At 36.8% G+C, this 144179-nt stretch overlaps 5 protein-coding genes across 5 annotated transcripts; 3 read left to right on the forward strand and 2 right to left on the reverse strand.

The window, feature by feature from the left end:
- Nucleotides 1–18280: 18280 nt before the first annotated feature.
- On the forward strand, nt 18281–19276 carry LOC100733510 (olfactory receptor 1N2-like). The gene has a single exon (XM_003470648.3). It carries the CDS (start codon nt 18281–18283, stop codon nt 19274–19276), a length of 996 nt encoding a protein of 331 aa, XP_003470696.3.
- Nucleotides 19277–47377: 28101 nt separating this feature from the next.
- On the forward strand, nt 47378–48304 carry LOC100715985 (olfactory receptor 1Q1). The gene has a single exon (XM_003470806.1). It carries the CDS (start codon nt 47378–47380, stop codon nt 48302–48304), a length of 927 nt encoding a protein of 308 aa, XP_003470854.1.
- Nucleotides 48305–70613: 22309 nt separating this feature from the next.
- On the reverse strand, nt 70614–71597 carry LOC100733228 (olfactory receptor 1361-like). Its single transcript, XM_003470647.3, has one exon. It carries the CDS (start codon nt 71595–71597, stop codon nt 70614–70616), a length of 984 nt encoding a protein of 327 aa, XP_003470695.3.
- A 17282-nt stretch (nt 71598–88879) lies between these two features.
- LOC100732943 (olfactory receptor 1B1) lies at nt 88880–89833 on the reverse strand. The gene has a single exon (XM_003470646.2). The coding sequence runs from the start codon at nt 89831–89833 to the stop codon at nt 88880–88882; it is 954 nt and encodes a 317-aa protein (XP_003470694.2).
- Nucleotides 89834–133519: 43686 nt separating this feature from the next.
- LOC101789152 (olfactory receptor 1L3) lies at nt 133520–143295 on the forward strand. Its single transcript, XM_063256232.1, is given in 5 exon segments — nt 133520–133646; nt 140995–141066; nt 141830–141902; nt 142304–143258; nt 143260–143295. Coding segments are annotated over 5 exon segments (1263 nt in total).
- Nucleotides 143296–144179: the final 884 nt, after the last annotated feature.

A 144179-nucleotide genomic window follows, 5' to 3' on the forward strand; every position in this document is an offset into this window, starting at 1 on the left:
TTGAGAATTATCTTGCTTCTGGTTAAAGATGTATGAAACTCATGTATTTCATTGCACCTCTTCCTTACACTGTACTACAAATACAGTGATATTTGTGGAAAATTTTATTGACACATATCAATTCTGTAAGTTCACAGGGTTCTCTCTGAAAGTTCCATACAGGCCTGTGTTGTGCCTTGATCACACCCACCCTTCCCTCACCCTCTTCCTCTGCTTTTCTCCTCCCCCAGCGGTTCCCTTCCCATTCCACAACAGTCCCTCTTCCATTTCAGGGCTCCTTTTACTTTCCTTTTAGATTCTATATATGAGAAAAAATATGATGCTTGTCATTCTGAGTTGGTTTATTTTATATAACCTGATGTCCCACAGTTCCATTTGTTTTCCAACGAATGACATCCTCTCATGTTTCTCTATTGCTGGCTACCACTCCATTGTATAATTATTCTACATTTTCTATATCTGCACATCTGCCGATGGGCACCTAGGATGATTCAACATCTTTGCTACGGTGAATAGCAACACAGAAAACAGGGGCACCCCAGGTTTCTTGTATGCTGCTACATTTCCACCAGATGTAGATTGAGAAGGGTATAGTTGGGTCATATGCTAGTTCTGTTTTTAGATCTATACCGATTTTTCTAGCATATATTCATCTACAGTGACTAAGAGTTCTTTTTTCTCCACATCCTCACCAATATTTGTTACCTTTATAATAGTTTTGTGACTGGAATAAACTGAAACCTCGATGAAGTTTTGACATGAATTTTTCTGCTAAGATATTGAGCAGTTTTCATACATTTACTAGCTGTGTGAATTTATGCTTTTAATATGCACTATTCATATTACTTGTTCATTTTGTATTTCTTGTTATTTCGTTAAATTTTTGGAGTTTTTTTTTATATATTCTAGTAATTCTCTGTCAGATGATAAGTACCAAAGATTTTCGCCAGTCCTGTAAGTGGCTTTGCCTCTGCTGTTTCTTCGTGTGCAGAACCTTTTTACATTTCCTAGCACACATGTGCATGATTAAATCTATTGCGGGTAGTAGGTACACGTGCATAATCCCTCGCTGCTCCATCCACTTTTGGTCCCTTTTCCGTTTCCAAAAGCTCAGTTTCCATTTTTCCCTCTTCAGTTAGTTTTCTTTCTCTCTCATTTCCTTCACCTCCTTCTCCTTCCCCCTCCCTCCATCTCTTCTTACCCTTCTAATTTGAAAAAGATCTACTTACTCCTTATTATCATTTATTTTGCTCTTGATTTATATTTTGAGTTTTTGAGTTTTGCATATAGCAGGAACTGTGATGTTTGTGTGTCTGATTTATTTGACTTAATCTTATGGTCCCCAGGTGCCTCTATATACCTATCAATTCCTAATTTATGCTTCTTTTTAGTAGAGTAGTGCCATAACAGATAAAGGACTGGGGGGGGGTACTGGGTATCGAACTCATGACCTTGTGCTTACCTGGTAGGCACTTGTGCCCCTGTGCTAAATCCCTGACCCCTTATTCCACTTTCTGATGTCATCTTCAATCTCCTTTATACAAAGTACTGTAATTTTCAATGTACTGATCTTTTATTTCCTTTTTTAGATTGATTGCTATTTATTTTTTTTGGTTGTTATTGTAAAGGATGTGGTTTCCCTTTATATATCTCTATGACAGTTAAGATAGTTATACTGTTGGTTTCTCTTAGTTCATTGGAAAGAAAAGTTTGTGCTAATATTCTTAGGACAATATCTCATGCCTATATCTTGCATCCTGAATAACTATTCGGAAAATAACCACATGCAATGTACTAATTATGGTAAATCTCCCATTATCTTGTTTTGAAATGCTGTTTAAGTTTTTTCTTCTTTTAAAAATATTGTGGAAGAGATAGTAGTTACACATAAAAATCCTATAATACCACAGATATAAAATGAATGTGTTTACAAGACAAAAAATAAAAACGTAAAGTGCATTGATATGCACACAATTATCCTGCCTTCTTGCAACAAGGTGCCTTCTCCTAACCTCTTCCTCTAAATAAATTCAAGGTCTGCCAATTTTTAGGTGTACAAGCAGTTTAATGGTATGGGGATGATCCTTCCTCAAGAATTATCTTGCTTCTGGTTAAAATGTTGTATTAAATATATGTATCTAAATGCACTTCTTCCTTATCCTGTACTACAAACAGTGATTTTTAAAAAAATAATTGACACAAGTCAATTCTGTAAACTAACAGGATTCTCTTTGATAGTGCCATACATGTGTATATCATGTTTATAAAGCACAACTTATAGCGAAATCTTGGAAACAAGCCAAAAGCCCATCAACTAAAAATGAACAAAAAATATGTGGGCTTTTTATACAGTGGGGTAGTATTCAGCCCTAGAGAAGGATAAATTTGAAATTTTCTTTTATTTAAAAGGAAAAAGAGGGAAAAAAAGCAGAACAAAACAAAACAGTGTAAGGATACAAGTAATTCAGAACTACAAAAAAAAAAAAAAAACAGTAAGCTATCACCAGTTAATAAATTACTCGCTGTCATCTTAGAAATGGTGTTTCAGGTCACAGGATCAAAGCACACAAAGCGAACATTCAAACAGTGAGACTGCAAACAGTTGTGTTCAGTAATCCAATCAAAAATATTAATATGGTCTTCTATGTAACATACCGAAACACCCTTGCTGTTGTATCCTTCAGGGCACTTTTCTTTCCCTCTCTTTATTACAACAAAATTTACACATTTTGGGTTTTATTGCTCCCTTAGATCTTATTACATTTTTTTGTAAGAGAATAAAATCAAGCATGATAAAACAAAGCTGTCAGTCAAAACCAAGGATAGACATAGCACATGATGTAAAAACAGAGTACAAGGTTATCAACAATGGTTACCATAATGCCTCTTGCTTCCTTAAGAAGAATTGTCTATCTCTTTAGGTATTATAAAGTTAAACAAAACAGAAGAGAACAAGACCAATGAAACCTAAACTTTGTAAATCTTACAGAACCTCAAAAGAGGATAATAGTCAAGCCAGAATGGGCATCATAGTGAATCTTATTGCCTTTATAGTAGTTGCCTATACTCTGATACTTGATACTTTCATACAGAGCAGAATAGAGTCTAATCAGTCAAAATAAGATAACGGGGGTATTACAGGACTTCAAGTTGATAGGAAATCAAAAAAGTTACTATAATAATTCCTGCTAGATTTTTTATTTTTTCTCCTTAGTTTAAAAAAGAAATTTAAAAAATTAAATAATTTTTTAATGAATAAGGGAGAGGTTGAGATAAAAGGGGGCATAACAACATAACAATACAGGTTAAAGCATGACACTTTCAGCAACCTAGTGCTTCACCACCAAATAACCCGACTTAATAGTAGTTACCATAGTGTCTTTTTCATTGAAATATTTGAATATAACTTCATATGCTATAGCATCAAACATATCAAGACTGTGTAACACCATTCAAATGGATGAAAGTGTTGTAGAGTATTTAGAAACAGCTAACAAAAAAATGATCACTGGTTTTTATACTGTCTCTTTGCCTATAATAATTTTTGTTTATACTACCACATATGATAAAATCCAGAAAGCTACAACATGATAAAATCAATGGAGACAAAACAGCCATAGTTTGGTGAAGCTTCAAGACAAAATGGTATTAAATCAGCACTAGCTATTATGATGTCTTGTTTTCTTCAAAATAGCTGTTCATTGCATCACAGGCCATAATATCAAATAACCCAAAATGAAGCCATTCCAATTAATGAGTGAAAACTTTATAAGGCTTCAAGGCGACATAATGGGGAATTATGGTTACCACATACTTTTATATGTTTGAATCATTTCCTACACTAAGGAAACTATTCGGTGTTCAGAGATGCAAGTTTGATTTAGTTCACTTATGAGTATGGTATCCATTTATTGATAAATACTTCAATGTGATCCTTCTTTATAGCTGAGTAGTAATCCATTGTATAGAAATACCACAGCTTTTTTATCCATTCCTCAGTTGATGGACATTTGGGATGTTTCCAAGATCTGGCAATTACAAATTGTGCTGCTATAAACATAGGTGCACATATATCACTATGGTATGATGCTTTCAGTTCTTCTGGGAATATGCCTAGAAGTGGAATAGCTGGAACAAATGGGACATCCAATCCCAGCTTTTTGAGAAATTTCCAGACTGACCTCCACAAAGGTTGTACCAGTCTACACTCCCACCACCAGTGTACGAGAGTTCCTTTTTCCCCACAGCCTCTCCAGCACTTGTTGTTGGTGGTTTTCTTGATCCTACCCATTCTTTCAGGAGTGAGATGAAATCTCAGTGTGGTTTTAATTTGCGTTTCCCTAATAACCCATGATGATGAACATTTTTTCATGTATTTATTTGCCATTTGTATTTCTTCCTCTGAGAAGTGTGTATTCATCTCAGATGCCCATTTTTGGATTGGGTCTTTGAATTTTGGGGGTCTGAGTTTTTTTTAATTCTTTATATGTTTTAGACAAAAGTCTCTTGTCTGAAGGGGAGTTCACTAAGATCTTTTCCCAATTTGTGGGTTTTCTTTTCACTATGCTGGAGATTTTTTTTGACTTACAGAAACTTTTTAATAGGAGATGGTCCCAGTTATTGATTCTGGGAAATATTTCCCATGCAGTTTGAGTCCTGTTCATGAATTCTCTACCTACTCCTATGTCTTAAAGGTTTCTACCTAATTTGTCTTTCAATAGATTTAGTGTTTCTGTTTTAATATTCAGATCTTTGAGCCATTTAGATTTTAATTTAGTACATGGTGATAGGCTTGGGTCGAGTTTTAGTTTTTGGCATATGGAGAGCCAGTTTTTCCAACACCATTTATTAAAAAGACTGTCGTTTTTCCAGTGAACCTGCTTGGCTCCTTTATCAAAGATAAGATGGTTGAGTGTGTTTGTATATGTGGTTTTATCTTCTAAACTATTCCATTGATCCTCTGCTCTGTTTTGATTCCAGTACCATGTTGATTTTACTACTGTTGCTTTGTAGTATAACTTCAAGTCAGGGATTGTTATGCCTCCAGCTTTGCCTTTGCTGCTTAGAATTGCCTTTGATATTCTAGGTCTCTTCTGGTTCCAGATGAATTTTAGGAGTGATTTCTCTAGATTTATAAGGTATTTTGATGGTATTTTTATTGGGATTGCATTGAATCTGTATAACAGTTTTGAGAGGATGGCCATTTTCATAATGTTTATTCTTCCTATCCATGAACATGGGATGTCTTTCCATTTTCTGAGATCATCTTCAATTTCTTCTTTCAGTGTATTATAATTTTCCCTGTATAGGTCTTTCACTTCTTTCATAAGAGTAATTCCTAAATATTGTATTTTTTTTGCTTGCTAGTGTGAAGAATGTGGCTTCTCTTATTTCTCTCTCTATGATTTTGTTGTTAGTGTATAAGAATGCTATTGATTTCTGAGTATTGATTTTGTATCCAGCTACATTACTGAATTTATTTATTATATCTAAGAGTCTTTCAATGGAGTTTAAGGGGTCTTTTATGTAGAGTATTATGTCATCTGCAAACAATGACAATTTAACTTCTTTTATTCCTAACTTTACCCCTTTTATTTTTCTCTCTTGTCTAATTGCTCTGGCTAGTATTTCCAGTACTATATTAAATAGGAGAGGTGATAAAGGACATCCTTGTCTTGTGCCTGATTTTAAAGTAAAGGCTTTCAATTTTGGGGCACTTAGTATGATACTAGCTGTTGGTTTGTCATAAACAGCCTTTATTATATTGAGGTAAAGACCATCTATTCCAATTTTCTGTAGAGTTCTTATCATGAATGAATGTTGGACCTTATCGAAGGCTTTTTCTGCATCTATGGAAATGATCATGTGATTCTTTCTTTTGGCTTTATTGATATGGTGGATTACATTTATTGATTTACGTATGTTGAACCATCCCTGCATGCCTAGGATGAATCCCACTTGGTCATGGTGTAAAATCTTCTTGATGATTTGCTGCATCCTATTTTCCAATATTTTATTGAGGATTTTTGCATCTGTGTTCATTAGGGAGATTGGTCTGTAGTTCTCTTTTTCAGTTGGGTCTTTCTCAGGTTCTGGTACTAGAGTAATATTTGCTTCAAGGAATGACTTGGGAAGGATTGCTTCCCTTTCAATTTCACTGATTAGTTTGAGGAGTGTCGTTATTAGGTCATCTTTGTATTTCTTATAGAATTCTGCAGTGAATCCATCTGGACCTGGGCTCTTCTTTGTAGGTAAGGACTTAATTACATTTTCAGTTCCATTAATAAAAATTGGGTTATTCAGCAGTTTTACATCCTCTTGATCTAGCGTTGGTACTTCATATGTTTCTAAGAATCTGTCTATATTTTCTGTGTTATCAAACCTTTGAGAATAGAGGTTTTCGAAATAGGTGTTGATGATCTTCTGTATTTCTATCGAGTCTGTATTGACTTCACCTTTTTCATTTCTTATTGAATGATTTGAGCTCTTTCTTCCCTTTTTTAAATAAGGTTGGCTAGGGGCTTATCGATTTTATTTATTCTTTCAAAGAACCAACTTTTTGATTCATTGATTCTTTGGATTGTTTTCTTAGTCTCTATTGTGTTGATTTCTGCTGCGATTTTTATAATTTCCTCTCTTCTTTTGGCTTTGGGCTTGACTTGCTCTTCTTTTTCTAGCTTTTTGATGTGTAGCATCATGTTGTTTATTTGTATTCATTCTGTTTTCCTGATGTGGGAACTCAGTGCAATAAATTTTCCTCTGAGGATGGCTTTCATTGCATTCCACAGATTCAGGGAAGTTGTATCTGTGTTTTCATTTGTTTGTACGTGTTCCTTAACTTCTTTTTTTGAAATCGTCTGTGACCCACTGATTACTCAAGAGTGTGTTATTCAGTTTCCATGTGTTTGTGGGATTTTTACAGTATCTTTTATCATTAATTACTAATTTCATAGTGCTATTGTCTGATAGCATGCAAGGGATAATTTCAACTCTTTTGCATTTGTTTAAATATGTTCTGTGAGCTAATAGGTGGTCTATTTTAGAGAATGACCCATGTACTGCTAAGAAGAATGTGTATTCTGTTGTTGCTGGGTGGAATACTCTGTATATGTCTATTAAGTCCATTTGTTCACAGGTGCAATTCAGTTCTTTTATTTCTTTGTTGATTTTCTGTTTGGATGATCTGTCCATTGGTGTCAATGGTGTGTTAAGATCTCCTGTCAGAATTGTGTTACTGCTGATTTGGTTTTTCATTTCTGTTAGTACTTGTTTTATATAACTGGGTGCTCTGGAGTTTGGTGCATATATATTTAAGATAGTTATCTCTTCCTCTTGGAGTTTTCCCCTAACCAGTATGTAGTGACCTTCTTTATCCTTTCTGATCATTTTTGGCTTGAATTTGACTTTGTCTGCAAACAGAATAGCTACCCCTGCTTTTTTGGGGGATTCCTGTTGCGTGAAGTATTGTTTTCCATCATTTGACTTTCAGGCTGTGAGTATCCTTTTGAGTTAGGTGGGTTTCTTGTAGACAGCATATGGTTGGATTTTGTTTCTTGATCCATTCTGCCAGTCTGTTTCTTTTCATTGGTGTATTGAGACCATTTACTTTAATAGTAAGAACTGTTATAAATTGGTTTATTGTTGACATATTATCTTTCTGCTATTGCATGTTTATCTTTCTGCTCCGTTTAATTGTCTGCTTTGTTTAGTGGTTTTTTCCTAAATGTATCTAGGCTGTCTTTCAGTATTCTTTGCAGGGTTGGCTTGGTGATCATGAAGATTTTCAGCTGATCTTTGTCATGGAAGTATCTTATTTCTCCATCGAATTTGAAGGACAATTTTGCAGGGTACATCAGCCTGGGTTGGAAATTATTTTCCTTTAGAATCTGAAATACATCACTCCATGCTCTTCTTGACTTTATTGTTTGTGCTGAGAAGTCTGCTGTAATTCTGATAGGTTTTCCTTTATAGGTCATCTGTCTTTTCTCTCTGACAGCCCTTAATATTCTATTCTGTTGTTCAGTTTCTGGGATGGTCATTATTATATATCTGGGTGTAGATTTATTTTGGTTGTAACTATTTGGAGTTCTCTATGCTTCATTGATCTTGATATCAGTTTCCAATCTCATGTTTGGGAAATTTTCAGCTATTACTTCTCTAAATATCCTCTTGACATCCTTTATGTTGTCCCCTTCTTTTTCATTTATCCCTATCAACCTTATGTTGTTTCTCTTTGCATCATCCTGTAGGTGTTAAATTGTTATTTCCTGATTTCTTGTTATTTTTAAAAGATCTTTTCTTTCCTGTTCACTGGCTATAATCTTGTCTTCGTGGTCTGAGATTCTATCTTTGCATTCATTCAGGTGGTTTTTACAACTTTCAATGGAGTTTTTGATTTCCTGTATATCTCTTTGCATCTGTTTTATGTATTCTGTTTTTTTCTTATATTGTTCATCCAGGGATTCTATCCATTTGTTTAGTTCCTCCAATTTTTTAACTGCAACTTCTTTAGCTATGTTTAGTATCTGCTTCATTTCTTTTATCAATTCTTCTTTCATCTGAGATATTATTTCTAGTTTGAATTCCTTTAAGGCTTCCCATACTTGCTTCTTTATTTCAGTTACCATTATTTCAGGTATTTCAGTCATGTGGCATGTGTTTTCTTCTATGCACATGGCTCCTGGTCTTTCTTGGGATGGGCTGGATGTTTGAGATTGCATTTTGGTCTTTCGTTTTGTCATTTTCCTGTATTTTGGAGCTTCAAGTGTTGTTCCAGGAGTGGGAGAGAGGTCCACCAGCCTGGGATGGGGATCCCTGCGATGGCCCCACTCACTCGACCCAGGAGGGATCTACGGCCTGGTCCTCAGGCACGAAGAGTGTCTCCTCAGGCTGGGCGGGATTCCCAGCTGCCACTGCTACAGTCACTGATCTGGCCTGGTCCCTGGTCTGGTGGGGAACCAGCCTGTTCCCCAGGTCAGGGAGAAAGTTCCCACAGGTTGGGGGGAGCTTCCAGCCACTGCTGTTACACTGACCTGCCCAGCCTGGTCTCTGGTCTGGTAGGGAGCCAGCTTGGTCCCCAGGTCAGGGAGAAAGTTCCTGCAGGTTGGGCGGAGCTCCCAGCAGCTGCTGTTGCACTCACCCGCCCAGCCTGGTCTCTGGTCTGGTAGGGAACCAGCCTGGTCCCCAGGTCAGGGAAAATGTTCCCGCAGGTTGCACGGAGCTCCCAGCTGCCGCTGCTACAGTCTGATCTGGCCTGGTCCCCGGTCCGGTGGGGACAAATTTGAGATTTTTATAACTAAATGCAATTTGAGACCACACTCATCAGTAAAATAAATCAGACTCACACATGTAAACATCGTATTGTCTGCCTGTTGTGAAAAACTGAAAGAGTAAGTTAAGGACAAAATGTACAACAGATATTGTGAAATGGGAAGGAATTGTTCAAAATGAAAGAGGAACTAGGTTATGGAAAATAAAGGAAAGGGAAAGGGAAATAAAGATGATTTTACTACTAATTTCTCATATTTTGTTGAAAAGAAAGGTTAGTGCTAATATCATTTGGACACTTTTCCTTTTTCTTTTGAAGAGAACAAAATCAAAAGGAATAAAGCAGGATAGAGACAGTCAAAACAAAACAATGAACATGATGCAAGACTTCAAACAAGATAAATGGAAACCAACAGAAGCCACCCTAATGCCTCCTGTTATCTCCAAAATAACTGTCCATACTATCAGGCACAATGAAATAAAAACACAGCACAGGATAAAACAAAACCATGAAAATAATACAGGACTTCAAAACAAGACAGTAGGAATACAACATTGGCTACCATAGTGCATCTTGTTATCTTCAAAGTAGCTGCTTATACATAAATCAAACAAACAAAGAAAAATAGAATAAAATCAATCAAAAGAATACAAGTGAAGCAATACAGTGCTTTGAAGCAAGATAATTGGAAATAATGGCTACTATAATACATTTTGTTATTTTTGAAATAGCTGTCCCTGTCATCAAATATGATAAAATCAAACAAAACAGAATAAAACCAAGCTAAATAGAACAATGAAAATAATACAGAGTTTCAAAAGAAGGTACAGATTAACAATGGCCACTGCCTTCCCCCTCTAGACATCTCCCCTTTTACCTTCACAACATCTACGGTGCATTTTGGGATTCCACTGACTCCTTTAGTTGTTTATGTTACTGATACAACACAGTGTTCACCCACATGACTCTGGACTATTTCACCCATGAGCATGATCTCAAGCAGTATCCATTTACCTACAAGAACCTCAAGGTTATCTTTCTTTATGCTGAGTAGCTTCCCATTGTACAGAAATGCCATGTCTTTCTTGTCCATTCTGCAGTTGATAGGCAAGCACCCCTACTTTTTTTTTTCTGATTATCTGTCACATAGAGCGTTTTTTCTCTCCTTTGACTTTTAGTCTATGAATTTCCTTTAGAGTTAAATGTGTTTCTTGAATAAAGCACACTGATGGATCTTGTCTCCTGTTCTACCTTGCCTGTGTTTCTTTTTATTGATGAATGAAGGCCATCTACATTAATGGTTATGGCTAACATGCACAGGCTCATCTCTGCCATGCTTTTTTCCTGATGTTGACTGCCTACTATTCTCCTCCAATCAATTATCTGCCCCGCTCAGTGATCGCCCTCTGCTGCTGTTCCTGGAACCATGATCTTTTTTAAATATCTCTCTAGAAGATCCTTCAGTATTCTTTATAGCATTGGTTTGGTGGTTATGAATTCCTTCAGTTGTTCTTTGCCATGGAAGTATCTTGTTTCTCTGTTAATTTTGAAAGGTAGTTTTCCAGGGTACATCAATCTGGGTTGGAAGTTGTTTTCTTTCAGGACTTGAAATCCTTTACTCCAACCTATTCTTGAGGTGATGATTGGGATGAGAAGTCTGTCATGATTCTCATGGGTTTTCCTTTATAGGTGATCTGTTTATTTTCTTTCACAGCTTTTAATATTCAGTTCTTGTACTGAATTTCTGAGATCTTGATTATTTTATGTCTGACTGTAGGTTTATTTTTGGTTTTTGTTTTTTAGTTGCCTTGCTTATCTGTACGCCAGATCCTTTTTCCATCTTTGGGAAGTTTTCTGCTATTGTTTCTGTAAATAGAGTTTTCAAGTCATTTGTGTTGATCCCTGCTTTTTCACTGACCCCTATCATTCTTAAGTTATTCTGCTTTGCATCATCTTGTAGTCGTTGAATTGTTATTTTAAAATTCCTTGTTATTTTTAAGAAATCTTTCCTTTCACTATCGCAAGCTGCACACCTGTCTTCAAGGTTTGGAAGTCTATCTTCAGTTTCTTTCAAGCAATTTTGTCCACTTTCAATGGAGTTTTTAATTTCCTGGATATCTCTTTGAATCTGTTTCATACATTCTAAATCTCTCTTATATTGTTCTTTCACGGTTTCCCTTGTTTTCCTATGCTCCTGTATTTTTAATCTATGTCTTCTTTAGAAATGCTTAGCAATTCTTTTATTATGTTTTTCTTCTTTTACCTGAGATGTAATTTCTGTTCTAATTTCTTTTATAGCCTTGTGAAGTTATCTCCTACTTCAGTTGCCATCACTTCAGAAACTTCAGGTGTGCTGCTCCTGACTTCTCCCATGTTTTCATCTCCTGGACTTCCTCTGCTTGGGTTGGAGTCCAAGGACCACCTTTTGTGTCTTTGTCTTGATATTTTCTTGGGTTTTTCCAAACAAGAGGGTAGTTGGGGTCCCACGCACTTCCCACATTGGTTACAATTTCTCCAGAGCATGACCGTTTGGTTCTCCTGAGTTCTCCTGGCCAGTGCTGGCTATGGGTATCCAATGGTGGCCACTGGACATGCTGGTGCAGGGCTGGCTGCTGTTTTTCCCAGCCCATGCTGGCTACTTGGGGCAGAAGCCTCCCAGGGGTTACCAGGGGGCAATGTCTCTCATGGCTGCTGAAGTGTGCGCAAGGACAGGGCCAGCTACTGCCTCTGGACTCAAGCTGGTTACTGATTTGTAGAATTTTTATGCCCATATCTTGTACTCTGTTAGACTTCCTTTTTTTTTCTTTCTTTCTTTCTTTTTTTTTTTTTTTTTTTTGTAGTACCAGGGATCGAACTCATGATCGCGTGCTCTCCAGGCAGGCACTTGTGCCACTGAGCTAAATCTCCAGCCTTTATATCTTGTACTCTGAGTAACTGCTTTGATGATAACAACGTGCAATATATTAAATATTATTATTTTTCTATTTTTAAAGGAAATGTGCTTTTATTTTTTCCATAAAATAAAACAGGAAATATCTAAATCTTTCTTAAACAGAACACAAACAGCATAAATATAAGAAAAAATAACTTGGAATGTGCTAGAATTAAGAATTTTATTTATCAGAAGACATCACTAAGCAAGTGGAGAGTGTTGTGTGAATTCCCCCTGTTGTCTGCTGGTGATGAAAGGTCCCAGGGTGGAACACCCTCTGTTTGGAGGAGGGCAGAAGAGGCAAAGGGCCATGTCCGTCCTATGTAGCTTGACTCTGTCACACTAGCAGGGTCCCGTCAGCTGTTTAAGAACTTCCCAGAATGACAATTCCTGTGCTCAGTTCAAGGAGAGGTCCTGCTGGTAGCTCTATGGGAGTCTTCAACAAACTTCTATGCCTATGTTTTGTTTGATTTACAAGTCTCTTATTTCAAGTTGATTTTTGGCATCAGGATGTATGTCCCCTTCTTCTTCCTATTTCCTATGTTTTTAGTTGACTTTCTCTGAGTCTCTCTGATTTGATTTCTTCTCTACTAAGCTGTATTGAATCTCCCCTCTGAATTCCTGGTAAATTCTGAATGTTATTTTCCTATTAACTATATAGTTTGTAATTATTTTCTCTCAATTCATAGTGTGTCTCTTTACGTGCTTCACTGTTTTATTTGCTTTGTATAAGGTTTTTAGTGTCTTTCCATCTCATTTGTCTATTTTTGCTTTTGATACTTATGTATGCGTTTGGTTTTGTAACCAACACCATTGTCCATACAAATGTTATGCTGCTTTTCCTCTGTTTTTTTTTTTTTAATAACACTCCTACAGTTCCAGATCTTAGGCTAAATTCTTCAATGAATTTTGGGTTGATTTTTGTTCGAAAACCTGGAGCTCACTGTAATATCCCTTGCATGCCTGTATCAGGAAGCTGAAGAGTCTGTGATACAAGCCTGAAGGGTGTGCACTGCAAGCCAGGAGACAGCATGGAAGGTGAAGGCGAAGACTGGAGCTCCTCCCAAGAAGCAGAAGCAGCCTTCTTCCTTCATTTCCCTTTGGCCCATTCAGGCTACCAGCCTCTTGGTTGGTGCTACTCAAACCCCTGGGGTGAGTCATCTGCCTTCAGTAAATACCGTAAGCCACATCCAGAACTATGCTAGTCAAATTAGTTGAGCCTCATTCAAATTAACACAATTGGTTAACTCTCACATTATTGGAGAAACTCTCCTTTTTCCTAATGTGTGCTCTTGTGGTGATTTGTCAAAACTCAATGGAAATTCATGGGTTTATTTCTGGTCTCTCTATAATGTTCCACATAAAAATATATAATTATTCTTTTTCATCAAATTAAAAAATCAATATACCTAAAAAGCTATATCACAAAATATAATATCGTGTGTTTTATTTTAATAATTAATCTATTGTACTCGCACAAATTAATTGGTCTCACTCTGGCATTTCCATATAAGCATATGCTTGTTTTGATCATGTCCAAATGTGCTTCTACATTCCCTTTCCCTATCCTCCTCATGTGTTTTAATAATCTTATGAAAATATTTTCAACCACATTAGTCCTTAAGAAACTTTAACTCACGATGTTACTACTGCACACCAGAAGCATAGTTAAAATAAAAGCAATACATTATACCAAGTGTTGATGGGAAAAAGAACAATCAGAATTCTCATATGCCTCTGCAGTCCTCCTAAGGTAATCACTCTGACAAACTAAAGATACATATAAGCAAAACATAGGCCCAGAAACCATACTTCAACAAAGGTGTATTGGCATAGTCAACCAATACATATGAGTATATTCCCCCTAAAATATACACTAGAATGTTTGTGTCACTACTAATTGTAAAGCACCAAACCAGAAACAATCTTAGTATCATCAAAAGTAGCACAGATAAATTGTAATATTATCCACAGGATATATATTCCAAGACCCAAAAGATACCTATTAATAGTGATTGAATGAAACTCTATACTCTTTTTTATGCATATACAACTTTGAGAATTTATAAATTAATCATGATAAGATACCAACCATAACTTACTATAATTTTTAGTGACATCAGTACATTTTTTTCTCTCCTTCAGTCAATAACTTTCACCTTTTCACTCAAAGGAAACACTTCATACGTTTTTATTAGCATATCTGAATTCCCAGCATCATCATTCCTGTGTTCTAGAGACTTTATTAAGAAAAATGAGGGTGGTTACTGGAATGCGAGCACTGTGATAGAGCAACAGGTGAGCTGGTAATGAAATGGCTCCCAAGTGACTAGTGATTAGCACCAACAGCATAGAAATGCTGGACAAATAAGAATTCATATCCTGGGCAGGGAAGTGTGGATGGCTGAAGATTTCATTATGCTTTTCACATGGTGCACTATGTAAAATGTATAAGTTGTTTACTTCTGAAATTTTCCAATTAAAATGTTCAGGCTGTTGTTAATACAGGTAACTGAAACTGGAAAAAAAAACATGGATGGGTGGGGGATATCACATGTTTACCAGTGCAACATTGGCAGCACTAAGAATAAAAGAAACCAGTTTTGTATCTCCTGTCCATTAAGCCTATCTAACTGTTTGCCTCACCCTGGGAACTGGGAACACTGATTATAGTCATCTCATGCCAACACCGTGTCTCCTTTACACTGCATCGCAGGAGCTCCCATATTGTCAGGCCTTCAGGTCAAGAGGAACAAAAGGGGCATACAGAAGGAGCTATATCTGAAGAACCATGTTTTCACCTAGATCTCATTTATGACAGGATATTAGATGTTTTCTTGATGTTGCAATGGGATGAGATTCTGAGGCTCTCTGGAATATTTTGAATATGGGAGAAAAGAAACATAACTTGTGGGAAGAGCAAAGTCTATGGTATATTAAACAGAGCCAAAACTAATTTGCTAGTGTTCTTATTTAGTAGGTGAGTAGGTTAATTTCCCTCCGTTAGCCATTGACTTCAACCTAGTGATTCATTTGACAAGAATGGCAGTAAAAGTGAGATTTTAGGATTTCCATCTGCAGGTTCAAAAGAATATAAAGTCGTGCTCTTTTCATCTTTTGCATTAGAACATTTCCTCTCAAGGCGTTCACTTTCAGAACCCTGGCACTGACTGTGAGCTACCCACAAGGTTTTGGAAGACCACTCATACAAGCTCTGACTTAACAAATATATAGAGAATACAGAAGTTATTGACAAATAGAACTGCTATCGATAGCTATTCGTAAAAATCAGAGGTAAGCCAGATTCTTTCATCCTGCTACATAACACGGGGATAGTCTATTAAAGATGTGATTGTAGTACTAAAAGCTAGAAGAAATAGCTAAGTGGAATTACCCTGACCTATGGAGAGAAAGTATAAAAATAATAGACAGGAGGAATCACAAAGCAAACTATCAACTTTGAGTACAAAAATATGGGTTTTGTAAATTTTATATATAGGGTGTCACATGCTTGTAACTACAGCTGTACAGGAGGCTGAGGCATGAACATTGCAATTGGAGGTAACTTTGTGAGATCCTGTCTCAAAATAAAATAAAAAGGGCCGGGGATATAGCTCAATTGTAGAACACTTGCCTAACCTGTTTCAATACCTAATTCAATTCAATACCTGATATAATTTAAAAGTAAAGCCTACACATAACAGAATGACTACAGCAGAAAAGTATAAACACGCAGATAAATGAGTACTTCAAGACAAAAAGTGACAAACATACTAACAGGACATTTAAGGAATTATGTGTATCTAAAAGTCCTATGAAACATGCCGGGGTTATTGCTCCTTGGTAGAACACTTGCCTATCATATATTAGCCATGGATTTATTGCCCAGAACCAAAATAAAATAAAATCAACAGAAAGAAATGTATGATATTGCTAGATAAGAAAGAAACGCAAGTTTTAAAAAGGTTTTTAGTCTTATAAAATTGTTAATGATTCGAGCATGACCCTGAGAATCCATAATGGCACTGAGATGAACTATAGTGGTAAAGAGATTGATGTCTACAATCGTGCAGGCATGGTTAAGTATTTTATCCCTTGCATTTGAAGCTTTACACACCCTATTCAAGTCACTAACATTGAGCATAAGTCTATTGTAAAACTAATAAAGCAATACTATAGTGTCTATATCCTACACTTGTTAAATTACAATCATGTACTGAAAATGCTCAAGATGAGTTAATAAATATTAACACATATATTGGAGGTAAATTATCCTTGTTAGCAAGTACTATGTATGAACCATAATGGCAGGATGAACTTAATATAGCTTGAAGCCTCATTTGAGACTTAATTTTTTGAGGACCTTGCTTCATATTAGGATTTTTCTGTTTCTATAAGTCAGAAACAATTATATTATAATACCCTCCTGATCTTTTTCTTCATTCTACTTTTTCCTAGGACACAGCACGGGAACAGAATTGTCCAGTGCAGAGGTGGGTGTTCCCAGCACACTTGCTGGACAGGCAGAAATGCACTGCATTCCAGCCAAAGATTGAGAGTCACACTCCCGAGATCCACATCTGAGAGCTCTCCTCTGGGGAACAGATGCCCCCAGGTCTCCCAGGACCAGCCAGAGTTGGCTGGAGAAAAGGCTGCACGGTGACATTGAAGTTGGTGCTAATGAGCAGTTTGGGAGATGGTGTATCAGGAGCCTTATAGCTCTAAAAATACATATATTCTTTTAGCTCTTGTGTTCTCAGGCCTGGGGACATTGAAAATGAATCACAAACACGGGTGTTCCTAATAAGGGCAGTCCAGTAGACCAGAAGGCTACTGATTCTGAGTCAGGAAAATCTCAGGGTGCATTACTGAGAACTTTGCATCTAGAGGACAGAATTGGAGAATTTGAAGATGCTTTAATTTGATAGATACTCTGACAGGTAAGGATGTCTTAGGGGTAGCACACATGCTTGCACGCATACTTGAGAACACACACACACACACACACACACACACACATCTTTTCCGAGCTAAACTATCAGGTAACATTGTAAACTGTGTAAACTGAGTCTTTGCCTGAGATCAGAAGCCTCTTTATGTTTCACAGAATACCTGAGGACTAAAACATGAACAGACCTTTCAAAGACCTGATAATAGGACACCTCATACAAGCTTGTTCTAAATCCTAGGAGAGAAAATCATTTATTTTCAGCTAAGAAAATCAAGCATTAATGTCTTTCACCGTGTTCCTCTGATAAATTGAAATATCAGAGACATGTAGTAGAAGCACAGGCATCAATGCACAGAGGGTCTAAATACCAGTTCCCAGAGCAGTTTTAAAAAGAGAGGTGAAAAGGGAGGAGGACAAGGGTAGAGAGTGAAGGAGGGAGTGTCCTATTTGTGGAGGGACCTCCTAAAAGCGGATGGGAGAGTGGGATATAACAAACACCCAACCTCAGCCCAGATGTGCAGTGCTCCCAGTTATGGAAAAGGTCAGGACTGACCTGAAAGAAGAGACAGCTCTGGAGATCAGGGACAAGTGAAGAGGAGCCCATCTTCAGAGACATTTTCAGCCCTCATATAGAAGGCCATGAAGTGTGGTGTGTGTGTGTGCGTGTGTGTGAGGAAGACAGTGATAAAGGCCATGCAACACTTTTTTTTTGTCTTTTTCCTTTTTATGGGTACCAGGGATCGAACTCACGACTGCCTGCTTGCAAGGCAGGCGCTTATGCCGCTGAGCTAAATCCCCAGCCCCTAGTGCAACACTTTTTAATGCAGCCTCATTTGTAGCTTTTCTAATCTTGCTATCAAGATCATGCTCAATTCTCACTTCTTCCAAATAGGTATCACTGACTCACTGATCAAAATGATTTCTTTTCTCTTCACCTTGTTGCTGAATAGAAAGCACAACTTCATTTGAATGGATGCTATCTTAACTGTTCTGTGAATGTTCCATGGGCCTTTTCTTGCATCTTCAGTGAGATCCTGAGGTTCTCTTTGGATCATATATTCTTTTTCCTTCAGATTAGTACTTTCAAGATATGTATCTAAAATTTGATCCAATAGTTCTTTATTGACCCATGGATAGGGTTTATCTGAACAGAAAACAAAAACTACAAAAGATGAGAAAAACAAACCAACTGAACCAAACCCCTGCGTCAGACTTCCTCCTGGTAGGATTCTCTGAACGACCAGAGGACCAGCTTCTTCTGTTTGGCACCTTCCTGGGCATGTACCTGATCACCATGGCTGGAAACCTGCTCATCTTCCTGGCCATCTGCGCTGACCCACACCTCCATACGCCCATGTACTTCTTTCTGGCCAATCTGTCCTTAACGGATGCCTGCTTCAGTTCAGCTTCAGTCCCCAGAATGCTGGTCAATATTCATACCCAGAGTCAGACCATCTCCTACCCTGGGTGCCTTACACAGCTATATTTCCTACTTCTGTTTGGTGGTCTTGACAATTGCCTCCTGGCTGTGATGGCATATGACCGCTTTGTGGCTATCTGCCGGCCACTTCATTACAGCGTGGCCCTCAGTCCTCAACTCTGCATACTATTGCTGGGTATGTGTTGGTTGCTAACCAATTGTCCTGCCCTTGTGCACACACTGTTGCTGACCTGTGTGACTTTCTGTGCCCCCACCATTATTCCCCACTTCTATTGTGATCCTAGTGCTCTTCTGAAGCTTGCTTGCTCCGACACCCACATTAACGAGCTGATGATCATCATCATGGGCTTGATGTTCCTCACTCTGCCCCTCATGTTGATTGTCTTCTCCTACGCCCGTATTTTCTGGGCCGTGTTTGGCATCTCCTCTCCTGGAGGGCGGTGGAAGGCTTTCTCTACCTGTGGTTCTCATCTCACGGTGGTTCTTCTCTTTTATGGGTCGCTTATGGGTGTGTATCTACTCCCCCCCTCAGCTCACTCTACAGAGAAAGAAAGTCGGGCTTCCATTCTCTATATGGTGATTATTCCTATGCTAAACCCATTCATCTATAGCTTGAGGAATAAAAACATGAAGGATGCTTTGGGTAAACTTTTCAGCAGTGGTAAAACATTCTCCCTACCATGACCATGATCTCTAATCTTGGTGCCCTGGTCAACTCTGCTTTCATTACTTCAGTGATTCTGAGGTTGATATGTAATTAAAAGGATATTTCACTCCTTTGTCAGGTTATGGAATGAGAAGTCCTGCTTTACATGCTTACCTGATGTCAGTAAGACAACCATTCCTAGGAGCTGAATAGCATGACATGCTCCTTATTGTCCAGTGCAGCATTTTATAATCGAGAACTGGTGCCTATGACAACAGGATCTAAGATGAGTATTTCTACCCAAGGAGGCAGGCATGCAATGAGGTGTGTGGATGAGAACAGAAATATTCAGTGACCATCCATAGTTATCCCAATTGTTCCACACTTCAGATCTTTGAGACAGATTTATAAAAACTTTGCCTTAGGATGTAAATATTTGACCAAATCAGTTAATTGTGATTTTAACACTTGTTCTCTAGATAGATAGATAGATAGATGGCATATATCAGGCTAATGTTACATGATGACATTAAGAGAGAGATTAATATATTTTATGGTATTTTCTTACTATTCCATTTCTTTTATCATAAAGACAGTCTTTTATTATAATGCATATAGATAACAAGAAATCAGTAGGGTTACATATCTACTATGTGCCAATTTTGTACTCAGTTCTTGACTTATTTTCTGCGTTCTTTCATAAAATATTTTCTAAAGTAAAAGTTAGTCAAATTAGCTGTAGATTTTTGAAGCAATAGTGTAATAAAAATAAAAAATTGATGTAAATTGATGTTTTAAGAAGTCACAGAGGTTAACAATGGTTATGGTTTTGCAATGGAATGATAAGTAATCATTTTCTGCTTGAACATAATATGTGGTAAAACTTTTAGATATTTTTGTCAAGATAAGATGTGTTCAGGATGGGAAGGCCATAGACAAACCTGTAGATATTTTAAATATTTTTTTTAAAATTGGGTCCTCTCACAAAAAAGCATTCCAATGATTAGGAAGATTTCTTAAAGAGAAGCACTTAAAAAGATTTCAGAAGTGTCAAGATCAAGTGAATGCAAACTAAATAATTTTTTACAAGAAGGAAGATATAATGAAGTACCTGCTTGCATTCTTTTTCAGCGGTTCTACTATATCCTTTTAGATGAAAGGGAAAAGAATTAGTGGGATAACTAGCAGAAAGAAAATAATTCATGCTACCCTAAAATTAAGTTACTTGGCTTGATCACAGTAATATATCTCTGCAATTTCTAGTATCAAAACAAGTGTCAAAAAGCAAATTTGGTGTTTGTAATGTCTCTCTTTTGAGGAATTAATTCCTGGCCACTAATATCCCTGAGAAATTAGTTCACCAATCATGGGGAATAGCAAATCTGAAATTTAGTCATAGGGCAGGCTGGACAATTAGGCAGGAGATGCTGTTACCATTTTTTCCAATAGACTTCATGTTTTTAGAACAAGTTTAGATTTACAGCAAAATTGAGCAGAAATTTTCCAGGTATTGCTTGCTGGAAAAAAAAAAAAAAAACCTTCAACCTCCCCTACTATCAACGTTTCACAGCAGAGTGACACATTTGTTACAATTGATTGATCACCAGTGACACAGCATCATTACTTAAAGTCAGTAGGTTGTACTATAATTTGCTCTTGTTGTTGCACCCCAATGGGTACAAAGAACATATGGCCCGTATCCACCAATATATCATTATACAGAAGAGTTTCACTGCCCTAGAAATACTCTGTACTCCATCTAATCATCTCTCTCCAACTGCCTCCTAGTAACCACTGACCTCTTTCTTTCTTTATATTTTTGTGTTTTCTAGAATGACATTTAATTGGAACAATATAGCATGTAGGATTTTTTTAAATGGGCTTCTTCCACTTAGTAATGTGTACGTAAGATTTCTCTTCTTACGCACTGTGTTGATTTTGCTCAAATAGCAATAGTCAATTGACTATGTTTATGTAGACTATTTCTGGATTCTCCATTTCTATTTCACTGACTTATTTGTTTTTTATTTTACCGATATCACACTATCTTCATTATTGTAATTATATAGTAAATCTTGAAGTCTGGTAGTGTTAGTAGTTTCTTTTTCTTCTCATAATCCTGTTAGCTATTGTAAGACATTATTTTTCCAAAATTTAGAAATAATTTGTCAGACAATTTCCACTTTATGTAGTGTTTTGATTTGGGTTATTTTGAATCTATGAATCAAGTTGGTAAGAACTGGCAATGTGATAATCCTGAATTTAGTTATTCAAGAAAACAGAATGTATCTTCATTTACATAGTTTTTCCTGTCATCTTTTATTGGAGTTTTAAGAATTTTTTCATATGGATTTTGTACACATAAAATATATTTTGTTATAATTATACCTATATTATTTTTGTCAGGTGCTAATGTGAATGTGTTTTTAATTTCAAATTTCACTTGATAGTTGTTGGTATATAAGAAAGAAATTAATACTTTTGTATTAGCTTTGTATCTACAAATATTTCCATAGTTTCTTACTAACACCAGAAGGGATTTTTCAGTCAGTTCTTCTGGACTTTATGTATTGATTATGTCATCTGAAGTAAAAAATGGCTTTATTTCTTCCTTTTATCTATGCATATTTCATTTCCTTTTCTTGATTTATTTCATTAGCTGTAACTTCCAGAATGAGATTAAAAAAGAGAGGTTATAGAGGACATCTTCGCTTTATTCCAATATTGTGAGAAAACTGCTGATTTCTTGTCACAAAGTATGATGTCAGCTATCAGGGTTTTAGACATAAAATTGAGGAAGTCCCCCTCTATTCCTCATATATTGAGTTTCTATGTGAAAGGGTGTTGAATTTTATGAAATAATTTTCTGCATTTTATATGTGATTTTTCTTCTAGCTTACTGGCATTTTTATCCTGTTCTGATGTGGTAGACCACAATCTGTGATTTTTGAAGACTGACATAGCCTTGCATACCTGGACTATCATTTGGTCTTGGTGTATAATCCCTTTTATACAAAGTTGATTTAATTTACTAGTATCTTGTGGAGCATTTTTGCATTCAAATTTTTGAGAATTGCCTCCAACCTCCCCTGGAAACAATTTACCCATTTTCTATTTTTATAATTTTTAATTTCATGAGTATTATATAAAACAAATTGTACAATATGTAAATTTTTGGAGATTATATTTTTTTCACTGAACGTAATTCTGTAGAAATTTACCCAAGTTGTATGTTTCATTTCTCTTTTTCTTTGTCTAGAGTATCTTCTTTTTAATTTTTATATTTACTACATGTTTGCAATGCATAATAATTATAAACATCACAAGAAGCTGATGTAAGTATGCAACATATCTTAGTTCTTTTTTCTGGTATGCTGGCTTAAACCTGTAATCTCAGTACTCTGGAAGGTTGAAGCAAGAAGATTATAAATTCAAGTCCAGTCTGGGAAATTTATTAACACCTTACTTCAAAAAATTTTTTTAAAAAAGGACAGGAGATGCAGCACTGGGGATGCAAAGATCCTGCAACCCATAGCATAAAAAAATGGTGCTGAATAATATCACATGGTATAGATTGCTGCAATTTGATAAACTATTTACTTATTGACAAAGACCTTTCTTTTTCAAATTTTGACTATTTTCAAATAAAGCTGCAAAATTTTACATATTTGTACATGTTTTGTGCTATCATTAAGTTTTCATAACTTAAATGCAACTTCTGGATCATAAATGCAACTTCTGGATCATAATTTAGTTTCACCTTTAGTTTTTTTTTTTTTTTTATTTAAGAGGAAAAAGAGAAAAACACAAAACAAACCAAAGCGGCGTAAGGGTACACGCAATACAGAACTACAAAACAAAACAAAACCAAAACAAAACAAAACAAAAAAACATAACAGTAAGAAATTACCTGCTAGTAGATTACACACTATTTTCTTGAAAATAATTCCTCAAACCACATTATCAAAGAACACAAGTTGGACATTCAAACAGGGAGACTGCAAACAGCTGTGTTCAATGTTCCAAAAACATTGATAAAGTCAGCTATTTAACACCCCCAAACACACTTGCTGTTATATCCGTTAGAGCTCTTTTTCTTTTCTTTTCTTTTTTTTCCCTCTCTTTTTTACAACAAAATTTACACATCTTGGATTTTATTACTCCTTAGTGCTTATTACTTTCTTTGGGGGGGGGAAGAATACAGTCAAATATGGCAAAACAAAGCTGTCAGTCAATACCAAGGATAGACATAGCACATGGTGTAGAACAGGGTACAAGTTTATCAACAATGGTTATCAACATTGTCCCTTGTTTCCTTAAAAAGAATTGTCTATCTTATTAGATATTATAAAGTTGGACAAAACAGTAGAGAACAAGACCAATAAAACTTAGGCATTGTAAACATTACAGGACTTCCAAAGAAGACAATAGTCAAACCAGAATGGGTATCTTAGTGAATCTTATTGTCTTCGAAGTAGTTGCCTATGTCTTCAAACTTGATACTATCATATAGAATGGAACAGAGTCTAATCAGACAAAACAAGATTGTGGGAGTACTACAGGACTTCAAAACAAGTTAATAGGAAATCGAAAAGAGTTACTATTTATATATCCTAATTTTTTTTGAATTTTTTCTTTAAGACAAACATAAGAAATGACTAAATAATTTTTTTTGAAACAGTAAGGGGGAGATTGAGATAAAACAGGACATAACAATATAACAATAGAGGTCACAGCATGACTGTTTCAACAACCTAGTACTTCACCACCTTATAACCTGACTTAATAGTAGTTACCATAGTGTCTTCTTCCTTGGAATATTTGGGTAAAACTTCATATACTCTAGCTTCAAATATTTTCATATCAAGAAGCCCAGAATAAAGCCTTTCTAATTAATGAGTGAAAACTTTATAAGGCTTCAAGGCCACCTAATGGGAAATCATGATTACCACATATTTTTATATATTTGAATCATTATTTACATTAGGGAAACTATTCGGTATTCACACATGCGAGATTGATTTATTTCACTAATGAGTATGGTCTCAAGCTGCGCCCATTTATTGACAAATATCTCAATGTGATCCTTCGTTATAGCTGAATAATACTCCATTGTATAGAAATACCACAACTTTTTTATCCATTCCTCAGTTGATGGGCACTTGGGTTGTTTCCAAGATCTGGCGATTACAAATTGTGCTGCTATAAACATAGGTGCACATATATCACTGTGGTATGATGCTTTCAGTTCTTCTGGGAATATGCCTAGAAGTGGATTAGCTGGAATAAATGGGATTTCCAGTCCCAACTTTTTGAGAAATCTCCAGACAGATCTCCACAAAGGCTGTACCAGTCTACACTCCCACCAGCAGTGCAGGAGAGTTCCTTTTTCCCCACAGCCTCTCCAGCATTTGTTGTCGGTTTTCTTGATCCTGGCCATTCTTTCAGGAGTGAGATGGTATCTCAGTGTGGTTTTAATTTGCATTTCTCTAATGACCAATGATGATGAGCATTTTTTCATGTATTTATTTGCCATTTGCATTTCTTCATCTGAGAATTGCATATTCATCTCAGATGCCCATTTTTGGATTGGATCTTTGAATTTCGGAGGTCTGAGTTTCTTTAATTCTTTATATGTTTTAGACAAGAGGCCCTTGTTTGAGAGAGAGTTCACTAAAATCTTTTCCCAGTTTGTGGGTTTTCTTTTCACTATGCTGGATATTTCTTTTGACATGCAGAAACTTTTTAATAAGAAGTGGTCCCAGTTATTGATTCTGGGAAGTATTTCCCGTGCGGTTTGAGTCCTGTTCATGAATTCTTTACCTACTCCTATGTCTCCAAGGTTTCTACCTATTTTGTCTTCCAATAGATTTAGTGTTTCTGTTTTAATATTCAGATCTTTGACCCATTTAGATTTTAATTTAGTACATGGTGATAGACATGGGTCTAGCTTTAGTTTTCGGCAAATGGAGAGCCAGTTTTTCCAGCACCATTTATTAAAGAGACTGTCGTTCTTCCAGTGAACCTGCTTGGCTCCTTTATCAAAAATAAGGTGGTTGAGTATGTTCGTAGTTGTGGTTGTATCTTCTAATCTATTCCACTGATCTTCAGCTCTGTTTTGATTCCAATACCATGTTGATTTTACTACTGTTGCTTTGTAGTATAACTTCAAGTCAGGGATTGTGATGCCTCCTGCTTTGTCTTTGCTGCTTAGAATTGCCTTTGCGATTCTAGGTCTCTTCTGGTTCCAGATGAAATTTAGGAGTGATTTCTCTAGATCTATAAGGTATGTTGATGGTATTTCTATTGGGATTGCATTGAATCTGTATAACAGATTTGGGAGAATGGCCATTTTCACAATGTTTGTTCTTCCTATCCATGAGCAAGGGATGTCTTTCCATTTTCTGAGATCATCTTCAATTTCCTTTTTCAGTGTATTATAATTTTCACTGTATAAGTCTTTCACTTCTTTCGTAAGAGTAATTCCTAAATATTTCATTTTTTTGCTTACTAATGTGAATAGTCCAGTTTCTCTTATTTCCCTCTCTGTAATTTTGTTGTTCGTGTATAGGAATGCTATTGATTTCTGAGTATTGATTTTGTATCCAGCCACATTACTGAATTTATTTATTGTATCTAAGAGTATTTCAATGGAGTTTAGGGGGTCTTCTATGTAGAGTATCATGTCATCTGCAAACAATGATAATTTAACTTCTTCTTTTCCTATCTTTACCCCTTTTATTTCTCTTTCTTGCCTAATTGCTCTGGCTAGTACTTCCAGTACTATATTCAATAGGAGTGGTGATAAAGCACATCCTTGTCTTGTACCCGATTTTAAAGTAAAGGCTTTCAATTTTTGGCCATTTAGTATGATGCTGGATGTTGGTTTGTCATAAATGGCCTTTATTATATTGAGGTAAAGACCATTTATTCCAATTTTCTGTAAAGTTCTTATCATGAATAAGTGTTGGACCTTATCGAAGGCTTTTTCTGCATCTATAGAGATGATCATGTGATTCTTATTTTTGGCTTTATTGATATGGTGGATTACATTTATTGATTTGCGTATGTTGAACCATCCTTGCATTCCTGGGATGAATCCCACTTGGTCATGGTGTATAATCTTCTTGATGATTTGCTGGATCCTATTTGCCAATATTTTATTGAGGATTTTTGCATCTGTGTTCATTAGGGAGATGGGTCTATAGTTCTCTTTTATAGTTGGGTCTTTCTCAGGTTTTGGTACTAGAGTAATATTTGCTTCAAGGAATGACTTAGGAAGGATTGCTTCCCTTTCAATTTCATTGAATAGTTTGAGGAGTGTCGGCATTAGGTCTTCTTTATATTTCTTGTAGAATTCTGCAGTGAATCCATCTGGGCCTGGGCTCTTCTTGGTGGGCAAGGACCCAATTACATTCTCAATTTCATTAGCAGAGATTGGGTTATTCAACAGTTTTATATCCTCTTGATCTAGCTTTGGTACTTCATATGCTTCTAAGAATCTGTCTATTTCTTCTGTGTTATCAAACTTTTGAGAGTAGAGGTTTTCGAAATAGGTGTTGATGATCCTCTGTATTTCTATTGGGTCTGTAGTGATTTCTCCTTTTTCATTTCTTATTGCATGAATTTGAGCTTTTTCTTTCCTTTTTTAAATAAGGTTGGCTAGGGGCTTATCGATTTTATTTATTCTTTCAAAGAACCAACTCTTTGATTCGTTGATTCTTTGGATTGTTTTCTTAGTCTCTATTGCATTGATTTCTGCTCTGATTTTCATAATTTCCTCTCTTCTTTTGGCTTTGGGCTTGACTTGCTCTTCTTTTTCTAGCTGTTTGAGGTGTAGCATCAAGTTATTTATTTGTATTCGTTCTGTTTTCCTGATGTGGGAACTCAGTGCAATAAATTTTCCTCTCAGAACGGCTTTCATTGCATCCCACAGATTCCGGTAAGTTGTATCTGCATTTTCATTTTCTTTGAGGTATTGTTTAATTTCTCCTTTAATTTCTTCTGTGACCCACTGATTACTCAAGAGTGTGTTATTTAGTTTCCATGTGTTTGTGGAATTTTTGCAGTATCCTTTGTCATTAATTTCTAATTTCAGAGCGCTATGATCCGATAATATGCAAGGGATGATTTCAACTCTTTTGCATTTGCTTAAATATGTTCTGTGAGATAAAATATATGGTCTATTTTAGAAAATGATCCATGTACTGCTGAGAAGAATGTGTATTCTGATGTTGTTGGGTGGAACATTCTGTATATGTCTACCAAACCCATTTGTTCACAGGTGTGATTCAGTTCTGTTATTTCTTTGCTCATTTTCTGTCTGGTTGATCTGTCCCTTGGTGTCAGTGGTGTATTAAGGTCTCCTGTTACAATTGTGTTACTGATAATTTGAGTTTTCATTTCTGTTAATAATTGTTTTATATAACTGGGTGCTCTGGAGTTTGGTGCGTATATATTTAAGATAGTTATCTCTTCCTCTTGGAGTTTTCCCCTTACGAGTATGTAGTGACCTTCTTTGTCCTTTATGGTCATTGTTGGTTTAAAGTTCACGTTGTCTGCAAACAGAATGGCTACTCCTGCCTTTTTTTGGATTCCTGCTGCATGAAGAATTGTTTTCCATCCTTTGACTTTCAGTCTGTGAGTATCTTTCTGGGTTAGATGGGTTTCCTGTAAACAGCATATGGTTGGATTTTGTTTCTTGATCCATTCTGCTAGTCTGTTTCTTTTGATTGGTGCATTGAGACCATTTACATTAATGGTTATTACTGTTAAATGCTGGTTAATTGTAGGAATGTTATCTCTCTGCTGTTGCATCTTTATCTTTCGGTTCTGTTTAATTATTTGCTTTGCTTTGTGGTTTTTTCCTTTGTGTATCTAAACTGTCTTTCAATATTTTTTGCAGGGTTGGTTTGGTGTTCATGAAGTTCTTCAGCTGTTCTTTGTCATGGAAGTATCGTATTGCACCATCTATTTTGAATGATAGTTTTGCAGGATATATCAGTCTTGGTTGGAAATCATTTTGCTTTAGGATCTGGAATACTTCACTCCATGCTCTTCTTGACTTTATCGTTTGTGCTGAGAAGTCTGCTGTGATTCTGATAGGTTTTCCTTTATAAGTGATTTGTCTTTTCTCTCTGACAGCTTTTAATAATCTATTCTTGTGTTGGATTTCTGGGAATGTGATTATTATATGTCTGGGTGTAGTTTTATTTTGGTTATGACTGTTTGGAGTTCTGTATGCTTCACTGATCCTGATGTCAGTTTCTGATCTCATGCTTGGGAAATTTTCAGCTATTACTTCTCTAAATATCCTCCTGACATCCTTCATGTTGTCTCCCTCTCTTTCATTAATCCCTATCATTCTTATGTTATTCTTCTTTGCATCGTCTTGCAGTTGTTGAATTGTTGTTTCCTGGTTCCTTGTTATTTTCAAAAGATCTTTCCTTTCCTGTTCCCTAGCTGCAATCCTGTCTTCAAGGTCTGAAATTCTATCTTCACTTTCATTAAGGTGGTTTTTACAACTTTCAGTGGAGTTTTTTATTTCCTGTATATCTCTGTGCATCTGCATTATGTATTCTGTTTGTTTCTTATATTGCTCGTCTAGGGATTCTATCTTTTTGTTTAGTTCCTCCAATTTTTTATCTGTGTTTTCTTTAGATATATTTAGAGTCTCTTTCATTTCTTTTATCATTTCTTCTTTTATCTGGGAGATTATTTCGAGTTTGAATTTCTTTAAAGCTTCCTGGAGTTGCTTGTCAATTTCAGTGGCTATTGTGTCCAATATATGAGGTGGATGGGATATATTTTCTTCTATATACATCGCTCCTAGGGTTTCTTGAGATGGGCTGGAGGTTTGAGGTTGTAATTTGGTCTTTTGTTTTGTCATTTTCCTATATTTCTGTGTTTCGAGTGTTATTTGAAAGCTTCCTCAGGATCTGTTGAAAATCCCCTTCTATATTTGTAGCTACTGAGACTCTGGCGCCGCGCTACTCCAAGCCATTAGGCCTACAGAACCAGTGGCCCTCCTCTGCCTGCTCAGAACTCCGCAGTTCCAGACAAGCTGGGCCTCAGGGACACTGTGCGCCCACCTGCCCCTTGGAAGCTCCACAGTTCTTCAATCGCAGCTGGGTTAGGGTACTCACCACAGGCCACAGTGCTTCAGGAACCTGTGGACCCTCCCTGGTTGCAGAGATATCCAGAGTCCTCCAGACACGCAGTGAGGCCAGTGAGGGCACCCCAGATCTGCCCAGCTCCTCCTCTGCAGACCAATGGCCAGGCGCGGCAGCTAAACAGGCTGGGCTAGGCTGGTAGTGTGGGCCAGCCCACCTATCGGGAGCTCAGCAGGTCTCCAAATGAAGCTGGGAATGGGGAGGCTGATGTGGAAGCCTCAAACCCACCTCTCTCCTTCACTGCACCTGGAAGCCTGAGGGAACTCCAGCAGTCTGGGCGCAGAAATCCAGAGTCCTCCAGACACGCAGAGAGGCCAGTGAGGGCACCCCAGATCTGCCCAGCTCCTCCTCTGCAGACCTATGGCCAGGCTCGGCAGCTAAACAGGCTGGGCTAGGCTGGTAGTGTGGGCCAGCCCACCTATCGGGAGCTCAGCAGGTCTCCAAATGAAGCTGGGAATGGGGAGGCTGATGTGGAAGCCTCAAACCCACCTCTCTCCTTCACTGCACCTGGAAGCCTGAGGGAACTCCAGCAGTCTGGGCGCAGAAATCCAGAGATCTCCAGACACGCAGAGAAGCCAGTGAGGGCACCCCAGATCTGCCCAGCTCCTCCTCTGCAGACCTATGGCCAGGCTCGGCAGCTAAACAGGCTGGGCTAGGCTGGTAGTGTGGGCCAGCCCACCTATCGGGAGCTCAGCAGGTCTCCAAATGAAGCCGGGAATGGGGAGGCTGATGTGGAAGCCTCAAACCCACCTCTCTCCTTCACTGCACCTGGAAGCCTGAGGGAACTCCAGTAGTCTGGGTGCAGAAATCCAGAGTCCTCCAGACACGCAGAGAGGCCAGTGAGGGCACCCCAGATCTGCCCAGCTCCTCCTCTGCAGACCTATGGCCAGGCTCGGCAGCTAAACAGGCTGGGCTAGGCTGGTAGTGTGGGCCAGCCCACCTATCGGGAGCTCAGCAGGTCTCCAAATGAAGCCGGGAATGGGGAGGCTGATGTGGAAGCCTCAAACCCACCTCTCTCCTTCACTGCACCTGGAAGCCTGAGGGAACTCCAGCAGTCTGGGCGCAGAAATCCAGAGTCCTCCAGACATGCAGAGAGGCCAGTGAGGGCACCCCAGATCTGCCCAGCTCCTCCTCTGCAGACCTATCTCACCTTTAGTTTTTAAAGAAACTTCCCAGTAGTTTTCTCAGGAGTTATATTATCCTGCACTCCCACTGAGCTGTTTCTCTGCATCCTTCTACATGTTTGGTGTTGTCATTATTTGTTATTTTATCCATTTTGACAGTTATATGGTCAAACCTCATTGCTATTTTATTTTGCATTTCCCAAGTACTGTAAACTAATAATGTCTCGTGTCTTTTATGTTCTCATCTGCCAATCACATATCTATTTGTTGAAATGTTTCTTTATGTTTTCTATTCATGTTCCCATTAGAATTTTTCCTTTATTTACTTTTGTTTTAAAGGTTCTCTGTACACTCTGGACACCAATCCTTTGTCAAAGAGTGACATGCAAATATTTTATCCCTATCTATAGGTTCTCTTTTCATTCTCTTAACGGATCCTCTACAATTTTTTAATTTTGGTGAAGTTCAATTTTTTTCATTTCATAGATTGTAATTTTTGCTTTTGGTATCAAGCTTAAGAAAACTGTTGAACCAGTTTTTTGTTTGTTTATTTGTTTGTTGGGTGTTTTCTCTTTCCTGTCTCTTTTTTAACTAGTTATTTTCCTACTCCTTTGTTAAATATTGACACCCAACAGAAAAGGCAGTTAAGTACTGTGCTAAGCTCTTGAACTCATATTGAGGTACAGTAGGCAGAATCCAGATCTTCTCTCCTAACATCTAAGTGGTACAAGTTTAACTATGTTTGGGGTCACAGACAAAGAATCAAATTAGAATGACTTCCTATTTCTCACTAAAACCAGCACAGTAGGACAATATAGCTATCTTTTTTAAACATGCAAATGAGAATTTGAGAGCCTAGAATGTTATGTCCAACCAAATTATCCACTGAAAGAGTTAAGTAATACATTTTCAGACATACAACATGAGGAAAGTGTCTCTTCCGGTGGTAATTTTCAAAGCTTTTCGTCATTATATCACCATCTTTTTTATTAATAGTTTTAAATTCATAAGCAATAAATACTTATCCAAACAAATCTAATCATTATGTATGTGTGTAAGGAAATAAAATCACTCGCTTCCCGATTCCCCCTTTCACATTTATTCTTACATCAGTGACCATACACATATTTTTTTACAATTTTTTTTACTTTCATTAGTACATCTTTTCAGTACATACTGATTTCATTCACTGTAGGGAATTGGTACATGTACATTTTGTGTGTGTGCTGGGGATTGAGCTTAGAATCTTGTGCATGTTAGGCAAGCAGTCTACCACTGAGCTACATTCTCAGGCCCTATACATTTTTAAACTGTTTTCAAATTTTATTTTTATTGTGTTTTATATACTTTTTAATTAGTACATTTTTGTAGCACATAATGGTTAATGTAATAGAGTCCTACATTTACATTTTGTTCACATCTTGATATTTCTACTTAATGGTATTTTTAACACAGCAATAGATTTGCTTGATTCTTTGAACCTGTTGTATAAGGTAATATACTCTATGAGATAAATTATAATACCTTTTTTGGCTGGCATTTTTTGGTTGGCAATAGTTTAGATTGGTTGCCATTTTTACTTATTACCAACTTGGGTTCATGAAGGATCTTTAGATGTATATATTCATGCCTTAATATTCAATATTAATCAATACACACTTATAACAATATTACTATAGGTTAACATCTGAGGAGTGAGAGTTTCTAGGATAAATTATTAAATAGCTTACTTTAAACACAAAGTTTAGGAGCAAAGAGAGGTTTAGGAGGGAAAAAGTTCCAACATCCCTTGTTTAGAAGATGATACAAAGAAGAATAACATATTATTGATTGGAGTTAATGAAAAAGCAAGGAGATAGCACAAATGACCAAAAAAAAAAAAAAAAAAAAAAACTGTTCATAGGCACCATAGCAGAAAACATCCCTGGCACTTAACATATGGATAAGTGATACATACAAAACTCCAACTAACCACAATCAAAAAAATCTACAGCAAGCAATGTAATAATCAAGATTTCAGAAATTCAACACAGAAACAGAACAGTAAAAGCAGTTAGAGAAATAAGCAAATCACTTATGAAGGAAAGCCTATCAGAATCAAAGCCAACTTCTCAACACACTCATATCAAAGAAAGCTTGGGATGAAGTATTTCAAGCCCTGAAGGAAAACAGTCTCCAACACGTTGATGTGCCCTACAAAACTATCTTTCAAAATTGATTGAGAAATAAGGTACTTCCATGACAAAGAACACCTGAGGAAATTCATGAATATCAAATCAGTACTCCAAAATATTCTGAAGGATACTCTAGAAAGAGAAAACAAGGACTAAACTCCATAAACCCAAACAGAATGAATTCACCAGAAAAGGCAAACAAACAGGGGGAAAGAAAGAGGGGGCCAAGAGCAGGAAAATAAGATGACAATGATAAAGCAATGCATATCAGTTATAACTGTTACTTTTATTGATTTGAATTCACCAATCAAAAGACACAGACTTTCAGAATGAATCAAGAAGTGCTCAGTGAATGTGGAGTGCATAAACTAGAACTACTGACCTCATTAGACATAGATTGATAGAGAAGTTAGGATCTCAATTGCAAGATTTTAACTATACCTGGGCTTCTTTTGAGACTAGTTGGTTCGTTTTTCAACAAGATGAGTGCTGTGCTTAGGAGCTGGAGTGTTCAGTGAGATAACGCCCAAAGGTCTGTGTGCTAAAAGTTTGGTTCCCAGTTTGATCCTACTGGGAGTGGTGGAAACTTTGAGGTGAGGCTCAGTGGGAAGCGTTTTAGGTCATGAAGGGTGTGTTCTTCTGTTTCTCTCTTTTGTGTCTTGGCCTTGAGATAAGCAGTTTTTCTCCACCATGGTCACCTTGCAATAACATACCACCTGACCATGGTCCCAAATGCAACAGGAGCAGTCAGGCCCAATCAACCATGGATCGAAACCTGCACAAGCATGAGCCAGAATTAAACTTTTCTCTAAGTCAATTATATCATGTATTTGTTCTCACAATGTGAAGCTAGCACTTTGGACATAATTCTCTCACAGGGCAAATTCAGGTTTTGATGAGATAATGCACAGCTATCAGTATTCTGTTGTATTTTATGTCTACTATTTGCTAGCTTCCCAATTTAGGAAAAATTAAATTTCTTTATTGAAGTAAAATTTCCTCACCTTATGAAAGGGAGTACCAACATAATCTCTTGTTCTAATTCTTGTTCTTAGACAGTTGTTCTGTTTAGCAAGATTAAACATATTCCTTTGAGGTAAATGTTTTCATCTTTTTTCATTATACTAAAGAGAAGTTAGAGGTTCAGAAAAGCTAATTACTTGGCTATGGTTATATACATATTCAGTAACAAAACCAGGATTTAAACCCAATATCTGATTCCAAGACACATATTCCTAAATGATCATAGCATATCTACGTGGACATGAAATCTAAGTATTCCTCTGAATGATTAGTTTTCTTCCTTTTCTTATTTCACTCACACTGTATACATATACCACTCCAATCAACAATTTTTCTCAAAACTAACTTGATTAAATAATGAGCAAGGTAAATAAGCAAGAGAATAGAACTTTAAAAGCCCACAAAGATTCTGATACCTCCCAAAAGGAGTGAACACTCTGCTTGAGCATAAGTCTGTTGTTAGATAGTCTGAAATAAATAAATCATTTTAAATCAAGCCAGATGATCAAAGATAAGAGTACTTGAACCACATTGTTCTTGGTTTTGCTAAGTATTCCTTTACTGTTATATTTTTTCATCACTATGCTAATAGTCCATGTTTAGGGCTAGTTTCTCTTAGTTTATTAAACTGAAAGATTTGTGCTAATATTGTTTGGATAATATTTCATGCCTCTATCTTGTGTGCTGGATAACTACTATGAAGATAACATATGCAATGTATTATGGTTACTCTCCTACTAATCTGTTTTGAAACTCTGCCTTATTGTTATTTTTATTTTAACTTTTTTCTCTTTAAAATAAAATCTGAAAAATATATACTCCAGTAGTTTCTTTATTGCATCTTTTTCAGGGGTACTGCTAAAAATATATGCTGACAACCTGCAGAGGATTTTTGGATAACTTTTAGGAGAAATTTTAGAACTTAAACCCCATTCAGTTAATTTCTGGCATATATAACTGTCATTCTACTAAGTTCTCCTTGATGAATACAAATTTTTTTAAAAATAGATTTTAAAATTACCTCCATCATTCCACTTAAATGGAAGAGACAAAGTGTTCCTACTAAGGTAGATGTTGGTCACCCCTGTTTTGAATTCCTTAATTTAATCATCCTTAGGAGCAGAAATGTGATAATGGCATTATAGAAAAACCCAAAAGAAAATCCCTTTTCTCAGGATGTTGAATTTGAGATTTACATTTGAAGATAAGGAGGGAATTGGTGACATCAGCAACTTCTCATCGTCTTTTACAAGTGTGCACGCTCTGAGTAGCTCTCCATTCACTATCAAAATGGCTCCTATACATTTTTTCCTGTAGGCCTAAGAGAAGTTCACATTTAGAGAATGCGTATACACACAAAATGAAAATTAAAGCCTAATTTTTATTCAACTGAAGTTATAAAATAATTAGGAAAGATATTGCTAGCCCAAGAACATAAGGCTCATTATGTCTGATAGAATTAAATACAAAGTGAATATTCTGACTTAAACATATAATGCTCCATAGAAGAAAAAGAGAAAGACTGGGATCCACTGCAGCTTTGCCATCATGAACTGTGTGACTGCTGAATAATCACTTAACAATGATGAACCTTGACTTCTACATTTGTTTTAAAAAATGATTGGGCCAGTTCTAATAAAATATAGTGTTACAGTAACAAAAACTCAAGACTTGAACTCATGAGTTAGAGATCAGGTCCATTAATCCACCACTTCCATACTATGTAATGTAGGGCAGCTTCCTTATCTCTAAGTTTTGAATTAACTATGTCATAGAATTACTATGAGTAGTAAACAGCACACTTAGACCACACTAGGTGCTCAATACACATTTACTGACACTAAATTCTTCAGAATCTTAGGACTTCCCTTCTTCCCTTTCTTGGGGCAATTCTCAATCACTTTCACTTCCTTCTCCAATGTTCTAAACCATTAGCAAGAATAGCTCATACAAAGAACTTTAAAAATTAATCCCTGGGGCTGGGGGTTTAGCTCAGCGGCATAAGCGCCTGCCTTGAAAGCAGGCAGTTGTGAGTTTGATTCCCGATACCGACAAAAAGGAAAAAGACAAAAAAAAATTTAATACCCAAAACCTAATAATCCATCCAAAAATTGACAAATTAACTGAATAGACACTTCTCACAAGGAGGACAAATGGCCTATAAGTACATGAAAAAATGCTCGTCATTTTTAGCAATTAGGAAAATGCAAAACAAAACAACTCTGAGATTCTTACTCCAGTCAGAATGCCTAGCATCAAGAACACACACACACACACACACACACACACACACACACACACTCCAAATACTGGCAAGGATATGGGAAAAAAGAACACACCTACATTATTGGTGGCAGTATAAATACAAACACTATTTAAATCAGTTTGGAGATTACTCAAAAAACTAAAAATTGAGATCCAATTTGATCTAACTATACCTTTTCTGGTATATTCCCCAAAGAATTTTTTTAATCATATTATAGTGATATATGCATACCCATGTGTCTTAGTTAGTTTTTACTTGTTGCTGAGACAAAATACCTGAAGCCCTAAGTTGGGAAAGGAAAGGTTTATTTCTTACAATTTTGGAGGTTTTAGTCCACACTCAGTTGGCTCCAAGACAGGTGGGCATGGCTGGGCTGCCTTTCATGGTGGCTGCAAACAGCAAAAAGGAACCGGCAAAGAGCAAGACACACCTTCTCCCCTTTGTGGGTGGAGCACTGACACCATCAATCCAAGCACTAGACAATGAACAAATAACAAATGCACAATTCAAACTCATGAGGCCTGCGGGACACAGACATAAACCATGACATTACACCCCTGACCCCCAGGACTCATGTGCATCCTTTATACAAAAGACATTTAGTCCACCTCCGAGAGTTGCCAAAGTCCCAACAGCTTCAGCATTGCTGAAAAGTCCAAATCCAAAGTCTCCTCCAAGATCTATGGCAAACTCTTAACCATAACCCCTTGTACAAATGAAACAAGGTTAAACGTTTCTGAAATGCAAAGGCACAAGATAAACATTACCATTCCAAAAGTTAAAAACAGGGGAATATAAAGCATTGGAAACAAAGCAAGTCCAACAACCAGCAGGATGAACATTCAGAGATCCATGCTCAGCATCTGAAGCAGTCTGGTTGTAAGCTCCAAAAGGCTTGGATGATTCCAACCCCACAGCACTTCCAGAGATATCAGATCCTGAAGTTTTTGTCCTAAATCCTCTCTGCTCAGTTTTTACAGCTTTCCTTGGATCATCCACATTCCTGGCTTTTCCAAACTTCTGGGGTCTCCACTGCACTTTTGGCTTCACTCTTTGGCCTCCCAGGCCCTTTGTAATCCAAGTGAAAGCCATCTTACCCTCAGAATTTGTGCATTTTCCTTGCACCTAAAATCAGCACCTTGTGGATGCCGCCAAGGTCTGCTGCCAGCTAAAGCAGTAGCCAGGCTTTTCTCTCTCTTGGCTGTAGGGGTCAGTTGCGTGGAGTACAGGGCTCTGTTTACCTGATTGTGAGGAAAAGCTTCTCTATGTTGCCACCCTTCTGGAACCTCATGTGGCCTCTGTCACCATTCTGGAACCTCATTGGCTTCTTTCACCATTCTGGAACCTCTGTTGCCATTCTGGAACCTCATGCTCTGCAGCTTTCTCCTCTGAGCAAATTCTTTTACCTTTGCGGTGAGGCTGCAAAGGGTGGAAACTCGCTTCCTGGGATGTCCCAGGGCCATCTTTCTTATCTCTCTGTTTCTCCTCAGCAATCAAAATCTCAACTCTGTCTTTACAATCCATAGCCTTCCTGGCATTTTCCTTCTGGCCAAACTCACAGTATTGCAAATTATCCTACTGGGCACTTTGCTCTTGATTTGCAACATAAAGCTAGCTAAAAGCCCCCAACAATAGCCATTCAATTGCTCTTTAATTTCATTTTCAAGATTAATCAGTCCATTGCCCTTTATCTTAGTCTCAGGCAAAGTCTCTGGGCAGAAGAAAAATGCAGACAAACTTTCTGCCAAAACATAATACACATCATCAGAAGCCCAACAATCAGTGCAGTCCTTCTTCCCTTTTGTATGCTTTGATACTGTGACTTGAGCAACTATCTCTAAGATGATAATGTGTAATCTATTAACTGGTGATTTCTTACTTTTTTTTTGTAGTTCTGTATTACTTGTACCCTTACACTGCTTTGTTTTGTTTTGTTTTTCTCTTTTTCCTTTTAAATAAAATTTTAAAAAAAGAAAACAGGAAGCATTATGGCATTCATTGTTGATTTTTTATTATCCTGTTTTGAAGCCCTGTATCACTTTCACTGTTTTGTTTTGATTGGCTTTATTCTGTTTTACTTGGTTTTATTCTCTGAAAAATAATTTTTACAAAAGACTTGAGGGGAGGAAAGCAGAAGAATGGAGAAGGGAGAGAAAATAGAATGGAACAGAGAATCAAAAATGATCAAAATATGATATATATATCATACATATTCCAATTACATATATATGGTGTGTGTACTGATATGTATATATGTATATATATACACACCAATTCTAAAAAAATGTAAATGGTGTGTATTGCAAAATAAGAATTGCCTCAACTGTTTTTTTATGATATATATTTTAGAGGTTTCTGGATACAGACTTGAACAATTCTTTCAGGAGAATTATCCCAGTAATTATTAAACTCCCTTATATTTGTCTTATATAGGATCCAAAACTATTTTAATATAGGCAGAAAAGTATGCCTTTGTTAGAAAAAAAATGTATCTTCACTAGGTTTGATCTATGGGGTGAAGGAATTCAGTTAGGTAACAGCTCTTCTAATTTTCTCCTTTATTAACTCTGCCCACCTAACTGATTACTTTGGGCATGCTCCTCCCAGTTCCTTCATGTTTCTCCTTGAGACCCACTCCTTTTTGGGTTCCTGTTCTCTGGTGTGTAACTCCAAGAGCAAAGCAGCCAACCCCACCTGGAAGATGCCCCTTAATCCACCACTGTCTTCTTCTGGAGTTGACTAGAAAAGTTTTTAGGGCTTCATTTCAAGTTGCACTCTGAAATATAAACATTATCAATACTAAAGTGACAGTTTTCTCTCCACCTGGATTTATATTGTTTTGTGTATCAATTGTTTAATAACATACGTAAGGAAGAAGAGATTACTTACTAACTCCTTCAAACATTCCTAACAATCCAAAATTCACAATTCCATAATTTAGGTGCTGGGAAATTCTAGAATAAGTTTTTTAAGCTCTCTGAGTTTCTTTGTCCATAATAAAAATATAAATATAAAAGTTTTAGGATTTTATTTTTTAAGAGCAGTTTTGAGTTGCCAGCAAACTGAGACAGATATGTAAAATATCTCATTAACTCCACATTTCATAGATAGCCTCTCTCTTTAATACCCTCCACCAGAGATACATTTCTGAAAACTGATGAAATCTACATTGACACATCATCACTGCACAGAGCCTATATTTTATGTTAGGTTCTACTTTTGATATTGAACAGTCTGTGAATTTGGACAATTGCATACTAACACATATATCCACCATTGCAGTATCATGCAGAGTATTTTCACTTATTCCTCTTTCCCTTTCCCTAAACTCCAATAACTACTAATCCTTTTCGTGCTACATAATTTGCCTTCCCTAGAATGTCACATATTTGAAATCATACATATATAGCCTTTTCAAGTTGTCTTTTTTAACTTAGTGATATTCTTTGTTTTCTCCTTGTCTTTGTAAGTCTTGATAATATTCCATTGTCTGGATATGGCACAGTTTATTCATCCATTCACATAGTAAAGAGTATCTTGATTGCTCCCAAGATTTGAAATTGTGAATAAAGCTGTTGTAAACAAATGTGTGAATATTTTTGCAGATAAAATGGAAATTTTATTACATTCATCTTGATCACTTTTACTCTCCTTTCTTCTCCAAAACTCATATAGTGAAACTTAATCATCAATTTGATGGTTTTAGAGGATGGAGCCTTTGGGACATAATTAAATAATGAGGGTGAACCTTTTATGAAAGGGATTTGAACCATTATAAAAGAATCTCATAGAACTGTCTTTTTGCTTTCACCACGTGAAGAAAAAGAAATAAGGTACCACCTAGGGACCTGAAAGCATGCCTTCTCCAGACATGGACTTTGCCAACACCTTGATCATGGACTTGCCAGCCTCCATAACAGTAGCAAATACATTTTTGTTATTTATAAGCTATCCACTTTGTCATATTTTCTTATCACAGCCTGAACAGACTAAGATACTTAGGAAAACTGGGTTAGGTCTTTGTGGATACATTTTCTAAGCTCTCATCATTTCTTTTCCAGTGCACTTATCTCAATGATACTTCAACAAGCAATTGTCTAAGTGACTAATTTATTCTTTCATTCATTTTACAGATATTTACTGTTTCTGTTATGTGCCTGATATTCTGCTACATGTGCTCTATCTGTGGCAAATAGAACATACCTTGCCCCTGTCTTCATGGAGATAACAGTCCTTTGTATAATATCTTCTGTGCTAATCTCTAAGTTCCATGAAAAAAGGGATTCTCTTTTATTTGCTTTAGCATCTCCAGAACCTATAAGATTTAGAAAAATATTGAAAAATAAATATAGAAGCAAATAAGTGAATACTTTCTAATGGAAATATTGAATTTAAAATATGTCTGTTCTTCAGTGCATAAGCAAGCGCATGGTCATGAGTTCCATCCCCAGTACCAAAAAATGAAAATAAAAAATAAAATGAAAAATGTGTCTGTTCTAAAACTGTTGTCACTGTGCTATATTGATTGCACCAATTTTCAGAGACCCTCCTCAAGCCAAAGTGTTCAAGTCATCATTATCAGAGTATTTGCAGAAAGGTGATATTTATTACATACTAGAAATAGTCCCAACTTTGTGGAAAGAACTCACTTTAAATTTATTCCAGTCACTTATTTCATGTGTTTATCTTAAATTTTATATGCTGCTCCTTGGTTTCTCTTGCTATGATTAGGATTTAATTTAATTTTAATTCCAGTGTTGGATCATAAGGATTAAATTAGATGATTCCCATATATGACAAGACCAAATATTACTACACATTTACTGAACATCATGGAGTACAGTAGTTGAAAGTTTAGTCTCTATATTCAATCCAGAATATTCACCCACTAGTGAGGTGACATTGAGCAAGTCAGTTTCTCTAAGTTTTAGGCTTCTGATCTGAAAAATGGAGATAATAATAGCATCTAATTCATTTGGTGACTGTGAGAATTAAATCACAAAAACATTTGAGAATGTTAAGCAGAATGGCTGACACATAATAAGCATTCAGCAAATGTAACCTAATATTACTGCCAGCTAAATACATTCATTAGTGTTTGTGTTCACATGAGTTTCACATTTTGAGAAGTGATTGGTATGAAAGCTGATAACAAATGTTTCATTTTGCTTTTCAGGGAAAATAATGATTTGTCATCAGAATGAATAGAGTACAACGAAAAGAGAAAATGATCATTCAAGCTGAATACTGAAAGCAGAGTTATGAATCAGATCAAGAAGGAAAACATAAAATAACCACATAATAACCCCTGTAAATCAAAAATAAAAACATGGCAACCACACTGAAAATATTAGCAAGGGTGTGACCTAAAAATTCAATGAAGAAACTACAATAATAAATGTATATGTAAGAAATTGTCCATTCAACCAAGAAAATAAAAAGTAAAGTTATTATGACATGTTGTTTCTTTTATTTCCTTCTTAGACTCAGAAAAAGTAAAGAATTTTCAGATGGTACTGTTTAACTGCAAGAAAGAGAACTCTCTCCCATGTGTTCTTAAAGACTGTACAATTAGAACAAACCTTTTGGAGGACAATCTGTTGATACCCACTGAAATTAAAAATGTATATATACTTTATCTATGCATTTATATCTGTGCAGAAATATATCTACACAAAAGTGCCTGTAAAAGAATATTCATCATACCATAGTCTTTGTACAGCCAAGAAATAGAATATAAATAAGTGGTGAGAATAGGGAAATGTATGTAACTTTGCAGTACATTTAATATACATCGAAATACCTTACAAATAATTGGAGAGGTCTAACAATACTACAGAAAATTTGTAATGTATTGATAAGAGAAATAAAGTTTAAGAACACAGGCTCTTATTTTTGTAAAAGCACAGTTTTATATATAAATGTTCACTTGGTCATAGGAATGCATCTGTATGGATACATATTAGGTTATTCACAGTGATTCCTTCTGGGGAGAATGGGAGGGTGAGAAACAAATCTTTGATTTTTTGCTTTTTATTGGATGTATGTTTTACATCCAATTAAAAAATAATAGGTATGTGTTGCTTAAAAGAAACTAAAACAAGAGGCTACAATTCTGAGGACTCGAGGCAAGGGAGACATCCCTGCCTTGATGGAATCTGAGTTTCTGTGGGCTTCCTTCCCAAGACCTAACTTTAGAGGACACATAGTAAATACTCTCATCCAGGACAGTCTCCCAGCTCCTAGTCACTCTTCTGATGCCAGCTGAGCTACCAATCTACAGTCACTAGTACTGACATTGGAAACACTGCCCCATAGGCCCCAATCCCCGGAGAACAAGGTTGGACGATGACACATGGAAGACTCCATGCTAGTGAGAACCATAGAAACCATGCAGATGGGTGTGATAAAACCTCAGCTCCAGGACCTTTTCCAGTCTTGTTCTCCTCCCCTTAACAAGCAAAAACACCACCAAGAGCATGCAAGTGTTCACCCCAACCCCCATCTGGTGCTTTCCTTCTCTTTTTCTAGGCAAATTCCTGTCTTCCCTAGGTGATTGACTCTGTGCTGCTGACAAAACAAGGCAAGATACACAAGCTGGATAAAAAAGGATGGAAGCTCTTGGACCAGCCCATTGCAGTCCAGCCCAGAGTTCACAGGAAGGTGGAGATCTGCTTTCAGAGGGCTACACACCTTCATGCAGCAATTGCTGGACAATCAGACAACTTCAGATAGGCTCTCAGTAATTTCTAGAGGCAGGGTCGTCTTTTCCAAATTTGATCCTTTGAGCAATAATGTGAGTATTGTGAAGTTTGTCTTTGACCCTTTAAGACATCTTTTGTTTGTTGCTTTCCTCTTAGTTTCTTCCCTCCACCATCCCTTAGATACAGTCTCCCTCCCCACTACAACCTGTACACAAAAAAATTATGGATGATTTACATAGTCAAGAGTAATTCCTTTCAGGGAAATTTTCCCTGAGTCAGAAACATTTGATAAATTCCTAGAGATCTTTGATCAGTTGGGGAGGTATCTATGAGTAATCAAAGCTAAGTAATCCATGAATCATCCCTTGCACATGGTTATCCACTTTTTCTTCTTCATAACTGATCCAGACTTTAGTCCCACTTTGGGAGATAAATAATTAAAGGAGAAAATTTAGGGAATGGGTTAGTTATGCAAGAGCTTCCTCTGCTTCTCATTGTTTCATAGGACTTTTAAAGGCTCCTTCCTGTCTACAGTCTCTTCTACTTGTTTTAATAAAGCTTTAGGGCTGGGGATTTAGCTCAGCAGCATAAGTGCCTGCCCGATAAGCATGAGGTTATGAGATCATGAGTTCAATCCCTAGTACCCCCCCAAAAAAGCTTCATTATCGAAAGCAGGTATTATTCTTCCCATTTTCCAGATGAAGAAGCAAAATGCTTCCCTAAGCTCTCAGAAAGTTTTCTTGGAAGACCTGGGACCAAATCCTGGATGTTCCATTTCCTGTTTCAAAGTTCATTCTATTGGAGTTCTTTTTGTTCTTTGTTTTGTTCTTAGGAAACTGAGGCTCAAACCAAGATCTTTGCACATGGTAGACAAATGCTATGTCTGTGAGTTCTATCCCTAATGCCACTGCTGTCTCTTTATCTACACCACTTTATAAAGCAAGATTCTCCTCTGATAGTTTTCCATTCTTGACTTCCCATCTACTTACTCACACCATACTCTTTTCCTCTGATCCTGAAATGTGGATAGGTTGACAAATTTCACTGTGGGTCAGGCATCTCTGCCAGCAATGATGAAAAAAACCAAAATTCCAAGACCCCAGGCAACGCATACTCTGACCACTTCTGGGACACTTTACAGACTTATGGGCTGCTTTGTCACAGAAGTTACATGCACTTAGCCAGTTATCCACGGCTTCTGTGAAGCAGAGCTTAGTGCAAGCTTTCATCTTTCCTAAGACTTGGAAACAGACATCTCATGTTTTCTAACCCATAAATTCAGGGTGAGCTTATGCCCAGCTCCAGAGAGTATAGCTTCTGAGTTAGTCACATTGATGACAACCTGGCTCCCATCTTACACTCCATGATTATGCAGAATTGAATTCATCCCTTTGGTTGGGTTTCATTGGAAATAATAACATCTACTCTTTATTTTTATAATTAGAATTAAAAATATAATGGACACTTACCATTGACCAATGCACATGGTAGCGCAATGAAAAAGCAAAAAGAAAGGTAAAAACTGAAATAATGAGGGACAATTTAAGAAGTAGTATAGCCCCGTGGTGAAGAGCATGAGTTTAAATCAAAAAGAGCTGAATTAAAATACATTGTTACCAGTTAATAACTCTATGATCTGGAACATGTCGCAGAAATCCTGTTAGCTTCAAGTTCCTAGTCTGTATAGTGGAGATAATAACACTTACATCACAGAGTTGTTGTGGTCACCTTGTGAAAAACATACGTCATGCTCTTAGAAAAATTTGTGACATATGGGGAAGGGCTCAATAAACATAGCTACCACTTATGTTCCTCATTCATCATCCAACAATTTGAATTTAACTTAGGATACTTCATATCATATTCTGAATTGCCACATTTAAGGGTTAAAAAAATAATGTTTTCTCTCTTGAGTTGTACCATGGTGGCATCCAGTTTCATAGAGAGGAAGTTAAACACAGTCAAGGTATTCAGGCATAAGTACGAAATCCAGTCACCATTTAATACTAAGTTACACTGAGAAAACCTCTGCAGCTCACTCAGCCTTGTTTTTCTCATCTGTGTAATAAAGATCACAAGTGACTGGTAAAGGACACACAGCTAGAAATGTTCTGGAATTGATATAAAAACTGCATGGCATAATGTTTTAGAAATTGCCATATACAGAACAGTTATTCATGGTTTTCACTTTTTCTTCTAATAACCAAATGGCAAAGTCTAAGGATTCCTTGAATAGCCCTCAATATAGCTTATATGTGGACTACCAACATTATTATTGCTGTTATTGTTGCTTAGTTCTTGGAATCATGTTTTAAGGGAAATGAAGAAGTTCACAGTAGGGAGATTTGAATAACAGAAAAGCCTAAAGATTCTGTGTCTAACAAGGTAGAAAACTTGATGAGAAAATTTGCCTGTATTTACTGGTTGTTTGCCAGGGGCCAACTACTCTCATTTAATCCTCCTAACAGTTTTGAGAATAACATATTTTTCATATCTCCATTCTGCAGCCCACAACTGAGGTTGGGCTTCTATAACAGTCATACAATATTGACTTTGTTGAATAGTTTATATTTCTCAAAGGTTTTTATATTGAAAGATAATGGACTTGTACTGGTAAGGTCCCAAAGAACCAAACTAGTTCTGATAAAATGATAGGCAGTTATACTTTAGCTTCTCCCATGGGAGAGAAGCTCTGATCACTAAGTTTCCTGACACAGAAAACGTTCAAGAACCACAAGAGTGTTAACTTTTCCACGATACTACAGAAGGAGATTGAGCATTCATTTAGAGATTGGGTTGAATCGATGGTCCTTCTAGTTTTTCTCATATACCCCTTGATGAAAACTTATGCATATAAAATCATTTATTAAACCTTTAAAGAGCTAAAAGGTTATGATGTATATTGTACTTTTAAGACAAAAATGGCATGATTTCTTAAAATGCATTCAATGCCATCTAAATATTATGGCAGTTAGAAACTGGTATCATCCATTTTCAAAATCAAGAACAAGAGCATGCTTAATAGCTATAAGTTTCATATGATTTCTTTCTGATTTAGACATTTACTTCCATTCCTCTCCAAATTTTATCTTGTAGTAATTTTTTTATGCTGAAAGTCTTTTATATCTTACTTTTTACAATAAAAAATATAAAATTAAAATCTTTTTAAAATTTCTTGTGACTTGTAATATTTTGTATTAAAGATAATCAGGAAAAAACCCAACTGCTAGTAGTAAATAACTGACCAAAATTATATTAGCATTAATTTTGATTATATGAAGTTGCAATATTCACATATTTTGATCCACAAAAATAGAAGTTAATAATATTCACATTCTTTGACCTACAAAACAGTAATTTTCCATAGTAATATACCACAGTTTTTTAAAAAATATTGTCAAGTCTAAATATAGTCATCTTTTGGTATTCATGGCAGATATATTCTAGGATGCCTTGTGAATAACAAAATTTTCAGGAGCTTATGCTCCTTACATAAAATTGTGTAGCATTTGCATGTAGCCTATATGTACTCTCCTGTATACTTAAGATCATGTGTAGAGTATTTATAATACCTAATACAATGTCTACACATCATTTAATTTGCATGGATTTGGTGTAGTATTTGGCACAGAAAAAATTCAAGTTCTGATTTTTGGAAATTTCTGGAAATTTTTCAAATGTTTTGGATGCATGATTGTTAAACCAATACATGGGAAACCTACAGAAAGTTTTCTGTTTGTAAATATGTATAATTATAATAACATAAAATACTGTGTGTCTGTATACATACACATAAATAGATTTACAAGGATTTTTTAATCTGTATAAAACTTTTGTATAGTTTGCTTTCAATAATGGTAATGTATAACAAAACCATGTTGAGTTCTGTTAAAAACAAAAAGAAAGCTTTTTGTAAAGATATCTAATGCAATGTTTTCTTTTGTTAAATTACTTCATATATCTGTAACTGTTGTTTCTATAGTAAGTCCAAAACTCGAATCAACTGTGTTATTTCATTTTACATGAAAGTCATGATAAGGAAGACACCTTGATGACAGAATTAGTTCAGAAAATACATTAACAGAATTTGCCAATCTGGAAACTTTTCAATGTGTAGTCTTTGGGAAATCTTTGGGCAGTAGCAAGGTTACCCTTGAATGCATTCTCTAAAATGAATGTTGCTGAACCAAGTGAATCTGACATCCCCTTCAGGAGGCAGATTTATTGGTTACATAGATCATCAGTAAGTGTATTACTGTAAGTAAGATGTCCTGGTTTTAGTCTGAAGAATCATGTCAGCAGCTAAGGGATTAAATTCAGATTTTTGCTCCCTGTGAGTTTAAACTTTCCACGCTTTCCACGCTTTCCACGCTTAAGTTTTCTAATTTGTAAAATAACAATGATAACAATGGCTTTATGGGGTCATTGTCTGATTTAAATATGATAATATATCAAAATACCCGATTCAAGGTAAATGCTCTGTTAAAAATGTTAATTATGACAATAGTCATAATGTAAATTAAAAAACTTTATTATTTTTGGAAATTATTAAGCATGTGATCCCTTTATTAGTGCAATATAATTTTATACTGAGGTACTTCAATAAGAATAACTAAAGAGCCTGCTCGTGTTTCCGAGCGTATGAAAATAATCCTTTCTTCTTCTTACACTCACAGATGGACAACACCAGCTGGACCAGTGTGTCTCATTTTATTCTCTTGGGCATTTCTACCCACTCAGAAGAACAGATTCCACTCATACTTCTTTTCTTGCTCATGTACACAATCAACATTTTTGGCAATTTTGCTATCATCACACTGATTATCTCCACTCCTCGCCTCCACACCCCCATGTACATCTTCCTTGGTAACTTGGCCTTGGCAGACATCTGCTTCACTTCCACCACAGTCCCCAAGATGCTGCAGAATATTTTCTCCCCTACAAAGGTCATTTCCTACATGGGCTGTTTAGCACAGACTTATTTCTTTATTTGCTTTGCAGCCGTGGAAAACTTCCTCTTGGCAGTGATGGCCTATGACAGGTACATCGCCATCTGCCACCCTTTCCATTATCCTATGATCCTGACCAGAATGCTGTGTGCACAGATAGTGGCTATGTGCCATGTCCTCTCCCACCTTCATGCCCTACTGCATACCTTTCTCATGGGCCGGCTGATCTTCTGTGCAAACAACAGGATACCCCATTTCTTTTGTGACCTCTATCCACTGATGAAGCTCTCTTGCACCAGCACTCACCTTAACACCTTAATGATTCAAACAGAAGGTGCAATTGTCATCAATGGAGCACTGGCCTTCATCATTGCCTCCTATGCCTGCATTATCGCTGCAGTCCTCCGGATCCCCTCATCCAAGGGCAAGTGGAGAACTTTTTCCACCTGTGGCTCCCACCTCACAGTGGTGACCATATTCTATGGCACCCTTACATGGGTCTACTTCCGGCCCCTTTCCAGCTATTCAGTGACTACTGGTCGCATTGTAACAGTCATGTACACAGTGGTGACTCCTATGTTGAACCCCTTCATTTATAGCTTGAGGAATGGAGATGTCAAGGGGGCCTTCAGGAAATGGATGAGAAGAATATAGAGTTCTATATCTGGATAAACCCCAAAATATAGTCTTGGATTATAACTCTAATGCCAAGGAAATTGTTTTGCCTCTCCTTCCTTTAGGATATCCCCCAAAATTTCTAAGTACATATCATGGATTTTCTCACTACAGATTGTCTTGTCTCTAAAACTCAAAGTATAGTATGTGAAATAACATGAAACAGAAGTATACTTACGATAAAACATTAGCATGGGGGCTGGGGATTTAGCTCAGCGGCATAAGTGCCTGCCTTGCAAGCAGGCAGTCGTAAGTTCGATTCCCGGTACCGATAGAAAGGAAAAAGGAAAAAGGCTTTAATTGGGGGTGTTCTAATTCTATGGGCCTGCACTAAAAGAGAATAACTATAATTCTGAGTCCTAAATGAGGCAACAGAAACTAATTCTGGCTGACTCATAGAGGAAATGAGTTTCTCAAATTGTTAAGAGGGCTGCACTCTTCGCCTTGGTCTTTTCTGTAGTTGATGTGTGGAACTTGTCTAATTCTGCAAACTAATGCTGCAGGATATGGAAAATGCATTCATGAACCACGATATCTGTTAATGTCAGTCTTTTAGTCTCATAGGTAGAGGATCAAGAGAATGTGAATGAAGCCACGAAGTAGAAGGTGCAAATGCAGGCTGATTTGGCCCGTTTGGACAGTTTCTCTTATGGGATTTAAACAGCTATGACACTCCGTGGAAAAGCTACTAAAATTGTAATTTTGTGTAATGTGTTAGAAATAAAAGTCTTATCTAAATAAAAGTCTTAATCAAAAGTTACACCATTAGCATAGACTTGAGAAACTTATTCCCTAAGTCTCTAGCTATACCCGGATAATAAATTTTCCAGGGTGAAAAGGGCTCTGGCACTTATAAAATGATATTAACAAAGAAATCATGCCAACTTATTATCAGTTAAGTGATGCCTCACATTTGCCAGAAAGTATCTCATACCCAACATTTTTTTCTAGATTCCACTGTTTCCTCTCACTTGATATTTCCTGCCTCCTCAGCCCACCTCCTCCTTTTTCCATCCAAGGCAGACATTTCATGACTAATCCCCTTTATTCTTTACCATCTTCACCTCTTGGCACCGTTGCCTTTTTAAAGATTTCTTTTTCCATTAAAGAGCATTTTTAGGATGAAGAGATGGAGCATAGAGCACATGCATATAGCAATCCACCCTCATCCACCATTTTGCTTTCCACAGTTTCAACTACCCACATTCAATTGTGGCATGAGAATATTAAATGCAAAATTCCAGAAATAATTCCTAAATTTTAAATTGCATGCTGTTCTGAATAGGATGATGAAAATTCACAGTGTCCTGCTCGATCCTACCTGGAGCATATATCGTCCTTCTGTCCAGCATATCTATTACCTCCACCATTTTCTTTTGCCCCGTTTTGGGTTTTGTTTTGTGTTGTGTTGTATTTTGCTTGTGTGTTTTATGGTGAAGACAGCAAACATGACATCTACTCTCTTAACAAACACATATAGTCAATAATACTGTATTATGCAATGAAAATTTATTAAGAGAATGTGTCTCATGTTAAATGTTCTTACCACAATAAAATAAAATTTACATCAAAGAATAAAGAAGTTGCTTGGGAGATACCAAAAACATGGTATTTAAAAAAACAGACCCAAAATTTAAGAAGGGTGCATTATACTCCAAGAGGTCCCATTGTGACTCCTGTCTTGATATAAAAGCGATTTGAGTTTCCCCCCTCTGAATATAAAAGAAATGCTTAGCATATATAATGCAGAAAGTTATTCTCTGAATTTAACATTAGAAAAGAAACTATATATTCAGGGTAGTCTTTTATTATACTTTACATCTCTAGTAATGAAACTGTTAACCCAAGGAATGAAAACACAATCCTGGATTTTAAGGTTAGAAAATACACTCATGCAAGTTTAAAAGTATTACTAGAATCTATCAATAGGAAAGGAATTTAGGGCCAGGGGTTTAGCTCAGCAGCTTAAATCCCTTCCTGGCAAGTGTAAGGCCATGAGTTCAATCTCTGGTACCAAAAAAAAAAAAAAAAAAAAAAAAAGGAAAGGAATTTAGAGACGTGGAAAAAGAATTGAACTTATGGTTTGAACTCCTGTGGCAGAAATGGAATTTCTTACTGTTCAATTGTGAACATCATTAATAATGCTGTTAAATTTTTACCTTGACTGTGCTCTTGCTGTTTTTACAAGGAACTTAGTATTCTTACATCTATTGTTCCTTTTAATTAAAAAATTATTACCTTAATAATTATTATGATTAGTTATTCCTATCTTCTCTTTATCACTCCCATTTTGCGAAGACGAAACTGAGTTTTAGTAAATGTGACTTGTCCAAGTACAAATAGCTACTAAAGAACTGAAACAATATTCAAATGTCCGTATGATCACCATGATTCCTAACCATGAAGAAAAAGGGATGCTATGATCTTTACCTTATAGCCCTGAGCACAAATCTAAGGAAACCTACTACTCACAATACCACTATTGGCTTTCGGTTTCCCTTTAAGAAATAAACAAACTTTATATCACTCAAATTACTTGAGTGATATAGACACAAATATAGACATGAGATTTCCAGACATTTGCTGAAGATTAGAATAGTACAAGAGTATGTTTAGATTTTCCTTGGGTCTTTGGGAATCCTAATTATTTCATGTTACTTTATTTTTTAACGAAATTTGACTTGTAAAAGAAAACTTGGAAAATGTTCAAAAGCAAAAGGAAGAAAAAATCACTCTAACTTCTACCATCTCAAATTGATCATTTTATTGTATTATTATTCTGTCCTCTGTACCATCTGGAATGTGTCTACAAAAACAGATTTAACCATATTACCTTATACAATTTTATCTATCATACATTTAGTCATATTTTCTGTATTGTCGAATATACAGTACAGTGATGTGTAGGAAACTTTCTTTTTATTTTAAAAACTAAGCAATTAGACTGGAACAGGTCTGAGGTGCCTGCATCCACCTCTCCATTCCGGCTGGGCTTGGAGAACTGTGGAGTTCTAAGCAAGCAGACAGGCTCCCATTTTCCCCGGAGCCCACCTTGTTTTGGACCCTCGCATCTTCTGGGTGCACTGGAACAGGTAGGTAGGTCTGGGGCACCTGCATCAGCCTCCCCATGTGCTTGGAGGACTATGGAGTTCTTAGCAAGCAGGTGAGCACCACCAGTTCCAGAGGCCTGGCCTCCTCGGGTAACTGCCCAGTGCACTTTCCCCAGAGCCCAGTTTGTTTGGGATCCCTTGAGCCTTCCCAGTGCACTGGAACAGGTAGGCAGGTCTGGGGCACCTGAATCCACCTCCCCATTCCAGCTGTGCTTGGAGAACAGTCCAGTTCTAAGGAAGCAGGCGGGTACCCACTTTCCCCGGGCCCAGCTTGTTTGAGACTGTGGAGTTCCAAGCAAGCAGGCCAGTGCCACCGGTTCCAGAGGCCCAGCAGCCTGGGGACCTGGGTGCCAGAGTCCCAGGAGATGAGGGTATAGATGGGGATTTTGAACAGACGCTGAGAAAGCTTTCAAATAACACTTGAAACACAGAAATGTAGGAAAACAACAAAAAGAAAGACCAAATTACAATCTCAAACCTTCTACCCATCCCAAGAAACCTTAGGTGTGATGTATACAGAAGAAAATATATGCCATTCACCTCAAATATCAGACATAATAGCAACTGAAATAAACAATCAACTCCAGAAAGCTTTAAAGGAATTCAAACTAGAAATAATCTCTCAGGTAAAAGAAAAAATGATAAAAGAAATGAAAGAGATTCTGAATGTATCTAAAGAAAATGCAGTTAAAAATTGGAGGAAATAAACAAAAAGATGGAATCCCTAGATGAGCACTATAAGAAACAAACAGAATACATAAAGCAGATGCACAGAAATATACAGGACATCAAAAACTCCACTGAAAGCTGTAAAAGCCACCTCAATGAAAGTGAAGATAGAATTTCAGACCTTGAAGACAAGATTGCAGCTAGCGAACAGGGAAGGAAAGATCTTTTAAAAATAACAAAAAATCAGGAAATAACAATTCAACAACTACAAGATGACACAAAGAAAAACAACATAAGATTGATACGGATTAATGAAAAAGAAGGGGACGACATAAAGGACATCAAAGAGGATATTTAGAGAAGTAATAGCTGAAAATTTCCCAAGCATGAGATCAGAAACTGACATCAGGTTCAGTGAAGCATATAGAACTCGAAATAATCATAACCAAAATAAAACTACATCCAGACATATAATAATCACCATCCCAGAAATCCAACACAAGAATAGATTATTAAGAGCTCTCAGAGAGAAGACAGATCACTTATAAAGGAAAACCTATCAGAATCCCAACAGACTTCGCAGCACAAATAATAAAGTTAAGAAGAGCATGAAGTGAAGTATTCCAGATCCTGAAGGAAAATGATTTCCAACCTAGACTGATGTACCCTGCAAAACTGTGCTTCAAAATCAATGGAGACAATAAGATACTTCCACGAGAAAGAACAGCTGAAGAACTTCATGATCACCAAGCCAACCCTGAAAAAAATATTGAAAGACACTTTAGAAACACTTAGGAAAAGACCACTAAGCAAAGCGGATAATTAAACAGAAGAGAAAGATAAATATGCAACAGCAGAAAGATAACATGTGAACAATAAACCAACATGTAACAGTTATAACCATTAATGTAAATGGTCTCAATGCACCAATTAAAAGAAACAGACTGGCAGAATGGTTCAACAAAAATGCAACCATATGCTGTTTACAAGAAAACCTTCTAACCCAAAAGGATACTCACAGACTGAAAGTCAAAGGACAGAAAACAATACTTCATGCAACAGGAACCCAAAAAAAGCAGGACTAGCCATTCTGTTTGCAGACATTGTGAACTTTAAACCAGTAATGATCAGAAGAGACAAAGAAGGTCACTACATACTTGTTAGGGGAAAACTTCAAGAGGAAGAGATAACTATCTTAAATATATATGCACCAAATTCCAGAGAACCCAGTTATACAAAGCAAGTATTAATAGAAATGAAAAACCAAATTAGCAGTAACACAATTATAACAGGAGGCCTTAACACACCATTGACACCAAGGGACAATCAACCAGACAGAAAATGAGCAAAGAAATAACAGAACTGAATCACACATGTGAACAAATGGACTTGATAGACATATACACAGTGTTCCATCCAACAACATCAGAATACACATTCTTCTCAGCAGTACATGGGTCTTTCTCTAAAATAGGCCACATATTACCTAACAGAACATATATGCAAATAAATGCAAAAGAGTTGAAATAATCCTTGCATGTTATCGGATCATAGTGCTTTCAAATTAGAAATTAATGATAAAAGATACTGCAAAAATCCCACAAACACATGGAAACTGAATAACACACTCTTGAGTAATCAGTGGGTCACAGAAGAAATTAAAGAAGAAATCAAACAATACCTAAAAGAAAATGAAAATGCAGATACAACTTACCGGAACCTGTGGGATGCAATGAAAGCCGTCCTGAGAGGAAAATTTATTGCACTGAGTTCCCACATCAGGAAAACAGAACGAATACAAATAAATAACTTGATGCTACACCTCAAACAGCTAGAAAAAGAAGAGCAAGTCAAGCCCAAAGCCAAAAGAAGAGAGGAAATTATGAAAATCAGAGCAGAAATCAATGCAATAGAGACTAAGAAAACAATTCAAAGAATCAATGAATCAAAGAGTTGGTTCTTTGAAAGAATAAATAAATTGATAAACCCCTAGCCAACCTTATTTTAAAAGGGGAAGAAAAAGCTCTAATTCATGCAACAAGAAATGAAAAAGGTGAAATCACTACAGACTCTATAGAAATACAGAAGATTATCAACACCTATTTTGAAAACCTCTACTCTCAAAGGTTTGATAACACAGAAGAAATAGACAGATTCCTCGAAACATATGAAGTACCAAAGCTAGGTCAAGAGGATGTAAAACTGCTGAATAACCCAATTTTTATTAATGAAACTGAAAATGTAATTAAGTCCTTACCCACAAAGAAGAGCACAGGCCCAGATGGATTCACTACAGAATTCTACAAGAAATACAAAGAAGACTTAACGCCGACACTCCTCAAACTATTCAATGAAATTGAAAGGGAAGCAATCCTTCCTAAGTCATTCCTGGAAGCAAATATTACTCTAGTACCAAAACCTGAGAAAGACCCAACTAAAAAAGAGAACTATAGACCAATCTCCCTAATGAACACAGATGCAAAAATCCTCAATAAAATATTGGCAAATAGGATCCAGCAAATCATCAAGAAGATTATGAACCATGACCAAGTGGGATTTATCCCAGGCATGCAGGGATGGTTCAACATATGTAAAGCAATAAATGTAATTCACCATATCAATAAAGCCAAAAGTAAGAATCACATGATCATTTCTGTAGATGCAGAAAAAGCTTTCAATAAGGTCCAACATTCATTCATGATAGTAACTTTACAGAAAATTGGAATAGATGGTTTTTACCTCAATATAAAAAAGGCCATCTATGACAAACTAACAGCTAGCATCATACAAAAATGGCCAGAAATTGAAGGCCTTTACTTTAAAATCAGGCACAAGACAAGGATGTCCTTTTTCACCACTCCTATTTAATATACTACTGGAAATACTAGCAAGAGCTATTAGAAAAAAACAGAGAAATAAAAGGGGTAAAGATGGGAAAAGAAGAAATTAAATTATCGTTGTTTGCAGATGACATCATGTTCTATATAGAAGACTTCCTAAATTCCATTGAAAGACTCTTAGATATAATAAATAAATTCAGTAATGTAGCTGGATACAAAATCAATACTCAAAAATCAATAGCATTCCTATACACTAACAACAAAATCACAGAGATAAATAAGAGAAGCCACACCTATCCCACTAACAACCAGAAATATGAAATATTTAGGAATTACTCTTATGAATGAAATGCAAGATCTATACAGGGAAAATTATAATACACTGAAAAAAGAAGTTGAAGAGGATTTCAGAAAATGCAAAGACATCCCCTGCTCATGGATAGGAAGAATAAATATTGTGAAAATGGCCATTCTCCCAAAAGTCTTATACAGATTCAATGCAATCCCAATAAAAATACCATCAACATATCTCATAGATCTAGAGAAATCACTCCTAAAATTCATCTGGAGCGAGAAGAGACCTAGAATAGCAAAGAGAGTTCTAAGCAATGAAGGGAAGAGGCATAATAATCCCTGACTTGACATTATACTACAAAGCAACCGTAGTAAAGTCAACATGATACTGGAATAAAAACAGAGCCAAAGATCAATAGAATAGATTAGAAGATACAACCACAACTACAAACACACTCAACCACTTTATCTTTCATAAAGGAGCCAAACAGGTTCACTGGAAGAACGATAGTCTCTTTAAAAAATGATATTGGAAAAACTGGCTCTCCATTTGCCAAAAACTAAAACTAGACCCATGCCAATCACCATGTACTAAATTAAAATAGAAATGGATCCATGATCTGAATATTAAAACAGAAACACTAAATCTATTGGAAGACAAATTGGGTAGAAACCTTGAAGACGTAGGAGTAGGCAGAGAATTCATGAACAGGACTCAAACTGTACGGGAAACACTTCCCAGAATCATTAACTGGGACCATCTCTTATTAAAAAGTTTCTGCATGTCAAAAGAAATCTCCAGCATAGTGAAAAGAAAACCCACAAACTGGGAAAAAATCTTAGTGAACCGCCCCTCAGACAAAGGGCTGCTGTCTAAAACATATGAAGAATTAAAAAAATCAGACCCCCAAAATTCAAAGATCAAATCCAAAAATGGGGGTCTGAAATGAATACACAATTCTCAGATGAAGAAATACAAATGGCAAATAAATACATGAAAAAATGTTCTTCATCATTAGTCATTATAGAAATGCAAATTAAAACCACCCTGAGATTCCATCTCACTCCTGAAAGAATGGCCAGGATCAAGAAAACTATCAACAACAAATGCTGGAGAGGCTGTGGGGAAAAAGGAACTCTCCTGTACTGTTAGTGGGAATGTAGACGGGTGTAAACATTGTGGAAGTCAGTTTAGAGATTTCTCAAAAAGCTGGGATTTGAAGATCCATTTTTTCCTGCTATCCCACTTCTAGGCATATTCCCAGAATAACTGAAAGCATCATACCACAGTGATATATGTGCACCTATGTTTATAGCAGCACAATGTGTAATTGCCAGATCTTGTAAACAACCCAAGTGTCCATCAACTGAGGAATGGATAAAAAAGTTGTGGTATTTTTATACAATGGAGTACTACTCAGCTATAAAGAAGGATCACATTGAGATATTTATAAATAAATGGACGCAGCTTGAGACCACATTCAGAAGTGAAATAAATCAAATTCACATGTATGAATACCCAATAGTTTCCCTATTGTAAGAAATGATTCAAATATACAAAAGTATGTGGTAATCATGATTCCCCATTATGTGGCTTTGAAGCCTTATAAAGTTTTCACTCATTAATTGGAATGGCTTTATTCTGGGCTGTTTGATATTATTGCCTGTTATGAAATGAACAGCTATTTTAAAGAAAGCAAGACATCATAATAGCTAGTGCTGATTTAATACCATCTTGTTTTGAAGTCCCACCAAACTGTTGCTCTTATGTCTATTGGTTTTTTCATGTTGTATATTATTATATGTAATTGTATAAACAAAAATTTTTATACGCAAAGAGATAATATAGAAAACATTGTCCATTTTCTATTAGCTGGTTCTAAATACCCTGTAATACTTTCATCCACTTGAATGGTTTCAGACTGTCTTGATATGTTTAATGCTATAGTATACAAAGTTATTTCAAATATTTCACGTAAAGAGACACTATGGAAACTACTATTAAGTCGGGTTATCTTTTGGTGAAGCACTAGGTTTCTGAAATTGTCATGCTTTGACCTGTATTGTTGTGTTGTTATGTCCTCTTTTATCTCAATCTCCCCCTTATTCATAAAAAATTTATTTTTTTATTATTTTTTAATTAAGGGGAAAAAATCTAAAAAATTAGCAGGATATATTATAGTAACTTTTTGATTTCCTATTAGCTAGAATTGAAGCCATGTATTATTCCCACTATCTTGTTTTGACTGATTTTACTCTGTTCCATTCTGTTTGATAGTATCTAGTTTGATGGTATAGGCAACAACTTTGGAGTTATTAAGATTCACTATGATGCCCATTCTGGTCTGACTATTATCTTCTTTTGAAGTCCTGTACTGTTTACAATGTTTATGTTTTATTGGTCTTGTTCTGTACTGTTTTGTTCAATTTTATTATACCTAATTATATAGGCAATTCTTTTTAAGGAAGCAAGAGGCATTATGGTAACCACTGTTGATAACCTTGTACTCTGTTTTTACATGATGTGCTATGTCTATCCTTTGTTTTGCCTGACTGCTTTCTTTTGTCATATTTTGTTTCATTCTCTTTCTTTTTTTTTTATTTAAGAGGAAAAAGAGAAAAACACAAAACAAACCAAAGCGGTGTAAGGGTACACGTAATACAGAACTACAAAAAGAAAAAAGAAAAACAAAACAAAAAAAACATAACAGTAAGAAATCACCTGTTAGTAGATTACATATTATCATCTTGAAAATAGTTCCTCAAATCACAGTATCAAAGAATACAAGGTGGACATTCAAACAGGGAGACTGCAAACAGCTGTGTTCAATGATCCAAAAACATTGATATAGTCAGCTAATTAACACCCCTAAACACACTTGCTGTTATATCCATTAGAGCTCTTTTTCTTTTTTTTTTCCCCCTCTCTTTTTTACAACAAAATTTACACATTTTGGATTTTATTACTCCTAAGTGCTTATTACTTTTGGGGGGGGAAAGAATACAGTAAAATATGGCAAAACAAAGCTGTCAGTCAATACCAAGGATAGACATAGCACATGGTGTAGAACAGAGTACAAGTTTATCAACAATGGTTATCAACGTTGTCCCTTGTTTCCTTAAAAAGAATTGTCTATCTCATTAGATATTATAAAGTTGGACAAAGCAGTAGAGACCAAGACCAATAAAACTTAGGCATTGTAAACATTACAGGACTTCCAAAGAAGACAATAGTCAAACCAGAATGGGTATCTTAGTGAATCTTATTGTCTTCAAAGTAGTTGCCTATGTCTTCAAACTTGATACTATCATATGGAATGGAACAGAGTCTAATCAGACAAAACAAGATCGTGGGAGTACTACAGGACTTCAAAACAAGTTAATAGGAAAGCAAAAAGAGTTACTATTTATATATCCTAATTTTTTGAATTTTTTCTTTAATTAAGACAAACATAAGAAATGACTAAATAATTTTTTTAAAACAATAAGGGGGAGATTGAGATAAAACAGGACACAGCAATATAACAATAGAGGTCACAGCATGACTGTTTCAACAAACTAGTACTTCACCACCATATAACCCGACTTAATAGTAGTTACCATAGTGTCTTTTTCCTTGAAATACTTGGATAAAACTTCATATACTCTAGCTTCAAATATTTTCATATCAAGAAGCCCAGAATAAAGCCTTTCTAATTAATGAGTGAAAACTTTATAAGGCTTCAAGGCCAACTAATGGGGAATCATGATTACCACATATTTTTATATATTTGAATCATTACTTACATTAGGGAAACTATTCGGTATTCACACATGCGAGATTGATTTATTTCACTTATGAGTATGGTCTCAAGCTGCGCCCATTTATTGATAAATATCTCAATTTGATCCTTCTTTATAGCTGACTAATGCTCCATTGTATAGAAATACCACAACTTTTTTATCCATTCCTCAGTTGATGGACACTTGGGTTGTTTCCAAGATCTGGCGATTACAAATTGTGCTGCTATAAACATAGGTGCATATATATCACTGTGGTATGATGCTTTCAGTTCTTCTGGGAATATGCCTAGAAGTGGAATAGCTGGAATAAATGGGATTTCCAATCCCAACTTTTTGAGAAATCTCCAGACAGATCTCCACAAAGGCTGTACCAGTCTACACTCCCACCAGCAGTGCAGGAGAGTTCCTTTTTCCCCACAGTCTCTCCAGCATTTGTTGTCGGTTTTCTTGATCCTGGCCATTCTTTCAGGAGTGAGATGGTATCTCAGTGTGGTTTTAATTTGCATTTCTCTAATGACCAATGATGATGAGCATTTTTTCATGTATTTATTTGCCATTTACATTTCTTCATCTGAGAATTGCGTATTCATCTCAGATGCCCATTTTTGGATTGGATCTTTGAATTTTGGAGGTCAGAGTTTCTGTAATTCTTTGTATGTTTTAGACAAGAGGCCCTTGTCTGAGAGAGAGTTCACTAAAATCTTTTCCCAGTTTGTGGGTTTTCTTTTCACTATGCTGGAGATTTCTTTTGACATGCAGAAACTTTTTAATAAGAAGTGGTCCCAGTTATTGATTCTGGGAAGTATTTCCCGTGCGGTTTGAGTCCTGTTCATGAATTCTTTACCTACTCCTATGTCTCCAAGGTTTCTACCTAATTTGTCTTCCAATAGATTTAGTGTTTCTGTTTTAATATTCAGATCTTTGACCCATTTAGATTTTAATTTAGTACATGGTGATAGACATGGGTCTAGCTTTAGTTTTCGGCAAATGGAGAGCCAGTTTTTCCAGCACCATTTATTAAAGAGACTGTCGTTCTTCCAGTGAACCTGCTTGGCTCCTTTATCAAAGATAAGGTGGTTGAGTGTGTTCGTAGTTGTGGTTGTATCTTCTAATCTATTCCACTGATCTTTGGCTCTGTTTTGATTCCAATACCATGTTGATTTTACTACTGTTGCTTTGTAGTATAACTTTAAGTCATGGATTGTGATGCCTCCTGCTTTGTCTTTGCTGCTTAGAATTGCCTTTGCGATTCTAGGTCTCTTCTGGTTCCAGATGAAATTTAGGAGTGATTTCTCTAGATCTATAAGGTATGTTGATGGGATTTCTATTGGGATTGCATTGAATCTGTATAAGAGTTTTGGGAGAATGGCCATTTTCACAATGTTTATTCTTCCTATCCATTAGCAAGGGATGTCTTTCCATTTTCTGAGATCATCTTCAATTTCCTTTTTCAGTGTATTATAATTTTCACTGTATAAGTCTTTCACTTCTTTCGTAAAAGTAATTCCTAAATATTTCATTTTTTTGCTTGCTAATGTGAATAGTCCAGTTTCTCTTATTTCCCTCTCTGTAATTTTGTTGTTCATGTATAGGAATGCTATTGATTTCTGAGTATTGATTTTGTATCCAGCCACATTACTGAATTTATTTATTGTATCTAAAAATATTTCAATGGAGTTTAGGGGGTCTTCTATGTAGAGTATCATGTCATCTGCAAACAATGATAATTTAACTTCTTCTTTTCCTATCTTTACCCCTTTTATTTCTCTTTCTTGCCTAATTGCTCTGGCTAGTACTTCCAGTACCATATTAAATAGGAGTGGTGATAAAGGACATCCTTGTCTTGTGCCTGATTTTAAAGTAAAGGCTTTCAATTTTTGGCCATTTAGTATGATGCTGGATGTTGGTTTGTCATAAATGGCCTTTATTATATTGAGGTAAAGACCATTTATTCCAATTTTCTGTAAAGTTCTTATCATGAATAAGTGTTGGACCTTATCGAAGGATTTTTCTACATCTATAGAAATGATCATGTGATTCTTATTTTTGGCTTTATTGATATGGTGGATTACATTTATTGATTTGCGTATGTTGAACCATCCTTGCATTCCTGGGATGAATCCCACTTGGTCATGGTGTATAATCTTCTTGATGATTTGCTGGATCCTATTTGCCAATATTTTATTGAGGATTTTTGCATCTGTGTTCATTAGGGAGATGGGTCTATAGTTCTCTTTTATAGTTGGGTCTTTCTCAGGTTTTGGTACTAGAGTAATATGTGCTTTCAGGAATGACTTAGGAAGGATTGCTTCCCTTTCAATTTCATTGAATAGTTTGAGGAGTGTCGGCATTAGGTCTTCTTTATATTTCTTGTAGAATTCTGCAGTGAATCCATCTGGGCCTGGGCTCTTCTTGGTAGGTAAGGACTTAATTACATTTTCAAGTTCGTTAGCAGAGATTGGGTTATTCAACAGTTTTACATCCTCTTGATCTAGCTTTGGTACTTTATATGCTTCTAAGAATCTGTCTATTTCTTCTGTGTTATCAAACTTTTGAGAGTAGAGGTTTTCGAAATAGGTGTCGATGATCCTCTGTATTTCTATTGGGTCTGTAGTGATTTCTCCTTTTTCATTTCTTATTGCATGAATTTGAGCTTTTTCTTCCCTTTTTTTTAATAAGGTTGGCTAGGGGCTTATCAATTTTATTTATTCTTTCAAAGAACCAACTCTTTGATTCGTTGATTCTTTGGATTGTTTTCTTAGTCTCTATTGCATTGATTTCTGCTCTGTTTTTTATAATTTCCTCTCTTCTTTTGGCTTTGGGCTTGACTTGCTCTTCTTTTTCTAGCTGTTTGAGGTGTAGCATCAAGTTATTTATTTGTATTCGTTCTGTTTTCCTGATGTGGGAACTCAGTGCAATACATTTTCCTCTCAGAACGGCTTTCATTGCATCCCACAGATTCCGGTAAGTTGTATCTGCATTTTCATTTTCTTTTAGGTATTGTTTAATTTCTTCTTTAATTTCCTCTGTGACCCACTGATTACTCAAGAGTGTGTTATTTAGTTTCCATGTGTTTGTGGAATTTTTGCAGTATCTTTTATCATTAATTTCTAATTTCAGAGCGCTATGATCCGATAATATGCAAGGAATGATTTCAACTCTTTTGCATTTGCTTAAATATGTTCTGTGAGCTAATATATGGTCTATTTTAGAAAACGATCCATGTACTGCTGAGAAGAATGTGTATTCTGATGTTGTTGGGTGGAACATTCTGTATATGTCTATCAAACCCATTTGTTCACAGGTGTGATTCAGTTCTGTTATTTCTTTGCTCATTTTCTTTCTGGTTGATCTGTCCCTTGGTGTAAGTGGTGTATTAAGGTCTCCTGTTACAATTGTGTTACTGATAATTTGAGTTTTCATTTCTGTTAATAATTGTTTTATATAACTGGGTGCTCTGGAGTTTGGTGCGTATATATTTAAGATAGTTATCTCTTCCTCTTGGAGTTTTCCCCTTACGAGTATGTAGTGACCTTCTTTGTCCTTTATGGTCATTGTTGGTTTAAAGTTCACGTTGTCTGCAAACAGAATGGCTACTCCTGCCTTTTTTTGGATTCCTGCTACATGAAGAATTGTTTTCCATCCTTTGACTTTCAGTCTGTGAGTATCCTTCTGGGTTAGATGGGTTTCCTGTAAACAGCATATGGTTGGATTTTGTTTCTTGATCCATTCTGCTAGTCTGTTTCTTTTGATTGGTGCATTGAGACCATTTACATTAATGGTTATTACTGTTAAATGCTGGTTAATTGTAGGAATGTTATCTCTCTGCTGTTGCATCTTTATCTTTCTGTTCTGTTTAATTATTTGCTTTGCTTAGTGGTTTTTTCCTTTGTGTATCTAAACTGTCTTTCAATATTTTTTGCAGGGTTGGTTTGGTGTTCATGAAGTTCTTCAGCTGTTCTTTGTCATGGAAGTATTGTATTTCACCATCTATTTTGAATGATAGTTTTGCAGGATATATCAGTCTTGGTTGGAAATCATTTTGCTTTAGGACCTGGAATACTTCACTCCAAGCTCTTCTTGACTTTATCAGTTTGCTGAGAAGTCTGCTGTGATTCTGATAGGTTTTCCTTTATAAGTGATCTGTCTTTTCTCTCTGACAGCTTTTAATAATCTATTCTTGTGTTGGATTTCTGGGATGGAGGTTATTATATGTCTGGGTGTAGTTTTATTTTCGTTATGACTCTTTGGAGTTCTATATGCTTCACTGATCCTGATGTCAGTTTATGATCTCATGCTTGGGAAATTTTCAGCTATTACTTCTCTAAATATCCTCCTGACATCCTTCATGTTGTCTCCCTCTCTTTCATTAATCCCTATCATTCTTATGTTATTCTTCTTTGCATCGTCTTGCAGTTGTTGAATTGTTGTTTCCTGATTCCTTGTTATTTTCAAAAGATCTTTCCTTTCCTGTTCACTAGCTGCAATCCTGTCTTCAAGGTCTGAAATTCTATCTTCACTTTCATTAAGGCGGTTTTTACAACTTTCAGTGGAGTTCTTTATTTCCTGTATATCTCTGTGCATCTGCATTATGTATTCTGTTTGTTTCTTATATTGCTCGTCTAGGGATTCTATCTTTTTGTTTAGTTCCTCCAATTTTTTATCTGTGTTTTCTTTAGATATATTTAGAATCTCTTTCCTTTCTTTTATCATTTCTTCTTTTATCTGGGAGATTATTTCGAGTTTTAATTTCTTTAAAGCTTCCTGGAGTTGCTTGTCAATTTCAGTGGCTATTGTGTCCGATATATGAGGTGGATGGGATATATTTTCTTCTATATACATCCCTCCTAGGGTTTCTTGAGATGGGCTGGAGGTTTGAGGTTGTAATTTGGTCTTTTGTTTTGTCATTTTCCTATATTTCTGTGTTTCAAGTGTTATTTGAAAGCTTCCTCAGGATCTGTTGAAAATCCCCTTCTATGTTTGGAGCTACTCAGACTCTGGCACCGTGCTACCCCAAGCCATTGGGCCTACAGAACCAGTGGCCCTCCTCTGCCTGCTCAGAACTCCACAGTTCCAGACAAGCTGGGCCTCAGGGATACTGTGCGCCCACCTGCCCCTTGGAAGCTCCACAGTTCTTCAATAGCAGCCGGGTTAGGGTACTCACCACAGGCCGCAGTGCTTCAGGAACCTGTGGACCCTCCCTGGTTGCAGAGATATCCACAGTCCTCCAGACACATGGAGAGGCTGATGCAGGCACCCCAAATCTGCCCAGCTCCTCCTCTGCAGACCAATGGCCAGGCGTGGCAGCTAAACAGGCTGGGCTAGGCTGGTAGTGTGGGCCAGCCCACCTATCGGGAGCTCAGCAGTTCTCCAAGTGAAGCCGGAATGGGGAGGCTGATGTGGAAGCCTCAAACCCACCTTCCCCCTTCACTGCACCTGGAAGCCTGGGGGAACTCCAGCAGTCTGGGTGGAGATATCCAGAGTCCTCCAGACACGCAGAGAGGCCGGTGAGGGCACCCCAGATCTGCCCAGTTCCTCCTCTGCAGACCTATGGCCAGGCGCGGCCATTTCATTCTCTTTCAAAAAAAGTAATAAGAACTATGGGAGTAACAAAACTCAAAATGTGCAAATTTCGTTGTAAAAAAGAGAGGGGAAAAAAGTGCTCTAAAGGATACAACTGCAAGTGTGTTTAGGTGTGTTAAAATAGATGACCATAGAAGCGAGTACCTTCCCTCCCTGGTAAGCTAGGGTGGTCTGGCAGACTGCAGCCCTTCCAGGGGGAGAACCAGCAGCAGCTCCTGAGATCCACGCCATGTTGGAAGTTAGGACACTGGGAAGCCAAGCAAGCACCTCCTCTCCCTGGTAAGTGATGCTGGTCTGGCAAACTCTGGCCCTTTCAGAGGGAGAACCAGCAGCAGCTCCTGAGATCCACCCCAGGTTGGAACTTAGGAAACTGGCAGGCTAAGCAAGCACCTCCCCTCCCTGGTAAGCAGTGGTGGTCTGGCAGACTACAGCCCTTCCAAGGGGAGAATCAGCAGCAGCAGTTCCACGTTGGAACTTAGGACACTGGGAAGCCAAGCAAGCACCTCCCCTCTCTGGCAAGCGGTGGCAGTGTGGCAGACTGCAGCCCTTCCAGGGCGAGAACCAGCAGCAGCTCCTGAAATCCACTTCATGTTGGAACTTAGGATGCTGGGAAGCCAAGCAAGCACCTCCCCTCCCTGGTAAGCGGTGCTGGTCTGGCAAACTGCAGCCCTTCCACGGGGAGAACCAGCAGCAGCTCCTGAGATCCATACCATGTTGGAACTTAGGATGCTGTGAAACCAAACAACCAGCCTGCCTCCTTGCTAAGCAATAGTGAACCTACTGATGCTGATGCCCAGCCTAGAGCCAAATATCCCACCCCCCCCCCGCCACCCATTAGCAAATGGGAACCAGAAATCTGAGTGTCTCCTGGGAGATTGACATAGCAAATAAGGGGGACTTCCTTCTACCATCTCTTTGAAGGCAAATATTTTTATTACTGTTTTGCTCTTTTCTGATTAATGGTACTGCTCTATTCAATATTCTGTTTTAGTAAGTTCTATAGTGTTCTATATTTCATCTCATTTTGATATACGTGATTGAAAGAACAACTATTATAAAGATAACAGAATATACTGTGATACCTATTACTGTTATCCCGGTAACCTGCTGTGAAGTTCTGTACCAATTTCACTATACGATCTTAGTTGGCTTTATTCTGTCTTGTTTTGTTGTATACTTTCAAAATAAAATTAAAAGAAAAATAAAAAAAAAGACAGATGACCATATTGCTGAGTTTTTGTTGGGTCACTGAACAGAACTGTTTGCAGTCTCACTGTTTGAATGTCCACTTTGTATGCTTTAATCCTGTAAATTGAACAATTATTTTTAAGATAACAATATATAATCTATTAACTAGTAATTTCTTACCATTTTTTTGTAATTCTGTATTACTTGTACCCTTATACTGTTTTGGTTTTTTCCCTTTAAATAAAAAAAAAAAAGAAAAAAACTAAACAACCAAAAAGAATAAAAATGATATAGAATTTCAAAAACCCAATATTAGGAGATTAATGATGATTAATATATTGTATATTGTTATCTTCAAAGTAGTTGTTCAGATTATAAGATTTAAGCATGAAAAAAAAAATGATCAAACAACAGGTATGTCCCTGTCTAGTATGCCATTCCCTTAAATTTGAAGTTTTTAGTTATTTTTCACATGCCATATTACTTCTGGAATAATATATAAGGATATTAATTTTTGACGATTTCTCAGCTTAGAATTAATAAACAAAAAGTGTGAGCATGCTTAAGCTACTGGCAACTGTATATGAAAGTATCTGACTCATTTGAGTCTCATCAGCACTACATTATATCATTCTAAAAATATTTTCTAATTTGACACCCAAAAACGTATCACATCAATAGATTCAATTAACTTTTTTTCACTTGATTGTCTTCTGTTTTAAATTTACTCTTTCTGTGAATAGTCTTTGCAAGGTCTTTATATACAGTTCTTTTTCAGGTTCCTGATTGTGTGATGCCTGTTGTCTTTCCTAATGTTAGACACCATTCCAACTTTCTCAGCCATGGAAAATGGTTATTCCAGGACTAGATGGGCACTGGTGGGAGGATACTTAAAGATGCAGGGAAGAGAACAAGGAAACTGGAGAAATCCCGAAACACTGATGTCAATAGTACAAGCCTTACGTTGAGATCTTTTTTAATTGCAGGTTTTACTAGTACATGTTTGCCTTACATAATAATTACAATTCATTGTGGGGTATTGATACATATACGTAATGCATCTTAATTGTTTTTCATCTCTTCCCCCCCCTTCCTTTCTTTGTCTCCTTTCCTTTTGCAAAAGTTCTATCCTCCTGTTTTCTTTTATCTATCTTTTATTTTGCACTTTTATTTATATTTCAGGTCTCTCAGATAAGAGAAACCATGTGATATTTTACTTACATTTTCCAGTTTCATCCACTTGCACCTCTAAAACCACCAAAAGAATCAACTTGGGTTATGTGTTTCAAAGGTGAAAGATAACTTAGAAAGAAGGGCCGGCCAACAGCAAGCTCTGTTTATCTTATCCTTCTCTTATCCCCTGTTTTCAGAGCTGAGAGCAGCCAGAGAACTGAGGAGCTGAGCTAGAGAACTATTTTAGCTGCATCAATCCAATTTGGATAGCTGTATTTTCACTGTCATATGGTTTTAAATATGCCTTGATTTTCCCTAGTATTTATAAAATTTTGTTCTACAGATTATTTGTAAGATTGGTATCTTGGCCTTGGACTTCCTCGCATTCTGAGCTATATGAAAAAAAATTTCTGTTGTTTAAGGAGAAAGAAGAGAAGTGATAGGGAGAGAGATAGAGACACAGACGCACAGACAGAGACAGAAGAAAAAGGAAGGGAGGAAGTAGAGGGGATGGGGAGAGGGAAGGGGAGACAAAGAAGGAGAAACAAAAGGACAAGGAGACTATGAGGAGGTGGAGGAAGAAGAGCAGAAAGAAAGAAAGGAGGGAGAGACAGAGAGAGGGTAACTTTCAGGAGTATCAACAAAGTCACACATTACACAATGAGTCTGGTCTAAGGAGCCAGTTTTACATTACGCATTCTTGTTCCCCTAGACAAATTTGATTAGACCACATTGAACATGGTCCAGTGGAGCAAAGCACAGAAGGGAAGAGAGAAGACTGGCCTGCAGAAAGAAAGAAAAGTGACTCAGTTTTATGAAGGGAAGCAATACCATGAAACAGAGTTACTTCAGAGTGATGGAGGAAGGACCTATATTAGTTCCAGTTCCAACATAAGACCTTGCTCCTCTTGTCTTTGAATTTTCTTTAAAGTTCCTTGAAATAGATTTTCTGTTCTTGTCAGTTTTCTAGTGTTGCCCTTCATTTATCAATGAATTCGGCCTCTGATTCTCTATTTTGGTTCACCGCTGCTTACCACTTTTGAAAACATCAATGTCAATATAAAAGGCCCACATAACACACATCGCAGATTGTTTCTGACTCAGTGTCTTCTGTGACCTCTTACTTTGACCCCCCAGGTCAACCACCATTACCAATAACTGCACCATGTATGAAATCTCGGTTTTAAACACACCAATTTCTATGAACTTCTATTACTTCACTTTATTTAACTTAGTTCTCAATTTCCCACAATTTTCTGACACCATGCAGAGCTATTCCTTCAAATTGTTTTATAATTTGTATCACCTAATTTGTACTCTTCTTTCCCATTGTAACAACAATAAATGTTATACTTTAGGACCATAATTCCCCTTTTTTTTCTTCATAATTCCATCCTTGCAAAGACCTTTATTTCATGTTCCCATTTTGTTATGTTTGGCAAAACCCTAGTCCTAAGTAAATCCAGCATTTTTTAAACTTATATCTGTGTATTACTACCTCACATTTATTGGAAAATAAACACACATGGACCTGACTAATTTTAGATTTTTAAACAAAATACACAAATGGGCACTTACTATTGGCATACTTTACTTTCCAAACTCCAGCATGCTTGTTTCACAGACACTTTTTCTACAATTCTCTAAAACAACCAACTCCCACTAGTTTTATCTGGAATCTCCTCAAGGAGATGTCACCTTCCCACTACTAAATCCACACGCCCACTACTAAATCTACACGGCCACCTCCATCCAAACCCACGTACTTCCTGTTGTTACAGGGGAAGAAGTACTCTTGGATAAAATAATCTCCTCAGTTGACGCATATAACCGTTCGAGGACTTGGTTCTTACAATTAATTCCCTTTTTGCTTGAATCCTTAATGTTTCTGGAAAAATTCTATCAGCAAATATGTTTAATGTCCCTACTCATTACATGGAGCTCTCCTCTAACTTTATATCTCCTCCAGCTATCCAGAACTTTTCATCTACCTCCTCAGGAAAAAACTTACTTTAAAGGTGCCCAAAGTCACAACTCTTTTTCTTTTCTTACATTTTTATCATAAAATGACTCTAATTGAAATTTTATTAAAGTTTCCGATAATCTACATCTTGTCTTTTCTGTTCTAATTAATAACCTCTCCATTATATTTGAGAGAATGATCACTCCTCCATTCCAAATGTTAAGATTTTGACATACAAAACTTATCTGCTTCCTTCCTACCCACGGCCACTAATGGCCACTTTTCAGTTATTTTTTGCTTTCTCCTCTCCAAAACCTTTAACGTGGTAGGCCCACCGTGGCAGCAATCATTCTATAGTTCTTTTCTATAGTCTTTATTAGGTGATTTTTATCCAGAGCCATTGCCTCTTATACCATCTACATTTTGTTGCCTCTGATATTTCTATCTCTAGACAGAATCTCTCCATGGACCTCAAAAATTATATGTCCAATTGTCTTCAGAACATCTCTACTTGGAGATTTGGTACACAAAACAAAATTAACATGACCAAACAGTATCGATTTTATCCCCAGTCAAATCTGCATGTTCTGTACCCTTCAGAGCCTTCCATGTATAGATTAATGATGTAATTATTTACCTTAGTTTCACAATATAAAAATATTGTTAAATATTTTTCTCCTGTAAAATGTATCTAAAACATATTTGAACATGTGTGCCTAACACTTTTACTCCTACCAGAACACAAATCTGATAACCTAGTCCTGGTGTTAGAACTAATCTTTTGCCAAGAAAGTAGAGATAGAATAATTTAATTATTGTAAGCTTTGAACTAATTATTGTTGATGTGACATGAGAGATTTTTCAAATGAGAAACTATTAAATGTTATGATTTCAAGGGAGAGTTAAACTCTTCTACCACTTATTCTAAACTCACTTTTCTGTATAATAGTATCATAACTCACTTTGGCTTCTCTCTGAAAGGCAGTACAGGACACATAGTGTGATGGTTTAGATCTAGACTGTTCCCCCAAAGTCTCATGTGTTCAGGGATGGGGCTTTTAGAAGATGCTTGGATCATGGCGATGGTGTACTCTATGGTGGATTCAGCCACCGGTAAGTTCAGAAGCTAAGCATGCTGTTGGCAGGTGAGGCCTGGTTAGGAGAGGTGGGTCACTGAGGGACATGACCTGGAAGGGTATATATCTCTCCCTAGCTCCTCTCTTCTTCCTCATTTCCATGATGTGAGCAGCTCTCCTCTGTTGAGACCCTTCTACCATGCCATTTCTGCCTAGAAGCCAACCGCCTGTGGATTAAACTAGGAGCCAGAATGAATCTCTGCTCTTTTAAATTGTAGATGCTGGTGTACGTGTCCCAGGAATGAAAAAGTAACTAAGACACACTGCCACTAGAATGATCAAAATTTTGCAAGCCTTACTGATTTGTTTTCTTTTTGCCTAGCAAAAATTGTTACATATTACATATATACCTAAAAGAAGAAATACTAAAGTTTTGCAATCTTAATTTTTTTTTCTTAGTGTCATGAAATTCTAGCTCAGTCAACAGAGGTCAGAACTATTTGCTCATAGATTCACTTCTTCACAAATCCAATCAATTGATGAGTCAACCCTGGAATGTGATTAGTCCCAGTCATTAAGAATAGAGCACATCTATCTGAGGCATTGGTCTCAGGAGATGTGCTGCCATTCCTTGTTTGCTTGCGAGCTACACTGGAAGTTCCCTGAGATGCAAGGCTTCCTGAAAAGTCTTTTGAGAGCTCCTTTAACTTCCTGGTTCCTGAGGCTATAGATTAGTGGATTCAGCATGGGGGTGACTACTGTGTAAAAGATGGCAACCTGGCGATCCTGGTCCAAGTTGTAGCTTGAGGATGGCCGGAGGTACATGCGAATCACAGAGCCATACAGAAGAACCACAACTAGAATATGGGAGCTGCAGGTGGACAGAGCTTTGTGCAGGGCAGCAAATGAGTGCATGCGGGTTATAGCAATACCAATGCGGACATAGGAAGCCAAAATGAAGAAGAAGGGACTGACCACCACAGCTACACCCTCAGTGAATATTAGCATTTCATTGACCACTGGTCGAATACAAGACAGCTGCAGCAGAAGAGTAATATCACAGAAAAAGTGGGTGACCAAGTTGCCACAGAAGGTTAAGCGACTAACCAACACACTGTAAAGAAGGCTGTTAAGGCTGACGACCACCCAGGAAGTCAACGTTATACGCAGACAAAGTCTATTGGTGACAGTGGCAGAATACTTTAGGGGGTCACAGATGGCAACATAGCGATCATATGCCATGGTAGCCAGCAAGTGGCCTTCCATGCTGCCCACAGCCATAAAGAAAAACAGCTGGATCATGCGTCGGTTGTAGGAAATGGTTCGGTTCACAGACAGTGTGTGCACCAGCATCTGCGGCACAGTGATGGTTGTCAGAAATATGTCAATGAAAGAAAGCTGGCTGAGAAGGAAATACATGGGAGTCTGAAGTTTGGAGTCTGAGTGGGCAACAATTACTAGTAGGACATTGCCTGTAAGTGCAACCAGGTACATGGCAAGGACAATTCCAAAAATAACTGGCTGCATCTCTGGCCAGCTGGACAAACCCAGTAAGACAAATTCCATCACTTCTGTCCTATTTCTAGTGGCCATAAGACATAGCCTACATCACCTGCAAGGAAGAAGAATAAGAGTTGAAATGGGAAGACAAAGATGTCATGGCTCATCCAGATCTTGGAATCCTACATGTAAGGTGATCTGGTCCTAATTTTGCACATAAAAAATTTAGTATTATTCTTTTGGCAGGGATGTTCCTGTTAATTCAACTAAATTAACCTGAGACATGAGAAGTGATTAATATAATCACTGCCTTTATTGGCAATTAAAGTTCAAGGAATATAATCTTCCAGCAAATAGAATTCTCAAATCTTCTCAGCTCAGGTTTTTCCCTAAGGACAGACAAAAAGGCACAACAAAGAGATAACTTTTGATGTTGCTGTAAAAAGAAACATGTTTCAATGACATACTGTATTTCCATATGAATGTGACAAGCCAATTTTAAAACATAGAGCATTATGTAAAGGAAGAATATAGAATATGAAGCAGATATTCCTCACCCTAAGCTTGTCTACCTCTGTGTGTAGTTTTAGCTCTTCAATGGTTTATACTTCTGAGCCTCAAAATATCCCAAATAGCATATCACTTAGAAATAGTAATCTTGAAAAACATCATTACGTAGGTCCTCCCTCCACCTTCCTCTGCCACAGTGAAGTCCTCTGCCCCTGCCTCAGCATCAGGCTCTTACAACAGCTTCCCACTTCTTAAATTTCACCTTAAGCCCAACATTCCTAAGTATCCAGAAACAATCTGTTTGGTAGAATAAAATATCAAATGCTATTTCCTTAAGTACTCAATATTTCTAGATGTAGAAAAGTAACTAGAAAAATACATTGAGCAAATTTAATTTTAAATGAACTTACAGATATACAGGATCTCTGTACTCCAAGGATGATTTTTGTATCTTTAAGACATGAATTCATGCAGACATCTACACCTATGATCATTCCATGGACTAGTTCCATTCTTCAATTCATTGGTTACAGTTCCAGGACACAGATTCATTAAATTGTTTCAACCTAGTTAGGCCATCATCCTGTTGGTCCTCAGAATCCAACAACCTAGGGCCAGCAGAGTAGACTTTCGAATGATCTTCACATGTAAGGAGCGTGATGACCCCTGCCGACAGCAGTAGAAAACTCTGAAACTCTTCCTAATTGGATTATTAAACTTTTTATTAATCTCATTTTTTTGATATCTTCTATTTGTCTCTCTAGTCCTAAATTATGATCTCAGTAAATCAGAACTGATAGTTCCTTTGTCCTTACAATCATACGTTTACTTCCTTCCGCTCTAACATTTTGTTTGTTCCTTTAGCACAGTATCTTATTCTTGTGGATACACTTTTCTGAGAATAGACATTTTTACACTATCTTTTGTAGGTTGAATTGTTGAAATTTCTTCTGAAGTCGGTTAAGAGGGTTTTTTTTTTTTTTTTGATGTTACTGGTTTGTAATTCTGAGTGCTTTGGAGTTGCTTGTTCTAGATAGCAAGGATCAATTTCTTATTTTATTTTCATGTCAGAGCCCACAATACAGTCTTCCAGCAACATGAAATCTTTCTACTTGTTATATGAGGAGCTTGTCTTTATGCTACTTGTCCAAAAAATTAATTCTTTCCCCTGAGATGCAATAGTCAATTTTATGTTCCTCTTTGTCTTTATAGAGAATTTTCAATTTTTCATTGAGGTAAAATGCTCAGCTATCATGATATGAGTGTTTTTTATCTTATTTAAAGAAAAGAAACAAAACAAAACAAAACAGTAAAAGGGTACAAGTAATACAGAATTTCAAAAATAAACAGTAAGAAATCACTAGTTAATAGATTACATACTGTCATCTTAGAAATAGTTGTTCAAGTTACAAAATTAAAGCATACAAAGTGGACATTCAAACAGTGAGACTGCAAACAGTTGTGTTTAATGATCTAACAAAAACTTAGTAATATGGTCATCTATCTTACACACATAAACACACTTGCAGTTGTATCCTTTAAAGCACTTTCTTTTCATCTCTTTTTTACAATAACATTTACACATTTTGGGTTTTATTACACCCACAGTTCTTATTACTTTTTTTTGGAAGAGAATAAAACCAAATATGACAAAACAAAGCAGTCAGTCGAAACAAAAGACAGATGTAGAACATGATGTAAAAACAGAATACTAGGTGATCAACAATGGTTACCATAATGCCTCTTGCTACCTTAAAAAGAACTGCCTATATCATCAGGTATAATAAAATTGAACAAAACAGTACAGAACAAAACCAATAAAACCTAAACATTGGAGACATTACTAGACTTCAAAAGAAGACAATAGTCAAACCAGAGTGGGCATCATAGTGAATCTTATTGCCTTCAAAGTAGTTACCTATACCCTCAAACTTGATACTATCAAACTGAACAGAATAGAACAAAATCAGTCAAGACAAGATGGTGAGAGCAATACAGGGCTTCAAATCAAGTTAATAGGAAATCAAAAAGTTACTATAATATACCCTGCTAATTTTTAAAATTTTTCCCTTAATTAAAAAATAATAATAATAAATAAATAAAATTTTTAAAAAGGGGGAGACTGAGATAAAAGAAGACATAACAACATAATAATACAGGTCAGAACAGAACAATTTAAGCAACATAGTGTTTCACCACAAGATAACCGGACTTAATAGTAGTTACCATAGCGTCTCTTTCCTTGAAATATTTGAGTATAACTTCATATACTATATCAAAACAGTGTGAAACCATTCAAGAGGATGAAAGTATTACAGGGTATTTAGAACCAGCTAACAGAAAACGAACAATGGTTTCTATATTATCTCTTTGCCTATAAAAATTTTGTTTATAATATCACATATAATAAAATCCAATGAGATACAACATGATAAAAGCGACAGAGACAGAAGAACAACAGTTTGATGGGACTTCAAAACAAGATGATATTAATATGATCTGAGTGTTAAGGTGAGGGAAGAGAGAAGACTATTTGTGGAGTGTTTGGCTTAGTTGTACTTCAGGAAGCCTTGTTTATTTTAGCTAATCCCCCTACATTCTGCATTCTTTCCACATTCTCTCTTCTCACCCTCCTCCTGAACTGGATCCCTCTGGGCCTTGGGTCCTTGCTAGGAAGATCAACGCTCTTTTCCTCTGCAATCCTTTTCTGATAGTCTAGGGGATTTTTATCTAACAGCTGTTACCATTCGATCTCTTAGAAATTCACCAGAATGTGACAAATGCTAATTATTCTCCTTCATTTCAACTTACTATTTGGAGTTTTCTCTTTGTTACTGTTTTTCTGAGATCTCTAGAAAGTTGGAAGAACAAAAACAAATGATAAATCTGATACCTTTGCAAGAAACTAAAGAGTTAAGATAATAGCTCTGATTTCCTAAATTACCTGTCTCCACAATAGAAAACTGATCACAAAAAAAGTGACTCAAGTCCATTAGGAAGGAACATTTCTCCTTCACAGTACTGAAGACATTAAAATTGGTTATCTTTGGAACCTTATTAGATAACATATGAAACATTAGGTTAGGGTTTTATTTTGTTTTGTTTCTTGTTTGAGCTTTGTTTTGGTCTTTGTAGTGCCAGGGATCAAGCTCAGGGCTTTGTGCGTGCCACATTTTTGGTCCCTTTGCATTGTGTTTCGACACAGAAATGTTCAACTCACTAGACTCCAGACCAGCTTTCTTTTGCATAATATTTTCCTGAAGCACAACCTAAAAACCAACTGTGTTTTTACTTTTGTTTTTGTTTTTGAGACAGGTTCTCGCTATGCAGTTCAGACTTGCCTTGGGCTCACTTTGTAGCCCAGGCTGGTCTCAAACTTGCAAGAATCCACTTGGGAGGCCTCCCAAGTGCTAGGATTACAGGAGTGCACCACCATGCCAAGCTTAAAAATCATCTTTAATTAATAGATCACATCTAGGAAAAAAGAGTTTAAAAATAAGGACATCTTACATTTTCCAGTGTTTATTCTTTATTTTCTGCATTCTTCTGTGTCAGTGGATGTGGCTTAAATTGTAAGCTCTTCTATTACTCAAGTAAGGCAGAGATCCACTTTGTTCATGACAGCATGCATGTTTCTATGAAGATGAAAGAGAAGAGATGAAAAGGAAGAGAGGCAAAGTAACTCCCTTCACGAGGAAAGGGTGAGAATCAATAGGCTCCAAGAAGTAAAAAATAAAATGACAGTAGGCTTATCCATTATGAGGATAAGAATGTAACACAACTATATTTTCTTTCAAGCAAAACAAAAATACATTTTTAAGCTAATTGCATACAGTAAAAGTAATAATCATTGATAGTTCTCTAGTTGGCTAATGTCAATGTTTGCTTCTGTGCTTTCCTTATTTTTCAATATCATAACATTGCTCCTATCAGAATTTGAGCTCTGTGGATCTCATTCAGGCAACTGGAAGAGATCAAGGATGCCAGTGCTTGGCAAAGACAAAGAGAGAAGTTCTTTTAGAAGAGGTATGAAGGTGCACACACACACAACACTGAAACACCTTAATTTAGCAAGTAAACAGAAATCTGGAAGGACAAAACTAAGGACAAATCCATGGAAAAGGACAGATAAGAATATTAAGTCCTTTGGTGTCTGCCTGGTGCTTCAGCACATCTAGTGTCATGCAGGAGGGAGAAAGCTAAAATGTCAAACCCCAGACTTGCTTATTCTTGACTTTCCTCTTTGATGAGAGCACCAACAGAAATATTTTATAAGTATTTAACTGTTAGGAATAAGATCATTTTAGTGACTTTTTATTTAAGTTATTTCTAATCTATTTACCCTCTTAAGGTGATGAATCACAAAGATTGAATCTGAGATGTTTAAATAAGAACCTGTTTATTGTCTCAAAAATAGGTCCTCCGATCTCCACAAAATAAATTAGACCTTCTGTCACTTATTTCTAGCATCTGGGAACCATGAAATATTTCTCCATATCCTCCCTGATTGTATGACTATATTCTCCTCAGCCTTCAATTTTTCACCCAAAAATGTATCTTTCCATGTTATAATTGACAATTTCTTCATCTTATTTTGCTTCCTTTGACTACAATATTTTTATCAACCTATATTCTTTGGTCTTCTTGGTACTAATATCACACTGTTTTCTTTTTTTAAAAAAGAATGATTTAATATTCTCTATTCCTTTTCCCTTTACTATTACAACAGGGAATAAATTTAGCCTTACCTTTTCTTTGTAACTGATACAGGGCAGAACGGGACTCCCTCTTGTTCAAAAGTATCCTCTTTATCATTTTCCATAAAAAGCTTCCTATAGGGTAGCATATCACAGTGAACCTGGCTCACTTACCTACACTCTGGGAATCTGCTAACCCCAGGAGGTTCCAATTGTTTGCAGGAGAAATACTAATTAGAATGGGCCAAGGCCTGCCACTTTCTTGTATCATATGAAACTGTGACTCAGGATTCTGCTCATTCTTCTTCCTTATACCTAGGTTCACCAAGCCAAAGACTATAAAACTTCTGAAAACAACTGGTCTACAGGGAAGATATACCCAAAGGGCAATATTACAGCCTTGTATTTTAGCAGTTATCCAAGAAAAACTCAAGGGAAAACTGATTCTTATTTCATTATCTCAAGTAGACAAATTTCCTGATCCATTATTTCTGCAATTAATTGAGCACTTACTTTTTAATCCAAACATTTTAACTCAGCTGAATTAGGTGCAAGGTATGAAGATTTGAGAGACAGGAAAAAGATAATCTGATTGTTATTGTTACAAGCAGCTGAGTTAGTTTGAATATTATAGGCAGTCAGACAGGACTAGGCCCTTGAGGGAGGTGGCACAGAGGACCAGATGTCTTGTGACCTTGGTGGAGATAGACACCTCCTACTGTGGGCCAGATCCCAAAACAAAAGGCAAAACAAATGCAACCACATCCTCAGTATAATCATCAGGAATTGATATTCTAAATAGATATGGATCACCTCGATGAAGCCAGGAGCCACCATCCCAATCCCTTACAGGAAGAATCACTGCTCCATAAGAATGCTCACTTACTACATGACTCACTTCCCCATTTGTCCCTGATTTGGTCAGTTTTACCTAAACAGTTCTACTGGTTGATAATAGTTCTGTTCCACCTCATGCCCATCTGCCTGTGAGTTCCCAGTTTTCTCTATCTTGAACCTGTCTTACCCTATGGTTTTGTTCTATAAAAGTCCCTTTAAAAAAAAAAAACAATCTTTGACAACCCACTCTGGACCCCTGCTGTCTCTCTTTCAGACAGAAACTTTCTTTCTCTCAACAAAATATATTCTACTCTTAACCTCTATTGTTCCTAAAATTCATTTTTCAATTTTGGAGAACACAAACTCATACTGGACATATAGGTAGGGAGTTTTATTCCCTTATCATTACTGTGTCTCCATCCTGCTTGCCAATGACTTGCTGATTTCCTCCCATCACCCAGTTCCTTTCCTTTGCTGGGTTAAGTAAATCTACCTACTTTGCTTACCAATTTCAGAAATATCATCTTCAGAATGTTCAATTTAAGCAAATGTTTAAAAAATAAAGCAAACAGCCGGGTTAAAGTCCCATATCAAAAAATATGAGATTTTATGTAAGTGAAGAGATATTTGCTCTCATTTTTAAATGTAACAATAATGGTGTATGGCTTATAGATGTGAATTATATTTCTTAGAAATAACAAATCTGGTGCAGGTCAGTATTTTTTTCACCATTAACCTACATAAAAGAAGTTCAGTCAGTATCTTTAAAGAAGTAGTTCAGAGCAAGCAGGTGAGCATCACCAATTCCAGAGGCCCACGGCCTGCGGTAAGTGCCCAGAGCACTCTGTCCAAAGCCCAGACTGTTCGGGACCCTCCAGGCTTCCGGGTGCAGTGAAGTGGATAAGTGGCTCTGAGGCGCCAACATCAGCCTCCCCATTTTGGCTGTGCTTGGAGAACTGTGTAGTTACCAGCAAGCAGGTGGGCGCACACTATCCCCAGAGCTCAGCCTATTTGGGACTCTTGCACCGTCTGGGTGCAGATTAAGGTCTGGGCTGGTCTGGGGTGCCTGCATCCACCTCCCCATGTGTCTAGAGGACTGTAGATTTCTCAGCAAGCAGGCGAGCATCACCAGTTCCAGAGGCCCTGTGGCCTGCAGTAAGTGCCCAGTGCACTATGCCCCAGCCCACACTGTTCGGGACCCTCGAGCCTTCCAGGTGCAGTGAAGTGGCTAAGTGGGCCCCAGGCGCCTACATCCACCTCCCCATTCCAGCTGTGCTTGGAGAACTGTGGAGTTTCAAGCAAGCAGGTTGGCGCACAGTGTCCTTGGAGCCCAGCTTATCTGGAACTATGGAGCTCTAAACAGGCAGAAGATGGGCACTGGTTCCAGAGGCCCAGTGGCCTGGGGGAACGGGGTGCCAGAGTCCCAGGAGCTGTGAATATAGAAGTGGATTTCCAACAGAACCTGACAAAGCTTTCAAATAACACTAAAACATAGAAATATAGGAAAATGACAAAACGAAAGACCAAATTACAACCTCAAACTTCCAGTGCATCTCAAGAAACCCTAGGAGTGATGTATATAGAAGAAAATGTATGCCATACACCTCAAATATCAGACATAATAGCTACTGAAATAAATAAGCAACTCCAGGAAGCTTTACAGGAATTCAAACTCAAAATAATCTCCCAGGTAAAAGAAATAATAAAAGAAATGAAAGAGATTCTGAATATATCTAAAGAGAACAGAGTTAAAAAAATTGGAGGAAATAAACAAAAAGATAGAATGCCTGGATGAGCAATATAAGAAACAAACAGAATACATAAAGCAGATGCATAGAGATACACGGGAAATAAAAAACTCCACTGAAAGCTGTAAAAACCATCTCAGTGAAAGTGAAGATAGAATTTCAGATCTTGAAGACAGTATTGCAGCTAGTGAATATGAAGGGAAAAATCTTTTAAAAATAACAAGGAATCAGGAAATAACAATAAACAACTGCAAGATGATGCAAAGAAAAACAACATAAGATTGATAGGGAATAATGAAAAAGAAGGAGACAATATAAAGGATGTCAAGAGGATATTTAGAGAATAGCTGAAAATTTCCCAAGCGTGAGATCAGAAACTGACATCAGGTTCAGTGAAGCCTATAGAACTCCAAATAGTCATAACCAAAATAAAACTACACCCAGACATATAATAATCACCATCCCAGAAATCCAACACAAGAATAGATTATTAAAAGCTGTCAGAGAGAAAAGACAGACCACTTATGAAGGAAAACCTATTAGAATCACAACAGACTTCTCAGCTCAAAAAATAAAGTCAAGAAGAGCATGGAGTGAAGTATTCCAGATCCTAAAGCAAAATGATTTCCAACCTAGACAGATGTACCCTGCAAAACTATCTTTCAAAATCAATGGTGAAATATGATACTTCCATGAAAAAGAACAGCTGAAGAACGTCATGAACACCAAACCAACCCTGCATAAAATATTGAGAGACAGTTTAGATACACAAAGGAAAAAAACACTAAGCAAAGCAGATAATTAAACAGAACAGAAAGATAAAGATGCAACAGCAGAGAGATAACATGTCAACAATAAACCAGCATATAACATTAATATAACCAGTATATAACCAGCATATAACCATTAATATAAATGGTCTCAATGCACCCATCAAAAGAAACACACTAGCAGAATGGATCAAGAAACAAACTCCAGCCATATGCTGTTTGCAGGAAACCCATCTAACCCAGAAGGATACTCACAGACTGAAAGTCAAAGGATGGAAAACAATACTTCATGAAACAGGAATCCAAAAAAAAAAGCAGGAGGAGCCATTCTGTTTGCAGACAATGTGAACTTTAAACCAACAATGATCATAAAGGACAAAGAAGGTCACTACATACTCGTTAAGGGAAAACTCCAAAAAGAAGAGATAACTATCTTAAATATATATGCAGCAAACTCCAGAGCACCCAGTTATATAAAATAACTAATAACAGAAATGAAAACTCAAATTATCAGTAGCACAATTGTAACAGGAGACCTTAACATGCCTTTGATACCAAGGGACAGATCAACCAGACAGAAAATGCACAAAGAAATAACAGAACTGAATCACACCTGAAAACAAATGGAATAGATAGACATATACAGAATGTTCCACCCAACAACATCTTTTCAGTAGTACATGGGTCATTCTCTAAAATAGAGCATATATTAGCTCACATAACATATTTACACAAATGCAAAGGAGTTGAAATCACCCCTTGCATGTTATCAGATCATAGCGCTTTGAAATAGAAATTAATGATAAAAGATATTGCAAAAATCCCACAAACACATGGAAACTGAATAACACACTATTGAGTAATCAGTGGGTCACAGAGGAAATTAAAGAAGAAATTAAACAATACCTACAAAAAAATGAAAATACAGACTCAACTTACAGGAATCTCTGGGATGCAATGAGAGTCATCCTCAGAGGAAAATTTATTGCACTGAGTTCCCACATCAGGAAAACAGAACGAATACAAATAAATAACCCGATGCTACACCTCAAACAGCTAGAAAAAGAAGAGCAAGTCAAGCCCAAAGCCAAAAGAAGGGAGGAAATTATAAAAATCAGAGCAGAAATCAATGCAATAGAGACTAAGAAAACAATCCAAAGAATCAATGAATCAAAGAGTTGGTTCTTTGAAAGAATAAATAAAATTGATAAGCCCCTAGCCAACATTATTTTTAAAAGGGAAAAAAAATCTCAAATTCATGCAATAAAAAATGAAAAAGGTGAAATCACTACAGACTCTATAGAAATACAGAAGATCATCAGCACCTATTTCAAAATCCTCTACTCTCAAAGGTTTGATAACACAGAAGAAATAGACAGATTCCTAGAAACATATGAATTACCAAAGCTAGATCAAGAGGATGTAAATCTGCTGAATAACCCAATCTCTATTAAATAAATTGAAAATGTAATTAAGTCCTTACCTACAAAGAAGAGCCCAGGCCCAGACAGATTCACTGCAAAATTCTACAAGAAATACAAAGAAGACCTAATGCCAACACTCCTCAAACTATTCAATGAAATTGAAAGGGAAGCAATCCTTCCTAAGTCATTCCTGGAAGCAAATATTACTCTAGTACCAAAACCTGAGAAAGACCCAACTAAAAAAGAGAACTATAGATCAATCTCCCTAATGAACACAGACACAAAAATCCTCAATAAAATATTGGCAAACAGGATGCAGCAAATCATCAAGAAGATTATACACCATGACCAAGTGGGATTCATCCCAGGAATGCAGGGATGGTTCAACATATGTAAACCAATAGATGTAATTCACCATATCAATAAAGCCAAAAGTAAGAATCACATGATCATTTGTATAGATGCAGAAAAAGCCTTTGATAAGGTTCAGCATTCATTCATGATAAGAACTTTACAGAAAATTGGAATAGATGGTCTTTACCTCAATATAATAAAGGCCATTTATGACAAATCAACAGCCAGCATCATACTAAATGGCCAAAAATTGAAAGCCTTTACTTTAAAATCAGGCATAAGACAAGGATGTCCTTTATCACCACTCCAGTACTAGCCAGAGCAATTAGACAAGAGAGAGAAATAAAAGGGGTAAAAATAGGAAAAGAAGAAGTGAAATTATCGTTGTTTGCAGATGACATGATACTCTACATAGAAGACCCCCTAAACTCCATTGAAAGACACTTAGATATAATAAATAAATTCAGTAATGTAGCTGGATACAAAGTCAATACTCAGAAATCAATAGCATTCCTATACACCAACAACAAAATCACAGAGAGGGAAATAAGTGAAACCACACTCTTCACACTAGTAAGCAAAAAAATGAAATATTTGGGAATTACTCTTATGAAAGAAGTGAAAGACCTATACAGGGAAAATTATAATACACTGAAAAAAGAAATTGAAGATGATCTCAGAAAATGGAAAGACATCCCTTGCTCATGGATAGGAAGAACAAACATTGTGAAAATGGCCATTCGCCCAAAGCTGTTATACAGATTCAATGCAATCCCAATAAAAATACCATCAACATACCTTATAAATCTAGAGAAATCACTCCTAAAATTCATCTGGAACCAGAAGAAACCTAGAATAGCAAAGGCAATTCTAAGCAGCAAAGGCAAGGCAGGAAGCATCACAATCCCTGACTTGACGTTATACTACAAAGCAACAGTAGTAAAATCAGCATGGTACTGGAATCAAAACAGAGCCGAAGATCAATGGAATAGATTAGAAAGTACAACCACAACTACCAACACACTCAACCACCTTATCTTTGATAAAGGAGCCAAGCAGGTTCACTGGAAGAACAATAGTCTCTTTAATAAATGGTGTTGGAAAAACTGGCTCTCCATATGCTGAAAACTAAAATTAGACCCATGCCTATCACCATGTACTAAATTAAAATCGAAATGGATCAAAGATCTGAATATTAAAACAGAAACACTAAATCTATTGGAAGACAAATTGGGTAGAAACCTTGAAGACCTAGGGGTAGGTAGAGAATTCATGAACAGGACTCAAACCACAAGGGAAATACTTCCCTGAATCAGTAACTGGGACCACCTCTTATTAAAAAGTTTCTGCATGTCAAAAGAAATCTCCAGCATAGTGAAAAGAAAACCCACAAACTGGGAAAAGATCTTAGTGAACTCCCCCTCAGACAAGGGACTTTCGTCTAAAACATATAAAGAATTAAAAAAACTCAAACCCCCAAAATTCAAAGGTCCAATCCAAAAATGGGCATCTGAGATGAATACGCAATTCTCAGATGAAGAAATGCAAATGGCAAATAAATACATGAAAAAATGTTCATCATCATTGGTCATTTGGGAAATGTAAATTAAAACCACACTGAGATTCCATCTCACTCCTGACAAAATGGCTAGGATCAAGAAAACCAATGACAACAAATGCTGGAGAGGCTGTGGGGAAAAGGAACTCTCCTACACTGTTGGTGAGAATGTAGACTGGTACAACCTTTGTGGAGGTCAGTCTGGAGATTTCTCAAAAAGCTGGGATTGGAGGTCCCATTTGTTCCAGCTATTCCACTTCTAGGCATATTCCCAGAAGAACTGAAAGCATCATACCACAGTGATATATGTGCACCTATGTTTATAGCAGCACAGTTTGTAATCGCCAGATCTTGGAAACAACCCAAGTGTCCATCAACTGAGGAATGGATAAAAAAGTTGTGGTATTTCTATACAATGGAGTGTTACTCAGCTATAAAGAAGGATCACATTGAGATATTTATCAATAATTGGGCTCAGCTTGAGACCATACTCATAAGTGAAATAAATCAATCTCGCACGTGTGAATACCAAATAGTTTCCCTTATGTAAGTAATGATTCAAGTATATAAAAGTAGGTGGTAATTATGATTCCCCATTATGTGGCCTTGAAGCCTTATAAAGTTTTCACTTATTAATTGGAAAGGCTTTATTCTGGGCTGCTTATTATTATTGCCTGTGATGAAATGAACAGCTATTTTGAAGAAAATAAGTCATCATTATAGCTAGTGCTGATTTACTATCATCTTGTTTTGTAGCCCCACCAAATGGCTTTTCTGTCTCCATTGGTGTTATCATGATATATCTTGCTAGAATTTATTATATGTGATAGTATAAACTAAAATTGTTATAGGCAAAGAAATAATATAGAAATCATTGTTTATTTTCTGTTAGTTGGTTCTAAAAACCCTACAATGCTTTCATCCACTTGAATGGTTTTACACTGACTTGATATGTTTGAAGCTATAGTATATGAAGTTATATTCAAATAGTTCAAGGAAAAAAACACTATGGTAACTACTATTAAACCAGGTTATTTGGTGGTGAAGCAGTAGGTTGCTGAAACTGTCATGCTTTGACCTGTACTGTTATGATGTTATGTCTTCTTTTATCTCAGTCTCCTCCTTATCCATTAAAAAAATTATTTAGTTATTTTTTATGTTTTTTTAATTAAGGGGAAAAATCAAAAAAATTAGCAGGATATATTATAGTAACTTATTTGATTTCCTATTAACTTGATTTGAAGTCCTGTAATACTCCCACTATCCTGTTTTGACTGATTAGACTCTGTTCCCTTCTGTATGATAGTATCAATTTTGAAGGTATAGGCAACTACTTTGAAGGCAATAAGATTCACTATGATGCCCATTCTGGTTTGACTATTATCTTCTTTGGAAGTCCTATAGTGTTTACAAGGTTTAGGTTTTATTGGTCTTGTTCTCTACTGTTTTGTTCAACTTTATAATACCTAATGAGATAGACAATTCTTTTTAAGGAAGCAAGAGGCATTATGGTAACCATTGTCGATAACCTTGTACTCTGTTTTTGTTTTGTTTTGTTTTGTTTGTCTTTTTCCTTTTTATCGGTACCAGGGATCGAACTCACAACTGCCTGCTTGCAAGGCAGGCGCTTATGCCACTGAGCTAAAGCTCCAGCCCCTCGTACTCTGTTTTTACATCATGTGCTATGTCTATCCTTGGTTTTGACTGACAGATTTGTTTTGCCATATTTGACTTTATTCTCTTCCAAAAAAAAGTAATAAGAACTAAGAAGTAATAAAACCCAAAATGTGTAATTTTTATTGTAAAAAAGGGAGGAAAAAAAGTGCTCTAAAGTATACAACTGCAAGTGTGTTTAAGGGTGTTAAATAGATGCCCATATTAATGTTTTTGGTTGGATCATTGAACACAACTGTTTGCAGTCTCACTGTTTGAATGTCCACTTTGTATGCTTTGAAACTGTGACTTGAACAACTGTCTCTAGGATGATAATTGTAATCTATTAACTGGTGATTTCTTACTGTTTTTTTTTTTGTAGTTCTGTATTACTTGTACCCTTACACTGCTTTGTTTTGTTTTGTTTTTTCTCTTTTTCCTTTTAAATAAAATTTAAATAAAAAGTAGTTCATAAATATGATCAAATTCCAGAGATTAAAGCAATATTATTAAAAAAAATATATGGCAGTTATTGAGAGACATGGAATTACTTTTAGAATTTTTGTTTTTAGAGGCTCTATTCAAATTTTTAACCTATTTACTTTAAGGAAAAGACTGTTCCCCAGAAATACAGGCTGATAACACTGTCAGATAACTTTTCATCCCCAGAATTGAATCAGACTGGGCCAGCAATGATAGCCCAAAGACAAGCCCATGGTTATTGTAAACAGGAAAAACAACATAATATTTTAATTTAAAAGTGACTCCTTTCACATGACAGGCTAGTGTTGAGGAAGAAATACAGTACATAGCCACATATTTGCGACTGTTTAATCAGGACGCATTTTAGAAAGGGGTTCATTGTTTAAGACTGAACTGTAGAACAACTACAGAATGACTCACTTCAGGGTTTCTGGGGCCACCCTACCACAGTGACTGGGCGAGGGATAGCTGCAAGAGACAGTCACAGAGGGCACAGATTAGAAATAGACTTCCTGAAAAGCTGAAATTCAGGTTGGGAATGAAAAGAGGGTGTTTGGAGGAACCTACCCTCTGAGTTGAGAAGCCAGGTTTCTGTGGCTTTCAGAGAAGGGTGGGTCTGAAAGGGCTGCAGTAAGTCTCACAAACTCTTTGACCTTCCGATCCCACTATTTACATCCAACAAGGTTGCTAGGTTGTGTAGGTTGCTAGGTAGTCATGGTCCTGCCAGATATGCACCAACTCCGCCATGTTCTGCTCCTGGAAAATGAACTGTGGACCTTTTAGAATGGTCTCGCCATCAGCTTTGGGGCCTATCATGAAATCACATGTGCTGTGACATGCTGCTGCTATAGTGAAGCAAGGCCCTGTGCCATGCTGGGGGGAGGCAACCGCAGGAGACTGGAGGCCATGAAGTAAATCAGGCTGTGACCAGAAGGCTTAATTTATATTTTTCAAATGACCAAAGATGTTGAAAATCTTTTCATATGTTTATTGGCAATTCATATTTCCAAAAAAATATTTATTAATTTCAGTTTCCTTTCTTTGATTGGGTCATTTATTTTGGGGGTTGTATAAATTTTTGGGTTCTCTGTATATTCTGGATATTAACTTTCTGTCTGAGGCACATTTTTTTCCCACTCTGTAGGGTGTCTCTTCATTCTGTTGCATGTTTCCTTTCTTGGGCAGCAGCTTTTTAATTTGATATAACCCTATGTGTCATTTCTTGATGTTATTTCTTGTGTCATTGGAGTTTTATTCATAAAGTCCTGGCCTACACCTATGACTCTGAGAGTTTTGCCTATTTTATCTTTCAGGAGGTTAAATGCTTCTTTTTAATATTTAGATGCTTGAATCATTTTGATGTCAATTTAGTATATGATCAGACATACAGGTCTAGCTTCTGTCTTCTGCATGGAGCTATTCAGTTTCCCAGCACCATTTCCTTAAAAGGCTTTCTTTCCTCCAGAATTATTTTCAGCCACTTTATCAAAGGTCACATAGCTAAATGTGTCTAGGTTGTTTCTGCATCCTCTATTCTGTTCCAGCAATCCAAAAGTCAGTTTTTCTGTATCATTTTGATAAGATTCAAAATAAAGAGCAATGATTTAAACTATAGCTACGTATCAGAATCATTAGGGGGGAACATTTGTTACATACTGATGAGTAATCCACCATACCAGTGAAATTCAGTCTTTACAGTGTCAGAGCCTAGACAAGAGGATTTTAAAAAACTCTTCCATGTATTTCTGATGCATAGTAAAGACTGAAAAGCACTGTTGTAGACAGGGTAAGAGGATCAGGATTGGCTTCTTGGAAACTTATGTATCAGTGTTGATAACAAAAATTAATGGTCTGTAAGATCAGCATCGCAAACGGTGGGCCAGATTAGTAATAGATTAGTATTAGAGATCTGGGATTTTATGAAGGTCTAAAACTTGTAAAAATGAAACTGTGATAAAGCTTAGTTTCTTAGCTTGTCATTTTAAGGTGATAGTGATTGACTTAGACACATGATATTTTTAGCAGAGAATCTCTGTGATAAAATGAAGCAAGCAAAGATGTAGAATATAGGACATAAATAGTGTGATGTTGTCAGAGCCAAGTATATGGGTGAAGTAATTGTTCAAAAGCAACTAAATCAAAACTCATAGACAGATAATGTAAAATAAGAATTGAGATGAGGTCAATATAGTTTACCAATAGTTTGAGAAAATGAAAGAATTGGGTGACAGAAGATGCTGGAGAGACCACGTGCAAGTTACCAGGGTAATATACAGTTCAAACCTAACTGGGGAGCCAACAGGCTTGAGACAGTGCCTTGGCATGGGAATAGCATTGTGCAGGAATAGAAATGGAGATCAGCAAACTCAGGAATGGGAGGACTCAGAGATGCTGGCTGGATCAGCGATGCTGAAGGTGCTTCAAGGACAATGTATGATTCTCATACACTGGGAGCCACAGGTATCCTGGAAAGCCACAGCAAACAATTCATTACAATGTGTTTGAATGAAGCTGCATTTCAAATAAGATAAATGGCTAAAATTCCATAAAGGTGAAAATTTCCATTTTAATCTCTATTAAGAGGTAACACAAGAGAGGAGAGTGTTCCAGCAATCAAAAAGTAAGCAAAGCCATTTTTCTCCACTGCTGAAATAGTTCATTATTTTTCTTTCATGCAGAAAAAGTTTGCATTTTTCTGTCTATATTTGATTTACAAAAGGCATATTGAAATCAATATTTCAACTAGACCCAAATGCATTAAAGTTAGATTTTCACACTATGAGAGGTCGCTGGAAATTGAGGCCTAAATACAGAATAGCAGAATCATGATTATTACTTCACACTCACTACTGGACATGTATTTGTTGACTAAATGGAATAAGTAGTAAATGTGCCATATTTATTTGTCTAAATTGTCCTCTACTTACTTTCCTATATGCACAACACACTCTTATAGGAAAGTACAACAGATTAAATGTGATTGTGATTAGCTCCACTGTCCATGCTTTTGTATATAGTTTTAAAATTCTACCCTTCCACTCCATCAAAACTGCAGAATTAAAGCTACCCAAGCCTGCTGACTCATTTATAACCACCTGATAATTGAAAGTAAATGGCAAATGGAGGGAATTCCAGAGGCCTACAGATAAAGGAGTCCAGAACACATGTGTGTATGAAGGAGAGATTTTCACAGTTCTATCTGAACACAGCACTGACAAGGGTCAAATCTGAAGGTCCTTCAGTTGTCTAGCCCATTGTTCCCACTGATCTCCCCCAAACCAACTGTGATCGAGACCTGTCAATGCCTTTTCTTGCTTCAAATACACCCCAGAGCAGGCTAATCAGGAATTCACTCTCTCCTGTCTCAGCAGCCTGCAGAGTGCACCCTTCACATCCTTGTTACGGAAGCTATAAACAAATGAGTTGGCCAAAGGTGTGATAGCAGTGTACATGACTGCAGCCACCATGTCCTGATCCTGAGTGTTCTGGGAAGATCGCTGAAAGTAGACCCATATGATGGTGCCGTAGAGGAAACAAACCATGGTAAGGTGGGATCCACAGGTGGAGACTGCTTGAAGGCGACCAGCAGCTGATGGCAAACGGAAGATGGTGGCCCCAATCCGGGCATAGGAGAGTACAATGAGGGCACAGGGACCCAGCATGAGAAAACCACCTTCCAAGAATATGGCCAGCTCATTGGAATGGATGTCAGAGCAAGAGGCTCGCAGAAGTGGCCGGTGGTCACAGAAGAAGTGGGGAAGGTTAACATGGCCCCCGGCATCCCCAAGCCAATATAGGGGCAGGATGAGACCCACATGCAGCATAGTGTGCACTACAGATACCATCCAGCTCAAGGCCAATAAACGAGCACAGAGCTGGTGATTCATCACCAAAGCATAGTGCAGAGGGTCACAGATGGCCACATAGCGATCCAGAGCCATGACAGCAATGATAAGTGTATCTGTAACTCCAAATGCATAGAAGAAAAAGAACTGGGCCAAACAGCGGGCAGCAGGGATGGCTGGGTAACCGGAGGCCAGATGGACCAACAATTGAGGCAAGGTTACTGTGGAAAGCCCCAGATCTATCACAGAGAGGCCACGGAGCAAATAATACATAGGTGAGTGGAGCCTGGAATCCCGGGAGATGAGTACTACCAGAGTCACATTCCCCAATATGGTGGTCAGGTAAATAGTCAGGAACAGGAAAAAAAGGAAACCATGGGGAAAAGCAGCTCTTGAGAATCCACAGAGCAAGAAAATTGGAGAGTGTGAAGCATTAGGGGAACAACTCATGATGAATAACAATGACCCTGCCTGAAAAAAAATGAGTCAGAGATCAGAGGTTAGGGGTTGTAACACTTCTGCTTAATTTAATTATGTTGGTCAAGATCCACAAAAAACTAAACTCAGTTCTACCACGCTCCTTCTTCTAGATCACCCCTTTTATTGTAGCAGTATCTCCCTTATTTCTTCCCTTCAAAACTTAGTGGCTCATTCCATTTAATCCACAAGCCTGCTTCAGTCCCTCCCACAGTGAAAAATTCTTCATTTAGTCTTGTATTTTCATCCAAACTCTTGTTCATCTTTTACCAGGGGCAAGCTTCATAAAATAATTGTCTGCAGCTTCTTATCACTTCACTCCACCACCATCCTCTGATTTCTTCTCTCTGTACCTGTACAGAGCACAACGAACTACAGTATTCAAACATATAGCAAAGAAATGGTTCCTTCAAAGTTGTTGACTTGCATAGTGAAACTGCAATCGATTGTCATGAAATCACTTGCTTTCCCACTTTCTGCCTGTGTCAGTTAATATCATCATCATCACCATCTTCCTGATGCACAAGCCAAAACCTAAAGGAACCCACCCCTTTAACTCCCAGAATTCAACCACTCTTTGATTTTTACGCTTTCTCTAACATTCATCCTTTGCTCTTATTCCACTAACCCTATTTAAGCTTCAACATCTCTAACCGATGTCAATTTCTACAACTTCACGACTTAGGTCTCTACTTATCTCTGTTGATAGGTCTTCCATACTGGGCCAGGGTAAAACTTTTGGCTTGTGATTCCAGGGAATTTAGAATCAAATATAGAATTTAGAATCAAATTAATTGATCTGTTTGGAATTATATATTGTGTTCAAAGTTTTTAGTGCCTAAAAGAAAGAATGAACAATATAGGGATGAGGGTATTACAAAGACAGAACAAAGCATATTTGAAAAGAACCTAAAATATAACTGCTAGAATTTTTATTTTAAAATGAAAAAAGAACAAAAACAATGACACAGAGTTTCAAAACAAAATAATCAGAGATTAACAAAAGTAATATATTGTTTTGTTATCTTCAAAGTAGTTGTTCAGATTACAAGATATAGACATGAAAAAATGATCAAACAGTGAAAGCACAACTTTCTTTGATGAAGTAATAGAGATTAGTAGTATAATTATCTATCTTGTGTGTACATATATATATATGCATGCATGTATGTATAACCTATTCCTTCTTTTCTTTTCTCCTTTCCCCCATACCAATTGTTCTTTCCTTTAAAAACACATTCAAATTTTAAAAATGATGGGTTAGATAGTGGCTGAAGATATATGCTAGTTCTGAGAAAAACACCCAGAACACAGTACAGAGTGACCAAGATGCAAATAATGTGCAAGACGAGTTAAGAATTGTAGAAAATGAGATCCACCACACACAAAAAATCTATTAAAAATGGAGTATCCACAGTCAAAATAATGAAAATGCCATTTATTTTACACATACAAAAAATCAACTTAAAATGGATTAAAGTCATGAACATAAGCCTGAAACCATAAAACTCCTAGAAGGAAACATGAGATGGAAGAGAAGGGGAAGCACCTTGATATTGATCCTAACAATGAGTTTTCAGGTACCCCACGAAAATTTCAGGCAACAAAATCAAAATTAATCAAGTAGGATATCAAACTAAAAAGTTTCTATGTAGTAAAATAATCAACTGAATGAAAAGACAGCCTAAAGTTGGGAGAAAATGTTTATGAACCATACATCTACTCAGGGTTTAATATCCAAAATATATAAGGAACTCAAACTCCATTAAAAAAAAAATCTCATTAAAACAAACACGGAAGACCTAAATAGCTATTTCTCCAAAGAAACTATACAAATGGCCAGAGGATTCATTCTCAAAAGGTGTTTCACATCACTAATCATAAGGAAATGTAAATCAAAAAATCAAACTCACAATGAGATATCAGTTCACATCTGTCAGGGTGGTGAATTACACAAACAAGGCAAGCCATAGTGCACGTGCTGGCGAGAGTGGATAAAAGGGAAGCTTTGCACACTACTGGTATGAATGTAAACTGGTGAAGCCAATATGGAAAATGGTAAGAAGAATCCTCAAAAAGTTAAAGATAGAATGACCATGTGAACCAGCAATCCCTCTTCTGGGTATGTACCTGAAAGGGAAAAAAATCAGCACCTTGTAAAGACATCTGCACTCATTCATTGAAGCACTATTCATAATAATCAAAATTTAGAAACAACCATAGTGTCTTTCAACAGATGAATGGATAAAGAAATTGTGTAACATTATTCAGCCTTGCAAAAGGAGATCCTGGCTTTTGTGACAACACAGATGAACCTAGAGGATATCATATTAAGTGAAATAATTCAGACAAAAATGAAGATATTGCATGACCTCATGTATGTGTGAAATCTTTAAAAAACAAAAGTCAAATGCATAGAAACAGAGGTGGTTGCCAGGAACCATAGGTGGTTGCAGGGTGGTTACCAGGAATAGGAGATGGAAAATAAATGGATAGACATGGGTCAGGGTACAAAATTGTAATTATATGTAACAAAAAAGTCTAGAAGACTAATGTACTACATGATGACTACAATTAATATTTAACAGAATACTGTATACTGAAAATTTGGTAAGGTAGTAAATTTAAGATGTTCTTTCCACAAAAACAGAAATAATTCTATAAGATGATAGATTAGGTTAGTTTATTTGACTTTAGTAACCATTTCACTACGGAAGTTAGCAAGATATGTTATAGTAGCCCCTGTTGGTTTCCTATTATCTTGTTTTGAAGTCCTGTATCACTTCATTGTTTTGTTTTGGTTGGTTTTATTCTGTTCTGCTTTGTTTGATTTTATTATGTCTAACAGTACAGGCAACTATTTTAAAGATACCAAGAGGCATTATGGTAGCCATTGTTGTTTTCCTATTATCTTGTTTTGAAGTTCTACATAACTCACTGTTTTGTTCTGATTGGTTTTATTCTATTTTTGTTTGGTTTGGTTTTATTCTCTTTAAAGTAAAATTTTTAAAAAGTAAAACAAAATATGTTAAATACTTTATATATACAATTTCTTAAATGCAAATGAATAATATTGTGGAAAAATAGAGAAAATGTAATATTAAAAAGACACACACCATAAATTTGCAAGTAGTGAAAGAAAAGAATTATCATTTAAAAATCACAATAACTCCCAAATAAGACAAATTTTAAAAATTCCATACATAGATGCCATGTTATAAAAACAACTGAGCAGTAACCACAAAAAGAATATATTGAAGGTAATCAGAGAGAAAAGAATGATTGACAGCAGAGAACATTTAGACTGACAGATGATTCATCAGCAACAAGTGACTAGAAAATAGCATCTTCAAAGGCCAAACTCAAATGCTATATTCCTTTAAACTCTCAAAAAATAAGTGCTGCTATACATGCTGTTCTCTCTCCCACAGAACTCTCTCTGACCCTCTCAGGGGCCAAATTCCAACCCCACCAGCTAACCAGCGCAAAGCTACCCATGTTGAAGGGCCCAGTCCAGCTTCATTTCTACTTGAGCCCTGCACAGCATTTTACTAGAGGACTTACCACTTTTCCATTCACGTTGGAGCACACATCTGGACTGTGTTCCAGCATCAGAAGTCTACACTGAAGTCTGTACATGGATGTGTATGCAACACATATACATACATACATTTCTACATACATGTGCACACATGCATGCAAATATACACTTATCCGGTATACCCACAAATCACTGAGTTCCGAATTCCTAAAATCTAGCACAGGGCTATTATCACTGGTGCTAATTAAATATTTTTTAAATAAATGAAAGATACTTTTTCTTAAAGGTGAGTGGCTACAAGTTAATACAAGATTTTGGAGTCAGTTTTGTCTAAAATATAATTTGTTATCTCCATAAGATCTCTTATTAGTTATGCGATCTTAGACAACTTACATTTTTACACCTGTCAAATGATAATAAGCACTCACTTCATAATGAAGATTAAAAAAGAAAATCTTCTTCTAAGACTATTTTTAGAAAGAACAGAACTTTGTGGAGGTAAGGCAGGAAGTAACTTTTTGGTGTGATTGCTTTTAAAAAATCACATTTTAGTTACTAAAAAATGTAATCCAATCAACTGTTTTTAAAAAATAACTTTCGTTCTCAAATAATTTGACCTTGTTTTCTTCCCTAGTAGGAGTTTATATCTTTGTTCAGAAACCTTACCAGAAAGGAGGATCATGGCTAATTTCACCATTTCATCATCTTATTCACCTTACTTGTAGATAGTCTCTGGCTATTGTAGCATTGAAAAGAAACAGCAAAACGAAAGGTTTCAATGAGTGCTGTAATTAGCACGGTTTGAAAAATAGAGAATCTTCCTCATGCAGAGCACCACACAGGCTCAATTTTAGACCACCTATGGGTAACTAGCACTGCATTCTTCTCAGGGAAGGTAAATTCAAATCCTGGCTGATCCCTTAGAACCTCCACCCTTAGGTTTGACATCTGACTGCACCCTCTTAGACTTTTCTAGAATTCCTCATGAGCACAAAGGTCTCTTGCATAGTTTGCTTTTCAAGATCATGTACCTTCCTGCAGCCTGAGGAAAGTTAGTCTAAGGAGGACTGATATATCTTTAGCCCAATGCAGCTCTCCCTAAACTCCACATGCACTGTCAGGAGCTGCACTTGATCTCCTCCTGCCCAAACTCCCTTTAAGTGCATTTTTAGCTTCCAAACATATTTTCTTAAACTATATTTTCACAACCATCTCACTTACTAGTAATATAATATATATAATATATATTATATATATATAATTTTGTCATTCTCTTGTACTGTATACTCCTCCTAAAAGTAGTCACATGCATTGGTAAACTTAAGTCCTCAAAATATAATGATAACTAGAAGAGGCCATATATTATTTTTAAAACATGAAAAATTATTATTTTCAAGAAATATCCATATATAATTAAGGTATAAAATATTTACAGGAATAATAGCTAGTTAGGCTAATAAGTATCTTTGCAGCAGGAGGAATGACAGAGAGGAACAGAAGCAGTTTGAGTTTCATTTCTATCTATAACAGTCAATATGTTTTGCAATAAGAGTTGAAACCAAAAAAGACAAAACTTAAATTTTGTTAAAATTAAGTGTTTAGTATATGTAGTTCATTGCCTTGTTCTCTATATGTTAGTATATACTATGAGGTTTTTTGTATTTTCTCTAGTTATCTTTATTTATTCCTTTAATGGTTAAGCACACTTTTATAACTCAAAATAGTAGTCACCTCAGTTAACTCAACCATATACTCAGCACCAGGACACTCATGGAACATCCAGAACTAGGCAGCATCTATTTTCAAACTAGGAGAATTACAGATTTAAGTCCAAAGATTTTGCCAAAACTTTGAAGAAAACAAAAGGAGGTTATGGAAATCCTAACGATCAGAGCAATGTGTATGTTCTGCGTTTCCAATTACCATTTCTATCTCTCTGTCTCAGAGAGCTTATAGTAAAGACAAGAATGGGTCATGGAAAAACAATATGAAGAAGGAAGTTACTTTCTCACCCACACATTCATTCACCTGGAAAGAAAAGCTACCCCCTTGTCTCTGGACTTACTGACTTCTGTTTGCTGTCAGCGCTCTGGGATCTGGCCATGGTACTGGAGGGAAAATCTGCTGGATTTTGCAAGTTGGGGCAGGTGAGGTTAGGTGCAAACTATAAATTGTGAGGCCCAAGAGCCCTTTAACCTAGGGGAAGTATAGTACAATGTCTGCCATCCCACAGGTGATGAAAGCGTGGACAGACTCTCAGGGGAACATCAGGAGCACCTCTGTTGCATTCCAAAGACTGCCACTGATCCGGACACTATAGTCAGTGTGGGGCACCCCAAATGGCAGACATTGTGCACAATTACTCCAATAAATCACACGGTTATCACCTTACTTCTTTACAACAATATAATAAGCAAAGTTTGATATAATGGCCTAACGCAGGACTTCAGTACCAAGCAAAATTAAATAAGATTCTGGCATACATCCTTGACAAGCTCTGTTAATCTAGCAATTAGTTTACATCTCCAAGCTCTAATCTACTTATTATAAAGAACAAATAACATTTAATTTTTATAATTATTGTTTTAAGGACTGGATTCTATATGAAGTTTTGAACATAGGGTCGACATAGAGTAAAAAGCTCAAATAATAATTGTTCTAGTTGCTGTTGCTGGTTCTGATATAATAGCTATAAATATTATTCAGCAAAATTAAAATCAAGTTTTTTAGATGTAGCTAAGGTACACTACATGCATCCCATGTTCTACTTTGTTCTTCTGAAGGAAAAAAGCTGTAATGAATGACCATTATGCCCAGTCCCCAATCCACTGCCCAGCACAAAACAACCATTCAAGAAAGAACATCTGGGTAAATGGACAGTGAGTGATAATCCTTCTCTCATTAACAATAGTTACCTGATACAATGAAATGCCCGATCTTACCAATCATTCTCCCACACACAATGTTTATCAAGAGTATAAACATAGGTTTGTTTTAGGTTTTTTACTATTTTTTCTCTCTTTTTTTGTTTTAATAATTGCTCTCTTCTCCCACCTCTTGTACTTGTCCAAATATCCATAATCCTTAAAAAGTAATGTATGGTTAATGCTTTTAACAATATTAAAATGTATGGTTAATGCTTTTAACAATATTAAAATTCACTCCACATACTTATATCCTGCTTTAATCCTAGCAGTAAAATGAGAGACAATAGACACAGGTTTCAGGCAACTAAGTCAGGGGTGTCAGGAGGGTGAGGAGAGCACCCACCCTATACCCTCTGACGAAAAGAACTGAAGTCTGGAGCCTCTGTTTAGAAACTCAATTAACAAAATTCAGGAAGAGGCACTTAAATATTTTATGTACTGTGCAACTGAAACAGTGAATAATATGAAAATAAAATCATGAGTTTCAAATATTGGAAGAGAACTCTAAACACCATTAAAATGGTGTTTCAGTCACATAAAATGACTCCAAAATCCTTCATAAATGCCTGAACACTCTAAATTTAAAACTAAGAAGTACATGATGGCACAAACCTTTTATTCCAGCATACTATGAGGATGAAACAGGAATATTGTAAGTTCAAGCCCAGCCTAGGTAGTGTAGAGACTTAACGAAACCTCATCTCAAATTTTTAAAAATAAGGCAAAAAAGGATGAAGGCATGTTAGTAAAATTATGAAGGTCCTGAGTTTAATTTCTAATACCACCAAAAAAAACCCTAAACTCTTATATTTGAAGTATTTTTTAATCAAAAGTCTAATGTTCATGTTTTAAGACATTAAAACTTTGGTATAGCATTAGGGAAGTTAGGGTGCTAAATGCTACTTTCACTCTTCTAAACATATAAGCTTTTTAGTAAATAAAAAATATTTTTAGTGTGCATATTACAGTTTCAAGGAAAGCAATTTTTAAATTTTTCAATTCCAAACATTTTATTCTATTCAAAAGTTAGTCAGCAAGTTCCATATTGAAATTAAATAAAGATACATTAAAATACTGATACTCATTCCAGACATAACTGAATTGGGTACAATTTAATGAAGATTTATGTAGTATTGCAACCCATTACCCACCTTCTTTTAAAATGGACATTCATTAAAAACCATTTTAATGTATTGATGATGACTAGAAAAGTTTAGAATAACAATTAGGTTTTATTATCTGAAACATAAACAAAAGTTTGAAATTAAAAGCAGTTTAAAATAGATATAAATTCAAAATTTTGCATATGTACTTCAGATATATTCATAATGTTGGCAAAGTTATAAAACAAGAATAGACTAAATTCAGAACTGAACTTGAATTTAAAATCCCCATTATTTATGCCAGTTCTGTTGATTTAGTTTTATATAACATGTCTATCCCAAAAATCAGTGTTCTTATTTTAAATATGTCTGAACAGGTAAGTTTGGAGGAATGCGGCACTGCTGGCTGCCCAGCAGGCTCCAATCACTATGATGAGTTTGCCCCTAAAACAGAGGTCTTCAGAGGGTAAATAGCAGTAGTAAAGCTCCCTCTAGTTATAAGACCTTGGAGAGCTTGGCAAGGGTGTAGGTGACTCCCTCTTCCACACAGAGAACATCAGGAAGTTTGAGGAGTGTGCCAAGAAGGCCACCCCCAACTTGGAGAAAATTAAAAGAGCTTATGAGAAACCCAGTGACACAGTAGGGTCTTAGTTGAGACAAACACTATAGACAGGGAGATCTGGTGACCTGTAATAATCTGAAGATGTAGCAACAGCAGGAACTAAGGGCTGGCTTATATCAATAATCCTAGGCTAGTCATCCCAGGAAGAATATAGGACTTACCTAACAGGACCTGCAGGAAAAATTCAGATGACTGACCCTCCTCTTCATTGTGGTAATCGATAATCACACAAACATCAACCACACTGTAGGACTCTAAAATACATACTACCAACAATTGTGACAATTGGGATTGAAAAACCAAATATTAACTCAAAAGATGAAAATGACAAAACAAAAGAGTAAAATGCAATCTCAAACAACTAGTCCATCATGAGTAAGAATGGGCGACAATGAAATACAGGACTTAAGTCATACACCAGAAATCCCTGAAAAGATAGCAAGTGGAATAAAGAAACAAACCAATGAGGCTATAGAGGAAATCAAATCAGAAATAATTTCTCATGTAATAACAGAAATAACAACCTTAGTAAAAGAGTTGCTTAGCATAACTAGAGAAGAAATAGGAGACTTCCAGGAGAACATGGTGGACAGATAGCAGCAGCTACGGAGGCTCTCTGAAAGACTCGGCTCAGAATTCAGGAATGGTGTGGAGTAAGGAGACATAAGCAGGTAGAGATATGCTCTGCTGACCCAGGAACGAACTGGGCTGAGAGAAACCAACTTGGAATGCAGTCTTGGTGCTAGAACAGGAACAGAGGGGCCTCAGTGTGGAGGCTGGAGCCCACGCCATTGGAAGCCGTGATTTGGGTTTCCCGCCACACGGCGGCTGCGTCTACATCGGCTCGGCAAGGAGAGAGACGTGCAAAAGCTCTGAGAATGGGAATCGGCGAATGGAGTCGAAAACAGGATGGGCAGGGAACCGTGCACTGACTTTTGGTGAGGTGAGTGAGAGAAACTGACACTCTACCACAGTTTGACTCCAGCAGAGGACATTCTGGGACTGGGCAGACTTGCGGGAGCAGGGCACTGCAGCGACTCCAGCCACATATCCCCCTCTCAAGCGGGATTGGTGAGAAGTGCCTAGCCTACGTGACTCTGCTGGTGGAGACCCAATAGGCTAGCACAACCCAGATCCCAGAGCCTGAGGGTGACCTGGAGGGGTGGGCCCCGTGTAAGCTGCCTAATCTGGAATTTCCTGGTGTGCTGCGGTGGGCAGGAACACCTAGCCGGCGCAATTCAATCAGGCTGTGGCTGACAGGGAGGGAAGCTGGGCCTCCTATATAAGCTTGCATTTATAAGGAACAAAGAATGTGGTAAGAGGCAGCAACAAGAAAGGCTCCTCAGCCCCTAATCCTGAGAAACAGGTAATAGTGCACACCGCACCAATAGACATAAAGCGCCATCTAGAGAGCCTCATAGATCAGTTCAGGAATGAAGTTATTAATGACCTGAAGCTAGAAGTAAGCAGAATAGTTAGAGAAATGCTAAGCACCACCCAAGAAAAAATGGATGGTGGAATGGAAGAACAGAGAAAGAGGGGAGAATTGTTTGATGGAGAAAATAGAGAAAGCATAGAATACGTGAAGCAGGTTCAAAGGGACTACCAGGAAACTAAAAACTCTATCGAAAACTGGCATAACAGCTTGAAAGAAACTAAGGACAGACTATGTGAACTGGAGGGCAATATGGGAGAATGAAATGAAAAACTTCTTAAAAGTAACAAAGAAACAAACAGCAATAATACAAAGACAAGAAGATGATAAGAGGATCCATAACTTAAGAATTAAGAACATAAAAGAAGAAGTAGGGACACAAACAAATGAACTACAAAAGCTACTCACAGTAATAATCCAGGAGAATTTTCCTAATTTAGCAAAAGGTAAAGATACTCAGATGTATGAGGCATACAGGACCCCAGCTACCTACAACCCAAACAGAGCAACACCCAGGCATATAATAATAAAAATTCCAGAAATTCAATACAAGAACAGAATATTAAAATCTGTCAGAGACAAGAAACAAATAGATTACAGGGGAACACCCATCAGAATTACAGCAGATTTCTCTGCACAAACCATCAAATCACGAAGAGCATCGGGGGAAATAATTCAAGCTTTGAAAGATAATAATCTCCAGCCAAGATTGAGATATCCTGCACAACTGTCCCTGGAAATTGATGGAAAAACAAGGTGCTTCCAGGATAAAGAGGAACTGGGGGAATTTGCAACCACCAATTCAACGCTACAGAGAGTATTGCAGAATATTCTAAAAAAAAGAAAAATACAAAGAATCCAGAAATAGTGGTGGGGAGGCCACAATGAATGGAGCAGAGAACAAAATGAAGAAGACAAACTGACAGCTAATGACAGAAAAAGAGCTCAACAGAAATGAGGCAGAGAAGATTGGATGATAGGAACAGCTATTTTGGAGAAAATGACATCTTAATAGGTAATACTGACTTAGTATCATCTTGTTTTGAAGTCTCATCAAGCTTTTGTTCTGTCTCCATTGGTCTAAACAGGTTGTATCTTATTGGATTTTATTATGTACGATAGTATAAGCAAAAAGTTTTAAAGACAAGGAGATTATATAGAAACCATTGTTCATTTTGTTAGTTGATTCTAAATACCCTGTAATACTGTCATTCTCTTAAATGGTTTTACATTGTTTTGATATATTTAATGCTACAGTATACGAAGTTGTACTCAAGGATTTCAAGGAAAGAGACAATATGGTAACTACTTTTATGTCAGGATTATCTTGTGGTAAAACACTATTCTGCTTAAATGGTTATGTTTTGATCTGCGCTGTTTTTCTGTTATGCCCTGTTTCATCTCAATCTCCACTCCATTATTTACTTTTTTATTTTTATCCTTTTAGTTAAGGGAAAAATAAATAAAAATAGCAGGATATATTATAGTAACCCACTTTGACTTTCCATTATCTTGATTTAAAGCCCTATATTACTCTCACCATCTTGTTTTTGACTGATGTCCCCCCACTCTGTTTTGCTTGATAGTACCAGGTTCGAAAGTTTAGGCAACAGCTGTGAAGATAGTGAGATTCATTATGACTCCCATTCTTGATGACTTTTATCTACTTTTGAAGACCTACAATGTCTCCAATGTTTTGGTTTTGTTGGTTTTGTTCTTTATTGTTTTGTTCAATTTTATTATAACTGATGATATAAGCAATTCTATTAAAGATAGCAGGAGGCATTATGGTAACCATTATTGATCACCTTGTATAATGCTTTTACATTATCTATTATGTCCACCCTTTTGATTTGATTGACTCTGTTCTGTTATGTCACATTTGGTTCTACTCCCTTCCAAAAAAGTAATAAGAATTGTGGGAGTAACAAATCCCAAAATGTGTAATTGTCATTGTACAAAAAAGAGGAAAAGAAAGTGCTCTAAATGATATAACCGCATGTATATTTAAGTGTATAAGATAGAAAATGATATCACTGAGTTTTATTGGATCATTGAACAGAACTGTTTGCAGTATCATTGTTGGAATGTCCACTTTACAAGCTTTAATTTTGTGACTTGAACAATTATTTCTAAGATGACAATATGTAATCCATTAACTAGTGATTTCCTACTGTTTATTTTTTTCTGTAAATCTGTATAACCTGTACCCTTTCTCTGCTTTTTTTCTCCTTAAATAAAATTTTAAAAAAAGAAATAGATTTAAAAACATAAAAGCATGGGAAATTGATTGAAACCTTGAATAAACAATATAGAAAACAAGCAGATTCTCTGAAACAAATTCAAAGAGACATCCAAGGAACAAAAAATTCTATTGAAAGCTGGCAAAACTGTTTAAATGAAGCTGAGGATAGGATTTCAGACCTTGAGGACAGGATCACAGACAGCAATCATGAAACAACAGAACTTTTAAAAAACAACAAAGTGCCATGAAATGAAAATCCAGCAGCATTAAGATGATGCCAAGAGAAACAACATAGAACTAACAGGCATCAATGAAGATGCAGGAATAAACATGAGTGAGATTTGTAAACTATTCACAAAAGTTAATAGCAGAAAATTTCCCAAACATGGGGGGAAATCTGATATGCAGACAAATGAGGCATATAGAATACCAAACAATCACAACCACCAAAAATCTACATCCAGACATATAATAATAAAGTTCCCAAGCATATCGCACAAAAACAGAATACCAAAAGCTATTAGAAAAAAACACAGCATAAAAACAGAAAAGCCCATTAGAATCACAGCAGATTTTTCAGTGCAAACCTTTAAATTAAGACAAAATTGGTGTGAATATTTCAAGCCTTAAAAGAAAACAACTTTCAACCGAGAATGATGTACCCAGAAAAACTGTATTTCAAATTTATTTTTTTTTAATTTTATTTAAGGAGAAAAGAAAAGAAAAAGGGTACAAGTTATGCAGAATTTCAGAAAAAATAAAATGTAGGAAATCACCAGTTAATAGATTACATATTGTCATCTTAGAAATAGTTGTTCAAGTTACAAAATTAAAGCATATAAAGTGGACTTTCAAACAGTGAGACTGCAAACATTTCTGTTCAATGATCCAACAAAACTCAGTAATATGGTTATCTATCTTATACACTTAAATATACATGCAGTTATATCCTTTAGAGCACTTTCTTTTCCTCTCTTTTGTACAATGACAATTACACATTTTGGGTTTTATTATTCCCACAGTTCTCATTACTTTTTTTGAAGAGAGTAAAACCAAATATGACGTAACAGAACAGATTCAGTCAAATCAAAAGGATGGACATAATACATAATATAAAAACAAAATACAAGGTGATCAACAATGGTTACCATACTGTCTCTTGCTATCTTAAAAAGAATTGCCTATATCATCAGTTATAATAAAATTGAACAAAACAGTAAAGAATAAAACCAAAACATTGGAGACATTACAGGACTTCCAAAGAAGATAATAGTCAACCAGAATGGGCATCATAATGAATCTTACTGTCTTTACAGTTGTTGCCTATACTTTTGAACTTGGTATGCAGGTTGATGCAGGGCTCCCCACCAGTCCCGCTCTCAACTCTGTTCGCCGATTCTCGCTCTCAGAGCTTTCTCGTGTCTCTCTCCCTGTTGTGCCGATTTGGACACAGTAGTGGCAGCAGGAAATTCAAATCGCGGCTTCCAGAGACGCGGGTTCCAGCTTCTGCACTGAGATTTTATTTATTCCGGTTATAGCACCAGGATTGCATTCCAGTTGGTTTCTCTCAGCTTAGTTCATTCCTGGATTGACAGGGTATATCTCCCCTTACTTAGGATTCCTCACACTGCACCATTCCTGGATTCTAAGCTGAGTATCTCAGAGAGCCTCCATAGCTGCTGTTATCTATCCACCATGTTCTCCTAGAAGTCTGTCTTTCAAATTTAATGGAGAAAAAGATATTTCCATGACAAAGAACAACTGAAGGAATTCATGTCACCAAACCAACTGTAGAAAGAGTACTGAAAAACGTACTAGGTAGAAATAAAAATTACCACAATTTCCAGAACAAGAACAGAAAGAAAACACCAGGCAGGGCAAGAAATTAAACAAAGGGGAAAAGCAGAAAACAAACAACACAAACATAACATGACAAAGTGGAGCCAGTACATATCAGTTATATCGACAAATGTAAATGGCCTCAATTCGCCTACTGAAAGAAACAGGTTGACAGAATGAATCAAGAAACAGGGTCCCATAATATGCTGTATACAAAAAAACACATATGACTCAAAGGGAAATCCATAGATTAAAAGTCAAAGGATGGAAAACAGTATTCCATGCAACAAGAACCTAGAAAAAAGCAAGGGTAGCCATTCTGTTTGCAGACAAAGTGAACTTCAAACCTAAAATGATTAAAAGAAATAAAGAGAAAGCCACTACATACTTGTTAGTGGAAAAACTCAAGAGGAAGGACAATTAATAATATATATGCACCAAACACAGGAGCACCCAACTACATAAGACAAACACTAATGGACATGAAAAACAAATACTCTAGAACACAATTGTAATAGGGAACCTTAACATCCCACTGTCACAAGAGAAAGATCAGCTAGACAAAAAGCAAAGAAATGACAGAACCAAATAATACCTCTGAGCAAATGGACTTAGTGGATGCTTACAGAATGTTCCACCCAACAACATCAGAATATACATTCTTAGCTGCACATGGAACATTCTCCAAAATAAACTATATATTAACTCATAAAACATTATTAAGTAAATACAATGGGATTGAAATTATCCCATGCATATTATCTGATCACAGTGCACTGAAATTAGAAATCAAAGGCAAAAGAAATTGCAAAACCTGCATATATACATGAAAATTAAATAACAACCTTCTGAACAACCAGTGGGTTACAGATGAAATTAAAGAAGATGCAAGCACAACTACAAAGGCACTCAGCCACCTGATATTTGACAAAGGGACTAAACATGTTCACTGGAAGGATAGCCTCTTTAATAAATGGTGTTGGAAAAATTGGCTCTCCACATGCTGAAGACTAAAACTAGACCCATGCCTATCACCATGCACTAACCTAAAGTCAAAATGGATCAAGGACTTAAATATTAAACCAGAAACACTAAATCTATTTGAAGACAAGGTAGGTAGAAATCTAGGAGACATAAGGGTAGGCACAGAATTCATGAACAAAACGCAAGCCATAGGGGAAATACTGCAGAGTCAATAACTGGAATTGCACAACACTAAAAAGCTTTTTCACTTCAATAGAAATCACCAACAAAGTGAAAAGAAAACCCACAGAATAGGAAAGAATTTTAGCCAACAATCTCTCAGACAAAGCACTTATATCCAGAACAAAGAATTGAGAAACATCAAATCGCTGAAATTCAAAGACTCTCTCCAAAAATGGGCATGAACACACATTTCTCAGATGAAGATACACAAATGGTAAGTAAATACATAAAGAAATGTTCACCATCATTGGTCATTTGAGAAATGCAAATTAAAACAACACTGAGATTTCATTTCACCCTGGAAAGAATGGCCACCATCAGGAAATCAACTGATAATAAAGTTGGTGAGGCTGTGGGGAAAAAGGAACACTTCTCCACTGTTGGTGGGAGGATAGACTGGTGCAGCCACTATGGAAATCAGTATGGAGAGTCCTCAACAAACTAGGACTCTAAGTTCCATTCAACCCAGCTAATCGCCTCCTGGATATTTTCCCAGAAAAAATGAAAAGGTCATGTCACAGTGATATATGCGCACCCATGTTCATAGAAACAGAACTTATAATAGCTAAATCTTGGAAACCAAAATTCTCATCAACTGCAGAACGGATGAAAAAGATGTGGTATTTTTATACAATAGAATATTACTCAGCTATAAAAAAGATCTTGAGGCCTTCATAGGTAAATGGAGGCAACTTGAAACTATCCTTATAAGTGAAATAAACAAGACTCACATTAGTAAATATCATATTGTCTCTCTAGTGTAAAAATTAATAAAAACTGAAATAGTAAGTATGATCCAAAATGTACAATATATTGTAAAACTGAAAGGAAAGGAAAGTGCTCTAAAAGATATAACTGTATGTGTAAGTGTGTAAGATAGATGACCATATTACTAAATTTTGTTGGCTCATTGAACAGAATGGTTTGTACTGTCAATGTTTGAGTGCCCACTTTTAATGCTTTGGTTTTGTAACTTGAACAACAACTTCTAAGATGACAATATGTAACATATCAACTAGTAATTTCTTAGTGTTAAATTTTTAACTCTATATTACTCTAACTTTTTAATTATTTTCTTTCTTCAAATAAAAAAGAAGCAACTGAAAAAATGCTAAGTAAAAGAAGAAATATAAAAATAAATAAAATTAAATATGTCTGAATATTTTGCTTGAATTTATTTGTATCTTCACTACCATTTCAGAAGTACATTAGGATACTAGTAAAGTTATTAAAGTTACAATTTTCTGTTTTTACATATTTTACTAGCTTTAAAATAAAGCATGTAATGGAAAGGTTTTCTGAAATTCACTAAGAAGATATTCTTTTCTTGCTTTCTGACATTTCCAGTGCTTCTGGTTTTCTCCTGCCAATGACTACTTCTCAATATCTTTCTTCTCTTAGACCTCTAAATGTCTTACTGGCCACCCATCCCAGTAATTCTCTTTTATGTGCTCTCTTAGTAGATTCTAATCCAAATCCATGGTTTCAAATATCATCCTAATTTTTTTGTCTTTGATATATCTCCATGCAGAAAGAACCTGCATGAGCTTGGAATCTTACATATCTACTTGAATATTTAATACTACCTCCAACTTGACACAATCAAGAAAGAAATGTTAACTTAGTCCCTCAACCAAATTCATATATTTTCCTTCAAATCTTCTCCACTGAATAAATAACATCTTAATTCTACCCATTTTTACAGTTTTTCCTTGATTCTTCTTTTTCCTTTAGACATTGCACCTGGTACAACACTATATCTAATAGCATTAACTCTCATACACTGTGAACATGAGCACCTTCTCCTGATGATACAACCACTCTGCAGACTGTTGCCATCCTTGTTATCAGTGACCTATGTTATTTATTCTGGGTGGCATAAATGTGAAGATGGAATAATTGCATCATTATAAATATTGCAACTGTTTATTATGAGCTGAGAATTGACTATGTGTTGACAGGTTTTTGAATCAAAAGGTAAAATTTAACTGCTTCCTACTCATCTGGTAAAAATATTACTATTTTTCAATCAATCTTAATGCTGATATATTAAAAACATTAAAATGGTATATTCATAATATATCTGCATCTTTATGTTCACTGTAGCATTATTTACACTAGCCAATAGAATTGACCTAAGTGTTCATGGATAACAAGTATATAATATATGTTTAGAAAGATTATATTTAAATATTATATAAAGAGGCAGAGAAAGAAGAATATTAGTTAACTACAGAAAAGAAGAAATCTTACTATTTGCAACAACATAGACAAACCTAGAAGATGTTATCATAAGTGAACTAAACCAGACACAGAAACACAAATCCTTATGATTTATGTGGGAAATCTTTAAAAACTGGATTTTTAGAAGCAGAGATAATAGTGGTGGTTGCCACATACTAGGTGTTAGAAGAACTGGGAAGATGTTGATCAAAAATACACTTTTGAAACACTCCTAAAATTCATTTGGAAACAGAAGAAACCTAAGGGCAAGACAGGGAGCATCTCATTCCTGACTTGAAACTATACTACAAAGCCACAGTGATAAAATCAGCATGGTAATAGCAAAGAAATAGACCTGAGATCAACGGATCAGATTAGAAGATGCAAGCACAACTACAAAGGCACTCAGCCACCTGATATTTGACAAAGGGGATAAACAAGTTCACTGGAAGAAAAATAGCCTCTTTAATAAATGATACTGGAAAAATTGGCTTTCCACATGCCAATCACTGAAACTAAACCCGTGCATATCACTATGCACAAAACTAAAGTCTAAATGGATCAAAGATCTAAATATTAAAACAGAAATACTAAATCTACTGGAAAACAACATAGATAGAAACCTTGGAGACCCAGGGGTAGGCAGTGATTTCATGAACAAAACACAAACTACACTTCAAAGAATCAACAACTGGGATATCACATTATTGAAAAGTTTTTGCACTTCAAAAGAAATTCTGACAAAGTGAAAAGAAAACCCACAGAATGGGAAAAAAGTATAGTCATCAACTCCTCAGAAAAAGGACTCAGAGCCAGAACATATAAAGCACTGAAAAACATCAAGCCCCCCAAATTCAAAGACCCTCTCCAAAAATGGGCAACTGAGATGAACACATATTTCTCAGATGAAGATATACAAATGGCAAATAAATACATGAAGAAATGTTCACCATCATTGGTCATTTGAGAAATGCAAATTAAAACAGTATTGAGATTTCATCTCCCTCCAGAAAGAATCACTGCCATCAGGAAATCAACTGATAATAAAGTTGGTGAGGCTGTGGGGAAAAAGGAACACTTCTCCACTGTTGGTGGGAGGATAGACTGGTGCAGCCACTATGGAAATCAGTATGAAGAGTCCTCAACAAACTAGGACTCTAAGTTCCATTCAAACCGGCTAATCACCTCCTGGATATTTTCCCAGAAAAATTAAAAAGGTCATGTCACAGTGATATATGTGTACCCATGTTCATAGAAGCAGAATTTGTAATAGCTAAATCTTGGAAACAACAAAAATGCCCATTAACTGCAGAGTGGATGAAAAAGATGTACTTTTCTGCAAATGAATATTACTCAGCTACAAAAAAGGATGATCTTGAGGCCTTCATAGGTAAATGAAGGCAACTTGAGGCTATCTTCATAAGTGAAATAAGTTGGAATCATATTTATAAATATCACATTGTATCTCTAGTGTAAAAAGTAATATGAACAATAGGAATAATAATAAAACCCAAAATGTGTAATTGCTGTTGTAAAAAAGAGGAAAAGAAAGTGCTCAAAAGGATATAAGTGCATGTATGTGTAAGTGTGTAAGACAAATGATCATAATACTAAGATTTTGTTGGATCATTCAACATAACTGTTTGCAGTCCCACAGTTTGAATGTCCACTTTGTATGCTTTATTTTGGTAACTTGAACAACTATTTCTAAGATAACAGTATGTAATTTATCAACTAGTGATTTCTCAGTGTTTATTTTTGTTTGAAATTCTGTATTATTATTATGCTTTTTTCTGTTTTGCTTTTTTTTTCTCTTTAAATAAAAATTTTTGGGAGGGAGGAGCAAAGATGGTGGATAGATAGACTGGCTACAGAGGCTTCCAGAGATAGTCAACTTAGAATTCAACATAATATAGAGTGGGGAGCCCCAAACAGTGGGAGATGAATTCTCTCATCCCAAGAAGAAATTAAGGTGTGAAGAACCAACCAAACATACAGTCACATTGCCATTACTGAAACAGCTAAAGGTTCAGTGTTTCCGCCCCAGCAGATGACTTGCTGACCATCCAAAGTCCGCCGTGACTTGCCGAGGTCCCAGCACGATTTGCTGAGCCCTCTGAGATCCCAGCACTTCAACTCACTGGAGGCACAGTTACATTGAGCTCGAGGGCCAGCGAGCTGAACAGAGACCTGAGTTGGCGGGATACCTGCATTGACCAGTGGTGAGTGATGGGAATGGAGCCATTCGTCGGAAAGGGGGGCTCCAGCAGATGACATTCTGGGACCGGGCAGGACTGGCAAGTACAAGGGGCAACAGTGACTTCAGTCCATTGTCCCTTCCCAAAGAGAATTGGTGGAGTGAGCTAGGCCTGGGTCACACTACCTGACTGAGACCCAATTGGTTATCTGAAATCAAGTCCCTACAGCAGTGGCACACACTAACCACACTAACCCAGTGAAGCCTCAAAAGTTTGACTGACCTGGAGGGGAGGTGGCACAAAGTAACGCAGTGAAAGCCACAGCATCTTGACTGACCTGGAGGGGAGGGGCCAATATACACTGTCCCTGTCTGCAACTCACTAGCACACAGAAATAGAAAGGGTCATTTACCAAGTGCATTTCAGAAGAATTCTACCAACAAAGAAAGAAACTGGGGCCTCCTGGAAGAAGCAAAAATGATGGGAAGAGCAAGGACAAAAAGTCCCCAAGCAATGACAAAAAGTCCCCAAGTCCCAGCCCTGAGAACATTGACCCAGGACAGGTAAATACAAAGGAGAATGAGAACAGCAAACATGCAATATCATACACAGCACCAGTGGACATAAAGAGATATATTCAGGACCTCAAAGACTAGTTCAAAAGGGAATTATTTAGCCAATTAAGGTAAGATATAAGAAGATTAATAAAAGAGATACTAAGCACCCCTCAAGCAGACACAAATGGAAGAAGGGAGGAATGCAAAGGAGAGAATGATTTGATGAAGAACATAAAGAATATAGAATACATGAAGCAGATTCAAAGAGATTACCAGGAAATTAAAAACTCTATAGAAAGATGGCAAATCAGCTTCAAAGAAACCAAGGGTAGGTTATCCAAACTAGAGGACAGTTTTGCAATATTAGATTATAAAAGGGAAAACTTTTTAAAAATAACAAGGAAACAAGCAGTAATAATACAGGCTGGAAGATGACAAGAGGATCTATAACTTGAGAATAAAGAATGTGAATGAAGAAGCTTGGGTACAAACAAAGGAACTACAAAGGTTATTTACAGAAATAATTAAGGAAAACTTCCCAAACACAGGAAAAGGAAATGATCTCTGATATATGAGTGATACAGAACTCCAGCCACCTACAACCAAAACAGAGCTATACCCAAGCATATAATCAAGATCCCAGAAATTTAATATAAGAACAAAATATTAAAAGTTGTTAGAGAAAAGGAACAGATCACCTGTAAAAGAAGACCCGTCAGAATAATGCAAGACTTCTCGATACAAATCATGTCAAGAAGAGCCTGAGGTGAAACATTCCAAGTCCTGAAAGAAAGTAATCTCCATAGAAGATTGATATACCCTGATAAACTGTCTCTAGAAATTAATGGAGAAACAAGATGCTTCCAAGACAAAGAGGAACTTGGGAAATTCACAACCACCTAGCCACCACTACAGAGAATACTGCAGGGCATTCTAGAGAGAGAAAACTATACTAGGATTCCAGGAACAGTGGCAGAGAGGCCTCAATGAATGGAGCAGAAAACAGAATGAAGAAGATAAGCAGACAACTGATGGCAAACAAAAGCATAACAGAAATGAAGCAGAGAAGATCTTATTAAAAACTGATATGATTGATAGTACAAGTCTGAGAGTATAGGCAACTACACTGAAGATGACAAGACTCTACAATACACATTCTGGTTTGATAACTGCTGGTTTTTGAAGTTTTATACTATATACAAAGTTGTGTTTTTATTAATACTACTATGTACTGATATATTCAATTATACTATGTCTGATTATATAGCCAATTCTATTGGAGATAACAAGAGACAACACAGGAACCATGGTAGAACGACTTGTACAATGGTCTTATATGTTTTTTTCATTCCATGCATTTATAGGAATATGTTTTGTTTTGCTTCTCCATATAATATACAAAGTATAGAAATATATGTTAAGACTCATGCATGTATAGAATCTGTAAACAGTTTATGAGAACTGATCTTATGACACATGATGAAATGAACAGACACTTTGAAGAAAAAGAGATACTCAGTGCTGATCCTGGAGTGTCATAATGTGAAACCCAGAAATAGTATTATGCTTTGTTCAGAGTGATATTAGCCTGCTTTGGTTTATTCAATGTCAACATAATTGAAGATATGGATAACGACATGTATGTTTAAGTGTATAGGATTGATAAACATATTTCTAAGTTTTTGTTGGATAGTTGAATAGAACAGGTTGCTAAACATATTTCTAAGTTTTTGTTGGATAGTTGAATAGAACAGGTTGCAATCTTACTGTTTGAATACCCACTTTATATGCTCCACTATAGTATCTTGAATAACTATTTGTAAGAGGACAATCTGTAATCATCAACTAGTGATTTCTTATGGTTTATTTTTTTCTTTCAAATTATGTATTATGTCTACCTGTTTTCTGTTTTGTTTAGTCTTTTTTAATTAATTTTTTTAAAAAAGACTCTACAGTACCCATTGCTGATCACGGAGAGTCATGATGTGAAATCTAGCACTATTGGTGGGTCCAGTAAGACCAGCAGAGGTGTGGAACTCTCTTCTTTCCTGGGGGCCAGGCTCCACCTCCCTGTTGGTCCAGTAAGACAAGCAGAGGCAGGGAATCCCGCCCCAGCCCTGTGAACTGTTTCCTTTGCCTGAGACCCAGGATCCAGCTTCCCGTCAAAATCAGTGAGTAAGGAGGGGGCAGGGAATTCTGTCCCAGCCTTGCTGACCTCTTTACCTCACTGGGAACAATACTTGAAGCTCAAAAATATAGGAAAATGACAAAATGAAAGATCAAAATGCAGTCTCAAGCATCCAGCATATCCGAAGAAAGCCTAGGAGCCATGTGCATAGAAGAAAATATATGCCACATAACTGAAAGAATAGTAACTGAAAGAAAGAAGGAACTCTGGCATGCCTTAAAGGAAATCAAACTAGAAATAATTTGTCAGGTAAAAGAAGAAATGATAAAAGAAATGAAGGAGATGCTGAACATATCTGAAAAAGACACAGATAAAAAAAATTTGAGATAAACAAAAAGATAGAATCCCTAGATGAACAAAATAAGAAACAAACAGAATATATAAATCAGATGCAAAGAGATATACAGGAAATCAAAAACTCCATCAAAAGTTGTAAAAACCGCCTCAATGAATGTGAAGATAGAATCTCAGACCTCGAAGACAAGATTGCAGCCAGTGAACAGGAAAGGAAAGATCTTTTAAAAATAACAAGAAATCAGAAAAATAACAATTCAACACCTGCAAGATGACACAAAGAGAAACAACATAAGGTTGATAGGCATAAATTAAAAAGAAGGGGACAACATAAAGGATGTCAAAAGGATATTTAGAGAAGTAATGGCTGAAAATTTCCCAAACATGAGATTGGAAACTGATATCAAGATCAATGAAGCATACAGAACTCAAAATAGTCACAAACTAAATAAATCTACACCCAGATATGTAATAATCACCATCCCAGAAATTGAACAAAAGAATAGAATATTAAAGGCTGTCAGAGAGAAAAGACAGATCACCTATAAAGAAAAACCTATCAGAATTACAGCAGACTTCTCAGCACAAACAATAAAGTCAAGAAGAGCATGGACTGATGTATTTTAGATCCTAAAGGAAAATGATTTCCAACGTAGGCTGATGTACCCTGCAAAACTGTCCTTCAAATTTGATGGAAAAATAGCAGACTTCCATGACCAAAGATCAGCTTAAAAACTTCATGATCACCAAACCAACCCTGCAAAGAATACTGGAAGACAGCCAAGATACATTTAGAAAAAAAACACTAAACAAAGCAGACAGCAGAAATATAAACATGCAACAGCAGAAAGATAATATGTCAACAATAAACCAATTTATAACAGTTCTTACTATTAATGCAAATGGTCTCAATACACCAATTAAAAGAAACAGACTGGCAGAATGCATCAAGAAACAAAATCCAACCATATGCTGTCTACAAGAAACCCACCTAACTCAAAAGGATACTCACAAACTCAAAGTCAAAGAATGGAAAAAAACATTCCATGCAGTAGGAACCCAAAAAAAGGGGGGTAGCTATTCTGTTTGCAGACAAAGTCAACTTCAAGCCAGTAATGATCAGAAAGGATAAATAAGGTCACTACATACTGGTTAGGGGAAAACTCCAAGAGGAAGAGATAACTATCTTAAATATATATGCACCAAACTCCAGAGCACCCAGTTATATAAAACAAGTACTAACAGAAATGAAAAACCAAATCAGCAGTAACACAGTTCTGACAGGAGATGTTAACACACCATTGACATCAATGGACAGATCAACCAAACAGAAAATCAACAAAGAAATAAAAGAACTGAATTACACCTGTGAACAAATGGACTTAATAGACATATACAGAGTATTCCACCCAACAACAACAGAACACACATTCTTCTCAGCAGTACATGGGTCATTCTCTAAAATAGAGCATATATTAACTCACAGAACATATTTAAAGAAATGCAAAAGAGTTGAAATTATCCCTTGCATGCTATCGGACCATAGCGCCATGAAAATAGTGATTAATAATAAAATATACTGCAAAAATCCCACAAACACATGGAAACTGAATAACACCCTCTTGAGTAATCAGTGGGTCACAGAAGAAATTGAAAAAGAAATTAAGCAATACCTACAAACAAATGAAAATACAGATGCATCTTACCGGAGTCTATGGGATGCAATGAAAGCTGTCCTCAGAGGAAAATTTATTGCACTGACTTGCCACATCAGGAAAACAGAACAAATACAAACAAACAACCTGATGCTACAAATCAAACATCTAGAAAGAGAAGAGCAAGTCAAGCCCAAAGCCAAAAGATGAGAGGAAATTATAAAAATCAGAGCAGAAATCAATGCAATAGAGACAAAGAAAACAATCCAAAGAATCAACGAATCAAAAAGTTGGTCCTTGAAAGGATAAATAAAATCGATAAGCCACTAGTCAACATTATTTTAAAAAGGGAAGAAAGAGTTCAAATGCACGCAATAAGAAATGAAAAAGATGAAGTCACTACAGACTCAATAGAAATACAGAAGATCATCAACACCTATTTCGAAAACATCTATTCTCAAAGGATTGATAACACAGAAGAAATAGACAGATTCTTAGAAACATATGAAGTACCAAAGCTAGATCAAGAGGATGTAAAACTGCTGAATAACCCAATCTCTATCAATGAAATTGAACATGTAATTAAGTCCTTGCCTACAAAGAAGAGCCCAGGTCCAGGCGGATTCACTGCAGAATTCTACAAGAAATACAAAGAAGACCTAAAAGCGACACTCCTCAAACTCTTCAATGAAATTGAAAGGGAAGCAATCCTTCCCAAGTCATTCCTGGAAGCAAATATTACTCTAGTACCAAAACCTGAGAAAGACCCAACTGAAAAAGAGAACTACAGACCAATCTCCCTAATGAACACAGATGCAAAAATCCTCAATAAAATATTGGCAAATCGGATGCAGCAAATCATCAAGAAGATTATACACCATGACCAAGTGGGATTCATCCCAGGCATGCAGGGATGGTTCAACATACATAAATCAATACATGTAATCCACCATATCAATAAAGCAAAAAGTAAGAATCACATGATCATTTCCATAGATGCAGAAAAAGCCTTCGATAAGATCCAGCATTCATTCATTATAAGAACTTTACAGAAAATTGGAATAGATGGTCTTTACCTCAATATAATAAAGGCTGTCTACAACAAACCAACAGCCAGTATTATACTAAATGGCCAAATATTGAAAGCCTTTACTTTAAAATCAGGCACAAAACAAGGATGTTCTTTATCACCTCTCCTATTTAATATACTACTGGAAGTACTAGCCAGAGCAATTAGATGAGAGAAAAATAAAATGGGTAAAGATAGAAAAACAAGAAGCTAAATTGTCATTATTTGCAGATGACATGATACTCTACATAGAAGACCCCTGAAACTCCACTGAAAGACTCTTAGATATAATAAATAAATTCAGTAATGAGGCTGGGTACAAACTGAATACTCAGAAATCAATAGCATTCTTATACACTAACAACAAAATCACAGAGAGAGAAATAAGAGAAGGCACACTCTTCACACTAGCAAGGGAAAAATGAAATATTTAGGAATTACTCTTACGAAAGAAGTGAAAGACATATACAGGGAAAATTATAATACACTGAAAGAAGAAATTGAAGATGATCTCAGAAAATGGAAATACATCCCATGTTCATGGATAGGAAGAATAAACATTCTGAAAATGGCCATTCTCCCAAAACTGTTTTACAGATTCATTGCAATCCCAATAAAAATACCAACACCCTTATAAATCTAGAGAAATCACTCCTAAGGTTCATCTGGAACCAGAAGAGTCCTAGAATATCAAAGGCAATTCTAAGCAACAAAGGCAAGGGAGGAGGCATCACAATCCCTGACTTGAAGTTATACTACAAAGCAACAGTAGTAAAATCAACATGGTACTGGAATCAAAACAGAGGAGAGGATCAATGGAATAGATTAGAACATACAACCACAACTACAAACACACTCAACCACTTTATCTTCGATAAAGGAGCCAAGCAGGTTCACTGGAAAAATGACAGTCTTTTTAATAAATGGTGTTGGAAAAACTGGCTCTCCATTTGCAGAAAACTAAAACTTGACCAAGCCTATAACTATGTACTAAATTAAAATCTAAATGGCTCAAAGATCTGAATATTAAAACAGAAACACTAAATCTATTAGAAGACAAATTAGGTAGAAACCTTGAAGACATAGGGGTAGGTAGAGAATTCATGAACAGGACTCAAACTGCACGGGAAATACTTCCCAGAATCAATAACTGGGACCACCTCTTATTAAAAAGTTTCTGTAAGTAAAAAAAAATCTCCAGCATAGTGAAAAGAAAACCCACAAATTGGGAAAAGATCTTAGTGAACTCCCTCTCAGACAAAGGACTTTTGTCTAAAACATATAAAGAATTTTTAAAAAATCAGACCCCCAAAATTCAAAGACCCAATCCAAAAATGGGCATCTGAGATGAATACACACCTCACAGAGGAAGAAATACATAAAGCAAATAAATACATGAAAAAATGTTCATCATCATTGGTTATTAGGGAAATGCAAATTAAAACCACACTGAGATTCCATCTCACTCCTGAAAGGATGGCCAGGATCAAGAAAACCAACAAAAACAAGTGATGGAGAGGCTGTGGGGAAAAAGGAACTTTCAAGGGCCCAACTACCACCACTAAGGACTGGAAGGTGCACATCCAGCTGAGCGGAGGCCAGCCCTGCTGCCGCCTCTCCCGCCCAGGGCCCAACTACCACCGCTGGGGACTGGAAGGTGAGCGTCCAGCCGAGCAGAGGTGACTCTGGTCCGGCCCTGAAACTGTGCAAATTGAGGAAGCATTAGGTCTACCTGAGAGGAGCCTGGCAAGCTTCTTTTAATCCAGGGGCTCTGCTGCCCAAGGAGTGAGCTACTACAAGAGGAGTCCTAAGAGCCCAGGACATAAGAGTCAATTTACAACACAACCAGGAGAACCTCTGAAACAACACTTGAAACACAGTAATATAGGAAAATGACAAAACGAAAGACCAAAATGCAATCTCAAACACCCAACCCATCCCCCCCAAGAAAGCCTAGGAGCCATGTACATAGAACAAAATACATGCCATATACCTGAAATACCTGAAACAATAGTAACAGAAATAAAGAAGCAGCTCTGGGAAGCTTTGAAGGAATTCAAACTACAAATAATATATCAGGTAAAAGAAGAAATAATTAAAAACATGAAGGAGATGCTGAACATGCCTAAAGAAGACACAGCTAAAAAATTGGAGGAACTAAAAAAAAGGATAGACTCTCTGGATGAACAATATAAGAAACAAACAGAATATATAAAACAGATGCAAAGAGATATACAGGAAATCAAAAGCAACATTGAAAGTTGTAAAAACCACCTGAATGAATGCGAAGATAGAATTTCGGACCACAAAGACAAGATTGCACCCAGTGAACAGGAAAGGAAAGATCTTTTAAAAATAACAAGAAATCAAGAAATAACAATACAACACCTGCAAGATGATGCAAAGAAAAACAACATTAGGTTGATAGGGATAAATGAAAAAGAAGGAGAAAATACAAAGGATGTCAAGAGGATATTTAGAGAAGTAATTGCTGAAAACTTCCCAAACATGAAATTGGAAACTGATATCAGGATCAATGAGGCATATAGAACTCCAAATAGCCATAACCAAAATAAAACTACACCCAGACATATAATAATCGCCATTCCAGAAATTGAACAAAAGAATAGAATATTAAAAGCTGTCAGAGATAAAAGACAGATCAAATATAAAGAAAAACCTATCAGAATCACAGCAGACTTCTCAACACAAACAATAAAAGCAAGAAGAGCATGGAGTGAAGTATTTCAGACCATAAAGGAAAATGATTTCCAACCTAAACTGATGTACCCTGCAAAACTGTCCTTCAAAATTGATGGAGAAATAAGATACTTCTACGACAAAGAACAGCTGAAGAATTTCATGATCACCAAGACAATCCTGCAAAGAATACTGAAAGACAGTCTAGATACACTTAAGAAAAAACCACTTAACAAAGCAGACAATTAAATAGAACAGAAAGATAAAGATGCAACAGCAGAAATATAACATGTCACTAATAAACCAATATATAACACTTATAATCATTAATGTAAATGGTCTCAATGCACTAATTAAAAGAAATAGACTGGCAGAATGGATCAAGAAACAAAATCCAACTATATGCTTTCTACAAGAAACCCATCTAACCCAAAAGGATACTCACAGACTGAAAGTCAAAGGATGGAAAACAATACTTCATGAAACAGGACCCCCCCCCAAAATGGAGGTAGCTATTCTATTTGCAGACAATATGAACTTCAAACCAATAATGATCAGAAGAGACAAAGCAGGTCACTACATACTGGTTATGGGAAAATTTCAAGAGGAAGAGATAACTATCTTAAATATATATGCACCCAAATCCAAAGAACCCAGTTATATAAAACAAGTAATATCAGAAATGAAAAACCAAATTAGCAGTAATACAACTATAACAGGAGATTTTAACACACCATTGACACCAAGGGACAGATCAACCAGACAGAAAATGCGCAAAGAAATAACAGAACTGAATCACACCTGTGAACAAATGGAATTGATAAACATATACAGAGTATTCCACCCAACAACAACAGAATACACATTTTTCTCATGAGTACATGGGTCATTCTCTAAAATAGACCATATGTTAACTCACAGAACATATTTAAAGAAATGCAAAAGTGTTAAAATCATCCCCTGCATGTGATCAGATCATAGCGCTATGAAATTAGTAATTAATGATAAAAGATACTGCAAAAATTCCATAAACACATGGAAACTGAATAACACACTCTTGAGTAATCAGTGGGTCACAGAGGAAATTAAACAATACCTATAAACAAATGAAAACACAAATACAACTTATCGGAATTTGTGGGATGCAATGAAAGCTGTCCTCAGAGGAAAATTTATTGCACTGAGTTCCCACATCAGGAAAACAGAACAAATACAAATAAATAACTTGATGCTACACCTCAAGCAGCTAGAAAAAGAGCAAGTCAAGCCCAAAGCCAAAAGATGACAGGAAATTATAAAAAATCAGAGCAGAAATCAACTCAATAGAGACTAAGAAAACAATACAAAGAATCAATGAATCAAAGAGTAGGTTCTTTCAAATAATAAATAAAATTGATAAGCCCCTAGCCAACCTTATTTTTAAAAAGGTAAGAAAAAGCTCAAAATCATGCAATAAGGAATGAAAAAGTCGAAATCACTACAGACCCAATAGAAATACAGAAGATCATCAACACCTATATCAAAAACCTCTACTCTCAAAAGTTAGATAACACAGAAGAAATGCACAGATTTCTAGAAGCATATGACGTACCAAAGCTAGGTCAAGAAGAAGTAAAAGTGCTAAATAACCCAATTTCTATTCATGAAATCAAAAATATAATTAAGTCATTACCTACAAAGAAGAGCCCAGGCCCAGATGGATTCACTGCAGAATTCTACAAGAAATACAAAGAAGACCTAAAACTGACACTCCTCAAACACTTCAATGAAATTGAAAGGGAAGCAATCCACCCTAAGTCATTCCTGGAAGCAAATATTACTCTAGTACCAAAACCTGAGAAAGAACCAACTGAAAAAGAAAACTACAGACCAACCTCCCTGATGAGCACAGATGCAAAGATCCTCGATAAAATATTGGCAAATAGGATACACCACGTCATCAAGAAGATTATACACCATGACCAAGTGGGATTCATTCCAGGTATGCAGGGATGGTTCAATATACATAAATCAATAAATGTAATCCACCATATCAACAGAGTCAAAAGTAAGAATCACATGATCATTTCTATAGATGCTGAAAAAGCTTTTGATAAGGTACAACATTCATTTATGATAAGAACCTTACAGAAAATTGGAATAGATGGTCTTTACCTCAACATAATAAAGGCCATCTATGACAAACCAACAGCCAGTATCATACTAAATGGCCAAAAATTGAAGGCCTTTACTTTAAAATCAGGCACAAGACAAGGATGTCCCCTGTCACCGCTCCTATTTAATATACTACTGGAAATACTAGCCAGAGCAATTAGACATAAAAGAAAAATAAAAGATGTAAAGATAGGAAAAGAAGAAGTTAAATTATCGCTATATGTAGATGATATGATATTCTACATAGAAGACCCCCAAAACTCCATTGAAAGACTCCTAGATATAATAAATAAATTCAGCAATGTGGCTGGATACAAAATCAATACTCAAAAATCAATAGCATTCTTATATACTAACAACAAAATCACAGAGAGAGAAATAAGAGAAGGCACACTCTTCATACTAGCAACAAAGAAAATGAAATATTTAGGAATTACTCTCATGAAAGAAGTGAAAGACCTATACAGGGAAAATTATACTACATTGAAAAATGAAATTGAAGATGATCTCAGGAAATGGAAAGACAGCCCTTGCTCATGGATAGGAAGAATAAATACTGTGAAAATGGCCATTCTCCCAAAACTTTTATAGAGATTCAATGCAATCCCAATAAAAATACCATCAACATACCTATAGGACTCGAGAAATCAATCCTAAAATTCATCTGGAGTGAGAAAAGACCTAGAATAGCAAGGACAGTTCTAAGCAACAAAGGCAAGGCAGGAGGCATCACATTCCCTGACTTTAAGTTATACTACAAAACAACTGTAGTAAAATCAACATGATACTGGAATCAAAACAGAGCTGAAGACCAATGGAATAGATTAGAAGATACAGCTACAACTACAAACACACTCAACCACCTCATCTTTGATAAAGGGGCCAAACAGGTTCACTGTAAGAATGACAGTCTCTTTAATAAATGGTGTTGGAAAAACTGGCTCTCCATATGCCAAAAACTAAAACTAGACCCATGCCTGTCACCATATACTAAAATAAAATCTAAATGGATCAAAGATCTAAATATTAAAACAGAAACACTAAATCTATTGGAAGACAAATTGGGTAAAAACCTTGAAGACATAGGGGTAGGTAGAGAATTCATGATCAAGACTCAAACCGCACAGAAAATACTTCCCAGAGTCAATAACTGGGATCACATCTTATTAAAAAGCTTCTGTACATCAAAAGAAATCTCTAACATAGTGAAAAGAAAACCCACAAACTGGGAAAAAATTCTAGTGAACTGTCCCTCAGACAAAGGACTTCTGTCTAAAACATACAAAGAATTAAAAAAATCAGACCCCCAAAATTCAAAGACCCCATCCAAAAATGGGCATCAGAGATGAATAAACAATTTTCAGATGAAGAAATACAAATGGCAAATAAATATATGAAAAAATGTTCAGCATCACCAGTCATTAGAGAAATGCAAATTAAGACTGCACTGAGATTTCATCTCACTCCTGAAAGAATGGCCAAGATCAAGAAAACCACGAATAACAAATGCTGGAGAGGCTGTGGGGAAAAAGGAACTCTCCTGCACTGTTTGTGGGAGTGTGGACTGGTGCAACCATTGTGGAGGTCAGTCTGGAGATTTCTCAGAAAGCTGGGACTGGAAGCACCATTTGACCCAGCTATTCCACTCCTAGGCATCTTCCCAGAAGAACTGAAAGCCTCATACCACAGTGATATATGTGCACCCATGTTTATAACAGCACAATTTGTAATAGACAGATCATGTAAACAACCTAAGTGTCCATCAACTGAGGAATGGATAAAAAAGTTGTGGTATTTTTATACAATGGAGTACTACTCAGCTATAAAGAATGATCACATTGAGACATTTATAAATAAATGGACGCCACTCGAGACCATACTTATAAGTGAAATAAATCAAACACACCTGTATAAATACCGAATAGTTTCCCTAGTGTAAGAAACGATAAGAATACATGAAAGTACATGGTAATCGTGATTCCCAGTCACACTGGTTTGAAGCCATATAATGTTTTCACTCATTACTTGGAATGGTTTTAATTTGGGTGATTTTATTTTATTGTCTGTTATACTACAAATGAGTATTTTGAAGAGAATAAGATAGTAATAGCTAGCGCTGATTTAATATCATCCTGTTTTGAAGCCCCATCAAGTTGTTGTTCATTTGTTTCCATTGGTTCTAACATGTGGTACCTTATTATATCTTTTTTTTTCTTTTGTTTTCTTTTTTTTTATTTAAGAGGAAAAAGAGAAAACACAAAACAAAACAAAGCAGTGTAAGGTTACATATAATACAGAACTACAAAAAAAAAATAAAACATAACAGTAAGAAATCACCTGTTAATAGATTACATATTATCATCTTGGAAATAGTTGCTCAAATCACAGTATCAAAGAATACAAAGTAGACATTCAAACAGAGAGACTACAAACAGCTGTGTTCATTGATCCAAAAACATTAATATAGTCAGCTACTCAACACTCCGATACACACTTGCTGTTATATCCGTTAGAGCTCTTTTTTTTTCCCTTCCTCTCTTTTTACAACAAAATTTACACATTTTAGATTTTATTACTCCTTAGTTCTTGTTACTTTTGAGGGGGGGAGAATAAAGTCAAATATGGCAGAACAAAGCTGTCAGTCAAAACGAAGGATAGACTTAGCACATGATGTAGAACAGAGTACACGGTTATTAACAATAGTTATCAACGTTGTCTCTTGTTTCCTTAAAAAGATTTGTCTATCTCATTAGATATTATAAAGTTGGACAAAAGAGTAGAGAACAAGACCAATAAAACTTAGACATTGTAAACATTACAGGACTTCCAAAGGAGACAATAATCAAACCTGAATGGGCATCTTAGGGAATCTTATTGCCTTCAAAGTAGTTGCCTATACCCTCAGACTTGATACTATCCCACAGAATGGAACAGAGTCTAATCAGTCAAAACAAGATTGTGGGAGTATTACAGGACTTCAAAACAAGTTAATAGGAAATCGAAAAGAGTTACTATTATATATCCTAATTTTTTAAATTTTTCCCTTAATTAAAATAAACATAAGAAATAACTAAATAATTTTTTAAAAGAATAATAGTTACCATAGTGTCTGTCTTTTTCCTTGAGATATTTGGATAAAACTTCATATACTATAGCTTCAAATATTTCCATATCAAGAAGCCCAGAATAAAGCCTTTCTAATTAATAAGTGAAAATTTTATAAGGCTTCAAGGCCACATAATGGGGAATCATGATTGCCACATATTTTCATATATTTGAATCATTACTTACATTAGGGAAACTATTCGGTATTCATACACGCGAGATTGATTTATTTCACTTATGAGTATGGTCTCAAGCTGCGCCCATTCATTGATAAATATCTCAATGTGATCCTTCTTTATAGCTGAATAATACTCCATTGTATAGAAATACCGCAACTTTTTTATCCATTCCTCAGTTGATGGGCACTTGGGTTGTTTCCAAGATCTGGCGATCACAAATTGTGCTGCTATAAACGTAGGTGCACATATATCACTGTGGTATGATGCTTTCAGTTCTTCTGGGAATATGCCTAGAAGTGGAATAGCTGGAATAAATGGGATTTCCAGTCCCAACTTTTTGAGAAATCTCCAGACAAATCTCCACAAAGACTGTACCAGTCTACACTCCCACCAGCAGTGCAGGAGAGTTCCTTTTCCCCCACAGCCTCTCCAGCATTTGTTGTCGGTTTTCTTGACCCTGGCCATTCTTTCAGGAGTGAGATGGTATCTCAGTGTGGTTTTAATTTGCATTTCTCTAATGACCAATGATGATGAGCATTTTTACATGTATTTATTTGCCACTTGCATTTCTTCATCTGAGAATTGCATATTCATCTCAGATGCCCATTTTTGGATTGGATCTTTGAATTTCGGAGGTCTGAGTTTCTTTAATTCTTTATATGTTTTAGACAAGAGGCCCTTGTCTGAGAGAGAGTTCACTAAAATCTTTTCCCAGTTTGTGGGTTTTCTTTTCACTATGCTGGAGATTTCTTTTGACATGCAGAAACTTTTTAATAAGAAGTGGTCCCAGTTATTGATTCTGGGAAGTATTTCCCGTGCGGTTTGAGTCCTGTTCATGAATTCTCTACCTACTCCTATGTCTCCAAGGTTTCTACCCAATTTGTCTTCCAATAGATTTAGTGTTTCTGTTTTAATATTCAGATCTTTGACCCATTTAGATTTTAATTTAGTACATGGTGATAGACATGGGTCTAGCTTTAGTTTTCGGCAAATGGAGAGCCAGTTTTTCCAGCACCATTTATTAAAGAGACTGTTGTTCTTCAGTGAACCTGCTTGGCTCCTTTATCAAAGATAAGGTGGTTGAGTGTGTTTGTAGTTGTGGTTGTATCTTCTAATCTATTCCACTGATCTTCAGCTCTGTTTTGATTCCAATACCATGTTGATTTTACTGCTGTTGCTTTGTAGTATAACTTCAAGTCAGGGATTGTGATGCCTCCTGCTTTGTCTTTGCTGTTTAGAATTGCCTTTGCGATTCTAGGTCTCTTCTGGTTCCAGATGAAATTTAGGAGTGATTTCTCTAGATCTATAAGGTATGTTGATGGTATTTCTATTGGGATTGAATTGAATCTGTATAACAGTTTTGGGAGAATGGCCATCTTCACAATGTTTGTTCTTCCTATCCATGAGCAAGGGATGTCTTTCCATTTTCTGAGATCATCTTCAATTTCCTTTTTCAGTGTATTATAGTTTTCACTGTATAAGTCTTTCACTTCTTTCATAAGAGTAATTCCTAAATATTTCATTTTTTGCTTGCTAATGTGAATAGTCCAGTTTCTCTTATTTCCCTCTCTGTGATTTTGTTGTTTGTGTATAGGAATGCTATTGATTTCTGAGTATTGATTTTGTATCCAGCCACATTACTGAATTTATTTATTGTATCTAAGAGTCTTTCAATGGAGTTTAGGGGGTCTTCTATGTAGAGTATCATGTCATCTGCAAACAATGATAATTTAACTTCTTCTTTTCCTATCTTTACCCCTTTTATTTCTCTTTCTTGCCTTATTGCTCTGGCTAGTACTTCCAGTACTATATTAAATAGGAGTGGTGATAAAGCACATTCTTGTCTTGTACCCAATTTTAAAGTAAAGGCTTTCAATTTTTGGCCATTTAGTATGATGCTGGCTGTTGGTTTGTCATAAATGGCCTTTATTATATTGAGGTAAAGACCATTTATTCCAATTTTCTGTAAAGTTCTTATCATGAATAAGTGTTGGACCTTATCGAAGGCTTTTTCTGCATCTATAGAAATGATTATGTGATTCTTATTTTTGGCTTTATTGATATGGTGGATTACATTTATTGATTTGCGTATGTTGAACCATCCTTGCATTCCTGGGATGAATCCCACTTGGTCATGGTGTATAATCTTTTTGATGAATTGCTGGATCCTATTTGCCAATATTTTATTGAGGATTTTTGCATCTGTGTTCATTAGGGAGATGGGTCTATAGTTCTCTTTTATAGTTGGGTCTTTCTCAGGTTTTGGTCCTAGAGTAATATTTGCGTCCAGGAATGACTTAGGAAGGATTGCTTCCCTTTCAATTTCATTGAATAGTTTGAGGAGTGTCGGCATTAGGTCTTCTTTATATTTCTTGTAGAATTCTGCAGTGAATCCATCTGGGCCTGGGCTCTTCTTGGTGGGCAAGGACCCAATTACATTTTCAATTTCATTAGCAGAGATTGGGTTATTCAACAATTTTATATCCTCTTGATCTAGCTTTGGTACTTCATATGCTTCTAACAATCTGTCTATTTCTTCTGTGTTATCAAACTTTTGAGAGTAGAGGTTTTCGAAATAGGTGTTGATGATCCTCTGTATTTCTATTGGGTCTGTAGTGATTTCTCCTTTTTCATTTCTTATTGCATGAATTTGAGCTTTTTCTTTCCTTTTTTTAATAAGGTTGGCTAGGGGCTTATCGATTTTATTTATTCTTTCAAAGAACCAACTCTTTGATTCGTTGATTCTTTGGATTGTTTTCTTAGTCTCTATTGCATTGATTTCTGCTCTGATTTTTATAATTTCCTCTCTTCTTTTGGCTTTGGGCTTGACTTGCTCTTCTTTTTCTAGCTGTTTGAGGTGTAGCATCAAGTTATTTATTTGTATTCTTTCTGTTTTCCTGATGTGGGAACTCAGTGCAATAAATTTTCCTCTCAGGACGGCTTTCATTGCATCCCACATCTTCCGGTAAGTTGTATCTGCATTTTCATTTTCTTTTAGGTATTGTTTAATTTCTTCTTTAATTTCTTCTGTGACCCACTGATTACTCAAGAGTGTGTTATTTAGTTTCCATGTGTTTGCGGAATTTTTGCAGTATCCTTTCTCATTAATTTCTAATTTCAGAGCGCTATGATCCGATAATATGCAAGGGATGATTTCAACTCTTTTGCATTTGCTTAAATATGTTCTGTGAGCTAATATATGGTCTATTTTAGAAAATGATCCATGTACTGCTGAGAAGAATGTGTATTCTGATGTTGTTGGGTGGAACATTCTGTATATGTCTATCAAACCCATTTGTTCACAGGTGTGATTCAGTTCTGTTATTTCTTTGCTCATTTTCTGTCTGGTTGATCTGTCCCTTGGTGTCAGTGGTGTATTAAGGTCTCCTGTTACAATTGTGTTACTGATAATTTGAGTTTTCATTTCTGTTAATAATTGTTTTATATAACTGGGTGCTCTGGAGTTTGGTGCGTATATATTTAAGATGGTTATCTCTTCCTCTTGGAGTTTTCCCCTTACAAGTATGTAGTGACCTTCTTTGTCCTTTATGGTCATTGTTGGTTTAAAGTTCACATTGTCTGCAAACAGAATGGCTACTCCTGCCTTTTTTTGGATTCCTGCTGCATGAAGAATTGTTTTCCATCCTTTGACTTTCAGTCTGTGAGTATCCTTCTGGGTTAGATGGGTTTCCTGTAAACAGCATATGGTTGGATTTTGTTTCTTGATCCATTCTGCTAGTCTGTTTCTTTTGACTGGTGCATTGAGACCATTTACATTAATGGTTATTACTGTTAAATGCTGGTTAATTGTAGGAATGTTATCTCTCTGCTGTTGCATCTTTATCTTTCTGTTCTGTTTAATTATTTGCTTTGCTTAGTGGTTTTTTCCTTTGTGTATCTAAACTGTGTTTCAATATTTTTTGCAGGGTTGGTTTGGTGTTCATGAAGTTCTTCAGCTGTTCTTTGTCATGGAAGTATCGTATAGCACCATCTATTTTGAATGATAGTTTTTCAGGATATATCAGTCTTGGTTGGAAATCATTTTGCTTTAGGATCTGGAATACTTCACTCCATGCTCTTCTTGACTTTATCGTTTGTGCTGAGAAGTCTGCTGTGATTCTGATAGGTTTTCCTTTATAACTGATCTGTCTTTTCTCTCTGACAGCTTTTAATAATCTATTCTTGTGTTGGATTTCAGGGATGGTGATTACTATATGTCTGGGTGTAGTTTTATTTTGGTTATGACTGTTTGGAGTTCTATATGCTTCACTGATCCTGATGTCAGTTTCTGATCTCATGCTTGGGAAATTTTCAGCTATTACTTCTCTAAATATCCTCCTGACATCCTTCATGTTGTCTCCCTCTCTTTCATTAATCCCTATCATTCTTATGTTATTCTACTTTGCATCGTCTTGCAGTTGTTGAATTGTTGTTTCCTGGTTCCTTGTTATTTTCAAAAGATCTTTCCTTTCCTGTTCACTAGCTGCAATCCTGTCTTCAAGGTCTGAAATTCTATCTTCACTTTCATTAAGGCGGTTTTTACAACTTTCAGTGGAGTTTTTTATTTCCTGTATATCTCTGTGCATCTGCATTATGTATTCTGTTTGTTTCTTTTATTGCTCATCTAGGGATTCTATATTTTTGTTTAGTTCCTCCAATTTTTTATCTGTGTTTTCTTTAGATATATTTAGAATCTCTTTCATTTCTTTTATCATTTCTTCTTTTATCTGGGAGATCATTTCGAGTTTGAATTTCTTTAAAGCTTCCTGGAGTTGCTTGTCAATTTCAGTGGCTATTGTGTCCGATATATGAGGTGGAAGGGATATATTTTCTTCTATATACATCGCTCCTAGGGTTTCTTGAGATGGGCTGGAGGTTTGAGGTTGTAATTTGGTCTTTTGTTTTGTCATTTTCCTATATTTCTGTGTTTCAAGTGTTATTTGAAAGCTTCCACAGGATCTGTTGAAAATCCCCTTCTATGTTTGGAGCTACTGAGACTCTGGCGCCGCGTTACCCCCAAGCCATTAGGCCTACAGAACCAGTGGCCCTCCTCTGCCTGCTCAGAACTCCGCAGTTCCAGACAAGCTGGGCCTCAGGGACACTGTGCGCCCACCTGCCCCTTGGAAGCTCCACAGTTCTTCAATCGCAGCCGGGTTAGGGTACTCACCACAGGCCGCAGTGCTTCAGGAGCCTGTGGACCCTCCCTGGTTGCAGAGATATCCACAGTCCTCCAGACACATGGAGAGGCTGATGCAGGCACCCCAAATCTGCCCAGCTCCTCCTCTGCAGACCAATGGCCAGGCGCGGCAGCTAAACAGGCTGGGTTAGGCTGGTAGTGTGGGCCAGCCCACCTATCGGGAGCTCAGCAGGTCTCCAAGTGAAGCCGGAATGGGGAGGTTGATGTGGAAGCCTGAAACCCACCTCTCTCCTTCACTGCACCTGGAGGCCTGGGGGAACTCCAGCAGTCTGGGCGCAGATATCCAGAGTCCTCCAGACACGCAGAGAGGCCGGTGAGGGCACCCAAGATCTGCCCAGGTCCTCCTCTGCAGACCTATGGCCAGGCGCGGCAGCTAAACAGGCTGGGCTAGGCTGGTAGTGTGGGCCAGCCCACCTATGGGGAGCTCAGCAGGTCTCCAAGTGAAGCCGGGAATGGGGAGGCTGATGTGGAAGCCTCAAACCCACCTCTCTCCTTCACTGCACCTGGAAGCCTGAGGGAACTCCAGCAGTCTGGGCGCAGATATCCAGAGTCCTCCAGACATGCAGAGAGGCCGGTGAGGGCACCCCAGATCTGCCCAGCTCCTCCTCTGCAGGCCAGTGGCCAGGCTCGGCAGCTAAACAGGCTGGGCTAGGCTGGTAGTGTGAGCCAGCCCACCTATGGGGAGCTCAGCAGGTCTCCAAGTGAAGCCGGGAATGGGGAGGCTGATGTGGAAGCCTCAAATCCACCTCTCTCCTTCACTGCACCTGGAAGCCTGAGAGAACTCCAGCAGTCTGGGCGCAGATATCCAGAGTCCTCCAGACACGCAGAGAGGCCGGTGAGGGCACCCCAGATCTGCCCAGCTCCTCCTCTGAAGACCAATGGCCAGGCGCGGCAGCTAAACAGGCAGGGCTAGGCTGGTAGTGTGGGCCAGCCCACCTATGGGGAGCTCAGCAGGTCTCCAAGTGAAGCCGGGAATGGGGAGGCTGATGTGGAAGCCTCAAACCCACCTCTCTCCTTCACTGCACCTGGAAGCCTGGGGGAACTCCAGCAGTCTGGGCGCAGATATCCAGAGTCCTCCAGACACGCAGAGAGGCCGATGAGGGCACCCCAGATCTGCCCAGCTACTGCTCTCGAAGGCTTTTTCTGCATCTATAGAAATGATCATGTGATTCTTATTTTTGGCTTTATTGATATGGTGGATTACATTTATTCAATTGCGTATGTTGAACCATCCTTACATTCCGGGAATGAATCCCACTTGGTCATGGTGTATAATCTTCTTGATGATTTGCTGGATCCTATTTGCCAATATTTTATTGAGGATTTTTGCATCTGTGTTCATTAGGGAGATCGGTCTATAGTTCTCTTTTATAGTTGGGTCTTTCTCAGGTTTTGGTACTAGAGTAATATTTGCTTCCAGGAATGACTTAGGAAGGATTGCTTCCCTTTCAATTTCATTGAATAGTTTGAGGAGTGTCGGCATTAGGTCTTTGTATTTCTTGTAGAATTCTGCAGTGAATCCATCTGGGCCTGGGCTCTTCTTGGTGGGTAAGGACTTAATTACATTTTCAATTTCAGTAACAGAGATTGGGTTACTCAACAGTTTTACATCCTCTTGATCTAGCTTTGGCACTTCATATGCTTCTAAGAATCTGTCTATTTCTTCTGTGTTATCAAACTTTTGAGAGTAGAGGTTTTCAAAATAGGTGTTGATGATGTCCTGTATTTCTATTGGGTCTGTAGTGATTTCTCCTTTTTCATTTCTTATTGCATGAATTTGAGCTTTTTCTTTCCTTTTTTTAATAAGGTTGGCTAGGGGCTTATCGATTTTATTTATTCTTTCAAAGAACCAACTCTTTGATTCGTTGATTCTTTGGATTGTTGTCTTAGTCTCTATTGCATTGATTTCTGCTCTGATTTTTATAATTTCCTCTCTTCTTTTGGCTTTGGGCTTGACTTGCTCTTCTTTTTCTAGCTGTTTGAGGTGTAGCATCAAGTTATTTATTTGTATTCGTTCTGTTTTCCTGATGTGGGAACTCAGTGCAATAAATTTTCCTCTCAGAACGGCTTTCATTGCATCCCACAGATTCCGGTAAGTTGTATCTGCATTTTCATTTTCTTTTAGGTATTGTTTAATTTCTTCTTTAATTTCTTCTGTGACCCACTGATTACTCAAGAGTGTGTTATTTAGTTTCCATGTGTTTGTGGAATTTTTGCAGTATCTTTTGTCATTAATTTCTAATTTCAGAGCGCTATGATCCGATAATATGCAAGGGATGATTTCAACTTTTTTGCATTTGCTTAAATATGTTCTGTGAGCTAATATATGGTCTATTTTAGAAAATGATCCATGTACTGCTGAGAAGTATGTGTATTCTGATGTTGTTGGGTGGAACATTCTGTATATGTCTATCAAACCCAGTTGTTCACAGTGTGATTCAGTTCTGTTATTTCTTTGCTCATTTTCTGTCTGGTTGATCTGTCCCTTGGTGTCAGTGGTGTATTAAGGTCTCCTGTTACAATTGTGTTACTGATAATTTGAGTTTTCATTTCTGTTAATAATTGTTTTATATAACTGGGTGCTCTGGAGTTTGGTGCGTATATATTTAAGATGGTTATCTCTTCCTCTTGGAGTTTTCCCCTTACAAGTATGTAGTGACCTTCTTTGTCCTTTATGGTCATTGTTGGTTTAAAGTTCACATTGTCTGCAAACAGAATGGCTACTCCTGCCTTTTTTTGGATTCCTGCTGCATGAAGAATTGTTTTCCATCCTTTGGCTTTCAGTCTGTGAGTATCCTTCTGGGTTAGATGGGTTTCCTGTAAACAGCATGTGGTTGGATTTTGTTTCTTGATCCATTCTGCTAGTCTGTTTCTTTTGATTGGTGCATTGAGACCATTTACATTAATGGTTTTTACTGTTAAATGTTGGTTAATTGTAGGAATCTTATCTCTCTGCTGTTTCATCTTTATCTTTCTGTTCTGTTTAATTATTTGTTTTGCTTAGTGGTTTTTTCCTTTGTGTATCTAAACTGTCTTTCAATATTTTTTACAGGGTTGGTTTGGTGTTCATGAAGTTCTTCAGCTGTTCTTTGTCATGGAAGTATCGTATTTCACCATCTATTTTGAATGATAGTTTTGCAGGATATATCAGTCTATGTTGGAAATCATTTTGCTTTAGGATCTGGAATACTTCACTCCATGCTCTTCTTGACTTTATTGTTTGTGATGAGAAGTCTGTTGTGATTCTGATAGGTTTTCCTTTATAAGTGATCTGTCTTTTCTCTCTGACAGCTTTTAATAATCTATTCTTGTGTTGGATTTCTGGGATGGTGATTATTATATTCTGGGTGTAGTTTTATTTTGGTTATGACTATTTGGTGTTCTATATGCTTCACTGATCCTGATGTCAGTTTCTGATCTCATGCTTGGGAAATTTTCAGCTATTACTTCTCTAAATATCCTCCTGACATCCTTCATGTTGTCTCCCTCTCTTTCATTAATCCCTATCATTCTTATGTTATTCTTCTTTGCATCTTCTTGCAGTTGTTGAATTGTTGTTTCCTGGTTCCTTGTTATTTTCAAAAGATCTTTCCTTTCCTGTTCACTAGCTGCAATCCTGTCTTCAAGGTCTGAAATTCTATCTTCACTTTCATTAAGGCGGTTTTTACAACTTTCAGTGGAGTTTTTTATTTCCTGTATATCTCTGTGCATCTGCATTATGTATTCTCTTTGTTTCTTATATTGCTTGTCTAGGGATTCTTTTTGTTTAGTTCCTCCAATTTTTTATCTGTGTTTTCTTTAGATATATTTAGAATCTCTTTCATTTCTTTTATCATTTCTTCTTTTATCTGGGAAATTATTTCAAGTTTGAATTTCTTTAAAGCTTCCTGGAGTTGCTTGTCAACTTCAGTAGCTATTGTGTCTGATATATGAGGTGGATGGGATATATTTTCTTCTAAATACATTCCTCCTAGGGTTTCCTGAGATGGGCTGGAGGTTTGAGGTTGTAATTTGGTCTTTAGTTTTGTCATTTTCCTGTATTTCTGTGTTTCAAGTGTTATTTGAAAGCTTCCTCAGAATCTGTTAAAAATCCCCTTCTATATTTGCAGCTACTGAGACTCTGGCACCATGCTACCCCAAGCCCTTGGGCCTGCAGAACCAATGGCCCTCCTCTGCTTGTTCAGAACTCCGCAGTTCCAGACAAGCTGGGCCTCAGGGACACTGTGCACCCACCTGCCTCTTGAAAGCTCCACAGCTCTTCAATTGCAGCCGGGTTAGGGTACTCACCACAGGCCGCAGTGCCTCAGGAGCCTGTGGACCCTCCCTGCTTGCAGAGATATCCACAGTACTCCAGACACACAGAGAGGGCAATACAGGCACCCCAGATCCGTCCATCCCCTCCTCTGCACACAGATGGCTAGGCGTGGCAGCAAAACAGGCTGGGCTTGGGGGGGGGGGATAGTGTGGTCCTGCCCACCCGTCGGGAGCTCAGCAGACCTCCAAGTGTAGCCGGGATGGGGAGGCGGATGTAGTGGCCTCTAACCCACTGCTCCACTTCACTGCACCCAGAAGCCTGGGGAGTCCGGAACAGTCTGAGATTTGGGCAGTGTGTGCTGGGCACTCACCACAGGCCGAGGTGCCTCAGGAACCTGCGATCCCTCCCTGCTTGCAGAGATATTCAGTCCTCCAGACAAAGGAAGGGGCTTCTGCAGGCACTCCAGATCCGCCCAGCTCCTCCTCTGCACACCGATGGCCCTCTCCCTTATTCATTAAAAAATTATTTAATTTTAAAAAAAAGAAAAGAAAAATACACTTTCAATTATAAAATAAATAACTCCTGGAGATTTGGCATACAACATGGCAAATATAGTTAATAACACTGAACTTTAATTGAAATTTACTAGAACAGTAAACATAAAGTATTCTTACCATACCCACACATACATGCACATACCTTCATGTACACATTATACGAAATGATAACTAGACCCTTTCTTCTGCATGCCCAGTGCAGGTACAGAGAGCTAGAAGATCTGCCTCTGCCTGTCAGGTGCCACCAACAGAAGGCCTTTTCCTCTGCATGCCCAGTGCAGACAGAGATAGCCAGAAGATCTGTTTCTGTCTGCCAGGCACCACCGCTGGAAGGCCTTTCCTTCCACACATTCTGTGCAGGCTGTGGGGGACAGAGAGATCCTCCTCTGCCTGCTGTGCACTGATACCAAATGGCCACATTCTGCAGGTGGCCAGTATGGGTAGAGAGAACCAGCAGATATGCCTTTACCTTCAGGGAGCTGCCACTGGAAGGGGTCCCTCCTGCAGACAGCCAGCAGGAGCAGGGCATACCGCCAGGTAAGCCCTGTGCATCGTAAGTCATCATTGGAGGCCCCTGATTCCCTCAGGTAGCAATCACCCACTAGCAGAATCAGACAAACACATCCTTTTGTGTCTTCCACTATCACAGGAGTCCCAGTGTAGACACACAGGCTGAGAGAAGCAGCCCCACCTCCATGCACCCCTGATCATCTGTGAAGCCCCAGTGTAGCTGCATAAGTCTGGAGAAACCCACTCCATGCCCTGCTACTTGCCTGTAAATCTGGAATTAGAGGAATCCAGGTACCTGTCGCATTCCCCCAACAGTGCCTAGGGGCAGTCAACATGGGAAGTGCCTGGGGCTCCACAACCAGCTTGTTGGGAGGAACCCAGGAGAATGTTAAGATGAAGGAGCAAAAGGCAAACTCAGACCTTTAGTCCACACATAGTAAGTCTGGGAGATACAGTCATGGAAGAAAACAGAAGTCCCACATGTGAAATCTCTAAGAGGATAGCAACTGAAGTAAGAAAACAATTTCATGAGGTTGTATAAGCAGTAAAATCAGAAATAGTGTCTCAGATAAAATAAAAAAATCACAAAGATATGAAAGAATTGTTCAGCAGGTCTAAAGAAGACATAGACAAAAAAGAGGAGCATAGGAAAATGACAGAAACCTTGAAGGAATGTAGAAAGGAATTACAATGCATGAAACAGATTCAAAGAGAAATGCAGGAAATCAATCAAAAGCTGGCAAAACCACCTGAAAGAGTCTGAAGATAGACTTTCAAACTTGAAGATAGGATTGAAGCTTGTGATTGTGAAAGAAAGATTTCTTAAAAATAACATGGAATCAGGAAATAACAACAGATGCAAGATAATGCAAAGAAGCATAATTTAAGAGTGATGGGTATCAGTAAGAAGGCAGGGGTCAACACAAATGAAATTAAAAGGATATTCAGGACTTCCAGGAGAACATAGCAGATAGATAACAGCAGCTATCGAGTCTCTCTGAGATAGCCAGCTTAGAATCCAGGAATGGTGTGGTGTGGGGAGTCCTAAGCAAGGGGAGATATACTCTGCTGAACCAGGAATGAACTAAGCTGAAAGAAACCAACTGGAAATGCAATCCCAATGCTATGACTGGAACAGATAAAATCTCAGTGCCAAAACTGGAACCCGGGCCTCTGGAAACTGCAATTTGAATTTCCTGCCACTGCTGCTGCGTCTGACTGGCACAGCAAGAATAGTGATGCAAAAGTTCTGAGAGTGGGAATCAACTAATCGAGTTGAGAGCAGGACTGGCGGGGAGCCCTGCATCAACCTGCAGTGAGTGAGAGGAAAGGAGACCATTCCATAGACGAGGAGACTCCAACAGAGGACATTCTGGGACTAGGCAGACTAGCCAGAACAGGACACTGCAGTGACTTTAGTAGCATATCCCCTTCTCAAGCGGGATTGGTGGGGACTGCCTGACCTGGATGAAGTCACAGACTAAGACCCAGTAGGCTAGCCCAAACCAGGTCCCTGCACCTGGTGGTGCACCCTAGCAGTGAAACCTTCAGTAGGTTGACCTAGAAGGGCGGGCCCAGCATATGCTGCCCTGGTCTGTGTCTCCCTAGTACACTGCAGTGGGCAGGAACACCTAGCTGGCAGAGTCAAGCAAACTGTAACCCACAAAGAAAGAAATGGGGCCTCCTATATATGCCCATATGGAAGGAACAAATAATATGAGAAGAGGAGGCAACAAGAAAGGGTCCTCGGTCCCCAATCCTGAGAACACTGATCCAGGAAAGGTAAATGCAAAGGAGAATGAGGACAGAAAACATGCAATATCAGACACGGCACCAATAGACATAAAGCGATATCTCCAGAGCCTCATAGACAAGTTCAAAAGTGAAGTATTTAATGAAGTAAAGCAAGATATAAGTAGAATAGTTAGAGAAATGCTAGGCACGACCCAAGAAAAAACAGATGGTGCAATGGAAGAACAGAAAAAAAGGGAGAATTGTTTGATGGGGAAAATAGAGAAAACATAGAATATGTGAAGCAGGTTCAAAGAGATTACCAGGAAACTAAAAACTCTATTGAAAGCTGGCATAACAGCTTGAAAGAAACTAAGGATAGATTATATAAACTGGAGGACAGATTTGTAATGTGGGAGCATGAAATGAAAAACTTCTTAAAAATAACAAGGAAACAAATAGCAATAATACAAAGGCCAGAAGATGATAAGAGGATCTATAACTTAAGAATTAAGAATGTAAAGGAAGAAGTAGGGACACAAACAAATGAATTACAAAAGCTATTCACAGAAATAATCCAGGAGAATTTCCCTAATTTAGCAAAAGGTAAAGATACTCAGATGTATGAGGCATACAGGACCCCAAACAGAACTACACCCAGGCATATAATAATCAAAATTCCAGAAATCCAATATAAGAACAGAATATTAAAAGCTGTCAGAGACAAGAAACAGATCACTTACAAGGGAACACCCATCAGAATTACAGCAGACTTCTTGGCACAAACCATCAAATCACGAAGAGCATGGGGGGAAATAATTCAAGCTTTGAAAGACAATAACCTCCAGCAAAGATTGATATATCCTGCACAACTGTCCCTAGAAATTAATGGAGAAACAAGGTGCTTCCAGAATAAAGAAGAACTAGGGGAATTTGCAACCACCAATTCAACTCTACAGAGAATACTGCAGGACATTCTAAAAGAGAAAAATACCAAGATTCCAGAAATAGTGGCAGACAGGCCACAATCAATGGAGCAGAAAGCAAAATGAAGAAGAAAAACTGACAACTAATGACAGAAAAAGAGCTCAACAGAAATGTGGCAGAGAAGGTTGGATGGTAGGAATAGCTACTTTGGAGAAAACAAGACATCATAATAGCTAGTGCTGACTTAATATCATCTTGTTTTGAAGTCCCATCAAGCTTTTGTTCTTCTGTATCGATCAGTCTTAACATGTTTTATCTTATTGGATTTTATTATATATGATAATATAAACAAAAACTTTTATAGACAAGGAGATTATACAGAAACCATTGTTCATTTTCTGTTAGTTGGTTCTAAATACCCTGTAATACTGTCATTCTCGTGAATGGTTTTACATTGTCTTGATATGTTTGATGCTACAGTATATGAAGTTATACTCAAAGGTTTCAAGGAAAGAGACACTATGTGTCATGGTTTATGTCTGCGTTCCCCAGGCCTCATGAGTTTGCATTGTGCATTTGTGATGGTTCATTGCATAGTGCTTGGATTGATGGTGTCAGTGCTCCACCCACATAGGGGTGGAGCCAGGATGTAATGTAATGGCAAGAAGAAGGTGTGTCTTGCTCTTTGCTGGTTCTTGCTTGCTGTTTGCAGCCACCATGAACTGCGGCCCAGCCATGCCTGCCTGCCTTGGAGCCAGCTGAGTGTGGACTGAACCCTCCAAAAACTGTAAGAAATAAGCCTTTCCTTTCCAAAATTTGGGCTTCAGGTATTTTGTCTCAGCAACAAGTAAAAAGTAACTAAGACACTATGGTAACTACTTTTATGTCGGGATATCTTGTGAAACACTATTTTGTTTAAATGGTTATGTTCTGATCTGTGCTGTTTTGTTGTTATGTCCTCTTTTATCTCAATCTCCTTTTTTATTATTTACTTTTTTATCTTTTTAATTAAGGGAAAAAGTAAATAAAAAATAGCAAGATATATTATAGTAACCCACTTTGATTTCCTATTAACTTGATTTGAAACCCTGTATGGCTCTCACCATCTTGTTTTGACTGATTTTCCTCTATTCTGTTTTGCTTGATAGTACCAAGTTTGAGAGTATAGGCAACAACTGTGAAGACAATAAGGTTCACTATGATGCCCATTCTGGATTGACTACCATCTTCCCTTGAAGTCCTGTAATGTCTCCAATGTTTTGGTTTTATTGGTTTTGTTCTTTACTGTTTTGTTCAATTTTATTATAACTGATGATATAGGCAATTCTTTTTAAGATAGCAAGAGGCATTATGGTAATTGTTGATCACCTTGCATTCTGTTTTTTCAGTATGTATTATGTCCATCCTTTTGACTTGACTGACTCTGTTTTGTTATGTCACATTTGGTTTTATTTTCTTCAAAAAAAAGTAATAAGAACTGTGGGAGTAATAGAACCCAAAATGTGTAATTGTCATTATAAAAAAGAGAGGAAAAGAAAGTGCTCTAAAGGATATGACTGCATGTATATTTAAGTGTATAAGATAGATAACCATATTACTGAGTTTTGAAGGATCATTGAACAGAACTGTTTGCAGTCTCACTGTTTAAATGTCCACTTTAATGCTTTAATTTTGTAACTTGAACAACTATTTCTAAGATGACCATATGTAATCTATTAACTAGTGATTTCCTACTGCTTATTTTTTCTGAAATTCTATATAACTTGTACCCTTTTTCTGTTTTTTCTTTACCTCCTTAAATAAAATTTTAAAAAGAAAAAAAGGATATTCACAGAAGTAATAGAAGAAAACTTCCCAAACATGGGAAATGGACCTGGCATGCAGATAAATGAGACATATAAGACTCCAACTAGCCATAACCAAAGTAAATCAACACATATAATAATCAAGATCCCAGAAATTCAGCACAAGAACAGAATATTAAAAGCTGTTAGAGAAAAGAGACAGATCACCTGTAAAGGAAAACCAATCAGAATCACAGCAGCTTATCAACACAAACCATCAAGTCAAGGAGAGTCTGGAGTGAAGTGCTTCATACCCTGAAAGAAAACAACTTCCAACCCAGATTGATCTACTTAGCAAACTCTCCTTCAAAATTTGATGGAAAAATAAGATATTTTCATGATAAAGAACAACTGAAGGAATTCATGACTATCAAGCCAACCCTACAGAGAATATGATAGAGAGAGATAAAGCTGACAATGGTTCCAGGAAGAGCAGCAGAGGAGGATCACCAAACAAGACAGGCAACTGAATGAAGGGGAAAAGTGGAGATCCAACAGGAAGATAGCAGGGTGGCAAAGACAAAATGTATGCTGGTTGTAACCATTAATGTAGACAGCCTCAGGTTAGCAATAAAAAGAAACACAGGGAAAGTGGATCAAGAAACAAGATCCATTGATACACTGTACACAAGAAACACATTTAACTGGAAAGGAAATTCATAGACTGAAAATCAAAGGAGAGAAAACAAATGTTCCATGTGACCAGAGACCAAAAAAAAAAAAAAAAAACGAGAGTAATTTGCCCATTAACTGCAGAATGGATAAGAAAGATATGCTATTTTCATGCAATGGAAAGCTACCTAGCCATAAAGTAGAGAAATCTCAAGGCTTCTGTAGGTAAATAGACACAACTGGAGATCATGTTCATGGCTGAAACAGTTCAAACTCATACATGTGAACCCGAGGATAAGAAACAGACATCAACAGTAGCTATAGTAATGTCTCTTTTCTTTGAAATAGTTGAGCATACCTTTATACACAATAATATCCAACATAACAAAACACTATAAAACCATTCAAACACTATTTTGTTTGGGGATCCAAAGGCAAAATAGTTAATGTAAGACAAAAGGGGAGGAAACACCTGGGAGGGAAAGGTGGAAACTACTATCAATTTCTTATTGTCTTATCTTGAACTCTTACATTGTTTACACAATTTTGTTAGGTTTAGCTTTCTTTTGTCTTGTTTTGTTAGAGTTTATGCTGTCAGATAGTAGGGTACCTATTTTGAATATAATGGGATATATTATAGAAGTCAGGGTTTCCTATTATATTGCTTTGAAGCCTTATAATGCTTTCATTCATTTTTTGAGTGGTGTTATTCTGTTTTGTTTGATTTTATTATGTGTGATGTCCTAGTAGTCCCCTAGTAGTGAAAGTGAGAAATGGCAACCAAATATCTGAACAGCAGACTTGGAGATTACCTAATAAATACGTGTGATGGTATGAACAGCTATTTTGAAGAAAACATTATGGTAGTCATTGCTGATTTACAATCATCTTGTTTTGAAGTCCTACCATGTTTTTGTTTTTCTGTTTTGATTGGTTCTGTCCTATTGTGGTTTATTTGATTTTATTATGTGTGATGATATAGACAAAATTTTTCAGGAAAATGAGACATTATAGTAGCAATTGTTCATTTCTTATAATTTGGTTTTGAAGTCCTGTAATGCTTTTACTCTTTTGAATGGTTTTATAGTGTTTTGTTATGTTGGATATTATTGTGTATAAAGGTATGCTCAACTATTTCAAAGAAAAGAGACATTACTATAGCTACTGTTGATGTCTGGTTGTCTGGTTGTGAAGTGCTATGCTTCTTGCATTGTTCTGTTCTGATTTGCTTTGTTCTGTCCTCTTTGTTTTATTCTCTTTAAAATAAAAACGTTTTAAAAAATAATAACTAGGTATGTTAATGGGTGTGTTAATTAATTTCACTGGTAGTCATTTCATAATATATACATATATAAACTAAATCAAATCATTCATATTACACAGTTTGAATACATAAAATTCATATCTGTTAATTATACGTCAGTAAATCTGGAGGGAAATAGAAGCAAAGTAAAGTGGTTAAAGACATAGTCAAAAGTCAGAATGTGACTGAAAATAAGCAATATGTTTCCCGCAGGGCATTAGGGACATTGACGTGTACGATTAGGTGTAAGGAAGAGTAAAAGATCTAAAGCTGCTAGCATCCCCTAGTAGTGAAAGTGAGAAGTGGCAACCAAATATCTGAACAGCAGACTTGGAGACTACCTAATAAGTAAAGCGTGACTAAGGTTGGGTTCAAAGGTTATGACAGTACCTTTTATTAAAGCGCACAGTCATAAGGTCACAGAGAATAGTTTGCATCCAAAATTGGGAGGTTGAGACAAAAGTAACTCTGGGCAGTTAGTTGCCTTTTGGAGAAATAGAGGCAATAAAGGGGAACCCAGTCCTAGTCGTGTAGGTTTAAAGGGAAAACTGCATCCAAATATCAACACGTCTGACCTTGGGATGGCTTAAAAGAACCAACTACACCAAAGTATTGTCTGTCTTGGATGCCTAGACCGTCTAAGCAGGTGTTGCACTTTAAACCTGGAGGTTCAAGGAGATGGATGTAGGCCACTTGGGGAGGAAGACCAGTAATTCCTCCAGGTCCCTCGACAATTCTGTAGAGTTGATGGGTGCTTATTTCATTGCTCTTCTCCTCTCCACACACCAGAGATTTAGTGGCAGTCTCTCAGAAGAACCCCTAAGGGGAAGCCAAGAGTGTAAATATCCACAGCCTGTGAATGTGACAAGGCCAAGGAAGGGAGCATTCGGATTCAAGAATTAGGTTTTCTAATGATTTCTGCATGTTGTTTCTTGACACCACTCTGTCTTGTTTTCAGCTGATCACTGCATGAAACAGAAACCAAAAAAAGTGGAATGTATACCTGAGAAGAGACATATGTACTTTCCAGGTAAGAAAACAGCTCTGCGGATACATGGCAAGAAGGCATAAATATCATATCTCAGAGAGAGAGTTATTCATCACTGGACACTAACTAAGAGAGTTCATTTATGTTCATCTTAATTCCATTTCCTATATCCAGTCTCTAAAGTTGACTCTTTCTTCAACCAAGTCTTGTTCTGAGTCACATTTCCCTGACCTCAGGACATGACTTTCAGCTTCTGTGAAAGAAAGTTTGGAAGAGAATTTTCTCATACAAGTTCACCATTTCTCCCCTTCTCTAATTTTTTTCTCAGTGGCTTTGTATATTCAATTCAGTATGCTTAGGTAACTTTACTGCATCCATTGTAAATGATGTGGAAAGAAAAATTTCAACTTATAAGAAAGTTATTTATTTGGGCTGGGATATAGATCAATGGTAGGGAACTTACACAGCATATGCAAGGAGCTAGTCTTGCACAAAAAAAATAACCAAAAAATAATAACCAAAGAAAAGTTATTTATGAACTGCAAGTTAGATGAGATAGCTATCTCATTATCAAGACGTGTTAACCACTGAAAATCTTTAACCAGAAGATGACCTGAATCTGATTCATAGTCAGTGGTGCCCACAATTATTAGCTATAGAGTGAAAGGGATCAGTCACTTCCTGAACTCCTCTCCTGCTTATTCCTCCATCTCTTGCTTACTCTCTCTTCCCTTTGTATCTTTTTTATAAATATTTGTATGGGTTGAATTATTGTGTTCACTCAAAATTCATGTGAAAACTCTAGCCCTTAATGTGATGGTATTTGAAATCCAAGCCTTGGAAGGCAAATGGGTCATGAAGACTGACCCCTGCCGATGGTATTAGTGCCTTTATAATAAGAGTTTGCTCCCTCTATGCTCTCTCCCATGTGAAGATACAAGAGAAGATGGCCATCTGAAAACCAGGAAGCAAGTCCTCTCCAGATATCAGATCTGCTGGTACTGTGATCTTGAACTTCTTATCTTCCAGAACTGTGAGAAATAAACATGTATTGTTTAAACCACTCTGCTATTAAATTTTATTATAGTAGCCCCAACAGACTAAACTAGGTCTCAAATATATACAGAGAAGGGATTCTGTTCTGATCTCTCCATACTCAGGTGAAATAATAAATACCAGAGTAAAATGTCCAGTAAGAACTATTCCATGTGAGAACAAGATGGGACAATGCATGTTGCACATGACACAAAAACATTCCTTGACAATGTTTTTACCATAGGTGCATACCAGCCTGTGGAATGTGCAATGTGTCAAGACTCTCGGAATTCATCCTCTTGGGACTCTCTTCTAGACCTGAGGACCAGAAGCCACTCTTTGCCCTCTTTCTTATCATATACCTGGTGACCCTATTGGGCAATCTGATCATCATCTCGGCTATCCACTCTGATCCTCAACTCCAAAACCCTATGTATTTCTTCCTAAGCATTTTGTTCTTTGCAGATATTTGCTACACAACAGTCATAGTCCCTAAGATGCTGGCAAACTTCTTATCAGAGAAAAAGACCATTTCCTATGCTGAATGCCTGACACAGATGTATTTCTTCCTGGTCTTTGGAAACATAGACAGTTACCTCCTGGCAACTATGGCCATGGATCGCTATGTAGCAATTTGTAACCCTTTGCATTATGTCACTGTTATGAACCACAGGTGCTGTATGTTGCTGCTGGTCTTCTGCATCACTTTCTCTTCTCTCCACTCCCTCCTGCATGTCCTCCTGGCAAGTCAGCTCACTTTTTGTGCTTCAAATGTTATCCATCACTTTTTTTGTGATGTCAACCCTGTTCTGAAATTATCTCACTCCTCCACCTTTGTTAATGAAGTGGTGGCCATGACAGAAGGACTGGCCTCTGTGATGCTTCCATTTGTCTGCATCCTCATTTCTTACTTGAGAATCCTCATTGCTGTTCTCAAGATTCCTTCAGCCTCTGGAAAATGCAAAGCCTTCTCCACCTGCAGCTCTCATCTCACTGTGGTGAGCCTGTTTTATGGAAGCATTGGCTACGTTTATTTTCAGCCTTTGTCCAGATATACTGTCAAGAACAGAATTGCAACAGTCAACTACACAGTTCTAACATCAATGTTGAACCCCTTTATCTACAGTTTAAGAAACAAAGACATGAAGCAGGGTATAGAGAAGGTAATAAACAAGGTTAAGTATCAAATAGATAGATTTTTCTTCTACAAAAACCAATAAAGCCCAGGAACCCTAACAGCAAGTGGTACGAGTGTGTGTGATACGCAAGTAGGTTGTGTAGAGCTGTTCTCTCATCAATTGTAGCTGCCACTTGTCTGTCATTCAGTAAATGCACAGTAACCATCCCACAGTTTTTCTCCATCTCAGAAAATCATATTCCTTTGATTCATTCTATGTTTCTTTAGCAACTTTTGTATTTCAGTTTATGAATTCAGCCAAATTTGGTCATTTGAATTACTAAAGAATTTGGGGAAACATTTATATGAAATATTTTCAAAGATATTTGTGCATACATCCTGTTCTGTTTGATGCTGTCTAAAAAATTTAGCACGTGTGTGTGAGCATGTGGTCGCATGCAAGCACACTTTCCCCATCAATCTAAGAATTTCCTCAACAGAAGAATCTGTGTCCCTTCATCGCACCATGATAGAACTATGCCATGTTTTTCACAAGGATTCCATGTTCTGGGTTTCTGATTAAAAGCTTACCAACAAACACACCAACCACCCAACCATTAGTAAGATAGTTCTATGGCTCCCACATGTGTTTGAGTGTCTCTTCTTTCCTTTCCTGTGCCCAACTTGTTTACTCCCTGAACTTTTCCTGTGGGATCTTCTGTATAGAAAACGTTGTATTTTTACTTTCTATTTTATCTGCCTTTTTCTTTTCAGAATAAAGAAGCCTTCTTCCATATAATCAGAAATGCTTCCTGATGTTGTTAGAGATAGAATCAAAAAATCAGTGAATATGAACTACTAGTAAGGACTTTGGGTCCAGAAAGCCTGATATAAATGAGGCTCTCGATTTAGATAAAGCATAAACTATACAATTTAGTATAGCAGTCAGATTAATTATTTTATATATCTAGTATAGTGATTCTCTTCTGCCTAGTGTTTCTAT

This window comes from Cavia porcellus, unplaced genomic scaffold, assembly GCF_034190915.1.
Source record: "Cavia porcellus strain 051 isolate PalLab524CR breed Dunkin Hartley unplaced genomic scaffold, mCavPor4.1 scaffold_1, whole genome shotgun sequence".
Lineage (NCBI taxonomy): Eukaryota > Metazoa > Chordata > Mammalia > Rodentia > Caviidae > Cavia > Cavia porcellus.

Excerpts from the sequence above, each read along its gene's own strand:
- LOC100733510 (XM_003470648.3), top strand. The coding sequence starts at position 18,281 with ATGGATAGGGTTTATCTGAACAGAAAACAAAAACTACAAAAGATGAGA.
- LOC100715985 (XM_003470806.1), top strand. The coding sequence starts at position 47,378 with ATGGACAACACCAGCTGGACCAGTGTGTCTCATTTTATTCTCTTGGGC.
- LOC100733228 (XM_003470647.3), bottom strand. The coding sequence starts at position 71,597 with ATGGCCACTAGAAATAGGACAGAAGTGATGGAATTTGTCTTACTGGGT.
- LOC100732943 (XM_003470646.2), bottom strand. The coding sequence starts at position 89,833 with ATGAGTTGTTCCCCTAATGCTTCACACTCTCCAATTTTCTTGCTCTGT.